The sequence below is a fragment of the Macrosteles quadrilineatus genome, unplaced genomic scaffold (assembly GCF_028750875.1).
Source record: "Macrosteles quadrilineatus isolate MER2022 unplaced genomic scaffold, UCM_ALF_1.0 Scaffold_1__1_contigs__length_201487025, whole genome shotgun sequence".
Lineage (NCBI taxonomy): Eukaryota > Metazoa > Arthropoda > Insecta > Hemiptera > Cicadellidae > Macrosteles > Macrosteles quadrilineatus.
Genome location: NW_026542594.1, coordinates 140,510,525 through 140,654,703, shown reverse-complemented (window position 1 = coordinate 140,654,703; position 144,179 = coordinate 140,510,525). Strand labels below are relative to the sequence as shown.

The following is a 144,179-nucleotide window of genomic DNA, read 5'->3' as shown; positions in this document are numbered from 1 at the left end:
TAAGTAAAAAACTATTTGTGTCCCCATACATGCAGGCAAGACTATTTACGGGATACATACAGGCAGATTATTCAAATTTCTTAACATATTGTGTAGATGTGTCAATCAAATTGAGGTTTTTTTCGTAAAAATTGGTAGCAATGTATTACGAATCTGCTTTATGGCACTAATACGTGGTCCAGATCAATAATTTTTAGAGACTCTATACTGTGAATCTTGGTGAGGTTCTGTTCTCTAATATTTTATTGTTTTCATGTTATCTAAAAAATTAGTCAGCATAATAGTTCTTTATTGGTTTTTGGTAGACATTATGCAAACGTTTAACATCGCTAATAAAGATCTCCTCTATATAGACTTAATAAAAAAGTTAGTTTTAACATTGACTCGTTTTAATTTGTGTTCCTTACCATGATTAAAAATGGCTTATAAATACTACCGACAGTTTTCTACGTTGTTCGTGATATTATTTTAACACAGGCTTACAACTCATGGCAGAGCAGCCATATTTTATTTGCTAGCGGGAAGCGTGAAGAGAGGGACATATCAACGATAGGACGCAGTTTGTATCAAGGATTAGTGAGTCGACGAAAAATTTTTACTAATCGTGAGGTGATTCATTTAGTCACGGTTTAGCTTGGAAACAGATTGTTTTGGTAGTAATGTAGGCTACAAATTGGGAAGTCTTAGGATTTATATAAAACAGTTGAGAACTTAGCGATGCCGGGCCTTATTAGGCTATGTATCGACGGGCGGGGCTGCGCGGATGCTGATGACTAATCAAATATATGTTTATAAACCTTAAGAAACATACTAAAATTTTTGTTTGTAACATTTTACGTATTTTATATGGAAAAAAAATATATAGAGGGTAAAACAAAATTGGGTACTCATAAACATAAACATTATAAAAAAAATTTTAAACGTTATATCTCTTTGGATATAGTTTTATAATAAAATCTTTAGTACAACAGTTGTAGATAAACTAATTATAAATAATACTAAACCAAATTTAACTACATGGCATGCGTAGAATTTGAATTATATCCAGGAAAGTTAACAACTGATATTTCCAGGTTTGGAGGGGGTTGGAGGAGGTGGGGGGGGGGGAGATTCAGGAACTTTTTGCAAAATACACGTCTTAAGTGGTTCTATCACATATAACAATCTCAGCTTTCCACTATTTAGCTACGAAAAAAGGCAGTTGGTGCGTTTATTGGCTGGGCTAGATGCGATGACGCAGCGCAGAGGTGTTCAACTAGCGCGCACGCGCTCACTTTGCCGACGCTCAGCTCTTCAACCGGTCACCTAGATGACTAACCAATAATATATTTGTAAACCTTGAAAAACGTACTAAAACTTTTGTTCAAACCATATTTGTGTATTATTTATATTTAAAAGTATACATAGAGAAAAACAAGATTTTGCACTCTGAAACAAAGCTTTTAACGAAGTTTAAATTTTATATCTCCCTAAGTATTGGTTTTAGAAAAATGTTATAAATACAAAAGTTGTAGGAAAACTAATCAGAAATAAAATAAAACAAATTGCAGCTCGATAGCTTACATAACATTCGAATTATGATCAATTAAGTAAATCACTGCAATTTCTATGTTTGGAGGGGGGTGGGGGGGAAAGCTCAAGGGGTAGAAGTGGGGACTTTTGGGAAAATACACCTCTCATGTGGTTCTATCACATATAAAAAATCCAGCTTTCCACCATTTAGTTGCGATAAAAAACATTTATTGACTGGGCTAATAGCCATATTGTTCTGTAATTCACCCAAACAATAGAGAAAAATAAATGATCAAAAGTTCGCAAATCATCAAAAATTTTATGGAAATTAAAAACATAAACATAACTGTAAACAATCCTACTTTGACAGTTCTCATTGCGTATCACAGTATTATTGGTTTTCATGAATACAAAAAAAATTATAGTGCTGCACCCTGTTGGTAAATCTTATACCTAAGTTTTTAATGCCTTTCATATCATAGAACCAACTTTTTAGTTGAAACAGCTGACTAAATTCTTTAATTCCCTTTAAATATGTATACTCATGAGGTTAACATGGGGAACTACAGAGCCACTGGGGCGGAGCCCGAAAGGATTTTTGGGATAAGAATGTGCCTATATGTTAATCGGGAATGTGAGTTATCATCATGCCAAATTTCAGCCCAATCCGTCCAGTAGTTAATGCGTGATTGAACTTCAAACAAACAAACAAACAAACACACAAACATTCACATTTATAATATTAGTAAGATTGTAAACTGGTATATTTGCCACAATTTGAACTAAAACTGTGCTAATTTTATACTTTTGCGAAAATGTTTGCTACACTACACTGTTTTAATGGACATTTAACTTCAGCCTGCTTAACCAAATGGGATTTCATTACGTACTACCATAGATAAAACATATTCCCTTACACAATTTAGTCAATACTAGCGCCCAGTGTCACCGTACATAAACTAGACATGAAAAACAAGCTTCAAAATTTACGATGGGATAAGAAGTCTACTTTTGTGATGATACTCTAATGCATTTTTACCGGACACCAGCTGATTATAATCTTACTAATATTATAAATGTGAAAGTTTGTGTGTTTGTTTGTTTGTGTGTTTGAAGTTCAATCACGCATAAACCACTGGACGGATTGGGCTGAAATTTGGCATGATGATAGCTTACATTCCCGATTAACATATAGGCATATTCTTATTTCAAAAATCCTTTCGGGCTCCGCCCCAGTGGCTCTGTAATTCCCCATGTTAACCTTATGAGTATTCATATTTAAAGGGAATTAAAGAGTTTAGTCAGCTGTTTCAACTAAAAAGGTTGGTTCTATGATATGGAAAAGCATTAAAAAGTTATAATATTTACCTACAGGGTGCAGCACTATATTTTTTTTGCATTTATGAAAACAGCTAATTTGAACTAAGCAGCAACAAAAAACTGTGATTCGCAATGAGAACTGTCAAAGTAGGATTGTTTACAGTTATGTTTATGTTTTTCATTCCATGAATAATTTGTGATATTTTGCGAATTGTTGATTATTTTCTATTGTTTTGGTGAAGTGGTAGAACATTATGGCTATGGTAGATGTGTAATACTATAGAATACTGTAAATTTAAAAAAGCAAATGTTATCTAACTGTGTCCTCCCTTATTGCAAACGCAAAGCTAGATTATAACTGCAATAAGCATTTTATACTTATACTAGCTGTGTGCCCGTTCTACGCACGGGGATCTTATAGTAGTCAGTTGAAACCTTCTTATATTAAGATTAAGAGCAGCAATTAGTTTGCATATTTGCAGATATGCTGGCAAAACTATTATATATAAACCTTCGCAAATACAGTATCTGACAGTTCAAGCCAAAATAAATGCTTCGCAATTAAATGTCGCCCGGATCGTGTTGGTCCATATGTCCAATGATTAAACTTAAAAATGTTTTATAGATCCATGAAGCGTAGCCCTAAAGTAGGCCTATAAATGAAAGTTACTTTCCACATCGGTTAACTTAAACGTATTTTAAGTACTACCTCAACCTCACCATTTAACACTTTATTCCGGTTGACATTTTCAGTATCAAAGGTGCTCTTGTCCATTCCGTGAAACACTGAGAAATAAGGACATTAATGCGTTACCAACATACAACAAAACAACACAATACAACAATCCAACAAAGGCCACGAACTATTGATACATAAACAATATAAAGGCGTAAACAATTCATGATGGTTTGCCCAACAAATGTTTTACTTAAATAGGTTATCATTTTCTTAGCATACCGGGTAAGCTAAGATTTGGAATCCAGGCAGAAAAAGCAAAACTTATACAGAGTTAAGACATCACTTAAATTGAATACGGACGGCTCTAATAAATAAGGTGCAACACCAACGATATCTAATTTGTGAACTACCGGTTCTAAGGAAAAGAACCAGTACCTACGTAAGAACCTACCTAAGAATTACAGTAAATCGGACCAATTAAATACATTAATATCTAGCTTCGAGGTTATTGATCTCTTGCTTTTGGATTTTCTCGTAAAAAGTTATAGCGTAAACCTATCGGTGTCAGTTTGAAAAAAAAGCAACCTTACCCAAACAACTTTTTGTTATTTAATAGATTACGCATTCTCTAAACAATGATTAGTATATCTATTAACATTAGAAGGAAATGTGACGAAAATCACACAATTTTGGGGTTTTGGTCATTTGTAATTTTATTTTTTAAGTAGGTAGGCCATGTATTCTATGGAAAAGTACCGGTATCAAGGATCGTCGTCAAAAAGGTTGTTATGAATAAATATGTAGGCTTACGTACCCAAGATATGAGCTATGGGCCTATTGGCTGTATGGTCCAGCGATTGCATCACACGGTGAGTAGAAACAGAAAGTGACACATTGGAAAAGCGATTTGGACGATGTCTAGTTATTTAATTTCATTTACGGTTACACTATTAGACTATATTATTGCACTTGCGATTAATTAAGAATCGCAAGTGCAATTTCCGTTATGTAAGAAAAACGTTTTTAATCTCACTTGGTTGGGATTTGCTTTCAAAACGTGATTCGAAATAGTTGCGGTATTTGTAAACAGTATTTGTAAACATGTCATTGACAGCTAGAAAAAATAATCTTGATCCGAACAGCTGTTCGTTATTTCATAGACGATTCTGTGATAAAAATTGAACGAAAATTTGACAAAAATCGCACAAAACTGCATTTTTGAACGTCCGTAATTTTATTTACAAAGTAGTGAGGCTATATTTAAATCACTAAAGACACTCTCGCCAATCCAGTGAATACATTAAAATGGCTTGGATCTTGATATGTACTCTGGTTTTCACGGAGAAGATAGCGTAAAATGCCATCTTGAGTGTTACAGACAAAGGGACAGACAGACAGACAGAAATTGAGATAAGACTCGTTTCTGCTTCTTTAATGTATAAAACGTAAAAATAACCTAAAAGTATATAATTCTGAGCAATGTACAGACAAAACTCTAATTTTATTTATATAGATTCCAACCCCAAACGAAGGACGGGTACTCTGCTAGTTGGCAATAAGTCAAAGAATCGATCAACGAAAACATAGCCTCTCTTAGAAGTTATGAGTAGTGAGTAATTGTTAGGTCTATTAGGTCCATTAGTGGGAATATACAGTGGTAATATACAATGGATTTGTACAGTTGTTTTATTGTCAGGATTGTTAAATATCGTACGTCACTCGTCCATAATGTGTTTATCGTACTCGTATGACCATACTACTTTAAATAAATAACCTAAGAATGAATGCTGTATAAATCCGTTGTATATTCCCACCGACTAAAGAATCACTACTCATAACTTCTAAGAGAGGCTATGTTTTAGTTGATTGATTCGTTGACTTATTGCCAATTATAATCAGCTAGTGTCCAGTAATAATTCAGTACAGTAAAGTAGCACGTAATGAAACCTAGTTTGGTTAAGTAGGAGTCAAACAGCTGTTTTCCTGACCTATTTCTTGCGTGGAACAGTACGTTACTAGCCCGGTAAGTGCTGTTTTACCGTGCGGGATTTTCGTGCGAGTACGGTAAAGCTTAGCGGGCGAGAAAAGTACGATACTTAACATCATACCACAAAGAAAAATTACTTCAAGAGGAATACATTCATAGTAATTCCAAAATTAACAAGACTAACGTATAACGTTGGTAAAGTTTTGAAGAGAGCCTTACTAAATGTAAAATCAGTTGAGTAGATCGTTTTGTAAATCCTAGCTAGTGGAGTAAGTGTAATAAACTAATATTAATTATTATTTGTATATCGTTCAGTTTGGATACCTGTGGAAAATTAAGCTAGCCATGAAAATGATGAAAAGCAGTCATACAGCCGGCAGTCGCAGGGGTAAGTTAAGTATGAAGCAATAGCTCATGTGGAACGCGACAGAAATGTGCAGAGTTAAAGCCAAACAATAGTTGAATTATGTCCAATGCCAGCACACTACATTTTGATGACAACTATAATTTACTGCATTCAGTGTTCTAAGATGTTTGTCTTACATTTATTCCACTTCGCCCTTAAATTCAAATGGAATTTCTATTTAAATGTGTTTTTGGCGAATACCCTTGAATATGCCGTAGGTGGCATGGAAAATTAGACCTAGGACCAATTTACTTTTTCATTTTGATATCCCCAATAAATACTCTTTCAAATTTGTATGTGTGTATATAAAAATCTTTATAATCGTCAACACGATAACTCAAGTAATTTTATTCCGATTTTGACTAAATTTTGCATGAATGTGTAGAGCTAGATAAACTTGAATGAGTTTACGAATCAACAAGAACGAGTAGCGGGAACAAGGTGTTGTGGGGTAAAGTTTTCAAAGATATGGATTATTCAAATTTTGACTTATAAACATGGAATTTCCCTATTTTGATTACAAACATCGTGTTGAGCATATAAAACAAATAATTTTGTATATTGTATTACAGTCGTATAATTAAAGAAAAAAAACCTGTACTTTTTAATTCCCATGTTTTTCTTATAGAGAAAAAAAACTGTAGTAGTTTATGGTTATTGTTTTATCAAACTTCACAAAAAAAATTATTACCTTTCTGTAGCAGCAACCCTAAATACTCATTAAATTTAATTTTATTCGAAAGGGGGGAAATATGACTTCTATAATAAATATTTGCGTTAAAATCCAATCAGAAAAATTGAAATTCTGTTAGTCTGCAGGTTTGCTGGGGGCATTTCATTTATAGTCCGATGGATCCAAAATTATTAAACAGAATAAACATTTAAAGTTGTCATTTAGAAAAGTTCACTGCGAATAAAATTACAAAGGGTTGTTACTGACAAGTGAATAACGAAGTGAGGCAAAGCAAGACAGTGTGACGTAGGAGTAGACAGGTCCAGCGATGTTTTGTATCAGAATATTTCGCTCAGTGGACATTGAAACACCCGCAGGACGTTCCACGACACATGGTTGGATGAGTTTTGGTTTATCAAACAACGAAAAACAGTGACAGCTTGCATATTTATTGCTGTTTAACTACACGGCTTAAACTAAATATCAAGGGATTGAAACGTCTTTTGTCTGAACTTAGTGTTTAGCTACTGGAACAATAGACGATAGGAACGGCATGCAGAGAGTAAATGTTTTATCGAAATATTACCGTACTCTAAATGTAAAGACCTGCATCTGGGACTACTCTACCTTTATTTTAGGGTCCCAAAGTCCAAACGTGTAGTTTAGGTTCAAGGTAAATCTAACAAACTTCCTCAGAATGGGGTTCATTTATAAAAATCCCAATAGTTTTACTCTTATCAAATAACGTTTATGTCTAAAGCTATTTGAGCTATTAAAAAAAAAATTTATACTAAAAATTTATACGTATTTTAAACCGATTCAAAATTAAACATGTGGTATATTACACTTATAGTCAAGCCCGGTTCATTTGGACGGTTAAAGTGCTGAGCTATGTACTTTGCTCTCTCTTCCCAGTTCTTTGGAGAGGTTTAACTATCTCTAACAATGGAATGTTTTCAAAACTTAAATTATTGTTATTTGCAGTGTCTGTCTTGGTAAAAATTTTAAAATTACATAATATACTAAATGTGTAATGTAATTATACATTTTAAAGTACAATAGACTAATATATATATACTATATTAACTATTCATACATAAAATATATTATTAAAAATTAATTATAGCCTATATTGACCAAGTGTACTTAAAACTTAGAACTACACAACTATTTATTAAATTAATTAAACTATAAAAATTAAATAAATAAAACTAATTAAACATATTAATTTGCCAATATCTCCAACATAAATAACTAGATGTACCTAACAACGAGGGCAGTATTATACTTCAATATGATTGACTTAATTTTATACGTGGTGTCTTAAAATGGGTAGAGTGCTATGCAGGACTCAACTCTTTATACGAAAATAAGTAGAAAATGTAAAGTAGCATTTTTTTTATTCGGCTTATTTAGGGTCATGTTTTTAAATGTTTCACATCAATTGTAATCATTTAGTAACTAAGTTTAAAAAACAATTAGCAATACAAATTTCAAATGTCACAGTCACATTTCACGAAACAAGCCACAAAATCGAAGCGGGTCAGTGTTGACGACAGGCGTCGAATAAACATTAACTTAAATGGCTCCCCTCCAATACATAAAGGTAAATTGGTTTTAAATCTGGCAATCTAGTTGCCCGTGCGATTGGGTCACCACGATCCATTGTGGCCACTAAATTGTCGTCAAATCGAAAATAAATAAATACATTGAAATCATAAATAGCCATTAATTATTGCTTGTCATTTTATTTTTAGAAAAGGAGTGTTTGGAAATGTAAACAGTATTTACAATGGAATATAGTCGCTAGCTTGTACCGTATAGAATATCACCTCAGACCTATTAAATAGAGTTGAATTGTAAAATTTTTATGACAAAGATGCTTAAAGTGTTTATATTTATTAACTGTCTTTAACAATCAACGCGTCAAATGCTCAGGGAAGTTTACTTATGCTTAGGGTACTGTATTTAGAATTACGTAGTAATTGATTTGGGTCTAAGGTAAAGAGGGCATATTTACAAACATAATAGGTAATGTAAGTGTATTGCAAATCCACACGTGGATACCAACATTTTACACACCAGGTGTTTTTAAATAATTAGTGCTCAAAATATCCATTGAAGGAATCCCCAACAGAATAAGGCCTTAAGTTTAAGTATTTTGGTCAAAATGTTAAAATAACGTAACAGACAAAAAGTAACGAGCTTAAGATTCTGCTCCTATATCAGATCTCTTCTGTAAACCCAAAGCAAAATCAACTAATTCTCTAACTTGTTAACAAAAAACTCAATCTCCAAACCTCTTCCAACTCTTACTGGATCTTATTGATACTACCTGTCCCTTATACATTTTTCATTTTGTCCCAATTTCATATGCCCTAAGATCCCTAATTATTATTATCAATTTTAATTTGGACTATTAATTTGATCTAAGAACAGTAAGTATGCTGGTCGTTTGGATATACAACAACAACAAAAACATTAAATAACACATTGTGTTAACATAATATAATAATAACCATTTTAGCAATAATAATGTTCGAAAGCTTGGAATGCAACCGTGGGCTCTATTGAGAGTGGAAACGCCAACTTACACTTAGATCTATACACAATGTAAACATAATTGTGTCCATGACTACTTGGATTTCCTGATAAAACGAAAACTATGTTAAAGAAGCTTATTATCAAACAAAGAATATATAGGCCTAAGTTGTATGGAAATATATCCGTAAACGATTAACAGATAGCATTTAATTAATTTCGTGGTCATAACGATATGGAAAATATCGTACTAAGTTTTGAACTTAATGTTTTGGCAGCCAAAGAGCGCAGAATAAAAAACGTAATGTGGCAAGTAAACTATTGTTGTTATGGTGGTTAAATATGTCCTGTAATTTTTGGGGGATCTCCTTTCCGTGGTCAGATCGGGAGAAAACTCATTCAAGTGATTCTTCGGTTTCAGTTTCACTGACACTTAATAAGTATTCAACATTCAACGTACACACATTACGGACACACATTCACACCTGCGCAAAAACTCATGATTTCTCGGCTAAATTCTTCATTATCCTTGGAAACAAAATGATTTGTAAAGATTATGTTTAAGTTCATTTTATTACTGTAATGTAAATGTCATTGTATATTATATTATTTTGACGTAACCAATACATGGAAGTATGTCTGTACTTGGTTCAATAAACGCGCTATTGAATTATTTGAATAATATAATAATAATTATAAAAGTGTTTAATAAACGTTACAATGATTCCACCCACGAGGTTTTATATTTACTTGTCAAATAACAGCAAGAGAGGGAGTCACTCAAAGTTTTGACACATCCATCACTCCCCCGAAACAACAATATTTAGTTGATCGTCACAAAAGATTGCTGATAAAAGTTGTTTTCCACGCTTCTACTCCGAGAGGTTATTTGAATTCCGCTTGGAACGTAGGAGGCTATTAGGGAACCAACCAATCTGTTCAAACGAACCTCCTTATTGGACTCAAAGCCATATAAATGTTTGTATTGATAATATATTTGCACTGGATTCAAACGTTGATTTTTGTACAACAACTGTTATCTAACAATAGCGATGATGCGCGTTCAATTTCGTCGTATATTATTTATATCTTATACTTGGTGGTTATCTAATGTGGTTAAATAATATTTGAATTTTAAACCCACCACATTCAATAGGATGTAAAGTCACTGTATGTATGCTGCTTGGTTGAGCTAACGCAACTATGAAGACAAGAAGAGCTTCTCCGGATCCAGGAGCTAGCTGAAGTAACGGATTAGAGGAGTGCATTATTGTAAGACTCAGTCAAATCCTTATATCCACGTTGAGTATAACATTATTTTACCTTGTACAAAAATAACCAACTGTATTTAGTAATAATTCGATATAATGTATTTCCTAAAAATGTGTAGACTAAATACTCAAATATCAATATTACGTCTTGAATCCTTGATTTGATTCAAACTCATAGGAAATAAGGTTGATTATAAATACGACTTCACTGTGAGAAATTAAGTAGAGAATATTAAAATGTTATGTAATGTAATGAGTATAGGGATGGTAAATATTAATCTCAAATAAAAATTAATAAAGCAGATTCAGTGTGCTCAAGCCGTGTACTGATGGTACTATATGAATCGGATATGATACAACATGATGTAACCTGATCAATCCAAATCAGACTAGGAAATGCCAGATTAAACACCACTTGGTAAACCTATGTACCTGAATAAAAATTACTAAACATATGGTCCAATTATATTCTGTAAAAGGTTGTTTAAACTGTAGTACGAATTTGTAAAAACCATGCTAAAAAATACCAAATCGATTTACGAATACGAAAATGTATGTTGTATTTTGCTTTAAATTTAAAGTTGGGCCTTGATTTAAAGTACAGGGCTATTGAAAATTCTGTTGATTTGTAGCTTGATAAGTGAACTTGTGATTGTGAACTTATTGCTGATATTCCATTGCAATTCATATTTTACTAGAGTTCTTACTTATGATAAATATCTTGTTAGTAGTGTTATAAAAAGAATTATTGTCATGGCACAGCTTTGCAAGCAAATAAATGTACATAAATGTAGGCATCCGTGGTACGTTAGATGTGTATAGTTGGTAATAGTTGGTACAGAACATCTTTCCGTTTACACATCACAAGACTCGCTCTGATTATGTAAAGCCTCACCTCGGTGCTTCACATCTGATTACCAGTGTATGCTTTACTCTTCAGCTGCGAATGATACATTCAACTGTGCGTTTGCCCAAGATATTTCCTGTAGAAATTAGTAAGAGAATCAGACGAATGTTAAGATAATACTAGAAATTTAATTCCAATGCCATAGGCGTACCCAGTTTTTTTAAAATTATTTAACGAAGTTGATTTGAGCTGGTGGAAGCCTGATTAAATTACAAATTTCTGTAAAATATAATAACTTTTAAACAAGCCGTAGATAAGAACTGGTTGTAAGCTATAGCAAGTTTCATGTCTAATTATCCAAATATATGAATTTATGCAATATTAATGTTACATAAGCTAATGAATAAAATAGAAAAAAACGACCGCTTGTTTATGTAGATACTCTAGAATGTCTACATCAACTTTGACCATTAATTGGCTAGACATTCCATCCTCATATTTTGTCAGTAGTATTTTAATGATTACATGTGGTCGTAGTTTAAATGAGCCACCGACAGATTGCGCTGACATAAATGATACTGATTTCTGTCGAATTTGCAGAATTGTTAACCAAGTCAATCTCATAGGACAACTAATTGTAAGTCATAGAATCTTTTATGCCCCCTAACAAAAAAATATGGTAGAAAATATAATTTTAGACACTAGTTCCGTCTGTGACTGCACAACTATGTTCTTTTTTAATAAAAGATTTTGGTTCAACCGTTCCATATTGATGGGAAGACTACTTCAGTATCCCAAAGTCAATGCTAAATTTCAGTGGTAAAATAAATCTATAGAAAGTGTGTTTTAAGTTTTCATCGAGCAATTTGATACATGTCTTGCATAGCAAAAGATGTCGTCATTACCAGTCTTTATTATGAACTATATACATACAGGGTTAGCCAAAAGTCTGGACAACCCCAGTTAACTTTTTAACGCGTTGAAATTAGGAAAACCAAACTTGGCACATATTTACAACACAAACAACTGCAATTTTTTTTTATCAAAGTCACAGCTTTGCCTTGGCTCCCAAAATGGGGTATTTTGGGGGCAACCCCAAAATTGATATTTAAGTTACAAATATTTAGGTTAAATTTTAAATTTATCTACATTTGTATACACTTAATTTTATTATCAAATAGCCGAAATTTGCCGATTTAATAAATTGAACGACAATCAACCCATTTGAAATTTTATAAAAGGCTGCCATTTTGGTTAGGGGTGTGATATCGACATAACTATATATATATATACATACATACATATATACACACATATACATAAATACATATATACACACATATACATATATACATACAATCTTATATATATATATATATATAGTTGTCTTTAATACTTTTATACTTGTAATACTTAATACTTTTCAATGATACGGCGACCATACAAAGTAGATATTTTCAGCCAAGTATTAATGGAGATGAGTGGCGTTATCTTGTAGTCTTGTTAGTGACTAAGTCCGACATATTCCTTAAACACAGCTGTTAATTAATAGCCCATATAAGACATCCGGTTTGCACCATTTAGTTTCTCTTGAGAAACCCTTTTAATTGAGGGGTCACTTGATAGGGGTTTACATTTGAAAATTTGGGGCTGCCCTCAGAATACACCATTTTGGGAGCCAAATTGTGACTTTGATGAAAAAGTACAGTTTTTTATGTTGTAATTATATGCCGAGTTTGGTTTTCCTAATTTCAACGCGTTAAAAAGTTAACAGAAGTTTGCCTAACCCTGAATGAAAAAAAACAATAAACTTCTACTAGTGCAAACTCGTCAAGTTAAACATTTAATAGTTTTGAAGCAAGCAATAAAGCTTATATTTAACGTTTCACGTAAACTTATTGAGAAGCGAGACTAATATGTGACGTTGCCGGGCGACCATCGCTGGTAAACAATTGAGTTGTTGTGTGTTGTTTCGCTGCTCGGCCTCAACGCGTGGCTTATTCAATCTGCTTTTCTACTTGCATAACAACATTCCTTTTGAATATAAACGTCTCGTTAAAACGTTCAAGTCATGTCCTCCCAGTCACTCAGTGTAACTGGTTAATACACTTTATATCAAATATGCACTCAACTTTAAGTTATGTTCCTGATAAATCTGTCGTTAAATACACCTATAGTTTAGTTTTGTGAAAAATACAGAACGCAATAAACGTATTAAACAATAATGGTGCTCATGACAATCGTCAAATATTCATTGTTAGTACTAATAAGGGTTAGTGAAATCAATTGAATAGGAGAAATTTGTTAATCCGACCCTATTTGACTGTGATTTTTCTATAAAGATCGCAAAAGAGTATCCTAAATTTAAATGTTTAAGATTTCATCATATTTAATGATAGCTTGACATTGGATCAAATGCTGGATTTATCAATCAACGATTCTTCTAATCGGGGCTTCTGGGTTCAGTTGTAACTATCCTTAAATTAATGAATATATGCCTGGCTATGAACTAACGGTGCTTCCAACCAACCATCTATGTATATTCATCGATTCTCCCAACCACAGACCATCTCGAAGCTGGGGACGAGCCTAGGGACATCCCCTAGGGACATCCTCCATTTTCGTCCCCAAAAATATCCAAAAGTTCCAAAAATGTAAAATACTGTTGACAACAATCGTATCCCTACAAACATAATTAATTATGTTAATTATTAATTTTGATTCTTTCACTAGTTGTGGACAGACTTAAAGTAGTATTGCCTACTAAATGTTAGTTGTGCATATATAGCCTATGACCGGGAATCATGTTGGATCTAAGAGAGAGGAATTTAATATTCTACATAACTGCAGTGACCAATGAGAAATACACTGTTACAAATTACAACTTTAAGGCCACTGTCACTGTTGTAGGTTACAAAGAAAGACTTCACGCGATGGACAGCAGCGGAAACAGGTCGTGTTGTGATTGACGGATGTTTTGTAAAATAAAGTGAAGGGTTTTGACAAATTTTTATCACGTTTATATTAGGCCTTCTTTATAAACACGTATGTGTAACACATACATTTGATTAAGGCAGAACTTGAGTAACGGTTTAAAAATACGTAAAATATATTCGCAGTGTAGTTGTACAATAAACGAGCTGTCAATGATTGAGCTCGACAAGAGAAATGCATTAGGATCGAAGATAACGAGTGAGTTTAAAAGCCTTTGTTATTTCTCCCATCCCGTGAATAACAGCCGCACCACTGGTCCTGTCAACACTCAACAGAGCGATGGCGTCATTTGGCAGATTTTATAGATATATAAATGAATACTTCCGAGAGTTAGGTATACACACTGAAATGGAGTACAGTATATCTGTTTCCAGCTCTTAGAGACCAAGGGAAAGGTTGCACAAATGTAAATATTACGTGTTGTTTTTAGAGTATGCGAGAGAATTAATTAGGAGAAAATGCTGAACCAAAAATGTTTTCACCTGTGATCGAGCGTTAGAGTAAATAATCCTTAGAGCGCATTTTGTAGCTTACCATGATTGATAAAATAGACAGATTCGATGTGTAAGCATGTTTTATGCGCAAGTGTGTTTGTGTGTGTTTACAGTGAAATACCCAAGCCAAAATTAAAATGTGTTTATTCAAACAATTTCTTGTCCAGTATTATAATAAGTAGGTAGAACTCTACGCTAATGCAATCCTTGGTGGTGCCTCCGCCACAGGCCTGTAACAACACTAGGCCGTAATTTATGTCGACACGTCGCCGGACATCGCCAGCCAACAATAGACTTTGTGCTCACTGAAAATGTAGACCACTTTTGTTTCTGTTTGTTACGTTTTCCCCTTTAAAGTGTGAAAATAAAATATTGGTATTAAAAATATCAGTCGTTCTACTGTAGGGTACCCATTAAAATTCAAGTGGCTTGCATTTTATTTGTTTGGTTCCACACTAAATGTGCGGTCCTGTAAGAGTATGATAATCCGTATTTTCTCATGTGTATTGTCGTTTCTCTCGCACAGCTGGCTCGTATTCCAGTAAGCCTAAGTTGGTCCTCAGGGAATCATTTGACACCTTACTAGTTTATACGTTATCCACGCTTAACTATCAAAACTTATTATTATTACCTTTAACAGTGGTAAAACTGGTGTTCTTTTTTAAAATGTAATGTTTGTTACTGAATTGTATACCCGAAACGATGCTTTCGCTATATTTTACCAATAAATGCCTTTTTTCACAAACTTACACAAAAAGTTTAATAAAAAAATTTAAAAATTTAATTTTTTTTATTTTTAAAATTTAAATTTTTTTATTTTATATTTTTGGGGTCTGGATATTAACTAATACGTATAACGCCATTTGTGTTTGTAGTTGTTTGTGATTATTTGTAACTACTGAAGGCAAAGTTGTATACGAGCTCTAATCGCAGAAAACTCCTTTCGTTCGACCCAAATAGTACAGTTTTTTCCTGATTCATCCTATTAGATGAAAAATCCACTCTGTCGTCACAACAGACAAAACTAAAGTTAGCTTCCGAAACTCTGAAGTAAGTTAATTAATGATTTTATTATTTCCTCAGTTTTCTTTTGCTTTTTCACACAAACAAATAATGTTATATTGTGTTTTAATAAATTTTACGTAACTAAATAATTAATAAACTGTGTCATAAAACAGCTCGTAATTAAAACATACGTCGAGAGAAAATTAAATAAGAAAATCCCAAATATCAATCAGCTATAAAGGAAAACGTAAAATAGGATATTTTAGAAACATAATATCATAAAAACAAAATATTCTCTCGATTGTGTCTCAACTCGTCTGCATGAATACCATCGAGGTTATGATGGAATCTTTTAAATATTGAGCATCTCAGTAAAAGCATTTTGTCATATAATTCCCCTGCGAACAAGACTAAAAGACAGGCGTTATATATTCACGACAGATTATCACTTATTGTTTGAAAAAATAAACAAGTCAATCTTACATCTGTAAATCTTCCAAAGACACCAAAATACCATCGTCATACATCTATAACGATATAACAATCCAGTGAATTGTCGGTAGCTAAATTAATTAAACTAAAATAAATATTTGAGACATTTATCAACTAATTTGTTTCGGCCTTTCAGATCAACACTCAATATTTAGATACATAAAATTATAACAGTATTTAATATTGTTTACGTAATTGAATTCACCTCGTGTTTATGTTAATAAAATGGCACAGAAATTCAAAGGAAGGCGAATGCATGTAGACTGTGGAGCACAGGTGTTCTGAGAGCTATGTTTTAACATTACTCCTACATGTAGCTTTCCTGATATTTTATACAAGTAATGTAGGTTGTGCGGGAACGATGTACAAGAAATCTTTTAAAATAATTATTATGTATTGTGTTACGCACTTATAAATAATCTATAAACATACACTCAGCAATGATAATATACTGAGAAGCAGAATAATGTTATAAATAACGTAGTAATGTCAGGATAAATTAAGTAAATTACTATTTAAACTAAAAATATAAAACACACATTTCCTTTCCGCCTCAAGTTAATGTTGAAATCACATTTCTTTGATGTTTCAAGTGACTGTTACGGCTGAGGCTCAATCAAACATAACGTTTACAAATTTGTGGCACTCATTAACATTACCAGGTGGATATTTAAGGGAAATTTAATTTTAATTGGTCTATTAAAACGTGTAGCGATTATGTACATCACTTGCAAAAACTAGATAATTATCTTGCTAATATTATAAAAGTGAAAGTTTGGATGTTTGTGATGATGTTCCATTTAGATTTACGTAAAAATCACAGGACCCATTAAGAAAAAAATTGCAGTTATATAGCCAATACATCACACATGGTGAAACTCCCTCAAGGTTCTGCCATACTGACTTTTAAAGTGTCATGTTATTCTTTTGAATATATTAAAAGTTACTTTTTACAATTTTTCTTTTACAAAATTGGAATTATTTTTATGTAGCCTAAGACCCGGCTGTTTAAAAATGTGTTCTATTTAAACTGTGAACAGTATGCGTTATTTGTGAGGGTAATGTTTGACTAATTACAGTTAATAAACATTTTGTTAATTGGGGGCAAAAAATTATATTTTATGTGATATAAAGGTAAAGTAATCGACTATATTGCTACACTTTGGTTTTTTTTTAAATTCCTTTTGATCTCTAGGCTTAAAAATAATTAGGAGTTTAAAAGTAAGTACGCTTTTAAGTAATTAAATAATGTAATTGTAGTGTTTGTAAGCACACATCGGCGCCACTGACACACCATACTAGGTCGCCTAGGACATTGGAGTCTTTTACCTATTTCTTTTTTAAATGCCACACTAAGTGGTACAATTAATGGTTATTCTAAAATCAATGATAGTTGTGTATTTCATGTAGTAGAAACGAATCCTAATTGAACCACATTATTCTCTTCGTTGCCACCTTCCCATTGTGAATCTAGGATACACCACATAGTTTATGGTTTATATAAATTTAAAATTATTGTTCCTAGTTAAAATATTATTTATTATACTTATATTATGAGAAATTACTTACAAGGTAATAACTACAGAAATAATATATTAATACAAGGGGAAACGTGTGCAAGTTGGGCAGCTGAATAGGGTGCAAAGAGAGTTGGTTAGCTTAACTGGATCTTGCCCCTAGAAATGAACTAAACGTGAGGGGGTGCAGCTATAAAGAGTTTTTAATAAGAGAAGCCTTATTAAATTTACCTTAAGTATGCCTACCATTCGCAGGTGCACTAGATAATAAGCTTTAACATCTCAACCTTAGGACGGCTTAACCTATCATGTCAAGTATATAATTTTATTTTGGTAAAATACATTTTGGACGATATTGAATTGAACTGTAGTGATTTATGTAAAAGACAATAATAATTGTATAAATAATATTGCTTATCCATAGTATTTATCTACATTATATAACACCAGATTTACTGGAAGCCTTCATTATACCATATGCATTCAGTATTGATTGTTAATGATAGAAGGATAAATGTACATATTGCTTTGCCAAACAATAGAAACCTACTGTTGAACAGTAAAATATTGCGGTTTATTAATACTATATAAGCAGTTACCGGTTAAATAATCGATATTTGTACATTAGTTAATCATACAGTATAATAGGCCTACGTTTATTTTTACGAGGTGGGACCAAACAAAAATGTATTAAGTTTGGATGTTAATCGAGATCAAGCTTTGCGATTGCGGTGATTAAATATTATTACAATCAATAAACTGATACATCTAAACAAAATTATTAACTGTCTAATAGTCGTTAAAAAGAGGACGAATGAAGTTAGAGAGAACCTGTGTAAAGGCACTTTGAAATCACAGAGAAATCCTTTAAGCTCGCTGATCGGCATCACTAATAGCCACTCCAAACCTGCAGATTTTATACAGCTTTACTTCCAACGTTCTTTTCCCAAGTTCAATGAGCGTAGAAAAAGTTCAACAACTTAAGGCAATAACTGGCAAGGCAATCACGTATAAACTTGGAAAATGTATTTTTAAAGCAACATATTTAGCGTGTGTACTGTTTTGAATAGTGTTTAATGGTTTTAATATTAATACCAAACACTATTAGTGTTAACCGGTTTGAACCCCTAGACGGCCAGTCTTTCAGAGTATTATTACTTTTGAAATGTTTTGTCATTTTTAAAAGTGAGTTATCAATGCCAGGTTTCAAGAACTCGAGTCATGACTTGGGGGGTTCAACGACTTAGAAATTATGTTCAAAGTTTGGTTATATCCATGCTTAAATGGTAATTTCAACGATGTATTGTAGAAACATGTACCAGTAAATATCATCACTGACGACTTAACAATGCTACTAAGAATCTTTTACGAGTTTTAGCGAATTTCCCATATAGGGAATAAGCTATTACCGTAGTACTCATGGTAAGACCTGGACGCGGGACTGATTTTTTTTCGTTTTGAGGTCCCTAGAGGCCAAAAACACCATCCGTTCAAATTCATATATATATATTTATATATATATTTATATATATATATATGTGTCCGTTAGCACGATAACTCGAGCAAAAATGATCCGATTTTGATTAAATTTGGTACAAACGTGTAAACCTACGTTTATTCGAACGAGTTCGCGATCCAGCATGATCGGACCATGGGAACGGGGGTTTACGGGGGGTTTTATGGGGTAAAAATAGGTTTTTCCCATTTTTGACCCAAAAAACATAAAATTTAGCAATTTCTTTCAAAACCATTTTGTAGAGCTTAAAAAAACAAATAATTTAGTATATTGAAGCGTTATTATGCGCCTAATGGTTACGGAGAAAATTCCAAAAAATTTTTAATTTAAAATTCCCATGTTGTTCTTATGGAAAATAAGTAAACTGGTGTAGTTTGCTTGTTTATGAACATATTTTGATCAAATTTGGAAAACGTTTTAATTTCTTACTAACTATTAACATTTTACAAAAAAGCAGTTTTACCCTCCCTGATGCAGCAAACCTAAGTACTTGTTAAACTAATTCTATTTAAATTGGGAATAAATGTTATATTTTTAAGTAGACATTTCAGTGTAAATCAAATCAGTCAAATGGAAATTCGCTTAGTCTGCAGGTTTGCTGCGGCGGAGGTATTTTTTCAAACCTACAGTTTAATAATTACAGGGAAGACTGAAACTACCTCGGTCTAAAAGATACATGGATTGATCTCGGCTTTTTGGTCCCATGTGGTGCCTTATTACATTTTGAATTCGAGCAAGCACGGATCGATTTCTATATCAGTTATGGGCCAAGTACTGTTGCTATCAATTGCCTTCCAAGACATTCCAACCTTATCAGTTCAGTTACCTTACACATCGTGCTAGTAGATTATATAGAGCTTATAGTTACAAATATCTTCAAATAACTTACTATGTACCAATTACTAGTGTTTCGAAAACTGTATGGAATAAATCAAAATTGTTGTATAATATAATAAGTAAATAAGACTAAATGATAATATTTGCAAATTTCATTGTGGATTTATCCACGTTAATTAAAAATACCTTGTCTGATAGAAAATGATTAAGAAACATCACGGGTAACCCGTGAAAAAGTATTTTTATTAAATCCATTCATGTATGCAACTAAGTTGACTACTGAAGCTAAACTAAGGGATCATTTCATAGCATAAAATATTAACTTCCCTTTCAACAGGAGATAGAATAGTTACTGTACCAAGCACTACGGGCGTCTCCCTATGGAACAACCTGTATAATGTTTTTTTAAGCTATTCCTGTGGTATCTCCCTTTACTTAGGATTACATTTAACCTAATTTGCCATTAGTGCAGTCAGTTCTACAATAATATTATTCGAAAATATTTGTTTCCGCTGAACATCTCTGGTAGCTTGGCACGAATTATCTTCTTCTAAAATCTACAAAGGCTCCAAAGAGCTGTAGGTCCTCAGTATCTGTGATGTTCTCACTAAGCAGAGTGTGTATATGTAAAATCCTGACTTTTCTTAACTCCAGTAAAACGCATCCGTACAACTTGATGATTTCAATTTTTAGAGCATGCATACATTTGTCCACGAAAAAAATTTAAAAGTTTAAATTAAATATCCAGCCGATATTACTTTGCATAAACTCAGATCTATCAGCAATATACTTACTGTATCTGCAATTGAATGGATTGTACTGTACGTCATAATAGAATATTCATCTTAATATGTAAAACATGTAACACTAATATCTAGAACCTCTGATAACATTTATTTAGTCATAAAATAACTGACAATCATAAAATAACTGACAAAGGTTGGCACAATTTCCGACCCTGAGCATTTGTTTTTGATAAATACAGAAAATGTATGCATCTTTACAGCCATTAATTAGTCTTTCCAATCATTATTCATTATTCGTGGGTTCACTGTGTCAGTATACTTTCAACACAGAATTTATTTTACTATCCAGCCAATACTAAGGCCTTTGATTTTTCAAATTAAGCATAATTTAAGCACGGTCCTAATCACAAATTACATATAAACGTTATTAAAATCAAATAGTGCAATTTTAAAACTGGATCTTTACTTGCCTACAACGTTAAAATATTAGAGTTAAGTATCAGAATTTAGTATTAGAGTTTAGTTTAGGGAGTGTTATTCCGAACTTAATAAGCCAAGGAATTCTAAAATGAAGCGTCAGTCCAGTCATGGGACTTGTTCAACTCTACCACAAGGACCACAACAACACGATAACGTGTTCAATGTCCCGACGTGCAAATTGTACACGAACTTTGTTGAGCATGCACGACTAAACTCGATAGCAAAACAATACAACTGAATATGCTTTCGTCGGAACGAAACTACTTCATGTAGTTGAGACCAAATATTTCCACGTTAAGGATTTTTTTACTAGACTTGTACAAATGTTTCAGTAAATAAGTGGTCAATAATTATTCTTTGTAAAGCTTAGATAATCGTTTTATTATTTATGGTTTAATGATTTAACGTAAACAATATGACTTAATCATATAGTAGCGATATTAGCTGTGAACATCATATTAAACATAGCCAATAGCCCACGTGTATTTTCTTTATGTCCCACCTTTTAGAAATTTTTTAGTTAGATAACACACGATCTGATGAATCTAGTAGTTCTAGTGAAGAGGACGATATTGTTATCATTTGGAGGCCAAGACAAGGAAAGAATTATATCAAGGAATTAAACAAAATAAGACATTACAACACTAAATTAATTTTGCTCAGTTTTTGATGTAATTTGGAATGCATTTTATGAGTGGAATAGGCTAAATGTGATTGAGTTTGCGAACCAGCAAAATTGGGTCATGAAAACTTGGTTATAAAGCTTATTTGTTTAAAAAATTTTGAGATTTTCAAATGTTTACCTATGATACATGGAAATGCTAAATTTTATTGCAACATCATGTAAAGCTTAAAAATACGAACATTTTTTTATACTGCAAACATTGATTTACAATATAAAGTTTATGGAGAAAAGATAAAAACTTTATATTGAAAATTCCAATGTTATTGTTATTGAGAAAAAAAACTGGTGTAGTTGAAAACTGGTACTTGTAGACTACATTTAATATATTGATAAAATTTTCATCTTAAAAAAAACTCACTCACCATCAATTGCAGTTGCATAAAAACTCCTTTTGACAACCATAAATAATATCAAAACTACCTATGTTAAAAAATAACAGCTCTCAGTTAAAATACAGGAACTTATATAAACCCGGTAAACATACAGGTGCTTTTACAAGAGTAAACTTATTTTTTGAAACATAATTTTACAGAATTTTAAATTTAAATTTAAAAGTCCTGTAATCCAGGCATTGTATTTCAGGGGTTTTATGAAAAGGGCCCCTAGGACAAAAAGTACTCAACCTTTGTTCTGATTTTTCTTTTCTGTAGGACCATGTGGCACATATCTTTATTTACCTTTTGCTTTGTTATGACAGAGGATCATGAGTGCCAGTAAGAGTATGAGACTAGGTGAGAGGGGTGAGAGGGGTGAGAGGGGAGTGAGGGGGTGAGAGGGGTTGGGAGACCAGATGAACGATGCACGACACACAGGTGGTTTGATGCATTTCACTTGTTTACCTCTGAAATTCTATTTTTAACCAATACAGTGGCGTCTTCTATTTAAACACATCCGAAATGTGTTTTACATGTATGTTTTAAATGTTTTACATTCCACCAACTTTTACATGTATTTACCGTCTTGTAAGTCAACAGTATAAGTGTAAATATATTATTGCAAGTGTTATTAGACGTATATATTTTCTGTATTTTTCACATCGGAAATGTAGTCTAGGAGTGTCCTCTCACCACTCTACCAATATTACCAATACGTTTCATTTAGGTCTATTATTTCAAATATAATAAATTGTTCTATTCGCAAATCAAACCAATGGATGAAAATGTTTATTCACACAATACCTCTGGGGCGATTTCAGAGATTCACATTATTATCCATAAATATTATTGTTTGGGCGGATATGTGCATGCAAAATAATGTCGCAATTGTAAAATACAATTGTGCAAGTTATTATCAATGAAAACAATTTACATTCAAACTTATATTTGAATGGCATAACAAGTAAGCCTGGTATAAAACTTAACTTCCCCGTAATCAAAGAATAAATATAACAAGAGGTTCATAGCAGCAATTCCTGCCCTTCACCTCCGTTTTAATTTGGCCTTAACCATTTCCCATTCTGTGCACAATTCCTTCGTCGTCGCAGTCTTCCCCTAACCCGATACATTTCAACAATGCATTACCATTATAACCCTTAAACAGAACACTAAAATCAATAAACAAACTAATACACAATGTTTATATCAGCAGGTATATTTAATACAGCTTATACTGTAGAAACACTGAAGCAGTACTTCCAATTCTAATGACTGGATCTTGCCTGTGGGACAGAGCAGGCGTAGTTTTGACACTTGTTCAGAAGATATGGATGATATTTTTCCCACCGCCCTTGGACCTTAAGCTTTAAAACGAATCCTCAAGGGCTATGATACCTTTTTCCTAGCTCAAGATATTTTGTGGGGACCGATTCGTTGATGGAATTCAACATATAGATTTTATAACAGAACAAACTCGCTTGTATACTGGTTGAAACGCGGCCTTGAACGTAACATTTTAATAAATTTCTTACATTGGAGATAAATTCGATAATGTAGAGTCAGAAGAATAATTTCGGAGGAATTGTTACCTTACACAACGCTATATCTTTAAGTTCAGATGACATTCATTGTCTAGGTAGCCGTGTTTTTATGGTGTTTGCTTTAAAATCTGAAGGTCCCTGATTGTATGTCGAGCACTATCAATTCTGGACCTAGATGTTGTTTGTAGTCGGGTTATCAATAAATGATGCTATGAACAAAAAGGTAAACTATAGATAGTAACAAGATCAGTAGTAGAACCTGTCTCCTTGAAAAATCCATAAACGATACCTATAGCGTAAAAAACAAACACAAATAAATAGCAATAATCTTTTAAAAGGTGGTAACTTGTAGTAGCTAGTTGTTGATTTGTGGAAAAACACATAATTGATAAGGTACCTGTTTAACGGTTTCTAGTTAATTAAACCTTATATAATTTATTGATATTCACGAGTTTTCAAAGTTAAGTAGTTTTAATTTTTCCTTTTTAGCGAATTTCCCATACAGGGAATAAGCTATTTTACTTTAGTAGTTGAATAACTGCAAATTTACCTTCAGTTTAAAACTATTGTTATACACTTTAAAGGCATGATAAATAATTTGAATTAGTTTTTTATATACTACAGTGATATAGCTTATAACTGTATTCAGAAGGCACGTTAGTACATTTGTGTTATTTTAAAATGTTTTTTGTTTAATTTAATAGTATATTCAGCACTATACATAATGAATTAAATAAAATTCTACAAAGAACTTAATCACGTAATTGGGTTATTGCATGAAGATTGAATTTACACCTAACTTATTAAAAATATGCAGTTATCTTACAATTTACAAATTAGTGAAATATTAGATATCGACGAGGCTATGATATCATACTTATAAAGTAGACAGATGTAACCATGTAACCCTTAAAAAAATTATAATACATATTTGTTAACGAACAGTAAATAACTTACGATCACATGAAAACATTTAAGCTCAATTTCTGGTTTATTGTTTAAAAAAGAACGACAATAAGGCCCCAGAGAATCTAAAATAACAAACAGAGCAGACAAGGCAGAAATACTCAGGGATAGGTTCATCCATCAGGCCAGCTCTCAGTGCACATTTGTCTGGCGAAATTCACCCCTCTTGTCCATGGAGAAACTCCTGTCTTGTAAGTAGAAGTGGTGAAAGTGTGAACCGAATATCTCTATGGTCAAATATATGAAATATTCCTTTGATACACAATAAGTCCAGCATTTAATACCATAAAGACTGGTGATATTTTGTGGATAAAGTTTTATATGCAAATTAAGCCATGGACTGTTACAAAAAAACTTATTAGATTCAAACTAGATTTGAAATGAAAAAATAATGAAAATCCATCATTATTGAGGCGAACTTAGGACCTCATGGTCCATTGATACAGTTCACCACTGAACATGTAAAATTGTATCATTGATAGACAGTATCATTACCAGGTAGCCAAACTACAAAACGCAGCAAAATTAAATTTAAACGTGGACAAACTCGGAGAATGACGTGTAAAATCATATCAAATTCAATGCCCACCTAAAAGTCGGGACCACGTAAGTTTGCAGTTGGCGGCAGCCAATCACAAGACAAGGCTAGTGCGACGTTGCCACATCGCCCGTTGACAACACTAAATAAAATACACTAAGTAATATTTTCAAATCAGCTGGTATTATTAGATTTGGCAACACCGCACGGTTCTCATTGGTTCATTCAAAACCATATGGTAAATAGGCTCCTCCCTCAACTGCAAACTTACGTGGTCCCGACTGTAGTGATCATGTGGACATGCTTTTTTGTCAGATATCTCAATTGATTACATTTTGAGTGTATAAATGTTCAAACTAAAATGCTAAAAAATTAATTAAATGAATTTTCAGATAAAAGCCATTGCCTATCATAATTTATTCGGAATGCTCAGTTTTTGTGTACTTATTTATGTCGTGTAGAAACCATAATATTTTTACTAGTAAAAATGGAATATCTGATTCTATTTGTAGTTATTGTCATATGCCTAACCGGCTATTAGTTTAAAACTCCATCTATTTCAAACCTTTACTGAGAGGCTGGCATTTATTTATTACTGAAAGACTCTTTAACGTTGTATTTTTATTGAATCACTTTAAGGCGTTTATTGTTTTTCTAAAGAGGGTTAATTTCCTTTAGTATAATTAAGTGGTTTATACCTTTTCTGGACCTCCTACTAGTTTTCATACGGCAGAAGCTGTTCGTTCCATATTTAAAAAATAAACTACACTATGATAACAGTATATTTCACAACCGGGGCGTTAAGTGCCTCTTTTTGACCCGAGCTCAAGTTTTACGAAGGGCGAAGCTAAGTTTAGAAAATGAGTGAGGGTTGAAAAGACATTTTTGACCGTGTGCTGAACCATATTTTTCGTCACATTGAACCATTTTTTAAGCGAACTAAGCTACAAAACGAATATACTTTCCATGTAGAGATAGTGTCTCAAAACGACTCTCAACGAGCTTTCAATTTTGCTGTTTAGTTAGTGATTCAACCATTTCGTCTATTACGATTGCGATTATGTACATTATACTATCGTAAGTCGAACGAAAAAATGGAATAATTGGGCACAACCGATTAAATAAATCGATAAATAATCTCCATTCATGCAAATGTTTTATATCGAAAATTATAACTGAGTTTACAACAGCTGATTTTTACCTCCTAGGTACTAAAAAGGCTTTTATCCTAGGGAGTAAAAGAGCTAGTTTAGACTCAAAATGCATGCATAAAGCTTATGTTTTTGCAGCTTTTTACGGTAGTCTACTAACGTTACACCCACTAGTGTGCATTACAAATCATTATGATGGGGTCATATAGAGTCCACTAGGAATACATAACCTTAATACTCACTTTAAAGTAAAAATACCCCAACCAAAACCGTCGCGGTTGGAACGCACGTATAGAACGCCCCTAATTCAATTACCATGTTACAGGAAGTAATGAGTAATGCTAATTCAGTGTGGTTATCACCCACAGGCGGATGGGCTGCATGAATAAAGATTGCATGTTAGCAGTGCCTATAATAAATTGCCTAATTTATCAATGAAATATTCTTCATCGGACTAAATTCACTTTTTTGCAAAGAAAATGTATTTCCATATTTATTATCGGGATATAAATTTTGTAATTACGAAAACATTTTAACAAGCGTATGAATACATTTGAAATTAATACAACATTTCATGGTTTAATACAAACTTTATATCCTTGTTTTCTCTGGAAGATAGCCTATAATACAAACACGGTCCTCTTAAGATCCAGGCAAAATAATACATTTCTCAACCTTTAAAAATACTCACTTCTAGACATTTCAATATCATAATAAAGATCAAAAACATTGTTATTTGTCTTTGAATTTCAACTCTTTTTTAAATTATTGATACAAACCAAGTTAAGACTAAAATACGTTCTATATTTTTTTATGAGAACATCTTTATTTACCAGGAATGATAGTTGCATTTAAATGCGAACATTAGATGAATAAATTGAAGGCAAAATCATATTGAATGTATTGAAATGCCAATAGCTAACTGGCAGTTTTGAATGTAACCGCTGATAGGAAAGCAAGCATGAAATCGGGTTTAAATATATGATTTGCTCAGGGAATAGAATTTTCTTTCGTTTTGCATTTTTATTTTGACATACTATAACAATTATTTATTATTATTTTCAGAACTGTTAATGCATACGATAAATTATAATAGCAGATATTTAATAGTTGTATGGAAATCTATGAAAAATATCAATAATTTAAAATATGTTGCACTGTACCACTCCTTATAGCCTGTATTTTAAAATGAAGAATTTATCCAAGAGGAAAGCTTCTATCAAAATAAATGGCACTTGAGGGTAATGGACTGGCAAGTATTTACAAACACAAGTATTTCGTCTCTTTTGAAAAGTCAAAAATTGTAGTTTATTTGAAGGTCAACACATCTTTATCCTAAGCCGATGTAAAACGGATAGGCCATCTGCACATACATGATGGACCTGGGTTTGAGTTCTACAACTCGTGTCATATAATGGATTATTCGCTTGAAGGGAATACTCTAGAAACCAGTGTGACGTAACTTCTTGAGATGAATAACGAAGAGCTTCGTAGCTTAATGCAAATCAAGGTAGAGAAGGGAGTGGACATGATAAATGATTTGTTGCCAGCTGATGAATTAGCTTTGGAGTCGACCATCCATGTAACAGAGTCTTGCCAACACTTGCAGTCTAGCCGAGGGGTTTGGTTGGTGGGGGCTTTTATACAATAGGAATAAATACATATAATTATAATGTCTAAGTTATAAACATACAAGATAACTATTGATAGGTTATAAATTCTACGCTTTTAACTTTAAGATCAGCTATTTGATTTTTTATATTGGTATTTTAACGATGAAATTACTCTCAGTCTACTATCAGAAAACAACGTATTTGCTTAAGAATTAATTCGTTAGGAATAGGAATATATAAAGAAAGAATAACGTATTCAAAGCTTCGCTTCTCTCTCTGAATCGAAACATTTAATATGTGTAGGTGATTTATATGAAACACTACTCCTCAGTTAATAAGTTATGGATTTTGAAAAAAAAAATGTATAAAAATGAACTGTTTTTATTTCGTCTCTTCCTTTCGCCAGCGTGCAAAGAAAGTCCTCGAGCCTTGCCCTGAAGGTCTTCATAGTTATAGTGTATTGCTTATGGAGAAAAGGCAGAATTATTTATATTAACTGAATAACAAAATAGATGATTATAGTTAAATGTATATATTGTATAGTATAAGTACATAAAGCTGTTTAGTAAGCAACCCGTTCTCCGTTTCTCGATATATTTTTACTATGGATGAGTAAAAAATCTGTCTAAGTTCAGAGTTTTACAATGGACGTATTAGATTTTATGTCTTTTGAAGAGCACGAGCAGCCTTTAAAGTTCAAATTTTTGGCATAAGATAAATATGGAAAATATTTGTTACTATATTAACCGATCACAGAAAACAGAAAAAAAATATATCTTAAAACATTAATACAAACAAGCTTTTATAAAAATACGCTACTTGGAAAGTGTGTTCCCCATAAGTGTTTTTTATGAGTTACCCCCCACATACCATAAATAATAACACGCTCTAGGTGTAAAATTAGCAAAATGGGTTTATATTTTTGGTTGAAGCCAGAAGACTCGAAAGAAACTCAAAATCAGTTTATATTTAATCTAGCAGTGCTATATTTTACAAGGACATAGTTTAACTGTGTTATACAATCAGTTAATATTTTATTATATTGAATTTTAGCCTCCTGATCGCATTTAAATACTATAAATTGGTGTAAAATACCTGCATTTATGCGATCTTGTGTTGTAGCTGAGTTGCTACCGGTTTCAACTCACATTGGAGTCATCTTCAGGCAGTTATAAGATGTCATATCGCTTCATTCGAAGGTCGTCAGTGGATAATAAATACATAAACAAAACACAAACACGTACACGGACATAAAAAAGAACATTTAAAGCTGTAAAATACTGAGAACGGTAGGCCTACGGGACACGACACGACGTGATCGGGCGAAAGTTATGTCTAGTTATGTGAAGATGACTCCAATGTGAGTTGAAACCGGTAGCAACTCAGCTACAACACAAGATCGCATAAATACAGGTATTTTACACCAATTTATAGTAATATTTTATGTAATTAGTGTAAGGTATAGATGATTAAATGTGATGTACCAATTTAGTAACTGATTTAGTTTTTAGAATTACCCAAATCTGACTAAATATTTGTTTATAACTGCGGACGCGTAGATGAGAATTTGAATAATGGCAACTTAGAATGTGGTAATCGATCTTTAGGTGACAGGCGGGATGAATGAAGATTGCCTGTTTACACCGCCTTGCCTAAATTGGCTAATTTATTGGTCCCTCGACGAAAGTTCCTCGATGCCCTATATCTTGCTTTCTTCAACCAGTGTGCTCGAGACATATCCACTTAATCTAGCTCATTTTAAACACTTAAAATAAATATTAGTCATTGATACAAGTTATTGGTTGTGCCCACGGGTTTTCGATTCAACATTGAGTAGTTACACTTGCGATATCTTTGTATGATAATTTTTTTTAAATCATTTTGATGTATGTAATCGGTAAAACTTAATATATACTCCTGGAACATTAATAGTACTCGGAGCTTTTGGTTTTAGCTACTATATTACTTTAAATTAAAGGTTTTTGTAAAAGGTAAACAATATTACTAGAGCGTTCAATACAAAACTACTAGGGGAAACCCGTCGAAATCGACGGTTACTTTCAAGGCTTACGTTAATTCATCTAACTGCGATGAATTGGGTGAAATATACATATTTTGAGCATTTAACATTGTAAAAACAATAACAATATTGCGTTAGTTGCCAATTTTGGTTGTTCATTCAATGATTAAAATATTTCCTATCCTGTACGTCATCGGAGTTATTATTAGTATGTTATATGGTATCTCTTCCTTTGGTAGAACCTTTAAATAGTATTTAGATAGTATTGGTGGATCTTGTAGTTAAACACTTCCGCGACTTCATCAGTGTTTGAGAAAAAATATATGTTTGTTGAGAAGACACGTTCTAACTTCAAAGGGAGATATATCCGTTACAGTGTAAGTTTGATTTTCCTTCGTCACGTCGCGTCAGTTCATATCGTACTTCTGTGCCAATGAATGAACCCTCTAGCATAGTTTTGAGAAATTGACTGTGGGGTTACTGATAAAGCTGGAATTCCTTGACATGGGGGATGTCAGTTAGTTGTCTCGGCCAGGGCTGCGTTAAGGGTCAGTGGAGCCCTGGGCAAACCCAAGAGAAACCCCCCTTTTTTTCCTAGTGCTGGCAGGCGGTGGTTTGGGGGCACCCAGTGGGCGCCCCCAAACCACCAGGGCCCCTGGGCATATGCTCAGTCTGCCCGTTTATAAAAGTGGGCCTGGTCTCGGCCTTATCAATAACATAAAGTTGTCAATATAATCTCTCTACGGAATGTTACGTGTAGTGGAATACATGAAGTAAAGTTGGCTTTTATTCTTGAACTGTTAGGGGCCTCCTAGTTCATATGATCTTGGCGGCTTCATTGGCAATAAATAATGCAAATGACATAGCAATTGAACATTTCCAAAAAGCAAAAATACTGTAAAATGGCTGTTACGTATATATTGACGTTTACATATTGTTAATCAACGTATATGATAAATACTTTAATCCTTTAATATGTTTTTTATGGCGACCATTCATAGTAGGTAAGCCAAGTATGAATGGAGATGAGTGTAGGATGAGTGGCGCGATCTTGAAGTCTTGTTAGTTACTAAGGCCGACATTCCTTAGATACAGCTGTTAATTAATAGCCCATACAGTGAATGGCAACCAAGGGATCTACAGTTTATAGTTGAATTGGAACCAAATTTTTTTTGCATTGGTATTTATGAATTGGTATAATTATCAGGACAGCACTGCGGGTAGTCGTAGTACTCACTCGTGCGGACGTTAATCCACACCAGGGAGTATCGCATCCACAGTGCATTCCTATAAATATCCACAATTCGTGACCTCCTAGTAGCTGGATTACAGGACGACGCCACCCGTCCCAGTCAAAGGATTATGTGATCTAGTTTAAAAGGAAAATGACCTTTCTGTCATGACAGTAGCTGCTTAAATAGTATTTTCTCTTTGTACCATATTTTACAACCAAAATGTCGTGTTATTTTCAATAATGTTACTAATTCAGTGCGCCAAAGTCCGTAATATAGGCAGGTGCAAATTATTTGTCAAGATAGGTACCATTTTAGTCAATGTTTCTAAGTTTGGATTTTATTAGACACAATAAGAGCAGATATTTCTACATAAATATTTGATATTTTGTAGAATAATATGATAAAATGTAGGCAAAAGTGGCGAAAAAGGCACACACCAACCCGTACAATAGATATAAGATAGTTCAATAAGAAATAATTTAAGAATTGCTGTGATAAAAGGATTTTCCACTGATTTCGTAATGGAACGTTGTATTGCAAAACATGGCATGATAAAGAAGAAAATCAATTTTAAAATCAGAAAATAACATTGCAAATACTTATTTGGTAGAATTCAACTCCCAATAAATATGTGTTGTTTGAAATACAATTCAAAAATGAACAGCTGTTTCATTAAAAAGTATTATTCTCATGGCCAAAATGTAAACAACTCTGTGAAGGGATCTTTAAAGGCTTCTGGGGCAGAGTCCTAAGGGATTTTGCTTAGTTTTTCTTTTGATAACTCATCCACAGACCAAGACCTTTCTTTGGACACCTCTACCAAGTTTCTACGCCCAACCGTTCTCTCAAATTAGTGGGGACAAAGTTTCCAATCAAATATTTAGATTCCCCCATGTTAATCTTATGGGAGAAACTCCAACTTTGATTGCCTGTGGGGCAAAGCCTGAGAATTTTTACTACATGAATTGGTGAAAGGGGGTGTCTACACAAAAAATATTTTATTTTGACACGTCGTTTGTAAAAATCCGTCCATTATTAACGGAGGAGTAGTGTTTTCAAGAAATCGTCTTCACGTATTATATATAAGGATACAACATTTCGGCGAGGATTACTTTTTTTAAATACAAGCTAGTATCACTCATGACTCAACTCATATAAATGTGTAGTTAGCTATTTAGTGCGGTAGTTATGTATACGTTTTAATTACAATACGATAAAATTATGTATTCCATAAAACCAATGAGATTTATGGAATTTTGTACATTATTGGATCGAACGACATAAACCCTTTTAGGTATAACACTGTATTTTGGAAGAGGTAAATCATTTTGCGGTCCCCCGAGGGGATCGCTTCGTTCCCCGCAACATGAATATATTCTAGTGACAATATAGCAGGCTAGACAGGGTGCCAGTTATGTTAGGGGGTGGCATGTAGGGGGCCGCACGGGGTGGCAAGGGTTAGTCTCTCGGCAGCATTAGCCGCGTCTGCCGCTTCGCTTCCCGCTGTCAGTGTATCGTATACGTGCCAAAAAGTCGTCCAACTCTTTAAATATATTCATGTATGTAACAGAAAAACCTGTATAAAGTAGCAAAAGATGAACCTGAAAAGTGTTAGGTGTGTTTATGTATTTATTTATCAATACGATGAATGTAGTTAATAATAAATTAGATAACAAGTGAAGATGTCATAGTCGTATAATGAACGAGTCGGAGACGTGGGGAAACTGGACAGTGAACGTAACAGACTCGGACCCCGGCGACTGGCTTGGCATGGTCCAGGAGCGCGCCCCTCTAGCGGCCATACTGCTAGTGTTCTCCCTGGCCACGGTGTTCGGCAACTCCCTAGTGATGGCGGCGGTGGTGAGAGAGAGATACCTTCACACCGCGACCAACTACTTCGTCACCTCCCTGGCTCTCGCGGACTGTCTAGTAGGGCTGGTGGTGATGCCGTTCAGCGCGCTGTACGAGGTGCTGCAGCACAAGTGGTACTTCGGGATAAACTGGTGTGACGTGTGGCGTTCTCTAGACGTTCTATTTAGCACGGCTTCTATATTAAACTTGTGTGTGATTTCACTAGACAGATACTGGGCGATCACGGACCCTTTCACTTACCCCACACGCATGAGTCGCCGGAGGGCTTGTTTGCTGATAGCCGCTGTCTGGGTGTGTTCTGGGGCGATCTCCTTCCCCGCTATAGTGTGGTGGCGAGCCGTGAGGACCGAGGACGTCCCCCAATACAAGTGTCCCTTCACCGATAGTTTAGGCTATCTCATATTCTCTTCCACTATATCGTTCTATGGGCCGTTATTCGTTATGGTGTTCACGTACTACAAGATATATCGTGCAGCGGTAATACAGACTCGTTCACTCAAGCTAGGAACCAAGCAAGTCATTATGGCTTCCGGTGAAATGGAGCTGACTCTGAGAATACACAGAGGAGGTGAAGCCAAGCACGATCTTTACCCTATCAACTCTAGCGCGTCCGATGACGTAAGCGAGGTTGAGGGACCGTTGAACGGCCTCAGCAGACAGTCTTCCTCCAGGATGCTCCATAGCAAACAAATGGGGAAAAACTTCTCTCTTAGCAGAAAACTGTCGAAGTTCGCCAAAGAGAAAAAGGCAGCGAAGACGTTGGGTATTGTAATGGGGGTGTTCATAGTGTGCTGGCTGCCGTTCTTCGTGGTGAATCTCCTCAGCGGGTTCTGCCTCCATTGTATCTGGCAGGAGGAGCTCGTCACTGCCATAGTCAACTGGCTGGGCTGGATCAACTCCGGCATGAACCCCGTCATCTACGCTTGTTGGAGCAAGGATTTCAGAAGGTATTCAATATGCATTTATTAAGTTCCTGCATTCACTGATATAATTATTTTAATCTCTTACTATTTTTAAATGTAACGAATTAGGTGTTGAGCTTTGGTCGGTGACAGTTTTCATATTATTATTTGACTATACTATACGTACTATATAATAATTCAATTTGATACCTAAACAATTATTAAACTCTATTCTTAAAGTGATTTTCGCTATTTCGTATTTTTAAACCATAATTCTTCAAGTAAATTAAAAAAAAAAATTAAGTTTTAGGTAATCTCAAACTATTTTTTAGCAATGTTTTTAGCTCTTTAAAATATCATTAGTACCTTGTTTGATTGTAAATGTGCACACGTATACTATGAAAATGGATGCAAATCAACCGTAAATATCCACAATCACAACTCTTGCCACGGTAAATTAACATTCCGTAACTGTGGAATTACCATTTATTATTCTTCTTTAATGAGAACAAAGTAAATGAATACTGTGTAACACGTTGGTGATTATTATAACTGGGTGTAGTAGTATTATTATACCTCCAAAAAAATTGATATCCTACAAAACTACAGTAACTTCAACAAGCTATAAGCCTAAATATATTTCCCAATTTAAGTTTAATTTAAATAAGTCGTTTATAAGTTGTCAACCTAAAACGTGGAAAGCTAAGTATTATTATTTTTTACTTTTAGTAAACGGTTGCAACTATGTGCAACATCAATAAATGCAGTACTGCCTACTGGCCTAAAAAAAATTTTAATTCCTAAAGCTGTCAAGTTATAATGTATATCTTTTTGGGAAAATTTAGAACCATTACGAACTATACCAACAGAAATCTCATTGTGAACAAATATGTTGTTACTAGTCAAACTGTAAAATTAAAAATACACACTAAAGAAAACTAAAAAAAAAATATCCTATGTCCCATAGATTTCTTGTGATCCTCAGCTTTGTTATGAAAACACAATATTTACCCAGTGTTGGGGAAAATACATTATCGTACACTTGAAACACCCAGATCGAGTATTGGTTCAATGATAGTGAGATAAAATATAGCTTAAATACCCCCGTCGCAGCAAACCTGCATACTAAGCGAATTTCCATTTACCCGGCTTGATTTCTACTAAAATATTCCCTATAAATTTTCAGATTTATTTCCTATTTAAATAACATTAATTTTAGTTAGTAGTTAGGTTTGCTGCTACGGGGAAGATGTTGAGGTGTGTTTTTTTCAATTGAAATATTGATAGCTTACTATGAAATAAACCAAATTGCCAAATTTGATTAAAATATATCCATAAACAAGCAAACTAGAACAGTTTATTTATTCTCCATAAGAATAACATGGGAATTTTAAATTTACAATTTTTTAAATTTTCTCCGTAGTCAATGAACATTAAAAAACACTTCAATATACTAAATTATTCGTTTTTTTAAGCTCTTCAAAATGGTCTAGAGAGAAATTTAGAAATTTAAAGTTTTTAGGGTCAAAAATTAGAAAAACCCATTTTTACCCCATAAAACCCCCCATAAACCCCTGATGCCATGGTCCGATTATGCTGGTTCGCGAACTCGTTCGAATAAATGTAGGTTTACACGTTTGTACCAAATTTCATCAAAATCGGATCAAATTTGCTCGAGTTATCGCGCTAACGGACACATATATAAATAAATATATATATATATATATATATATGAATTTGAACGGATGGTGTTTTTGGCCTCTGGGGACCTCAAAACGAAAAAGTAAATCGGTCCCGGGTCTAGGTCTTACCATGAGACCTACGGTAATAGCTTATTCCCTATATGGGAAATTCGCTAAAACTTAAACACAAATAGTATAGTAACAATTATGTGTCGTTTTAAATTAATTGAATATTTAAAAAATGGTAGAAAATTGCTTTTAATTATAGTCATTCTTAAAATAAAAATGTAAGGACAGGTGATTAAAATAAAGTTTGATTCTTTGTCGCAGAACACATTGTTGTATAAATTAATTCTTAGTTGAGGGGTTATGTTTACACACTCAAATAGTAAGTAAATGTACTCAATGCGTTTCATTGAATTGAAAAATAAATAACAGCAATTAAATTATACAGTTGATCAAAATGTAAACAATTAGGTTCTTCATAATGATAACATGGAAACTTTCAAAGCCACTGGGGCAGAGCCCAAGGGACTTTTCAAAAATGTAAGACCAGGTAATAAATTATACATAGTGGTAAGCAAGTAGTTATTCGTTCTCTTAGTACACTTATATAAATAAAAGCAAACCGCCATCAAGTAGATCTATAGAGTTTAAATTACTTTATTGCAATAAAATTAACAACTAAAATCATCAATATAAACTAACACCTAAAATGATGATCCGATATCAATAATAAACACCAAGGTGCGATGATTGGATAACAACGATGATTCGTAAGCGCTGAACCTTCAGTTAAAGGATTTATTGGATGATGGATATCTCATTATGACTTCATTTATTACTCGTCAGAGTTTGTTATTACCGTGAAAATCAATCTCCCTGCGAATCCGGCTCGATCAATATTTGATATTGATATTGGTAAAAATATTGTACAACACCATATTGGGAGGATCTGCAAATTCCGCAATGTTAATAGTGTTGAGATGCTATTAGTTCTTTAAATATGAAATGCTCTTGCGTTTATGAGTTTATTTTTTTAATGGATAATGGATGACTAATTAGAAGTTCAGGTATTACCATACAACATGTACGCATGTTGTGCACTAAATAAAGCGTAATACTTATTAAATATTCAAAATTCTTCTGATTTCTTTACTTAGTTGTGATATTTAACAATTTGATAAGCAATTTGAATAACTAAAGTACTTAACAAACACACCTCTATTTTATTAATAGGGAAGCTTTAAAAACAATAAGGTTAAATTTTGATTTGAATATGGTTATTGTCCTAACCATAAATAGGCATATTAAGAAAGGGGGTAGCAGCTTTAATTATGTAAAAGTTAAATTTTGTTAAACTCTCCCTATTAAATTAAAAATAGTATATTTACTCACCAGTGCGCAAAGTGGCCATTTTCGATTCGAGCTCAATTTAAATAAAGAAATGAATCCTAGGGTAAAAAGAACACTTAGGACCAGAGTGATTAGCTAAATTTTACTTCGTAATGCGCAATTATTTATTTTTTTTAATTATGCACCGCTATAAGTTAGCTCTCAAAACGATGTACATTTTGTTTAGATATAATTAGTTAGAGACCAGCTGTGGCCCGAGATAATTCAACTGTGTAATATGTAACGATGATTGTGTTAGTTTACAGTAGACTGACTACAACCATAACATAAAACATATCCCATTCAAATTCAATTGAAAACTATCTGCCAAACCTTTGACTACCTTGAATTTATTATAGATTGAAATAATGAATCCTGTCAACTTGATTTTCTCAAAGTTACATTAACAATGGGAAAATTTTAAATTTATAAAATGGGATCATAAAAAATATAAATTTGAAAGATTTTAATTGCGCGCCGCTGTTCTGTAGCTGCGGTCGTTATCACGACTACACCTCCTGTCTATGTTTCCTTGTCGTCGCGTCTGAGGCATTTAAAAGAAAAATAACAAATAAACTAATTATAGCAACAAAACAACGATATATTCACAAATTTAAGTTACAATCATGCTAACACGATCCGTCATAGCGACACAAAACAAAGATAAATACACAAATTGAAGATACAACCATACTAACACGATCTGTCGTGGGGGTTATGTTTACACACTCAAATAGTAAGTAAATGTACTCAATACGTTTCATTGAATTGAAAAATAAATAACAGCAATTAAATTATACAGTTGATCAAAATGTAAACAATTAGGTTCTTCATAATGATAACATGGAAACTTTCAAAGCCACTGGGGCAGAGCCCAAGGGACTTTTCAAAAATGTAAGACCAGTTTGCAAATCTACGCGACACGGTCTTTCCAATGAGACGTCAATGGATAAAATCGGTTAAAAAAAGACGGAGGAGTTCAACCGACAAAGTTTCATGTAGCGTATTAATTATATAGATAGGTTAAATTAACAACTAATAGATTAACTGTTAGGTTGAGGAGGCGTTATTATTTGATAATAAAACCAAGGACAACTCTCTATTTTTAATTGCCAGACAACCACCCAAGATCCTGTCTGTAAGTGATAATTATTCTTGAAAATATTTAATAAAACAAACCCCAGTAGCCTACGGCATCAACTCTACACATTTACGCTACTGGTCATCGACCGAACAATAATAAAACAGCTGCGCAATAATACAACTACAGTACAACTATTCACTATACATCATAATAGTCAGTTACATCTAAAGCCCCCCATACACGGGCGAGCATGTTCGCGGGCATGCTTGGCGTTTCCAAGAGACGGACGAGCATGCTCGCGAACATGCTCGTCGCTCGGTAGCGGTTCCTAGGCCTATTCTTGCTTCTCTTGTGCTCTGTGACAGTCAAGTGTGTGTAGGCCTATTAAGCCTACTCCTGCTTTTTTGCTGCAATTACAGCATTTAGTTTTTTTTTGCAACATACGCATTATTTCTTAGACATAAATCAGGGGCGATTTATTTTTAGCTGATTTTGTAATCAGCCGATCTAAAAATCGACCGTTTGTGCCAGGCCTTAAGTTATCAGATTAAATTCATCCGTCATGGTTTGAAAATAATGTTGGTTAAAATTCCATAGTTGTGCAATAACATTTCTCGTGGTTTTGCTTATTCTAGCCTTTCTTAGAATTATTTAATTGTGACAAATTACTACAGAATTGATTGTACACATTTGTGTATTAATATACATAAACCCTCTATTTTGGAAACTCATTTAAATTTGTATTTATTGCGTTACAAACACAAATAAATATTTATTTAGCTTCTGTAAACATTGATTCTAAATCTATTACTGTAACTGGAATACATCAGAGTATCAACACCATGATGATTACAAGTGCAATCTGTCTATTGCGGCTTTAGGTTATCTTATATCTGAGGATGAATAAAAGATTTCACCTCCCTGGAAACATTTTAAATCCATTTAACATACTATAATATTTATTATTTCAGGTTTACGAAGTTTAATTTTTTCATCTGTTTCTCCAGTAAAATAATTGCTCACTGATACAATACCCAACAATTGGCCGACAACAATTAACTACAATCGTTAAAATCAACAATGATCAAACAATCTATTAATGACTATAATATTGTGGTATAATTACCTCGTCAAGTAATCCTACCTGGTAATCCAAGTAATCCTATCTACCTGGTAGTATGAGTCTACTACCTGCGCCGGGACCGTCCGCATCGTGTGATAGGCCTATCTAAATGTTTTGTTCGTAATTCGTTTCGTGTTATTTATTTATTGTATGCGTGTGACAGCAATGTCTTACTGTGTTTGTACCCTGACGATGCCGTATTAACGGCGAAACATGTAGGTTTTTAGCCTAACATCACATCATTTGGATTACTTGACGAGGTAATTATACCACAATATTATAGTCATTCATAGTAATCCAGGGGCCATCAACTTGGAATTTAATCTATTAATACTATCAACTCGATCAATTAATTAGGTGCAATCGTACAGAGCTGAGAAAAACTTACAGCTGATGTCATTGACTACAGCTGATTATTTAATCTAGGAGTGAAATTAACTAAGGTAATTTAGCCCGTGGTTCAAAAATTGGAAACAGTTATTTTGCTGTAGTTCCAAAGAACTCATACTATACACCAATGTAATATTGAAGACATTACAATTATTTGAAGAGCATCCGTTTAAATAGAAATGACATTAGGGAAACAACTTTAAATAAGGTCCAAGAAACCGTTTTAATTAAATTAATGGACAGTTTAATCTTTAATGAATTGTTGTGTTGCCACTTGAACTAAACGTTTAATCGTGAAGAGTTGTAACCTCTTTCGTAACCGGCGATGGCGGCGATGCGGTTGCCCAGCAACAATACAATGAAGAAAATGGGACGATTCCTTATTTAAAAACGCTTGCTTGCAATTGTCTATTTTAATTTAAAAACTAATAAAACTTGTTCGACGTTTTTGACAGTGTATTTTAGAAAATTATATGTATTTATACTAATTTATAAAAGCAACTCAAGTCTCTTAATTTTTTTTTTATTATTTTGCTTACGAAACAAACGTAATATAAGATTTGTTGTTAGAAAACTTTGTATATATTACTGTAGCCTACTAAATTTATTAAAGGCAAGAATAAGAACAAATGACACCGTCAAATGAAACCAAACCGAAGGCAAACAAGTAATATTTCCGTTCCACTCCATTGACGTAAAACCTAAAACCATAATTATAAAAAAATATTTACGTTTATAACGTTGATGTTATATGCTAAAACTACACCTAACCTAACCACATACATAAAAAAACTTAAATTTTTTTGACATTTTGAATGTATCAAGTCATAAATTTTAACAAAATCTAGCAAAATGTCTTGAATTTTACTTTAGTGAGAAAACCTATTCATGTGTCTTTTAGCACAAAATTATTAATTAAAGAGTTAAAGAGCAAGTATGACCATTTTCTAATTTGGCTTGAATTAGACATTGTCGTTCAACGTTTAAAATTTGTTTATCCTGTTAAATATATTTATTTAAAAATATGATATATACATACGACATGTTGTTTTTAGCAAAATTATTTAAGTACTACTGTCCAAATACAGAGTAATAAAATAATATAGTAAAATTATAAAAATACTTAATAATTTACCTATTAACAACTTAACTGGGTGTTATAAAGTAAATTCCACGGGAATTGACGTGAATAAAGAATTGAGAGGAAAATGTAATATCCTGTTTTGTTCTAACAAAATTTACCGAAGGGTGCTGAATCGAAGTTTAATCCGGTTCTGAGAAAAAGGAAAGAAAATTCAATAATGTTTCAGCATTTTATCAAATATAAACTGGCATAAAATTATCTTATGAAATATTATAGTTTAGAAGGAAGTTTTTTATTAATTTTAAATGTGAAAAAATTAACGGAAGTTTCAATAATACTACATTATCAATTAATATTTGTACCAAAGACTAATATCAAGTTACGTAATAATTTTCATTCTGCATGAAATATAACGTCTTGGCTGTTCCAAGCAGTCGTTTAAAATTATTGTATAAAATTGATTTAAAGTAGTTAGAAATTTGTTTGATTACTAAATTGCATAAAGAATAAGGATTTCTGATCTGATGTAGATCGTAAAAGATCTTTAATAAAGCTAGAAATTAACATATGCAATCTTTCAATATCTCCTTAAGAAACTTGTTTTTAATTTTAATTGCTATTTTGAACTATACTACGATTTTAACTACTACTATTTTTTTTAACTATTTTACCTGAACTGTTTGGTATAAAATACGAAAATAATTTTAACGCAAAAACAATTTTCCTTCCTTTTATTCTTTTTACTTCCGCTACGTATAGACTATCTATACTCAGTTACTCAGTATGATAGGCCGACATTCGAGGTTAAAGTAAGTGGAGCTTGATTATCTTTCTTTCTTTTCAATTCTATGGTATGTATTGATGGGTGTCACACCTTATAATAATGTTCCTAGAGAAAGAGAATAGTCCAAACAAGGATTTTGATGAAAAACGAATCCGTTCAGAAAGAGTAGTAGTTATAATTATATGAATTATTCGATATTGAATACAGTCAGCTCAGTTGTACTGTTGAAAATATAAGTTAAAACCCCATTGCAAACTGATACATGCAATTTAATAAATTATTTAGACGTTTTATTTCAATAAAGTACTGTTGGAAATCTTGAAAAAAAAAATAGCTTTGTACGCCTTTAGAACAGTTTTTATGCATTTTGTGGAAGAAATTAAAAGTTAAATATTGATTCATAGACATAATAATCATTAACATTACCGTATCCAAATGTATGTAAATATATTATAAACATTACACGTCATATAATAAGCAAACAAAATCCATACTTAGGTGGGATTAGTAGGCATATAGTTTACAAAGTATGAAAACAAGTATTGCCTAACGTAACCTCGCGAGTCAAGCTGTATTTTAGCGTTCATGCATTGTTTCAAAATCATGTTTAGATCTATTAATCATGCAGTAAGGATGTGATCACGTACTGATACATTATCCTTTCTTTGCTAAACGACTTGTAAGACTATTAGGTCCACTTCCACAAAACAGGGGCTGAATGATTGATGGCCTACAAATACAACAGCAGTTCATATGAGGACGGCGGCTGCAGTGACCTGTTTAGACAAGGCCAACACATGCTATAAATTTGCTTTGTCGCCATATAAGAAAAACATGAGAATACATATATTGAATTATGTTGGAAACTTAGACCTTGTTTAGTTCGTGAACTGTTATCCTTTTAGTGACATCTAATATTCGCTAGCAGGGTCAAAATATTTAGGGAAACAATGGTCAACATATAAATTTCATTTTTATAATTTTCTTTCAAATATTGTAGGATTCTGAATAGATATTTTTGAGCGGAGTGAAGCCAAGCTCTTATTCTACACTCCTGCTTTTGTTTTACAAATACTCCTCCTGAACGGCTGAAGCAATCTGCAGGAAATTTAGCACAGTCCTCTAGTAGCACAAATATATATTAAATACATATGAATAAATATATTTAAAATTTATTTTATATATCTCAAGTGTGTATTAATGTCAATTTTATATAATATTTAAAATCTATTAAATATTAAAAAAATATGTTCCAATAATATATTTTAGTGAATAATATTTAAATAAAAAATGTATTTAATATCTCTTCCAAACATCCCATGGAACCTAAACATAAAAACATAAAATAATGGAGATTTAGTATGAAAAGCACAATTATCAGTTGAGTAAATTGATTAAATAGTTCATAAAAACAAATTTTGAAAAAATTACTGGATAAAATTTTTTTAGCCCGGGTGGGTCACGAACCTAGGTCCATCAACTTATGAGCCTCTTACCTTACCTCTGAGCTACTTGAGACTGTAGTTAGCATTAGTTTTCAAATGGTGAAAGAGTGGCCGTCAGTTGCAATGGTTGCAATACTTGAAAAATTTTTGATACTACAGTATAATATGATGCTGTTAATCTGTTTTTCCGTAATTCGTTTCTTAAAAGGTCGCCAGTCACTAGCACCCTTTTCTAGCCAATCATTCGAGATTTCTATGATCACATTCATTGTCACATATTGCAATTTAAAAAATAAAACCCATCAACACTTTTTTTTCGTTTGACCCAAATGTAGGCTGTCGAACATGTATACTGCCTCTTAACTATATGTGTAATTTATTCTTTACCTGCATGATAGAGTGACACCATTCTGAGTATTTATTATTATTAACTTAATTTTAACGCTTTCACAATAGCAATTATCATACAAAAAATGCATGTATAAATTGATAGACACTATAAAAAACAAAAAGATGCAAATTATGTATTTGCTAATTATAAAAGATTATAGGCTATATGTTCTACAAATATATTATTATTTTATTAATAAAAATATCTGACGTGTTTCAAAATATATTTATAAATACTTTAAATATATAATATAGTTTCAAAAATATGTTATATATATATTTAAAATATTCTCAACACATAATTTTTTTAATATTTAATAGGAAAAATATACATATAAAATATGTATATTATAGATTCTATACTTATTTGATCAATATATATTATAAATCTATTTTATATATTCAAAACTTATATTTAATTTATATTTTGCATTGCTTTTTGGTAATATTTTAAATATATATTTGAATATATCAAACTATTATTAAAGATATATTATTTATATATTTTATTCGAGGTTCTATCAAATATAACATTAAATATATAAAATATTTATAAAATATATATTTGTGCTACTAGGGTCATAGTAACCAACCGTGGGAAGGTATGAATCTGAAATGGTACAAATTGGACCAAAGGGCTTTTCCCTACGTGAATTTACACTTTTAGAAATTTAACATGGGCCTTATGGGTTAATTGGTCGGCAAGACATTATTTGCGAGATAACAATAAAAAGGTAAATAAGAGTCACAACATATGTTAGTCAACGAATAATCTAAAATACCCCCGCCGCAGCAAACCTGCAGACTAAGCGAATTTCCATTAGCCTGATAGGATTTACACTAAAATGCCTCCTTAAAAATATCATATTTATTCCCTATTTAAATAGAATTAGTTTAACGTGTACTTAGGTTTGCTGCAACAGGGAGGGTAAAAATGTGGGTTTTTTATGTTAATAGTTTAGTAAGAAATTATTGTATTTTCCAAATTCAATCATAATATGTTCATAAACAAGCAAACTACAACAGTTGACTTATTCTCCATGAGAATAACATAGGGATTTTAAATTTAAAGTTTTTTGGAATTTTCTCCGTAACCATTAGGCGCACAAAAACGCTTCATAAACTAAATTATTTGTTCTTTTATGCTCTACAAAATGGTGTGAAAAGAAATTGTTAAATTTTGTGTTTTTAGGGTCAAAAATGGGAAAAACCGATTTTTACCCCATAAAACCCCCCATAAACCCCCGTTCCCATAGTCCGATCATGCTGGTTCGCGAACTCATTCGAATAAATGTAGGTTTACACGTTTGTACCAAATTTCAACAAAATCGGATCATTTTTGCTCGAGTTATCGTGCTAACGGACACACACACATATATATATATAAATATATATATATATATATATATGAATTTGAACGGATGGTGTTTTTGGCCTCTAGGGACCTCAAAACGAAAAAATAAATCGGTCCCGGGTCCAGATCTTACCATGAGTACTACGGTAATAGCTTATTGGGAAATTCGCTAAAAGCACATTACAAATACCGTACAGAGAATAAGGGAAGAACAATCAGAGTAATAACATTGATCATAATTTACTACAAAATGAGCAACCAATAATTAGGGTCACTGGAATTAGGCTGATGCGCCATTGACTTTAAATACTCCAAATAGTCATTCCATTTATGTGAACCAAATAAAGGCCTACCATAGAGTTTGGATACTGCAAGTAGACTTTCCATTTTACGTAAACTAGACGTACCATTAATGCAGACTTTGAATAGGTGCATCTATAGGAAAGATACCATTGAGTTTGGATATTTCAAATAGGCACTTCATTTGTGAATCAAATGAACCATTGACTTAGGATACTGCAAGTAGACAATTAATTTACGTGAACCAAATATACCATTGAATTTGGATACTGCAAGTAGACAATTCGTTTACGTGAACCCGATGTATCAGTGACTGCGGATACTGCAAATATACATTCCAATTATACAAAATAGGCCTATACCACTGTCATTGGATACTGCAAATATATGTCTAATTTACGAGAAACAGATGTAGAATTGACTTTAGAAAAGTATTGGATACTAGCTCCGCTCAATATTACAAGCAGACAACTGCAAGGTACACCTAGTATAAATGTACGTTTTGTTAGGACATACGGCTATTTCAGAACGGTTACCACACACAATCTAAGCATTGTACGCGTTTTTAATCAATGTAGGACAGCAATATTGCAGTCTACATTAGTGGACCACCATATCAACTATTTTCACTTCTATCAAACCATAGTGTATTGATGAAAACAATACAAAACAATGCGACTGGTTTTGAACTGTTTATGAACATTGATTTTAAAAAGTCTTCTTTTATTAATAACTAGCAGAGTATCCGTCCTTCGTGCGGGGGTGGCGTATAAGTATAAAAAGCTTATTGCAGTCATACTCGTGCTCTGAGTTTGTAATGGGGGAGGACACGGGTAGAGAAAATCTGTTTCTTTAACTTTACAGTATGATAGGATAACACATCTACCATAACCATATGTTCTATCACTGCACCTAAGCCATAGAAAAAAGTAAATTATAAAACATTCACACAAATCATAAATTATTTAATAAATTAAAAACATAAACATAACTGCAAACGTATGTTTTGTATCAACAAGTTACCTCAACAGCTCACAAAAATAGGATATTAAGGGTTTCCAGTTATATTTCTTAGTCAGTGAGATAGTAATTAATTTTCTTGTTTATACTTGTAGACTTTCATGTTTTGATGGAGTGGTACACTACATCTCCCCTGACTGTTTTACACATGTATTATAGATACAGTCTTATCTAAGGTGTAAAGGACCGGTGGTGGGCGGGCGCGGTTTAGTGACCTGCGATGATTCGTTACACAGAACCCCTCTTGTCCTCACTTTGACAGCTAGAACATATCCGTCTAATGTATTACACCACTGTTATATATGTAATATAGATACAGTCTTAGCTAAGGTGTGAAGGGACGGTGGTGGGCGGGCGCGGTTTAGTGACCTGCGATGATTCGTTACACAGAACCCCTCTTGTCCTCACTTTGACTGCTAGAACATATCCGTCTAATGTATTACACCACTGTTATATATGTAATATAGATACAGTCTTAGCTAAGGTGTAAAGGACCGGTGGTGGGCGGGCGCGGTTTAGTGACCTGCGATGATTCGTTACACAGAACCCCTCTTGTCCTCACTTTGACAGCTAGAACATATCCGTCTAATGTATTACACCACTGTTATATATGTAATATAGATACAGTCTTAGCTAAGGTGTGAAGGGACGGTGGTGGGCGGGCGCGGTTTAGTGACCTGCGATGATTCGTTACACAGAACTCCTCTTGTCCTCACTTTGACTGCTAGAACATATCCGTCTAGTATATAACAACACTATTATATATGTACTATAAATACAGTCTTAGCTAAGGTGCGAAGGGACGGTGGTGGGCGGGCGCGGTTTAGTGACCTGCGATGATTCGTTACACAGAACCCCTCTTGTCCTCACTTTGACTGCTAGAACATATCCTTCTAGTATTTAACAACACTATTATATATGTACTATAGATACAGTCTTATCTAAGGTGTGAAGGGACGGTGGTGGGCGGACGCGGTTTAGTGACCTGCGATGATTCGTTACACAGAACCCCTCTTGTCGTCACTTTGACTGCTAGAACATATCCTTCTAGTATATAACAACACTATTATATATGTACTATAGATACAGTCTTATCTAAGGTGTGAAGGGACGGTGGTGGGCGGGCGCGGTTTAGTGACCTGCGATGATTCGTTACACAGAACCCCTCTTGTCCTCACTTTGACTGCTAGAACATATCCTTCTAGTATTTAACAACACTATTATATATGTAATATAGATACAGTCTTATCTAAGGTGTGAAGGGACGGTGGTGGGCGGGCGCGGTTTAGTGACCTGCGATGATTCGTTACACAGAACTCCTCTTGTCGTCACTTTGACTGCTAGAACATATCCTTCTAGTATATAACAACACTATTATATATGTACTATAGATACAGTCTTATCTAAGGTGTGAAGGGACGGTGGTGGGCGGGCGCGGTTTAGTGACCTGCGATGATTCGTTACACAGAACCCCTCTTGTCCTCACTTTGACTGCTAGAACATATCCTTCTAGTATATAACAACACTATTATATATGTACTATAGATACAGTCTTAGCTAAGGTGTGAAGGGACGGTGGTGGGCGGGCGCGGTTTAGTGACCTGCGATGATTCGTTACACAGAACCCCTCTTGTCCTCACTTTGACAGCTAGAACATATCCGTCTAGTATTTAACAACACTATTATATATGTAATATAGATACAGTCTTATCTAAGGTGTAAAGGACCGGTGGTGGGCGGGCGCGGTTTAGTGACCTGCGATGATTCGTTACACAGAACCCCTCTTGTCCTCACTTTGACAGCTAGAACATATCCGTCTAGTATTTAACAACACTATTATATATGTACTATAGATACAGTCTTATCTAAGGTGTGAAGGGACGGTGGTGGGCGGGCGCGGTTTAGTGACCTGCGATGATTCGTTACACAGAACTCCTCTTGTCCTCACTTTGACTGCTAGAACATATCCTTCTAGTATATAACAACACTATTATATATGTACTATAGATACAGTCTTATCTAAGTTGTGAAGGGACGGTGGTGGGCGGGCGCGGTTTAGTGACCTGCGATGATTCGTTACACAGAACCCCTCTTGTCCTCACTTTGACAGCTAGAACATATCCGTCTAGTATTTAACAACACTATTATATATGTAATATAGATACAGTCTTATCTAAGGTGTGAAGGGACGGTGGTGGGCGGGCGCGGTTTAGTGACCTGCGATGATTCGTTACACAGAACCCCTCTTGTCGTCACTTTGACTGCTAGAACATATCCTTCTAGTATATAACAACACTATTATATATGTACTATAGATACAGTCTTATCTAAGGTGTGAAGGGACGGTGGTGGGCGGGCGCGGTTTAGTGACCTGCGATGATTCGTTACACAGAACCCCTCTTGTCGTCACTTTGACTGCTAGAACATATCCTTCCAGTATATAACAACACTATTATATATGTACTATAGATACAGTCTTAGCTAAGGTGTGAAGGGACGGTGGTGGGCGGGCGCGGTTTAGTGACCTGCGATGATTCGTTACACAGAACCCCTCTTGTCCTCACTTTGACAGCCTGATTATATTCGTCTAGTATATTTACACAAATATTATACATCTCTATAAGTATATTTACCTTTTATATTATTGAAGGGACTGTTACCTTTACCATAATTTTGTATTTTTAATTATTTATCCACATTTCACTGAAAGCAACCCCCTGGTTCATGTTTTTGCACGGTGAATACCAACGATTTATTTCTACAGGGTGATTGGTAGTCTGGGCGACAAACGTTTTTTGGTGTAAGTAAAAAGTAAATGAAGAGTGATGATGCATATAAGAGGTTTCAAGTCTAAAAATTGGCGCCCCAAAGAATTATTTTAAGTTTTTCAAAAATAACCATGTTTTTCAACTTAATATAGCAATTTCTCAATTACTTGTAAATGGATTGGAGTAGATGATGCCAATTTCGTGTTCTACATTACATTTTGAATAAGAATGAAAGAAATCCATTGTGAATAGATTCAACGATAAAGATTTAGGTCTTTGGTAACAATGTAAAAAATATTGGTCTATTGCATTCTTCTACAACCTGTATACAAGAAGGTAGAAAAATATGTTGAAAACTGTGCCATTTTATAAGCTTTCCAACCATATGCTACACTATTAAGGTTTAGATATGCTTTTGTTTGTTTATGTGGTTTGAATACTAGGAAACAGGGACCTTTTTTCTGTTTTTACTGTTCAAACCGAAACAAAAATACGAGCTTTGCTTATGTTTAACACACCATGTTTTGGAGCCTTAAAACCACTAAAGCGTTCATAAGGAAAGCTTATACCACGGCACAGTTTTCAACATATTTTGCTACCTTCTTGTATACATGTTGTAGAAAGATGTACTAGACAAATGTGTTTCAAAATTGTATCAAAGACCTTAATTTTTATTTTTGGATCTATTTACAATGGAGTTTTTACTATTGATCTTCAATAATTTTTTATTATTCTTATTCAAAATGTAATGTAGAACACGAACATGACAACATCTACTCAAATCCATTTAAAGGTAATTAAGAAATTGCTGTATTAAGTTTAAAAACATGGTTAATTTTGAAAAACTTAAAATAATTCTTTGGGAACCTATTTTTTTACTTGGAACCTCTTATATGCATCTTCACACTTCATTTACTTTATACCTACACCAAAATAATTTTGTCACATTGACTATCAATCACCCTGTATACAGTCGGCGTATAGTAATTTTTGTTCACAAATTTACTTTTTTATAATAAATTTAAACTTTCCTTGTGTTTATCATAGTTTTTTTTTTTTATATATTAATATTGAAATAAAGTTTGTTGTCCTTACTACAATTCAAATAGGTTCACAATATATAAAAAAAAACTGCCTTATTGTGGAAGCATGTAACATTTAGTGGAGGCATATAAGCCGGCTACAATAAAATAAAAGTGACGGCTGTAAAAAATACATGGTTTATAACACGAATGTGACATGGCGCGACGCGGAGTGTGACACTAGCGAGGGAGGCCGCGGCCTGTGTTGCCGGTATTGACGGTCTGACATTGATATGTTGTTATAAATGTACAGTGCCACTGTGCCCCAACGTGTTATTTGATTTATCTATGTTCCACTCATTGTAGTGCATTTACATCGAAATAAATCGAACATTTCCTGTAACAGTTGGGTCAAATTGGTCTCAAAACAACTGAGGTATAGGGTATTTTTTTTAACTAAACTCAATTAATTACTAATTAAAATTTTAGTTTGCTTAATTGATACTATGACCGGTTAAAAGGCAAACTAAATTTCTTGTTGTCTTAGTCTTAAACTATTTCAGTTACTTGGACAAACCCTTTAGTGGAGAAATTATGTTTTAAAAGAAACACAAACACATCTTTTGATAATACTGTAGTACCAATGACTTTGAAACTGCAAGTAGACGTCTCATTTACGTTAAACAAATGTAGCATTTGCTTTGCCTTCTGAAAGTAGACATCTCATTTACGTGAACCAGATTTAGCATCGACTTTGGATACCGCAAGTAGACATTGTTGGCATTACTGTTAGCTTATGCCTAACACCAAAGTTGACTTGCGTTAGACATCAGCGTTGACTTAGGGTAGACATCAGTGTTAGCTTACGATAGGCATTAGTGTTGACTTAGGGTGGACAACAGTGTTAGCTTACGATAGACATCAGTGTTGACTTAGGTAGGCATCACTGTTTACTTACGGTAGACATAAGTTTTGACTTACGGTGGACAACAGTGTTAGCTTACGGTAGACAACAGTGTTAACTTACGGCAGACAACAGTTTTAGCTTACGGTAGACAACGGTGTTAGCTTACGGTGGACAACGGTGTTAGCTGTGGACATCATAGTTGAATCTTGGTTAAGATTAGTTTTTCTAACACTTGTAAGTGGTAACTATCAAATTATGTACGTGAGATGTTCATGTTGTTTCTATGGCTCTTGATTTGTCGATTTGTTTTAATGCAACAAGCATGACCCTTCATTTTATTTAAAGTATTGACCACTCATTCAATTATTTTATTTGTTTTACACACAAAAGCTTCTGAAACTGAAGCATTAGAAATGCAAATGTAATTTATTCATTAATATCCGATACTCCTTTAAATCATAATTGTAAGAGACCGTATCGTAATTTATTAAACTAACAAATCTACGATATGCGGCAAATTATAATTGAATATATTTATTTACTAATGCGTATAATAATCATAATTTTATACAGCTTACACAGCTATAATGACTGGTAACTAAAGTGTTTTCAACGTGGCCACCTGACGATCAAGGAGGTTTTCAGGTGCAAGACGTTTCAAGTTTACAAACACTTAATCAGCCCAAGCGCATCTGCCACCTGTCTCGACTGACTGTTTATCCCTTTAATCACCAGCTACTGTTCTGAATAAAACGTTGAATTGTTGAATTTTTATTTAAACAAAGCTAATAACATTTTCACTTTTGTATCAAGTTAAATACTATAAGTTGACATTAAGTTCATCTTCTGTGTCAACAATAAAAATAAATCCAACAAAAGCTGAAGCTCTGGATTTGACACCAAGGCATAAATTGTTATTTGTGTAACTAGTGGACAAAGTGGCACTTGTGCTGCACACTAATGAAATGTTTACACACGAGCCGTAGGCGAGTGTGGAAAGTTTCTCGAGTGCAACAAATGTAGTTTGCACTCGTGTTACACATTATATTTTCCCTAAAGTGACTATAAATCGTAATATCTTTAAGTGTTGCCAACTTACTTTCAAGCGTACACGGATTACGTGCATAATAAAAGCACGCTGTTTGCGTTGTTTGATTGGAAAACTGGTGTGTGCCAAAGTAAAAACTGGGCATCAAAGTAAAAACTGTGCTCCAAAGTAAGGCTTTCTGTAATATAATCTGTGCAAGGGAGCCCACTTTGTCGGGTGACTGTATGAGACCCTACTATAAATAAGGGTGGTTAATATAAGTTTAAGAAATACAAACAAACAAATAAAAAAAGGTTCTAGTCATTTTTTATGTTTGTTATAAATAAATGAAACCCGCTTGGTAAACCTTTCAAACTATGAGAAATACAGTATCTCTCGTTGAGATTCTATCAAACAAATTCTATTTTGGACATTTCATACTTTTCTTAAATTATCAGCTACACATTTTAAATGAAATACTCAAATCACACTAAAAGGGTCTTTAAGTACTTATCTGAAACACGAACCATAACCATGAGGCTGGTTAATTAAAAATCTGAAATCGGTTTTTCATAGGTAAGAGTGTTCGAACATAAATATAAAATACACTCATAATGACATACAAGTGCGTGAATACATGGGTACTTTCCTGTTAAAGGGTACATTCATTATTATCGATGATTTCTTTTCGATATATCGATATTTTTTGTTTTCCATCCGATATATTGATAGTAACAAATTGAAACATATCAGCTGACAAGTACGATATAGGATAGAGTAAATAAATATTGTTCAGTCTCAACAAACAATTAAAAAAAATATTATATTGAAATGAAACTGTTAACTAACATAACAAACCAAACTAGCTGTAACATTTCAAAACTCCGTTTGATAGCCTATTCCCCATATGCCTTTTTTGTTATCAAATGCAATTTTGAAACGGTAACTTAGCCTATACAGCAAGTTTGGTTAGTTATGTTAGGTTAGTTTAGAATAGTTTCATATCCCAATCCAATATATAGGCTATTGGAATACCAATCGTGAAGTAAAACAAAAATATCGATATATCGAAAATACATCATCGATAGTAATGAATGTTCCCTTTAACAGGAAAGTACCAATACACGATTATTTTTTATTTGAGTATTGCAATACGTATAACCAAATATTGCTTTATGCAATTCCTCTAAATTTCAAAACGATGTCGTGAGTATACGAGTACATATATATTGTTGGCTATATATAACCTTTTCAATTTATATTCGTGTACTTCCAACAACAAGATTGTACTAATGTTTTACAAACTCCTGCTTTTTGAATGAAAATGTTAGTTCCGCTCGAGGAAGCATGTTTACATTATAATAGCCTTGACGTCATGACCGGAGTGTACTCTTACATAAAATATGACTTTTCCATTGACGAGTAAGCCTTTTAACGTGTCTACAATGGTTTCTATTTTTATGGTCAGTGGTCTGGATTAAGGTGCATTGTACTATTACATGTATAAATAGCTCAACAAAGCTAACTGGCTGAAATAGAGGACACGCATGTGTGCGAATCCTTAATATTAACTATAGGTAAAACAATAAGTGATAGGTATTAGAGTGGTAAATAAATAAGGTAAAACAGTTATTAGCGTAAGAAAATATGTATTGCTACATTCATCACTTTTAAAGAGTGTTCCGTAAGTAAACGGTCGAACTCCAGGAAACAGTTTATGGGTCAAAAATAAGAGAAAATCATAATTGAAAGAAAGCTTAAAATTAGCCCAATTTTTTTTCTCCAGCACAGTTCTCTTTTACGTTAAGTACACACCAATTTTTTAATAAACATAAAGATCGATTAAACCAATCAAAAGATAAACATGTTTATGTAAAAAGACGAAATAGTGGCTATTTGGTTTAGAAAAAGTATTTTTGAACAACACTCTGTTTTCTCTTAATGATGACCAATTGAACCAATTACTGGGGTTTGGCTGTTTGCTTACAAAAAACTGTTTGTTTACAGTATTGTAAATCACTTTAACATAAAGCATTATACTATAAAACGTGTTTTACAACTATTCCTGGTAGTTTAGCTGGTGTTCACAAAACGATGTAGGAAGATATACCCTCAGTGTATCTCCCAGTGCATTGAACTTGGATTTGAAAGGAATTATCCATATTATAAATTTTATTCCTTGAATACATTTAAGGCGTTCAGGTTACCTTTTAGATATTGCAAACCTTTTTTAAAATTCTGAATTTCGTAGAGGTTTTGCTAAGTAAACTAGTATTTGGGTTTTATTTACAAATAACTAATATTATAATGGTATGAATGGAGAAGGAATATCAAGACCATACCCTTTGAGATGTAATCCTCTTTCACATGTTGGTGAGATTACAGACGTATCCTGTTCTGAAAGCTTAAAAATGATTATGTCCCTCTCATGGTGATTTTGTACAATAAGAAACGAGTTGCTTCAAGTAAGTACAAATACTATTAGAACCTACTTACATACATAAATAGTCATTATAAAACGATCTATTTAATTTAATATCTTTAAATATAAGCACAATATGAAAAACGACTAAAAGAATGTTATTAGTGCTATGCATTATCTCTTCCGGCGAGATAGGCAATTTAGGTACAGCCATCAAATTGCGTTCCTGGAATTGAAGGCGCGAAACAGAATGAATCTTGTTAAATTATCCTATTACATTTTTAGGGAGAACACTTTCATTTTGGTAGTCAAACGTCTTTCTACATTAGATATATAACATTTTAGTACCAGTACAGTTGCGATTATGTGGTTTATAAGAAGGTTTTAATGAATCCTTCAACAAATCAAGAACGCGTTTTTATCGAATTTCCCATAAAGGGAATAAGCTATTACCGTAGGTCTCATGGTAAGGCTGGACCCGGGATCGATCTACCTTTTCGTTTTTCTGTCTCTAGTGGACAAGAACACAATAGGGTTCAGATCCATATATATAATATTTATATTTATGTGTCCGTTAGCATGGTAACTTAAGCAAAAGTAATCCGATTTTTATGACATTTGGTATACATGTGTAAACCTACATCGCTAACCAGAATGATCAAACCATGGAAACGGGTGTTTATGGGTAAACATTGGTTTTCCCACTTTTAACCCTAAAAACACAAAATTTTGATTAAAAAAAAAAAATGTTATAAAATAGATATAAGCTGTTTAAGACAAATCAAAAGTGGAAATCCAATGTGGAAAATTGAAATACACCCAGTCTACAGGGTTGCTGTGGCGGGGGTGTTTTTTAATATAACACAGGGAAATCGTCATATTGTGTATAGTCCTTCAATGTACATATAATTTATAATATTAGTGTTTAACGCCAATGGAATATTTTTTTACACATTGACAGTCTTGTTGCCATCCAACGTCGGCATTTTTTAGATAGCATCATTAACAACAGGCACCGATTACAAACATTACAAAGGTAGCCTATACTACGGGGGGTTTTGTAACGCAACCCAAACAGTCAAAAATACCGTCAGATACCTTTAAACGACAAATAAACCAGCTTTTTATGTTAGTATCTCCGTTTTATTTACTTCATTGTATACTAGTTAACATTATGCATTGCTGCTTAGATATCTATGAGGTATAGTGTTATTGAGAATTCATTTTAAATAAGACTCAACAAGGTTTTTCACAAGCCCAAATAAAGTTTGAATTAATTGCAAGTTAAGTTTTTGCGTTTTTCTACAGATCCGGTTTCCTTACAATTTTCCTTGCTTTTTTAAGCACAGGTGGAAACTTAATTTCAAACTTCTCTTGGCATAAAACCAATGATCTATTTTTGTGTAAAATACATTATAATTTAGCTGGCGAAAACGCCGACTCTTATCTATATTATTAATACGCCAACACGACATTTGTTTACAATAAATTTTTTATAACACTAAAACTGCTAGATAACTATGCAACCGTGTATATCAGCTGATTAGCAATAGAGTAAAAAAAAAAACAATGTTAACAATAAGTGAGCTGGTTTTGTCGTTAAAAATGTAATATAGGTTATTAAAAAAAAAAAAACACCACGTACAAGATAATAAACAGAAAAGTTAAACAGTTGGGTTCGAAATGCAACACCGACGCGGCGGCTGGCAAAGAAAAGCGTCCTAAACTAAATTGTTAGTCGTTATTCTGTCATTGGATTTTGTAATAGAACAAAACTAATTTTCCTTTCATAACAACTTGTTTATCCCTCAATCATCACGATATGGACGTACATATTCCGATGTATTTAGAACAAACCCTTGTAATTTATAAAGTAGCCTACAAACAAAGGCTCTTCGAGAAAAAATCACGTTCCTACAAGTTAGATTAAGATATAAACAGAGCTAGGATTACATTCAAGAAATGAGGTGAAATAAACGTCATCGGAATATAATTCACCGCTATCTTTCCTGGGTTATTTGTAAAGAGTTTTATATGAAAAAAGTTAATTAAATGTACAAAACTTTACACGAACAAACTATCATAAGATTGTTTTGAAAGAAACACTGACTTTTTGTCCAGTTTTCAATATTATTAGAATCCAATGCTACGCTGTAGGTGCAGTTAGCTTTTAAAAACAAGCCATACATGTATCAACATATGAAGTGATTATGGTGAATTTATGAGTATATAATGTGTGTAGAAAATGCGTAAGAGGAAAACATTTTAAGGGAATGTTTGATAGTAACATAATGACAAAATACTTCCTTGCTCCCAGCTTTAATATTGCAATATTTTAACCAATAATTATAACTCTCGCATAAACGGAGCCTTTCAATAACAAAACTTTCATAAAAATAATATACATAACTTCCAAATTATACAATAATAGTAGTCTTTTATATTAAGAACGAGATTATAATTTATTAAAAATGCCTCCTCTTTTACCTGAGTGTTCTCAGAGGGTTTAGTGGCAAACTTAAACATTTCTGATAGACAGTTCAATGGAAAGCAATGCAATTCAATCCAAAACTTTTAAAACTCTTAAAACTGAACCAATAATCAATTCTGCCCTAATCCGTTTCCAGAGTTTACAGCAAGATATTCCCTTTAATCGTTCTCGGTTAGTCAAAGCAAAAACTTTATCTTATTTCATTGTGAAGACGTTTCCTAGTACAGAGAAAAACAGTTTATTTTAGTTTTAGTTTACTTTATTTACTTGTACATTCTTTACAGGGTGGGAAAAAAGTCCTGGGATGGTTTAATCATATCATACTAATATTATAAATGTGAAAGTTTGTGTGTTTGTTTGTTTATTTGTTTGTTTGTTTGTTTGTTTGAAGTTCAATCACGCATTAACTACTGGTCGGATTGTGTTGAAATTTGGTATGATGATAGCTCACCTTCCCGATTAACATATAGACATATTCTTACCCCAAAAATCCTTTCGGGCTCCACCCCAGCGGCTTTAGAGTTTCCCATGTTAACCTTATGAGTATTCATATTTAAAAGGAATTAAATAATTTTGCCAGCTGTTTAAACTAGGCTACACAATTTGTTTTTATGATGTTCAATAAATAGCATTTGAAAGGTTACACGGTTTTCCAACAGGGTGCAGCATCATTAGTTCTTTATACATTTATGACAACAGCTAATTTATTTGAACCAAGCAGCAACAAAACCTGATTGTGTGAACTTTACTTCTTTCTTTTGTTTAGGTGAAGTTGTAGAACATTTTGGCTATGGTAGATGTTCTAAATACTATAGTACCTATACCGTAGATTATAGTGAACAAAATTTTCTCAAAACGTGTCCTCTCTCATTGCAAATGCAAAGCACGAGTATTTAACTGCAATAAGCATTGTATACCAACCCCGTACAAATGACGGGTACTCAGCTAGTATTTCATAAATTAATGAAGATGGAGCTTCAAAAACTTAGTAAACTGGTACTAGGGATTAAGATAATCATAACACATTATTCAGTGATGCGCTATCTCCTTTGTGGGAAGGCCCGCTAGAAGTCAGAAGAAAATATGAAACGTAAGCATAGGTTTATATGCACATAAAATTAAAGATCTTTAGGTAGTGCATCAATCTTACTAATATTATAAATGTGAAAGTTTGTGTGTTTGTTTGTTTGTTTGAAGTTCAATCACGCAATAACTACTGGACGGATTGGGCTGAAATTTGGCACGATTATAGCTCACATTCCTGATTAACATATAGGCATATTCTTATCTCAAAAATCCTTTCGGGCTCCACCCCAGTGGCTCTGTAGTTCCTTATGTTAATCTTATGAGAATTCATATTTAAAGAGAATTAAAGAATTTTATCAGCTGTTTCAACTAAAAAAGTTGGTTCTATGATATGCAAAAACATTAAAATGTTATAAGATTTACCAACAGGTCGCATCACTATTTTTTTTCATTTATGAAAACGGCTAATTTGAACTAAGCAGCAACAAAAAGCTGCGATACGCAATGAGAACTGTCAAAGTAGGATTGTTTACAGTGGATTATGTTTTTAATTTAATGAATAATTTGTGATATTTTGCGAATTTTTAATAAGTAATTTATCTCTATTGTTTAGGTGGTTTAGGTGAAGTGGTAGAACATTATGGCTATGGTAGATGTGTAATACTATGTACACCGTAAATTTAAAGAAGCCAATTTCATCAAACTGGGTCCACACCCATTGAAATCGCAAAGCTTAAGTATAACTGCAATAAGCATTTTATTCCTATATATGCCAAGTCCGTACGAAGTACGGGTACTCTGCTAGTTATTAATAATTATGTTTAAATTATTTTAATGCCTAGTAACTGTGTACCAAGTTTTGAAGCCCAACTCTATAATTCTTTTGAAATATTTTACTGTCATGGGACTTTTTCCACACTGTATATTTTACTTGGTATCATGAGGATAAAAGTAAACAAAATACTTACAACTATTACATCTCATAAGAATTATTAAATATTACTTTGAAGGAAAGAATGGTTGACATGTTGAGGTTTTACTTTATTTTAGAGAATTTAAAGAATATCCAACTCCAGATTCCTGTAATGTAAAGATTGACTTGTTATAGACGTTTTCCTTATGCACAGCATAAATAAAATAATGAACATAATCAAAAAGAATCGTTATTATTAACTTGTCCACCCTGCCACTCCAGTGTAATGGTTGCCAGCCTATCATTAGGACAATGAAGCGTGGAAGGTCTATTAGTTGGTTAAGGGCTACCCACAGCTCCGCAGCTCGCATCAAACCTACACCATAGAACTATTTGCGTCCCCATGCACAGTCGTTATTACTAAATATACATCACCCAAAGACAAGTGTACACTATTGTAGTACTAAGTTAGAAAAAGAAATGAGAAACAAGGGTCCTGGAACTAAGACAATTACGATTCTATTGATTCATCTGGATAGCATGAGATGGCTTTTGTATTATAATTCTATCACTTTGTCGAGTTACATTACATAGTATAAACTTTCTTTTGATTACAAGTTTAAAAAAAATAGCAATACACTATAATAATTAATATTTTTAGTAAAAAATACCAGTATAACTTGTTGCTTACGTAAAACCTAATAACTATACTGTGAAGGCTGTAAAATAAAGAATACGAAAATAAATAATTAATAACGTAATCTGCCTTGATTGCAAAAAAGACCAGAATAATTTCACAAGTTAACGGTACGTTATATTTTAATAACTGTAAAAACATCAAATTGAAGTCTCGAAGAAAACTATTTAAACCTGATTCCGCTGATTCAGACTCGTAAAAAGAATTGTGGCAAAGGAAGAGGATATTAGATTTCAGCCTCGGTGCTTCATATTCTCGCTCGTATCAACAACGGTTCCAATAATAAAGATTTTTTTGCGATACAAGAATATTTTTTTTATTAAAAAAAAACGACGAAGGTAACTCTATTTATTGATTTAGTAAAAAAGCGAGTCTTGAATCACATAACAAACTTGAGTATTGTTCTGTACACTCGTTGTAGATAAAAATGGCTGGAACTTGACAATTTATATTGAACTAGCTGGCCCGACAGACGTCGTCCTTTCCTAATGTGGTTTTATGTCAAATGCTCGTTCATTTTCAAGATGAGCTCGTTCGCATGGCTCAATCACGTCCTGGTTGAAGTTCGTTCGCTACGCTCACTCACCTTTAGGTTGGAGCTCGTTCGCTGCGCTCACTTACCTTCAGGTGAGCTCGTTCGCTACGCTAACTCGCATTCAGGTTGAAGTTTGTTCGCTACGCTCACTCACCTTTTGGTTGCAAATTAGCTGTTGTCATAAATTTAAAAATAATAATGGGGAGATTAATATATTATAATTAGATTGAGATAAAACTCTACCACATTATGTATGAGGATATTCAAAATGTTTCAACACTTCTATTCTGAAGGCTTAAGATTCATTAAGGTGAATTATTTTACACAGCAATGAAATAAAACTTACATATATCTATGATTAATGAGGATAGTTATCAGATTTGCGGTTTGACGTTAGAATAGATTGCTGTTAAAATATCACTATTAAGAGGAAAGGTAGTAATTTTTCTGCAAACTAGACAGACAGAATGTCGTTTGCAAAATAATTGATTGAACTCATTTTTGTAGTTTCAAGCTTCAAAAATTTATTTATGATATGATAACCTAGTGAAATTTGTATTTTTAATTGATATATGCAAGATAAACACACCTAGATTAAGAATTCTAAATTACATATTCACAAAGCAGAGGGGATATAGTGGTGATAACGTGCCGAGGGTGACATTATTTAGCCATTTGCTGAAGGAACATGGACAAGGACATCAGTACGTTCTCTGTTTTACGTCCAATATTTACAACGTTGAAATGACCTCGTATACTCGTAATATCTCCTTGAATCAGATTTTATGTTGGGATGTTTACTTGTTGGATTTACTTTTTATTGCCAGTTGTCTTATCCTACAGTAATATGATAAGACACTTGATTATATGAATACAGTAATTTTAACCACTCAAATTGGTTAGGGATACAGCTGATTCCCAACATTTACTTTGCAAACTACTTTGCTTACTTTGAACGACAACCAAACAAAACAATAGTTGTTTGCACTGTTGGTGAGATTTGGCAGTTGGTAGTGTTTCAGAACGAGAAAACAGTTCCAAGAATTGTCCTTTGTATACAAAACGCATGTGGAAAAATAAAGGTATTTTTTTACAACCGCGAGTTGCATTATTGAGGTGACAGGATAAACAATGTTAATACCAAATCAATAATTCGAGAAACAAAAACAATCCCTATTGGCATATTTTTAATCATCCCCATAAAACCCTTATTACTCCTTCATTACACAGAACATTGTTTTAATGGTTACACGTTGATAACACTTTACACGTAAGAATTAATTAATTTAATTGACATTAGTAAATTTCTTATTGTTTACATTCTACACTCATCCTTCACTCATAATTGAGTTAAAATACCCACCTGGGTGGCGTCCCCATCTCGATTAATTGATAATTAATAATAATTATTTAACTAAAATAAACTGAGTCTAAATTTTGGTTTTGCACCGTTATCATCCTGAGTGAGGATAATTAGCGAGCAAATTGAAAGGTTTGGACAACAGGTTTTTTGTATATTATTCGAGTGATTCTAGTGAACATAAGAAGTGAATTATCCTCTTGTTCTTTTATGCAAAAACTGCAGATACAATTTATGCCGTACAGTGGAGGGATGACAATAATAATGACTGAGCAAAGAATTATCTCAGAGTTAACTTATAATTTTCAAAGCTCGGTCCTCAGGTACTATGTCTAAAAACGGTTTAACACTTAGCTGTAAAATGTGCACGCATCTGAGTTGTTTAGGTAATATAAAAAAAAACTAACATAACAACTGAAATATATATTATACATACCCCTGCAGTAAATTAAATATCGTACATTACAGTAACCTGTCATAATATGCAAAATTCCAGTTTCTTTGAAAAGTTTTATTAAACAAGAGTCATACATTAAATTTTACAATCGTTATTAATATGTCAAAATTATATTCCAACTTAGATTCTCGCCCAGTATAAAAATATAAAACGTTTAATGAATAGAATTATAAAAATGGAAGTTTAATTAAATAAATCTAAACCGTCGATTATAATTTTTGTAGCAAATATCACTTAGTTGTACAAAATTATGTATTTAATTTTATCAAATCAGCTATGAGGCATTGTGAAATGAAGAGCATTTCTTCCTAAGCAAGGATCAAAACATTGGGAGATATCTTTTTGTTCCCTAGAAGGGGAATAATCAATTATTAATTTTAAAAGCAATTTCTTAGAACTTTTAAAACTTATCTAGACAAGTAAGTCATGGTCAATATTGAAAGGGAAATAGTCCTGTAGTAATCCTCGGTACAGTAGTTGAGTTGTGTGGAATTAAAACCAAATCAGTTCAGACAATGTTGCATTCATTCTGTACAAATAGACAATCACACACATAGCGCTTCTTTATAATGTTATAAATACAGGTCATAACAACATTTATGCACATAACAAAAGTAAAACAAACTATGAAAACATAGGGAAAAAATTACTTGACCAATTTTTTAGGTAAAACATCCCTAAAACCACCTTCCCATGGTCGGTTGGTCTTCTTCAAAAGCTCTTTCAAATAACCGTTGGTCAAATAGTTTGATTGAACTTATATAAAAAAAATCTTTGCAAGTGACATTGAGCATACGGACGAATATATTTTATAACAATTTTAATTGACAACGTTTTTGGTCGTTGGAACGCTAAACGACACGTTACAGAGATATTAGAGGCTAGAAATACTATTTAAGATAGTAAATAATACGCTATATGAGATATTGCTTACGATAGGTGGTTAGCTAAGCGAAAATCGCAAAGTTATAGGCATGCTCTTATAAAATTGCAATAAAATTACACAAATTAAAATGTAATTTGGGAAACCTTAAAGTCTTTATTCCAATATTAACTGTAGAACTTGTACTTTGTCCATTTGTAAAATGATGATAAATGAAATGATATAGAAACACTTGAATAGATTACCAGACATATATCACTTAGTTCCAGCTATTGCCTTTTCGTAGCGCGGCAATTCGTCTTTGTTGTGAGAAAGCAGTAGACAAATAAAATACTATTATTGTGATTGAATGTTGGTGTTTTCTCTAAGTGTATAAATCTTTGACCACTACAATATACTTCTCTTCAAAGGATTTTATTACTTTTCACTCATCTACAGTTACATCATTTTACTCATCTACAGCCCAACGCATTTCTTTAGACACCCCTATTACTTACTGTCTGGTAACATTTCTTTTGAAATTTCACTTAAGCTTTTAATATATCCAAATATTTAGGACACTTATTGTGAATTATATTTATACTTAGACATATTTATCAACCACTTGACCAATCAAAGTTATCAAATAAGGTTTTCAATCATACTCAGCTTTGTAAAATTTATATTCGCTGTGTACGTAACGACGTATACAAAATTTAGGTCAGATATACAGGGTGTCCATAAAATACGTTTCAAGACATTGGGATATGAATCCTCATGCCAAAAGGAAGAAAAACGTTTATGTGAAGGTATGTCCAAAAATGCATATTTACCCAGATATCCGCCATTTTGTTTTTATATGTTTATCTGCGTTTTTTTTAATTCGATGATTATGAAACTTATCAAGCATGCTAACGTACACAAGACCTATTATAGAAAAAGTAGTAAAGTAAGTCCGATTGGAAGATTCAAAATGGCGACCGTTAAAATTGTTGTTACTTAAATAATTTAAAAATGGTTAATTTAATTTTTAAAATGTTAAATACAGTTTTACAGCATTTTTGATTTCCTTTTGATTGACCAAGTTTTAAAAAATCTGACGAAAAATGACTTAATAACGGTTTTCGTAATAAAATAATTCAAAGTGTGTCGGGGTGCATTTTATTTTGCCTGATCTTACCACTAACAAATTTTATATTTCAGTTATTTGTCTTCCGCTTTTTGATCTTGGTATCGTTTGATAGGGAATTATGAACACTAAAAAAGAGTACAATTGAAACTTTTTAAAAAAATATGCATTTTTTGTTATTTAAGTAAAAAAAAAACAAAGAAAACTGCCGCCATTTAGAAATTTCTAATCGGACTAACTTTTTTATCTTTTCTATAATAGGTCTTGTGTACGTTAACATGCTTACATAAACATCACTTGAAAAACTTCACAGATAAAATTATTTTTTATATAAAACCAAATAGCAGGTATATATATGTGAATCTGCATTTTGGGACATACCTTCACATAAAATGTTTTCTTCCTTTTAGCCTTAAGGTTTTATGGACATTCTGTATAGAGCTAGAAAGTTTGTACGTTTTCTATCCTTTGAAATTCCAATAAGATTCAACAAGTGGGTCTCCATAAAACAAAGTTTCTTAACCGTGTTTGTGTAGCATTTACTGTATGTAAATTGAACCACCAGGTCATATACCTAACAACTTATATGCAACCAAATGATAGTTACACAACAATCTTGATGTTATACTACAGATAAACAATGTCAACGAACACAACATACAATAGGTCCCAGAAACCTCCCATTGCATCAACCTCGTGGTTCGAGGAGGTTAATGAGTAATATACACGTCCCTCAATAATCAATGCTTAAATTGGATCAGCCGCTTTGAAAAACTTATGCTTGTGGGGGTTATAATGTTAAAACTATTTGTTAACTTAAAGTATGTCCAAATGCTTTGCTATAGATGTATATATTTAAAATTATTAATAAAAAAGTATTTTGAGTAACCAACATTAATATCATTTTTTAAGAGCTCTTGAGAGTCTCACTTTGTTTTTTTGTGAATGATTAAAATGTTGTGTAATATGTCTTATGTAAGCCCTACAGTACTAGATCAGAGTAGATTCAGTTCAACAGGCAGGAGTTTACGGTTTGTTTGATATCGTCTCTGTGTCAGCTCAACCTTTCCTCCTTCCTCTTTCTAAAATCTCTTCCCTAACAAATCGTTCTACTACGATTTACACATTAAAACAAAATGTTTATAATGTTGTCCTTCAATGGCATACAACCATGACAGTGGCGTACATACCCAATGCTTATTGATTGAGATCACATTAATGAGAGCTCTTTTTTAATAGAGGCTGTATTTATCAAGTTGGTCTAGCATGAGTATTTATGTTTAAAAGAGTAATTCTAAAAGTACTGGATTTTATGTTTCGAAAAATGTCAACCGAATCAAAACATAACAAAAGTGTGTCAAAGGACCGTATTATTGTCTTCAAACTAATCCTCTAAATTGATTTTCTTGCGTTTATATGTAGGCCTACAGCGTAATTTTGTTATCTAATGTCAATAGATATGACTTCTACCGTAAATATTTACAGATAAATTCAAGCATTAAAAGAAGTTATCCAAACAAATTATTTATTTAATAGATTATTATTTAAATTAAGTTTATATCGTATTTTAAGTAAAATAGTCATGCCACTATTTATTTTGTTATTTTCCGTCCACTGGTTTCATTTAAATTTAAAATGCAGTACGTTATTCCACTATAATGATAATGGACAGGAGACATCCAGGGTAAATAATTGTTTAAAGTTTTGCCAATTTATAGATCTTATTAAACTTGTGGATTTATTTGTTACTACAAAGACTTTTCGACTTCCGAGAAGCTTTATTATACATAGCAAAAATCACTATATAAAGCGTTTACAAATTAAATTAACAATATTGAGCATATTACAGTTTTTATCCATGCAGGAATGCTGTTAATGGGATATTATGATTAATTTTTAACAATGTCTCATACCAACCAACCCCCTTATTATTAACAATTATTTATTGTAACAACTATACTAATATCTTAAAAGCCTTTACGAGACATATTGGCAATGCCCGTTCAAGTAAGGAAGATCGAAAGATAATAACTAATGCAGAAGGTTATCATTCACTTGATATGATCGATACCGACAAAAGCATCTCAGGTACTCTATCTAATTTACACTATTAGAGTTTGTATACCGTAATGCGTTTGATAAATACAGATAGATATATTTCCAGTGAATCGGTATTGTAGGTTTATAGGTTAGTGTGTGGTTGTTGTGTATTCATGGTTGGACACGCTTTGATCTTAATTAAGCCATTGTATTTGGTTTGTTTGACTGTTTGCTCAGATGAGCATTTATTAGAACGAAAACATGCAAGACTAGCTGTTTTTTCCACTATTCGCACGAAAAATAAAAACAATAAAAATAAATTAATTTGTTGCCTGAGAAATGTAGCTGAAAGAGTTGCTGACAATCATAGGATGACGGAAGTAACTAACCAATTAAATAGTATACTCGTCCTTACACTTTGAGAGCAGCCATGAAGCATCTTACAATAATTTGGTTCACTCCAAACCAAGTCATCTGGAAAGCCCTGTTGTATTCCTTGTGTTTAATTTAAAATTATTTATTCTCTGAATGATCGCCGACGATGAGGCTATGATGGCTTTGAAATGTGATTGTGTTTATTACTTAGTGTTCGCGCCTTGGATGATCACTAAAAACTTAGGATAAACCTAACTGCTATTATGTGACATTTGTAAAAGCTTCTTCAAATTGAGTCATAACTGTCATAGAATAAATTGATTCTTTGATGCAATCATTGGTTTATCATAAGTTTGGTTTATGCTTTAAAAAATTAAACCAAAAACTTTACAATGATCTGTTGTTAATTGTTATAACAAAGCGAGGTCATATTCTTGTATGAACCTTTTTGAAATTATTATTTTACAGTGTCTTTCTCTTAAAACCATAGAGAACCCTTACTGTATTTTTATAAAATAATGTTTCATTAATTTTAGCGAATTTCCCTATAGGGAAGTAGCTATTACCGTAGGTCTCATGGTAAGACCTAAGCCCGGGACCGATTTACTTTTTCATTTTGATGTCCCCAGAGGCCAAAAACACCATTCGTTCAAATTTTTATATATCTATATATATATATATATATATATATATGTGTGTGTGTGTGTGTGTGTGTCCATCTGCACGATAACTTGAGTAATTTTTGTCCGATTTTGATAAAATTTGGTTTGAAGGTGTAAGGTGGGATAAACTTGAATGAGTTCGCGAACCAGCATGATCGGACTATGGGAACGGGGGTTTATGGGAGGGTTTTATGGGGTAAAAATAGGTTTTTCCCATTTTTGACACAAAATTTCACAATTTATTTTTAAACCATTTTGTAGAGCTTAAAAAAACAAATAATTTAGTATATTGAAGCGTTATTATGCGCCTAATAGTTACGGAGAAAATTTAAAAAAATTGTAATTTTAAAATTCCCATGTTATTCTTATGGAGAATAAGTCAACTGTTGTAGTTTGCTTGTTTATGAACATATTTTGATCGACTTTGGAAAATACTTTTATTTCTTACTAAACTATTATCATTTTATAAAAAAAAAATCTTTTTTACCCTCCCTGTTGCAGCAAACCTAAGTACTCGTTAAACTAATTCTATTTAAATAGGAAATAAATGTGCTATTTTTATGGAGGCATTTTAGTGTAAATCCAATCAGGTTAATGAAAATTCGCTTAGTCTGCAGGTTTGCTGCGGCGGGGGTATTTTCATTAATGTTATACAGTATTTGATTACTGGGCCCCACGTGTTGATATTATTCCAGCTAAGGTTATTATACTGATTTTGTTGCTTGTATTTGATTTCATCTCAAAGTCAAACCTTTATTGACATGGATTATAATTTTATGATAATAATCGCCACATATTGATCATATAGGTAATTAACGCCACGTAAACCAGTTTAGGCCATACATCAAGTTGAATTCAAAGAAGTTTAAAAAAATTCATCGCAACACAGATTTTATATTAGTTGACGAGAGCATAAAGACCTGAGGGAAAGTTGTTTAAGTCACCACTCCTCCACCCCCTCCCCCCTAGCTTAATCCCTTGTTATGATAATTGTTACTGCTATGCTGATACCATCAACCCATAACACAGGATCGCCGCTGAATGCTACAATGTAGATATTGGTATCAAGTTGTATATTTTGTCATGTAAGCTGTTACTTTTTCTGTACCAGGGCCATTCTAGTTTATATATTTTTGGAGAATGGATATTTAATACATTTTTAAGCCCAAATACACGCAACCTACACGGAAATCTCTAATGGTATAATTCAAAACCTGCTTTTGAAAAAAAATCGGATACCTGTGTTTTGTCTGATAATTTCTCTACTTAATCACCTTAACGTATAGATAGAATTTTTGTATGATGTAAAAGTTTAATATATGAGTTGAAAGAAATAATGTTATGCGTAATTTATGACTGTTGTTGAAATTGATATATCCCTTCTTTATTAATGGATTTTTAGGATGGTGTTAGTAAAAGGGACAATATATAGTAAAATTATTAGTAACAATTAATGTTTTTACCAAGAGTTTTTATTTCAATGTTTACCATATGACAAGGTACAATGATTTTCTTCAATTTACTGTGGAGGATTGAAGGTGATTAATTAAAACATATTCATGTGCAATATTTATTACTTTTGAGAGTGATACAAATATGTATGGATTAGTTGAATGGCAACCTGATTATTCGTGAGGTTATCGACAAAACAAGTAATCGTTGGACCATAACATCTATTGGCGATTCAAACATGTGTGCATTGATACAGCTATCTTCCTTCGTCAAAATGTGTAATGTATTATTTATATGGAAACAAAAACATTCATTTCGTAATTTTTGGAACGTGAATATATTTTTTTTAACCCTTTTCTATTTCAAATTGTAATAAATACAAGGTGTTCTCATAAATAATAAAATGTTTTCACCAAAATTGTTCATAGAAACAATTTGTAGCCAAAAACTATAATCACCGTGCAAACTGCTAAACAACAGTTATCAAAGGAACTTATAACCCTAATGAATATACCACGAATAAATCACTCATTATGAACATAAATAGCTCAAGATTAGTACAGTGTATTGCTTGGCTAGTACAGATAATTTATTTCAACACGTAATCTCTTTTTCTTAAGAATGATTACCATCACAAGAGAGACTTGCTTTTAATGACGTGGAACTGGCAAGGTAGAGTTAGACGAATGGCAGGGAACGGATGTAAAGATCGTATCATTAACGTTACTTTTCCTGTCCAAGACACCCAAAGCTGATTTGTCTCTTTAAGAACATTTACTTTGAGTGTTTTCGGATAACAGTATGACAAAACAGATTTTTCTGACGAAGGGATTGGTAAACTAAAATATTTTTCAATTTCAAATGGACAGTAATTTGGTGATTGATTGACAAGTATTTGGTGATTGAAATTTGTGATATGAAGACCATAAACAGCATTAATGGTATATTTTGGCCGGCGTTGACATAAAGCATTAGTCATTGCTCATAAAACATTATAGTTTAACGATTCTATGTTCTATGTGTTGAATGTGATTATTTTGAATACCAAATATGAATTGTGCCATACAACTTTATTGATCAGATTGAAATAGAAACAGCACTGATGTACAATTGAATCAAACTGCAAATGGTTTTTAGGTTGCTATAAACCTGAAAATTAAAGCAATAATATTGCCTCATTTATTGGGAAATCCTACAAGAAAACGTGCTGGATGGAAAATTGTTAACAGAACCCTAACGTATACCCACGTATCCTACCAAAATAACAACTACAGAAGAAAATAAGGTCAGTCTTAAAGATTGTTACCGTGTATACATCCTCATAGTTCGGTTTATAGATACTGTATACACCATACATTTATGATATTCGGCTTCCGGTTGGATTTTTAACTTAACTTAATCCCTTTTAATGATAATATGACTGCCAATGACAATTTTCTAGCTATGATTTAAAACGTAAACAAAATTCACCAATCATGAAGGTGAATGTTCACTACTGCATTGAAGTAAAAGCTGTTACCCGTAGTTCACGTCATATGATTGATGGGTAATGTGCATTTTGGATAGGAAATGTTGAAACTTGGTTTTAAATTCATGTATTTAGGCTAATACGGATCACAAACGTTTGAAGAAAACATCAGACCACGTACTTGAATAAACGGTCTTTATGTAAACCTCTTTGAAAAATCAGTATTCCGATAAATCCTCTGCTAAGGGTACAAGACTCAATTAAAGGGCTGTTGTCAATCACATTTAAAATGTTGAATATGCATCAGCTGTTGGATTTGTTATTATTATTAAAGATTTTTTTGTTAACTTTTTTCCCGATTTCATCCTTTCATGTGATGATTCTCATTATACATGTTTAAATTTCGATAAAGTTATTAGTTTTGATTTTTCCACACAGTTTAACAATGCAAATACACAACAGATCCTATCCTATAATCTAAGACAAGCGCATGTACGGACAAACTTTTATATTCGTCCGAGGATTTGTATTTTTTTTATTATGGGGTATTTGCACACGAGAAATCGATTGGAGTTGGTTACAAGGCTGGGAAAATCCAGTTTCCACCCTACAGCCCTTTAAAGTGTCCATGTTATCGTCAACAATTTTTTGTAGCTGCAGTTAATAAAACAGCTGATACAGGTAATATTTATAGCAATCTATGTACAGTATCTATAAATGCGTATTAAAATGTTGTCTTTGTATCATCTAAAATTCGTTGACATTGATTATCGTGCATAATAAACATCTTTAATTTAGCTAAATAACTTAACTGATAAGTGTAATGTTTAATTTAATCCGAGCAGAGCTCGGTATTCTGGTATTGTTCATTAAAATAATCAATAAGGGCGATTTAAATTTGCCTTTATAATTTGCATGATAAGTTTTTGTAGCTGTTTTAACAGTATTTAGACACCTACGTTATTTTCTTAACCATTCTCGCCCCGTAGCGAAGCATGGAAAAAACTTGTTAAGCTAATGTTGATAACCTAATGTTGGTAAGCGTATAACAAAAATAAGTGCTGCATGTTTCAGCTTCCAAATAGTAACGATTCGAAAATGTTTATTTAAATCTTGTATCGGTTTAGTTGTATGTAGATGTAAAACTATAGCTTGAATATAGTATTTTTGAAAATACATTTTAAAAATCAATAACTTACACGAATGTATATTTTGGTAACTTACAAAATATATCACGATTACGCGGTACAAAAATTTTGAAAAACGCTGCCGAAATCTTTTATCATTGATATTGAAGAAAATAAACATATGCTGTAATCACTGTTATATCCAGCAGATGTTGGGAAAACACTTAAAAAAATCTATTTAGTCTGTTTGAAACGAATCCTTTAACATTCAGTTTTAGGTTTAAGAAGCATTCAGTCGATTTTAAGTAATGGTCGAATGAGTCTGGCAGTCTAAACAGAACGCTAAAACTGAAACTTCAGTCCCTGTAATTTGCGGTTGGGAAACTCAGCTTACATCATCGCTAACTGACTCAGGGTTCGTCCACAGTTTTACAATGCATTAATTTAGTTATTATTAAAAATTTAGATCTAAGAATCTAAAAAAATATCTAACTTATGAAGACTTTTATCGTTCATTGATTATTGATATTTACTTGTATCCTTAGCATTGAGAAATTGATAGAGAAATTTGTCATTGTCAGAAAAGATTCTTTATAAAAAGGTTACTATAATATTTCATCACATCACTAATTGTTTAAGGTTCGGTAACTCTAATGAGTGAAATGCGTTTCGTCGGCTAATGTTGGTATACCTTCTAGTGATCATGATGGGAGATGACGCATCAGTTCATCTGGGGACATTGTAACAATCTAGTGTGTTACCAAACATTTCCGATAAAGTTTTGTTAAATTTTTAAACTAATAACAACTATGTCATTTGTTGAAACCTTTACATGTTGAAACCACCTTTCTTTGTTTAAAGTACTGATCAATTAAAAATTATTGAAGTGTTCCACAAATAATCTAAAGCTGTATGATTGTCCTTATTATTCTGATGTTTCAAGGAAAGCTAACCTTTACCTTCAGTAAATTAAAAGAGCCATTTAAATACCGTTTGGGCTTTTGAGAATATTAACCTTCGTTAAAACTAACTTTCGTCATAGCATAGGAACAATGTCCCATTATCATCGCAACGGTATTGTGGTCTGGACGGAAGCCAAAGCTGATATAACTCACTAAGTAAACCTATTACGCCAAGAAAACCTCTGTAATTTGGGTGGTGGGAGGAATTAGTGTAAAAAAAAGAAATAATATAAATTCTTATGAGAGTTGGATATTACATATCCTTCCACACGTTGAACCTATTAAGATACAATTTTCTTCAACGTATGTACTGTATTTAGGTCTATAAAATACTTCTGGTGTTGATTTTTTTTGTTCAGAATATCAATATAAAATAGGTTACGTACCTTTACGTCGTCAATCCTAGGTTAGTCTTTTTAGCAGCGACTAGTTTCGAAACTGACGTTTCATTTTCAAGCCTTGTCAAACATAAAATTACTTGAACATAATGTCGTCAGTTGAAACGTCAGTTTCGAAACTAGTCGCTGCTAAAAAGACTAACCTAGGATTGACGACGTAAAGGTACGTAACCTATTTTATATTGTCTTAAATCAATCCTGGAGGCAATGCTGAATAATTCAGAATATCTTCTACCATGTTAAGATTATTAAGTATTAGAATGTAAGTTGAGTTGAAACAATTTGATACATATTTGTGATTAAATGTATACAACACTAATTGAGGATTAATATTTAAAACTCCAGCTGCGAATGTTACCTATAAAGCTGTTAAATTATAGTTAGTCATAATTAAATTTGTTATTTTCTCTCATAGAAAACTTAGTTAAATCCAATGAACATTGAAATTATTTAAAACATTTTGTATAGTGTAAAACATTTATACTGTACTTGACATTGCTCATGAAACCTAAGCGTAGATAGCTGACAGACTCAAGTTGACTCATAAGATTCGTTCAAATTACGGAGTGTATTCAACTAACGAGCTCCCCAGATTATCTGTTAAAAGCTTTGGAGAAAATTGCTTGTCTGTATAGTTTACTCAGATAATAAAATGTACGGTAATTGTCTTTCTCCCATTAGAATCCGCTGTTGTTTTCATTTTTTTATTTGAAAAGTTAATAAAACAGTTATTTTTTTGAACAGAGGTGAATGATCAGTTTTCTATATCTAAAAATATACACAAAACTAGATATACCTTATCCAACTTAGTAAAACAAACCTTTGTCCTCTTGCTTAGGAATAAAAAAATCACCAAGATAATACGTACTAATTACACATTACCTGAAAATTTACACAAAAATCATTATTTCCCCACAGGTCTTTGTGGTGCTGAAGGTTCTCTCTTTTCCGTGACATTTTGACCCAGAAAACGGTTATCTTCTGAGTAAAAACTGTGTTTAGCTGTTAGATTACATAAATCAAGTGAAAGTTTGTAATACTATGGTGCAAATAAAACATTCGGTTATTGAAAAAGTTTCCCCCGTAATCCATATTATGTTTCTTAGATTCTTCGGCAAACTTCATTTAAACTTACGGGAACCATTACTTCTCTGTACGCTACTTTAGAAACGTTTACCTGACTCAAAATGTTCATGAAATTATAAAACAAAATAAACATTTAAGGAATCTGACTCTATAACTAGTTAAATAAAACAATACACGTGTATAATAATAAAATATACAATAAGAAACGTAATGTACTTTGCTAGGATTTGATTAGATAGTATTGTTGTTACACAATTGAATCAGGTTTAGTAGTAGAACGTGAATTTTCCGTCCCTAGAGTCCCGGGTTCAAATCCTACCAATCACAAGGCTTTTAACTATGCGATATTGCTGCGATTCTCTAGGCCTTGGCTGAAGTAATCAGTTAATCGGTTCCAGGCTAAAACTCAACGTCCTAGAATGTAAACAGAACGTAAAATAATATCGTGCCCATTTACACGTTTCCAGCACTTGAACGTGAATTTTAAGGTTATTTTAAGGTTTAAGGTTGTTTTCACGAATCATGTTCTGCCTCACTTTCCAATGGTTCAATACGTCAGTGAGACGTATTCATCATATTTTCCAGGATTCAATACAACTCTATATACTTTGTTCCTGAGGGGTAAACAGCCCAAAGTTATAATAATTCAAGTCAAATGTGTTTTCAGTAAATTGGCAAGTGTACTAATAACACTAATTAATTTTATAAACTAATATAGAACGATTAATCAATCGAAAGGTTTATTATTATTATGAAATCATCAAGCTCCGGATTAATATCAGGCTCTAATCTGGTTGAGGTAAACCCATGTGAATATTCAATCCTTCAACAATATGAGAGGATTATTCAAACTAGGAAGCTTCCTGTTACAACTAATAATTTATTTCAATAAATTCTAGTAACTCAATGGTACCAAATATACTAAACGTTTAAAAACTTACAATTAGCTCACTCCTCCTACTTATCAACATCTTTTACATATTATTTGTTGATTCTTATCAACAAGTTTAATATGTTTGAATTGTATGAACATTTATTAAATTATTAAAACTAAAAATATAGGATTATGAATACAATAACCATTTTATAAATTAAAGGAAACCTTCCTTAAACAACCATATTTCTCAGAAGCACAATATTTACAAGTCGCCCCATAAAGTATTCGATACGAGATGGATTAAATATACTAATAGGGAATAAATGTGATATTTTTAAGGAGACATTTTAGTGTAAATCCAATCAGGCAAATGTAAATTCGCTTAGTCTGCTGGTTTGCTGCGGCGGTAGTATTGTAACATAGTTTTCTCAAATAATGGTTCAATATGTCAAAATATATAGTTAATCACACGGGCAAAAAGATTTTTTTCAATCTTCGTTCATTTTTCGATAGACTCACTTTACGCCCTAGTAATGTGATTTTTTTAAATACTAATTTGTTTTAACACTATTAAAGTAAATAGTAGTAGCTCATAATGATTCTTCTATATCCAGCTGCTATCTTGACCAAAATACATAAAATCAAGCTAAAATTGGAGTATAAAGGGGAGATAATAAAATCATAAACACATTAGGTCCTATTATTCCAAGCTTTACGTTTATGGCATTGCATAGTAAGAGTTAATGAACAAGATATTTTTGCTCGTGATAGATAGAGTCTGTGATGAGTGCGAGCATGGTGGAAGTTAATAGTGCGAGTCAGCGGTTTCTGAAACTATGTTGTTCTTTGAAACTGGGGTTTGAAACTGACTATTTCTATGAGATAAACATATATCGCTATCAACATATTTTGGATAAAATTTTAAACATCTATGTTTCTCAAAGACATTAAGCGATTTCAGTAGGCTCGTTTATTATGTCTATTCAAACGATATAATTGACTATTATTAAGGTTGTCAGTTTAACTTGATTACAAATCAATAGTTTTCATTGCGCCTAAACTGTAATTCACCCTAAAACCAAAACCATAGCTACTGTCTGTTTTCACGTTTGATGTGAAAGTTCGTCATCAGGTCAATAACCGTTTCCAACGACTTTGACTGCTAATCCATGCAGTTAAAACACGACAGATCTTTTGTAACATCTAACTAGACACCGATGAAGTAATTTTAATAATTATTTTGTCTGACTATTATTAAGTTGTACAGTATTAATCAATAAACAATTTATTGCTGATTAATTGTTGAAAGACAACCCTAATTAAGATATGTAACATCTAATACATACAGGGTGAGTTTTAAATGTCCCCCCCCACAACTTTTTTCTACATTTTTTCAAATATCAATCCCAGACCACTTCCAAACATTGTTGGGTAGTAAGTACTTTATTTTGACAAGGTGGTCATTTCTGGCCGCCATCTTGGATCTGCCATATTGGATGCAAAATATTTTTTTCAAATGTTAAGGTGGGGTTGTGATTCATTAATTTGAACTAGATTTTTACCCTGATTACAATGCCACAAACCGTTTCAAAAAATCTTGATTCATTCCAAAGTTACGAGGGCTTTTTAAAACTTCATTTTTAGCCCATTTTAACATTTTGCATTTACAAACTAAGGACCATAATCTCAAAATAGTGCTAGATAAAGATAAGTATACACTACCAGTCATTGTCAACATATTTTCTCTTTGTTATGACTGATGTATTTTTTTCGGCCGCCATCTTGGATCCGCCATTTTGAAATAGGCCTATGATAAATTATTTTAAATATGAAGGGGGTGTTGTGACCCATCATTTCGGATTACTTTTTGAAGCTGAACTCAACTCCATGATCCGTTTTTCATTTTCATATTTTGATTTTGAAATATTCACATTTTTAACAAAAAAATGCAATATCTCATAAGTAAAACTTGATAACAAAAAAGGGATTGCGGCATTGAGTTAAGCTTAAAAAAGTAGTTCGAAATGATGGGTCACAACACACCCTTCATATTTAAAATAATACATCACATTTCAAAATGGCGGATCCAAGATGGCGGCCGAAAAAAATACATCAGTCATAACAAAGAGAAAATATGTTGACAATGACTGGTAGTGTATACTTATCTTTATCTAGCACTATTTTGAGATTATGGTCTTAGTTTGTAAATACACAATGTTAAAATGGGCTGAAAATAAAGTTTTAAAAAGCCCTCATAACTTTTGAATGAATCAAGATTTTTAAAAACGATTAGTGGCATTGTAATCAGGGAAAACATCTAATTTGAAATAATGGGTCACAACCCCACCTTTACATTTGAAAAAAATATTTTGCATCCAATATGGCGGATCCAATATGGCGGCCAGAAATGACCACCCTGTCAAAATGAAGTACTTACTACCAAACAATGTTTGGAAGTGGTCTGGGATTGATATTTAAAATAATGTAGAAAAAAGTTGGGGGGGGGACAAACTCACCCTGTATATTCTCCTACATGCCCTTACTAATGCTCAGTAGTACAACAGCTCATCGTAATTGTCAGTCAGGCGCCATTTAATCAAGGATTAAATCATACTGAACAGATTGTCTTGGGCGATTTGACTATTGCAATTGAATAATATTCGTTTGTTTTTCTACCAATTATGAATAACATAGTTCAACTTTGAACACAAAACATCATTATGGCATTTAAAAAAATGGCTTGCAACAGTGATCATTGATTATAGATATGATATAAATAACCACTTCCCTCCTCTCGCTCCCGCCGTGTGATCGATGGCGTGATATTGTTGGATTCCTTTGAACCACTTCTATCCCGCTCAGCCACCTTAGATTTATCGTAAATACAGGTATAGCCAATGGTATGTTTTTATACGATGGGTGCTGTTGTAATATTGATAGAAACTAAGTTAAGGCACGATTACATGAGCCAGTGGACACCATACTTATATACCGGTAATCTTTATGTTTAATATATTTGAAGAAAAATGCATTTAATGTGTTTGTTAAGATTTAACTTGAAGTCCAAAGTAGGCAAACTCGTTGAATGTAAACGGTTTTCTCCTACTGCTCCTAGGTCATTTTTAGAATTCATATCGACCTAAATTATAAAATTCACCCTGAGCTCTCGTTTTAAATAATTTTCACGTATTTAGTTATCATGTTCAAAGAAAAATTCTTCTACGTTGATCTGATAATGAGAATGATAGCTTTCACTATACTCTTGCAGTTGTGAGTTTCTTAATTTTTATTTTTATTTAAGAAAGTCTCATCAGATTAGCCCAGTCTTCTGCTATGACTCGTCTTATTAATATGGAGCTTTATAATATACTTTTACATAGTATCATAGATAAAAGGAGTGATGTCAATTGTAATGACGTCCCTGTTTGTAATCCTGGCTATATTTAAAAGTTTTTGGGCAATTCTTTAGTAGGCCTATTAATAAGAGAAAGGCTTTGGGTCGAGAAACCTTTACAGATAACCACTTTATTACGAAATTTTCTCTACACTTTACACTAACCAATTAATTTTCAAAGCAATTTAGGTACAGATATCCTAGAAACGATTTACAGCCATATTCAATTAGAATGAAATTCCATAACCTGATAAGACCAAGATTATTACTGATTGTAAGTTTAAACACATAAAAGAGGTGTGACCTTTCCTGACCTAGGCCTCGTAGTGTTACTCTATGAATATCAAAATGGCAAAATATAGTGTCAGTGGCACGCTTTAACTCATAACTGACCGATTGTTTGTTCAATTGCACCTATTTGTAAGAATAACGGGCATCTACATGCTGCATAAGTTACAAAAAGATCCACCCACATTTATCATTTATACCTGTTTAATTGGCGGCTTTACATTGGCATTTTTTATTAAAAATTAGATCAACTAAATATTGTAACAATAAAATATTTCTATGTGTCAATGTATAGAATTTTGCGTAGATTATGATTTTGTGAGACAAGGCAAGGAGTTTAGTATGCTAAACACAAACAAGTATCCTATGTCTAATGTCCTAGATCGGAGTAGATACAGTTCAACAGGCAGCAGTTCACGGTCTGTTTGATATCGTCTCTGTGTCAGCTCAACCTTTCCTCCTGGCTAGGTTTCTCATCCTACGATGTCTCACCATTGAAAGTAATACAAGTGGATCATAAGTCCAAAATATTTGTTTATATTGTATATACATAATTGCAATATAACTTGTTGTGTTTTAATATATAACAGAAAAAGACCACTCATACACAAACAAGGCTCATAATACTTTTACGTCGTCGAGCCTCAGAACAAATACTGAAAAAATAAGTGGTATACAGGTATTAGTAGTTGACTTTGTAGTTCAACCATACCTGTGACGGTATAAAGTGTCTTCGGTAATTAGCTAGAGTGCATATATGTCAAAGGTCTGCCTGTCTGGCTGCAAACGTCTGATCATCGTCATATTACCTCATTCCCATCCCTTATGTATGTACTAACGTTACTGAGTTGGATTACTAATTGACATGAGTTGTCATCGTCACGTGTGTCTTACATCTGTATATCGTATATGAACGATACTGTTTTGTATTGTATGTCGTATTAATTGACATGAGTCACCGACGTCGTGTATCTCTAACGCATATCTTTATGTCAACGTTGCTGTGTTGGATTGCAGTGTCGTCACTGATGGACATGAGTCATCATCGTGCCCTGTATATAACACCTAGGTATCTGTATGTCAACTTTGCTGTGTTGGATTGCAGTGTAGTCACTGATTGACATGAGTCATCATCGTGCCCTGTATAAAACCTAGGTATCTGTATGTCAACGTTGCTATTTTGTATTGCAGTGTCGTAATTAATTGGCATGTGTCATCTACGCTACGTGTCTATAACACATATCGGTATGTTAACGTTTATGTGTACGATTGTCACTAATTGACATGAGACATCATCGTTACTTGTATCTAACACATATACTTATGTCAACGTTTATGTGTACGGTTGTCACTAATTGACATGCGACATCATCGTCACTTGTATCTAACACATATCCGTATGTCAACGTTTATGTGTACGGTTGTCACTAATTGACATGAGATATCATCGTCACTTGTATCTAACACATATCCGTATGTCAACGTTTATGTGTACGGTTGTCACTAATTGACATGCGACATCATCGTCACTTGTATCTAACACATATCCGTATGTCAACGTTTATGTGTACGGTTGTCACTAATTGACATGCGACATCATCGTCACTTGTATCTAACACATATCCGTATGTCAACGTTTATGTGTACGGTTGTCACTAATTGACTTAAGACATCATCGTCACTTGAATCTAACACATATCCGTATTTTAACGTTTATGTGTACGGTTGTCACTAATTGACATGCGACATCATCGTCACTTGTATCTAACACATATCCGTATGTCAACGTTTATGTGTACGGTTGTCACTAATTGACATGAGACATCATCGTCACTTGTATCTAACACATATCCGTATGTCAACGTTTATGTGTACGGTTGTCACTAATTGACATGAGACATCATCGTCACTTGTATCTAACACATATCCGTATGTCAACGTTTATGTGTACGGTTGTCACTAATTGACATGAGACATCATCGTCACTTGTATCCAACACATATCCGTATGTCAACGTTGCTGTGTTGGATGTTTGGTTGTCACTAATTGACATGACACGATGACGCCACATCTGGCTATGAGACTAGGAGCGCTGATCTCTGTTACATTACATCCGTTACCATTGATCATCATGTACAGATGAACGATAACTGAACAATGATTAATGGCAACATATAAAATTACCTCCTTCATACGCATAAGAACTGCATTTTTTACAAATAATTGGTTATTTATTTTTCCTATGAAGTTACTTTGTATTGTATTTAAGTTTATAGTTTATTCCTTCATTAATTATATCAATTATATTAGGTTTGTTTCTAGTAAATTAAGGGTTTTACGTTATTTGAGGGGGGAAAAACTTGTATCCATCTTTGCCAATTTTAACGTAATCAGCTTTCAACGTGTAAGGTTGCTCTTTTGACTATGTTGATTCAAACAGTTTTATTAATCATTACAGTACTTTCAGGCTTGGTCCAATGTATACAATTACAAAAGTAAGCAAAGTATGATAAACCTGTTGGATATTTCTGTATTATTTTGTTATCTAGTTCTTACTACTTCCAAAACTGGTGGCAGCCCTTTAAAATAATAGGTCGTTATCGGCTTGTGCATTCTACCATAGCAACTTAAATCCCCAAACCTCAGATTCAAAAGAACAGGAATTTATGGTTTAGGTTCAATGTGAATCAATGTGCATGACAAAATAAATCAGTCCAATGCATTTGAAAGATAATTCGCTACAACTTAGTGGAGATGCGGTCGGTATGTTCCTTTAGTTGATATTGGCAAGCTTTTAGTTTTATTTCCAATCTGCCTCCGACAATGTCTGTTACTAACACAATAACTGTGTGAGGTCACTCCGTGTGACGCTCTTCGGCTTACTGGTTGTGACATGTATCAATGTTATCTCCAATTTCCAGCTAGCTTACCTATCCTGTAAAATGTTGATGGAGATTATGTGACTAAGTGTCTCAATACAGCTGAGTGGATCCTACGTTGTCTCATTCCTCATTGATTCATTACAAAATGAAATAGAGGAGAACTCTGTATATAAAATATAATCCACTTCGGTAACGTCCGATTGTATATAGGTATTAAAAGTATTATATTGAACAATATCTGTGCAAGTGTAACTTTTGTAAACATTGTTAAGTTCTGAACTGTGATAATTTCTAATATCCTTGATATTATGTTTTGATCAGGTTTCATGGATACCATGCAAATTTAACTATTTGCAAAGGGTTTACATTCATTATTTTTCAACATGAACTAAATGTAACACTCTTTTAAACAATTTTCCATTAGGGAAAGAAAATCTTACATCGACACATGATAACATAATTGAAAAGTTAAAGGTGTTTCTAATAATAATATCAATAATTCAATAAAAATTGGAAACTGTTAAAACTTAATTTTAGATATAGCCCAGGCAAATTAGACATATGCTCCCCAAAAAATCGTCTAAAGCTGGAAAGTGTTTTAATACCTTTTGGGGGTCCCAAATAAGACTCCTGTGAGTTTGCGACGGATTCTGACGTCTGCTTAAGTTTTGGGAGTCGAAAAACTATGAAAATTTTGCACTTTTTTCAGTTTTTCGCTTATAACTCCTAAATAACGAATTCTAAGGAAAATGTTGTTCACAGGTGTCTTTTAGTGCATCAAATTCCGCGTCGATTGATGTTAAATACGTTAAAATCGGCTGAGCCGTTTAGCCGCTGTAGCTTTTCAAAGTTGGAATATTTTCAATAACATGGCTAAAAGGTTGATTATTTGACCAGTTTTCGGCTTACATCTCCTAAACGACGCATGCTATACAAAAATGCACCTGTAGTTAGTTTGGAAAACACAAAATTCTGCGTATGATGTTTTTTTTTTATTAATCAATAACGGCAATTGATTGTTACCTACTTTATATGGTCGCCATTTCATTGAAAAAGGTATTAAAGTTAAAGTTGGGAAATTTTACTAAAATTGGTAACAACATAGATCCTATCCTTAAATGGATTATGAATTATTAGATAGAGGTTTATTCCATGATGGTCATCCAGAGGTTTATCTAATAAGGTGTGATGAGAGTAAGACACCCTATGTAATTTTAAGTCTAATATTTTTGTCTGAGGTTCCGAAAATTCTAGATCCCAACCACCCATTATACAGGGTGAGTTTTAATTGTCCCCCCAACTTTTTTCTACATTTTTTGAATATCAATCCCAGACCACTTCCAAACATTGTTGGGTAGTAAGTACTTCATTTTGACAAGGTGGTCATTTCCGGCCGCCATCTTGGATCCGCCATATTGGACGTAAAATATTTTTTTTCAAATGTAAAGGTGGGGTTGTGACCCAATATTTCGAACTAGATTTTTACCCTGATTACAATGCCACAAACCGTTTTAAAAAATTTTGATTCATTCCAAAGTTATGGGGGCTTTTTAAAACTTTATTTTTACCCCATTTTAACATTGTGCATGCACAAACTAAGACCATAATCTCAAAATAGTGCTAGATAAAGATAAGTATACACTACCAGTCATTGTTTAAAAGATGGCGATTGTCATTGTAAAGACAGTCAAGTAAACAGTCAAGACAGACAATAGACAGTCAAAGACAGGATTGTCAGAGTAAAAGATGGCGGGTGATGAAGATGACGTACAGCTATGTCCTGTGTGTGATATTATTGTAAATAATGAAGATAAAGCGATTGAATGTGAAGGTGTATGTAAAAAGTGGCATCATTGCGCTTGTGTAAAGATCACTGATAAAGAATATAACCAAATTAGCTCGCTGGGGGCTAAAGTCAAATGGTTCTGTGATCCATGTAATGGTAAGATTGAAAAAGCTCTAAGTAGTGGATGTAATTTTGAAGATTATAAGTCAATGAACGCCATGGTTAAAACGTTGATCGATTTAACTAAAGGTATAACCAGTGATAATGTGGAGATTAATAGAAGGATGAATGATCTGGAATCGAAGAATTTGAGGTTAGACAGGGAAGTGTCTGACATTAAACAGTCGACAAGCCTAGGCCTAGACAGAGGCAATGATTCTTATAGGCCTAACAGCTCAGTTGAAAATGTAGCACAAAATGTTCCTACAGCTAGTATATGGGATCATGAACTTGAAGTCGACAACGGCATAAAGGTAAGCCATAGTCAACCTCAGAGTGAGTGTAACAATAGCAATCAATGTGGAAGACGAGTTTTCACTAACTCAAATTATGACTGGAGGGAGGTTAGCTACAAAAACAGACGGGGCAATATTAATAATAGGGCGAACAATAGTGTGAATAGGTCTGGATCTAAGACTCAGAATATTAAGGCTAATGGTGTGCATAGGCCTAAGCCAGTGTCATTGGCGAAGGATGCATCTAAAGAACCTAAACAAGAATCGGTGTCATACAGCAGTGTGTTGAAGATGAATAAAAATAAAAACAAGGTTGTTTATGGAACAAAACAGGTAAATGAGAGCATGTTTTTGAAACCGGCCCAAAAAATGTTTTGGTTATTTATATCAGGACTCGATCCTACAGCAGTGTCGGGTGATATCTTGTCTCATCTTAAAAGTCTTAAGGAATCTGATTCATTTTTATGTGAGAAGCTAGAAACTAGATATAGCACTTACAGTTCGTTTAAAGTTGGGGTACCATTTGAACTGGGGGAGGAGCTGATGCATCCCAATTTATGGCCTGAAGGCTGTATAGTTGGAAAGTATCATGCACCTAGATATAGGATTGCTAGGCAGTCGGTCAACATTAATGATAAGAGTCATTTTTTAAGCCCAAGTCAGCAGCCTGTTCAGGGGACTTAACGGACATTGAAAATGACTGTATGACAGATTTTACGGTAGCCCACTGGAATATACAGGGTATTGTAGACAAAATCGATGAATTAATTTTTCTTCTTGATAAAGTTAGTGCTGATGTCATAGGTATATGTGAACACTGGGCTAGCCGGGAAAACTTGTCGGACATTGTTCTTCCAGGTTTTAAACTAGTAAGCGCCTATCAGAGGTCTACAGGTAAAAGGGGAGGCACAGGCATTTTTCTGCGCTCTGAACTGGATTGTGCGGAGTTAAAATATATAGTTGACATGTCTACTCCTTCAATCTGTGAGGTAGCTGCAATATACATTGAAGAAATAAATTTAATTTTTTTGGAAGTTTATAGGGTTCCTGATTATGATAACTTCAATTTGTTTATTGAATGCTTAAATGATGTTTTAAATATGGTCCATTGCAAAAACAAAACAAATGCAGCTCTTGTTGTGGGTGGTGATTTCAATGTTGATATCTTGGTTGATAATGTTAGAAAGCATGTTTTAGAAAACCTATTTGCAGGATTTAATTTAAGCAATACTATATTTGAAGTTACTAGGCCTAACCTAACCAGTGAAGGTCATGGTACATGCATTGATAATATAGCAGTTTCTTTGCATGCCTCAAGGATTATTTCTGTTTCTGTTGTACCCATGCTGGTCTCTGACCATCACAGTATTAGTTGTAAAGTTAAGCTTGAATCTACCACTTGTTTTAATAAACCTAATGATAACTCTAACTCAACTCTAAGAATTTCAAGATCTGTTGATGATTTTAGTAGTATTTATTTTGGCCTTCTGCTTAGTAAAGTTAATTGGTTAGTGTTATATTCAATGTTTTCATTGGAGGAGAAGTTTGAGTGTTTTTTTGCCATTTTCTTGGAAATTGTAGATATAGCGTTTCCCATGAAGTACTGTAACATGTCAAAAAGTAGGCCTAGAAAACCAAAATGGTATTCTGAGAAGCTTAGGCTAATCAAAGAGCGTTGCTTGTTTATATACTGTTTATTTAAGGAAACTGGGTTTGAATATTTGAAAGAATCTTACAGAAAACTTAAAGTATGTTATAGGAAAGAGGTTCAGCAAGCTAAGTTAGACTACAACAATGGAAGGGTATTAAAGGCTAAAAATAAACCTCAAGAAATCTGGTCAGTGGTAAAAGAGAGTTTAAATAAGAATGATGGTCTTTTGAAAAGCAGTGGAGATTCTTCTTTGTCTTGTAAAGGTTTTAATGAATTTTTTGTAAGTAGTGTTCAATTAATTGCTCAAGAGGTACCTGATAGTAAACACAATGTTTCATATTATTTAAATAAAATGTCTAATGTAAAAAGGTCAGAATTTTCTTTTAAAAATGTTACAGTTGAAGATGTTCATAGCGCAATTATTTCATTAAGTAATAGCAAGAGCCTAGATGTATACAACCTCAATTCAGAGATTTTAAAATTAGCTTCCCCTTTTATTGCTGAAGTTTTGTCATATTTGTTTAATTTGTGTATTGATTGTTCTGTTGTTCCTCAGTGTCTGAAGTTAGCTAAAGTGATTCCATTGTTTAAGAAAGGAGGAAAATACCCCCGCCGCAGCAAACCTGCCGTCTAAGCGAATTCCCATTTGGCCGAATTGATTTTCAATTGATCTATTTAAATAACATTTAGGTTTAACGAGTACCAAGGTTTGCTGCTACAAGGAAACTAATAAAGTAGTGTGTTAATAGTAAAATATTGATAGCTTACTATAAAATAAATAAATTTGCCAAGTTTGATCAAAATATATCCATAAACAAGCAAACTACAACATTTTACAATTTTCTCCATAAAAATAACATGGGAATTTTAAATTTACCATTTTTTTAGTTTTCTCCGTAACCAATAACCGTACAAAAACACTTTGATATACTAAATTGTTTGTCTTTTTAAGCTCTTTAAGAAGGTTTAGAGAAAAATTGGGAAATTTTGTGTTTTGAGGGTAAGAAGTGAGAAAAACCAATTTTTACCCCATAAAACCCTGTTCCCATGGTCCGATCATGCTGGATCGCGAACTCATTCAAGTTTATCCCGCCTTACACCTTCAAACCAAATTTCATCAAAATCGGATAAAAATTACTCAAGTTATCGTGTTCACGGACACATATATATATATATATAAATCTATATATATATCTATATATATATCTATATATATATATATATACATATATAAAAATTTGAACGAATGGTGTTTTTGGCCTCTGGGGACATTAAAATGAAAAAGTAAATCGGTCCCGGGCCTAAGTCTTACCATGAGACCTACGGTAATAGCTACTTCCCTATAGGGAAATTCGCTAAAATGAATATGCTAGTTATCGTCCAGTGTCGATTGTTCCTGTAGTATCTAAAGTTCTTGAGATGTTAATGAATAGACAGATTATTAAATATTTTGAAGAAAATTTATTGTTTTCTTGTAGTCAGTATGGGTTTAGACCTAACCGAGGAACTGGTATGGCCATGTTAAACTTTATGAAAGAATGTATATTTAGCTTAGATAGTAAAAAACATGTTTTTGGTAGTTTTTATGATATGTCAAAAGCATTTGATACAATAGATCACAAGGTACTAGTGGATAAACTTATATATTATGGTTTTAATGTTAAATCAACAAGTCTTATTCAATCTTACTTGTCAGATAGGTTTCAAAGTGTGTGCTTTAAAGGCTGTTTTTCAGAATATTTAAATGTCAAGATAGGAGTACCACAGGGTTCAATTCTTGGCCCAACTATGTTTATTATTTATGTTAATGATTTATCAGCATCACTTAGCAATGCTTGTGTGTCTCCTTATATGTATGCAGATGACGTAGCTATTCAGATTAATTGTTCTAGTCATAGTTTAGCCAATCAATTGTTGTGTCACTTTAACTTAATAATAGAAGACTGGGCAGCAGCTAATTGCTTATGTCTTAACAAAGAAAAAACACAAGTAATCAAATTTGATCACAATAATTATGATTTTAGTGAAGACGTTAAGTTTTTAGGTTTGTCTTTACAACCAAATATTAAATGGAACACCCACATCTCAAATGTATGTAAAAAGGTTTCTAGAAGCACTTTTGTGATCAGAAGACTTAGTAATATAGTAAGCTTAGATATTTTGTTAGCAGTTTATTTCTCTCTAATTCAAAGTCACTTGATGTATGGTATTGTGATTTGGGGCTGTGATAATAATATTAAGAAATTGTTAGTGTTACAAAAAAGAGCTTTGAGAGTAATGTGTAAAGTAAGGAGAAGAACCCACTGTAAGCCACTTTTTTGAAAACTAAGAGTGTTAACTGTACCTGCATTGTATGTGTTAAATTTATTGCAATATATTAAGTCTAACATAAATGAGTTTCCTACCAATAGTTTAGTTCATAGTCATTGTACTAGACAAAATAGTTTTTTGAGAGTCAATCAGTGCAATTATCAAGCTACTATTAATTCACCTTTTGAAACAGGTAAAAGAATCTTTAACTCTCTTCCTCAAAATATTAAGTTGTTAGATGATAAGAAATTTAAAAGATGTTTAAAAAGTTTATTGTTAGATATTTGTATATATGATGTGAATGAGTTTGTAGAATATTTGTCTCAACCCAATCTATATTTCAACTTATAGGTCTAGTCAATAGAATGTTAAATAGAAGTCTTGGATGTATACTAGGCCTAATGTTAATTATTATTTTACTGTATTCTTCCCGGACGATGCCATGCATGTAACATGTTTTAAAGGCAATAAAGTTTGTCATTTGTCATTTGTCATTTGTCATTTGTCATTTGTTGACGTATTTTCACTTGGTTATGACTGATGTATTTTTATCGGCCGCCATTTTGAAATGTGATGAATTATTTTAAATGTGAAGGGGGTGTTGTGACCCATCATTTCAAACTATTTTTTAAGTTAAAATCAATTCCATGATCCGTTTTTCATTTTGATATTTTGATGTTGAAATATAGACATTTTTAACAAAAAAATTGCAATATTTGATAAATAAAACTTGGTAACAAAAAATTGATTGCGGCATTGAGTTTAGCTTAAAAAAATAGTTCGAAATGATGGGTCACAACACCCCCTTCACATGTGGAAAACATATTTTGCATCCAATATGGCGGATCCAAGATGGCGGCCGGAAATGACCACCTTGTCAAAATGAAGTACTTACTACCCAACAATGTTTGAAAGTGGTCTGGGATTGATATTTGAAAAAATTTAGAAAAAAGTTGGGGGGGGACAATTAAAACTCACCCTGTATAATGGGTGGTTGGGATCTAGAATTTTCGGAACCTCAGACAAAAATATTAGACTTAAAATTACATAGGGTGTCTTACTCTCATCACACCTTATAAAATAATCCTCTGGTTGACCATCATGGAATAAACCACTATCTAATAATTCATAATCCATTTAAGGACAGGATCTATGTTGTTACCAATTTTAGTAAATTTCGCAACTTTAACTTTAAAACTTTTTTCAATGAAATGGCGACCATACAAAGTAGGTAAAAATCAATTGCCGTTATTGATTAATAAAGAAAACATCATACGCAGAATTTTGTGTTTTCCAAACTAACTACAGGTGCATTTTTGTATAGCATGCGTCGTTTAGGAGTTGTAAGCCGAAAACTGGTCAAATAATCAACCTTTTGGCCATGTTATTGAAAATATTCCAACTTTGAAAAGCTACAGCGGCTAAACGGCTCGGCCGATTTTGACGTATTTAACATCAATCGACGCGGAATTTGATGCACTAAAAGACACCTGTGAACAATATTTTCCTTAGAATTCGTTATTTAGGAGTTATAAGCGAAAAACTGAAAAAAGTGCAAAATTTTCATAGTTTTTCGACTCCCAAAACTTAAGCAGACGTCAGAATCCGTCGCAAACTCACACGAGTCTTATTTGGGACCCCCAAAAGGTATTAAAACACTTTCCAGCTTTAGACGATTTTTTGGGGAGCACACCCTATATTTGGTCTAATTTGCCTGGACTAATATTAAATGTTATCAATTACACAACCCTAATTAAGGTATGTAACATCTAATACATATACTCTCTTACATACCCATACTAATGCTCAGTAGTACAACAGCTCATCGTCATTGTCAGTCAGGCGCCATTTAATCAAGGATTGAATAATACTGAACAGATTGTCTTGGGCGATTTGACTATTGCAATTGAATAATATTTGTTTGTTTTTTACCAATTATGAATAACATAGTTCAACATTCAACACAAAACATCATTTATGGCATTTAAAAATGGCTTGCATTAGTGATCATTGATTATAGATATGATTGCAAATACAGAGCAATTAAATATTATTTGCAGTGATAATATCCACAGAGAAATATGTATCTTATTTCTCCGTGTAATTTATACTTAGGATTTCAATGCAAAATTAATCAATATTTAGATTTTAGTACTTCATGTTATCTTCCAAGTTATTACTTGTCATATTATTTACTGTCATGTTATTTAATTGACATGCATGGTCAAGTAAAACACCTAAATGAAGCACAGCGTATTAAATACGATCAAAGTTTTACTAAGGTTAAGTGAACCCTGCAGTAAAGCACGATTAAGGAGCTCTATACATACATACTATTTAATTACACCCCATTGCAACTGGTGTCTTGTGATATGTGATGAACTAGCTTGTACCCGCGGCTTCGTATGCGATGATATAACATAAGAAATAAACAGAGAATTACAATTTAAATCAAAACAGAGACACAACTGGATGCTTGAAGTTTTAACATTTTTGTTTACCTCACCTTTTTGTTGAGGTATATGTCTTTAGTTCTGTTACGGTGTTCCAAATAATTATCAGTAGTGGTTTCGCCAACAATCACAAAAATAAGTTATTGGAACTAAATTAAAAACATTTAAAACATAACAATAAGTTTTAAAATGTTAAAACTAATATTTCCTCAATCCAGCAAGCTCATCTTTCCATTTTAACTCTATGCCCATTCAAAACCCATACCAAGTATTTCTGTTGAATGCTTTTAGCCATATTAATAAATTAAAACATAACTGTAAACAATCCTACTGTGACAGTTCTCATTTTGTATGACAGCTTTTTGTTGCTGCTTAGTTAAAACAATGAATACACAAGGTTTTGTATTCATTGGTTCAAATTAGCAGTAGTCATAAAATAAAGCAAATAATTAATTAATAGTGCTGCCACATAAAACCTTAAGGTTGGTAAACCTTATGGCTTTTTAATGCTATTGGAAATCATATAACCACCTCTTTAGTTGAAGCAGCTGACACAATTCTTTATTCTTTTAAGTATAAATACTCATAATGTTAACATGGGAAATTCCAGGGTCGCTGGAGTGGAGACCAAAATGGTTTTTGAGATAAATAGGTTTATAAGTTAACGGGAATCTAAGCTATCATAATGCCAAATTTCAGCCCTATCCAACGAGTAGTTAACGCGTGATTGAACTTCAAACAAACAAACCAACAATCACATAAACATTCACATTTATAATATTGAAATGATAAATCATACTTACAATACTAACTAATGATGTTTTTCTTGCAGAGCTTTCGCACGAATCCTTTGTATTTGCTGTCCCAGAAGGATGAGACGACGACATCGAGCGGTTCTTCGAGCAAAACGAAGCCAGGTGAGCAAACAAGGTTAACATGTGGGTTATGAAGTTGGAAATCGGTGAAACTGCTTAGGTTAGGCTCACTAAGAAAAGGTTAAACTGGAGTAAAATTTGGTAAGTGGGCATTACGTAATAAACTTCCTAGCAGAACCTGAGTACAAACTAAGCTTTAGTGTGACTACGATTGAGCTGTGTTACCTTATAATGAATATAGGCCCTAGTAACAATATGTGTATAAGATATATAGAGACTAAGTACAATTTTTTCTCTTAAGCATGCTATTTGTTTTTGTAAAAGTAAATTTGGTCAATGGAAAGAAAAACCAATTATAGCCTACACATTGTAGCTGGCTTACTACACATTTAATTGTGTCTCTGTTATACGGCAACATTTCAAGAACTGTAACTTCTCTGAAGAGAGACTTAAGTTGACAACAAAGTTATAAGTATGAATCATTTAGTTTTCAGTAGGCGTCTCGATTTATGCACAGAGTCATACATATGTGTGCATAAGGGGAAACAAAATTTGTACACTTTTAGCGAATTTCCCATATAGGGAATAAGCTATTACCGTAGTACTCATGGTAAGACCTGGACGCGGGACCGATTTTTTTTTTCGTTTTGAGGTCCCTAGAGGCCAAAAACACAATCCGTTCAAATTCATATATATATATATATATATATATATATATATATATTTATATATTTATATATTTATATATATATATATATGTCCGTCAGCACGATAACTCGAGCAAAAATGATCCGATTTTGATGAAATTTGGTACAAACGTGTAAACCTACGTCTATTCGAACGAGTTCGCGATCCAGCATGATCGGACCATGGAAACGGGTGTTTACGGGGGGTTTTATGGGGTAAAAATAGGTTTTTCCCAATTTTGACCCAAAAAACATAAAATTTAGCAATTAATTTCCAAACCATTTTGTAGAGCTTCAAAAAACAAATAATTTAGTATATTGAAGCGTTATTATGCGCCTAATGGTTACGGAGAAAATTCCAAAAAATTGTAAATTTAAAATTCCCATGTTATTCTTATGGAGAATGAGTAAACTGTTGTAGTTTGCTTGTTTATGAACATATTTTGATCAAATTTGGAAAATGTTTTTATTTCTTACTAACTATTAACATTTTACAAAAAAAAAACAGTTTTACCCTCCCTGATGCAGCAAACCTAAGTACTTGTTAAACTAATTCTATTTAAATCGGGAATAAATGTTATATTTTTAAGTAGACATTTCAGTGTAAATCCAATCAGTCAAATGGAAATTCGCTTAGTCTGCAGGTTTGCTGCGGCGGGGGTATTTTATTTATTTTATTCGTAGGCCTATTTGTTGACAAATACTTTAGTAACGCTACATACGTGTGTCGCATAGGATTATTAACTTATTAGGATTATTAGGACTTATTAAGTTTTTAAAATGCATTCCCATGCAAATAGTATAAACATCCAAACAAAATATGTGGCGGCCAAGACTAAGTCGAGTTTTGTTGTTAAGTTAGAGAGAGTTAAGACTCTTAGCTTACATACAAAATTGGATTTATTTTTCAAGTATAATAGAGCCATTGACTATGGCGAATGAACCAAATATTTCTTCCACATGTCCAGAATAAAAGTTTGCATGTTTAGCCGTAGATCTGGCGGCCATTTAACCAACAAGTCGCAGGTATATTTTGGTCTCGTGGTTCCGACTGTAGCGTTTCAATCTCTGTACAACACGATTTTAGGTTAGGTTAATCCAAACATTGGACGAAATGGGAAAAGCTGACCAGCTGATCGTGGTCGTAATATCTTTAAGTGTTGCCAACTTATTTACAAGCGTACAAGGATTACGTGCATAATAAAATCACGCTGTTTTGTGTTGTTTGGTTGGAATACTGGTGTGCGCCAAAGTAAAAACTGTGCGCCAAAGTAAGGCTTTCTGTAGTCTACTATAATCTGTGCAAGGAAGCCCACTTTGTCGGGTGACTGTACGAAAAGTATATTTTTGAACTCTCTACTTTTACAAACTATTTTTCTCATTACATAATACTCGCCCTATAATGTTTAATATATGAAAATGCATCCTCATAACCTCATCTTTCTAATGGTAGCCTATTAGATTCATTGAGGCTTACAACTGTTTTTATTTTTTAATAATAGAAAACCCCGAACCCTGTTGTTTTGGTCCCTAGTAGACCACTGCCACCGGGACATATATATGACTTAAAACATATTTCAAAACAAATGTGGGCAAAATGAAGCACTGCCAGAATGAAATAATGTCAAATGTCGTTGTTCCTTCCAGTCTATACTAGTAATTTGACAGATTTATTACAAAAAAAGGTCACGGTTAAGAACCAAATATCCTCAAAAGAGATAGTTCTAGCGTTGGAGAGTAAAGTAAAAGAAGTAGAAAAACTGGAAATTATTTCGATACACTCTGGTGTTGTTATGGCTAAATATCGTTTTACTTTAATCCTCGGCCTAAAGAGTGGCTAAATCCTTTGCTAATGCGAGGGATAACTCTTTAACTACAATGCCTGTATGTCAGTATGTTGATAATACAGAGATGCAGCTATACAGCTCTATTTACGTCTAAGTTCACACTAAAGCGTGAGTGAATATACCCTGAGGATTTGAAGCCCTTATACGACAATATTAAACTTTATTTCAGTATGATAAAAATTAATTTTTATTTCAACACCTTTAATATGTTGCAAAGTTATTTAGAGTCAACAAATAAATAAACTTTGGTTTGTTTGTTATAGTATTTTGGTGCGACTCAAATGGTTCTGGCGCCGGCATCGGTGACGTATGCAACTGTCAGTAGGCACGAGAGATTCGGCTTGTGACGACAGCATCACCTCTAGAACGCCTCTAGAGGCTATCGAGTTATGCTCGGTAAAGGCAGAGACCACAAACTCTACGTGACGTTCCTGGAACATAGGAACAACTGATGAGTGACCGTCGGTCTTACTTCACCACTCTATACCCATCAGAGGGTACTGCTGAGGAAGATACAACATCCACGCGACGTTAGTGAATTATTCAACAACTGATGAGTGACCGTCGGTCTTACTTCAACACTCCATATCCATCATAGAGTACTGCTGAGGAAGATACAACATCCACGTGACGTTAGTGGATTATACAACAACTGATGAGTGACCGCCGTTCTTACTTCAACACTCTATATCCATCAGAGGGTACTGCTGAGGAAGATACAACATCCCTGCGACGTTAGTGGATTATAAAACAACTGATGAGTGACCGCCGGTCTTACTTCAACACTCTATATCCATCAGAGGGTACTGCTGAGGAAGATACAACATCCACGCGACGTTAGTGGATTGTACAACAACTGATGAGTGACCGCCGGTCTTACTTCACCACTCTTTATCCATCAGAGAGTACTGCTGAGGAAGGTACAACATCCACGCGACGTTAGTGGATTATAAAACAACTGATGAGTGACCACCGGTCTTACTTCACCACTCTATATCCATCAGAGGGTACTGCTGAGGAAGATACAACATCCAAGCGACGTTAGTGGATTATACAACAACTGATGAGTGACCGCCGGTCTTACTTCACCACTCTTTATCCATCAGAGGGTACTGCTGAGGAAGATACAACATCCACGCGACGATAGTGGATTATAAAACAACTGATGAGTGACCACCGGTCTTACTTCACCACTCTATATCCATCAGAGGGTACTGCTGAGGAAGGTACAACATCCACGCGACGTTAGTGGATTATAAAACAACTGATGAGTGACCGCCGGTCTTACTTCACCACTCTATATCCATCAGAGGGTACTGCTGAGGAAGATACAACATCCACGCGACGTTAGTGGATTATACAATAACTGATGAGTGTCCGCCGGTCTTACTTCACCACTCTATACCCATCAGAGGGTACTGCTGAGGAAGATACAACATCCACGCGACGTTAGTGGATTATACAACAACTGATGAGTGACCGTCGGTCTTACTTCACCACTCTTTATCCATCAGAAAGTACTGCTGAGGAAGGTACAACATCCACGCAACGTTAGTGGATTATACAACAACTGATGAGTGACCGCCGGTCTTACTTCACCACTCTTTATCCATCAGAGGGTACTGCTGAGGAAGATACAACATCCACGCGACGACAGTGGATTATACAACAACTGATGAGTGACCGTCGGTCTTACTTCACCAATCTTTATCCATCAGAGAGTACTGCTGAGGAAGGTACAACATCCACGCGATGTTAGTGGATTATACAACAACCACGATTACTACAACAACTGATGAGTGACCGTCGGTCTTATTTCACCACTCCATATCCATCAGAGGCTACTGCTGGGGGAGATACAAAATCCACGTTAATTTAGTGGATGACAACAAATACATGAGTGACTGTTCTCGAATCCAGAATTTTATATAAATCAGAGGCTACGGCTGATCAAAATACACTATCCATGTGATGTTAAGGAATATGGAAACAATCAATGTAAAATGAGGTTATTTCCAAAAGCATATCGTAGAGGCTTTAAGAGTTAAGATTTTTAAATGACATTGATAGTCTAACAAAAATCACATAGTCGATATCTTCAGTTTCTCGTAATACTTATGTTAAGGAGATGTTTGCCCTGTTTTTTTTTTATGGTTTTGTTTATTTGTAAGGTAATTTTTTTTAAGAGTTGAAATCAGGTTGAAAGGATAAAGAGTTTTTAGAATATAGTTCATCATACATCATTCATACATGCCACTGAGCAAATCAAGCGTGTTTTCCTTGTCAAGTTTCCAAAATATTTTTACGACATCCACAATAGATTATAGCCACAGTGTCTTTCTTAAAATAAAATTAAAATACGGTACTTCAGTATTAAACGGAGGCCACATTTTGTCAGCGCGCTGCGGCGGTTATGTTAGGTTGGGTTATCATAATAGAAAGTATCGTTCGATTCATAACGAAGCGAGGAAAGTCCTACACACATAATATTTACGATAACCCAACCTAACATAACCGCCGCAGCGCGCTGACAAAATGTGGCCTCCGTTTAATACTGAAGTACCTAAAATACTATTAGTATATTTAATATAACTATTATTGTTTGGTCCTAGTTGGCATATAATGTAACTGGGATTGAGACTAAATCCTCAACTTTAGGCAGCAAACCTAATAACTGCTCGACAAATTTTTTACCACCTATAAATTTGTTAATTTAAATATTAAAAAAGGATAAATAATGCATTCAAACGAATATGTATTGGTAACAATTGTATATTTCGTACCTAGGGCCGAAAATGTGGTTTTTTCGGTCCGTGGTAGGAACGCTATTTTTCACCACACTATACTCTATTACGACTATTCACCACAATAATAATGCAAACTGATGTCAACACAGCTACAACTTTAAGGTTTTGTGAAGAAATGATTTGAGGAATCAGCAAAAATAATAATAAATAGTGGTTAGGCAGCGGTGACAATAAAACAATTATACTGCAATGCCATGGATACTTATTGTGTATTTAATATGCATTCGTGTTTCAAGAAAATAAGCGGGCAGCTGATTTTACGGCCCTAGGAATGTAAAAACCTGCTTGGTCCCCAAAAGACGATGACAGCTGGCATGGCCAGCATAACGTAATTTTCAGCCACCAATTACGTAAGTAAAACAGCTAAAAACATCATAGTGTGGTGAAAACAAGTTTTAATCTATATTTATTTGTAATATTAAACGTTATTGAGGCATCCAAAAACCACTCTAGAGTGTCAATCATAAACTAGTAAGGTTACATTAACTGTGTGGATAGCGGAGACCAAATATATTTTTAAATGGTGCTTGACTAAGTTTAATATGAGGATTTTGACAGGAATCAAATGTAGTGTAGGACACTGATATCATTATAGGATGCTAATACTGCATCAATGTGAGCCTTAAAAAGGTTTGTATTAAGACGACAGTTAGATCATGATTGAAAAGAGATAGTAAATACATTATTTTACGAAAAGACAGGTCTTATTTACACGGGGATTTTCTAAAGAACGGTTTTTTTTTATTTGCGGCAAAAATGTCATTGTGAACATCACATGCTCCGATGTTTTGTCGAAACAGATAATTAGCTAAATGTGATACACTTAGCTCAACAAATTCAGCCAATTTAAATTATTACAGATTGCATCGCAGGTGATATATATTTAAAAAGCACTTATTTTTTTAACCAATGGAAAATATCCATTGGGTTTTTTCACTATACTGTTAGGCCTACCAAATCTCCTACCGAAGAACTTATACTATTCCCATTCCAAAAAAAGGGACCCCAAGCTAATTAAGTCTAGTATTCCTAAGGTTACTATGCATGAGTTCAGAGAGTAAAATAGACATTAAACATGTTTAACTCCCTTGAAATATTGTTAAAAGTATCCAACAGCAATATATACGGAGGCATTGATTATACGTGTTTACAGAAAAAGCAATTGCCGTGTGATTGCTGAAACACGCTTACGCTTCAAGTTTTACAGGGTCGATTCAATTTACATAACAACCCTCATTCGAGTGTGTTACCGTATGAATTGTTTGTAGCAATTGTTTTTAAAACGTTCTTCTTAAATAACAAGAATGAGATGTGATTCGGAATTCAAAGAAACGTAAGATTTCCTTTCGGATCACCAACACCAGTCTGTGCCAACATAATATCAATGTAGCTGAGCGTTCGAGCTGCACGTGACATGTATTAAAAATTAAAATACACACTTGTATTCCTCTTTTGTTTTAGATATAAAATGTCAATATTGGACTTTACAAAAATAAATAACCAAATAAGGAAATTAAAACTAGGTATTAATCAAAGTGGTGTTTAGTTTAACTTATTCAACTCGAATCTTTATGTGAACCAACTAAGCCGTGCCAATAAAACATATCCTTCTTAAATACTATTTTTCCGTAATAATGATTAAAGGCATGTTTGTGACGACTGAGTATAGAAGCAATAATTGTATGCTGCTCCGTGGTGGATGGTTGAAGATAAATAAATGACTTATTTGTATAAATATTGCTCGATATGACTTACAATTAATTATTATGTCAATGAAATTTAAGTTAACGAGGTTGTTTTATAAATTCAAAAGACCAGTCAAGTAAATAGTTACTCTGTGCAGTGTGCAATAATACATAAGTAATGGCAGATTCCTCTTCCTTGTTTACTATTTGTTAACCATTCCAGTATAGCATACCGACTTGAATAAAAAATTAATCTAGGGACTTCTGGGTCCCTAGATATGTCACAATATTTATAGTACCTATGTTATGCAATATGAACCATCATATCTGAAATGGAATGTACTACTGTGATAGCATGATAAATAAAAATGAAATGAAATCAATGGCTAATAATGAAAAAAATATGAACACAGTAATATGTTGTACAGTATGAAAAAATTCCATTGATAAAACTCTCTACTCTTTTATTTAAAAGCTATATTGTGCCAAGGTCAAACAAATTCACTGGAGTTATTGTTATTATATACATATTGTGCGTATTATATGTCATTCTGTTTAGATAAATCTGCCAAAATCACTCGAAACATAAAAAAAAAACTTTGTAACGTGTTAACACCGTTATATTTTTTAAAAATGAAAGAAAAATATAAACTGCAGATCTTTTGTATAATGTAATTTTATAGTAAAATAAATGTGTAAAACATTATTTAAAGACGGAAGTATCGTAATAATGGGATAGCAATGAATAGTGTTCTGTAATATGCACAAGGAATCAACAAATGTTTACACTGATAGATGTAATATGTAACTAACTGTACAAACTGTAATGTAAATGTACAATAAACGTATATTTTGTAATTATATCAAATGTAGGAGGGAATAAACGTATTTTTACATATTATTTGTCTACATCTCATAACCCCATCACATTTAGTTTAATAATGTTAAAAAACTTTTGTCCATTTCTGTTTTCTTTTCATAGTTAAACCTATGATACGCTACTAAAATATACTGCATTATTTTTCAATGACAGTTTATAATAGGTTTAAAAAGAAATAATTACAACATAATTGCAGGTAAGTATATGGATCTAACAGTCAAGACGATACTTAACAATGTACTCAATGTTGTAATGCTCAGCGTATTAGTTAGTCAAAACTGTTTTTTGGACAGGAAAAGGATCACTTTCAGTGTAAAACAAAATCCTTATTAAGATTTCACTCCTTCAGATGTATCTCGACTACTACCACAACCTACTCATAATCTCTGTGTTGCCAGAGGTATTTGAAGCTACTTGAGCTGTTCCAGTTATTACTTCGTCCAGTTCCCACTAAGCATGTTTACTCGTCACCAGATCGTCCTCTCCGCTCTCAATAAGCCAACATCCCAGCCAATCTCCGGGGACTTCCGGCGCTCAGCAACAGGTTTATTTCTTTCTTTGCAATTTGTATTACATTTTATAATAAAACAATTCTTCCGATTCTAAACATGATCAAATGCAACGTCTTCACAGTTTTCATCGTGATCTCGCTAATCTGTAAGATGACGACGTTTGACGACGTGTAATATGAAGATTCATAGATTAAAGGCTACGCTTTATTTAGCCTTCGTGGTTCAGACAATAAATAAAAACAAATAAACTAAATTTGTAAGGAATGTATAGAAAACATAGTCAAACGTCAAGTTTCAAAATTATTATGCCTTAGAAGGCCAGATACTCTTTTAACTGCATGTAATTTCATATATTTAATAACCATTCATACTTAATGCAGTTTAACAATTTGTTCTATTAACATATATTTTTTTATAAGGCCTATGTGAGGAGTAGGATAATCGATATATATTTATTTCTTCCGAATGGACATAATTTGTTTACTATTGCACTTGGTTACTATTGTAAACATTAACTCAAATCAGTTTGCACATTCAACTATCTTTAATATGTACACAGTATTACAAATATTCCGGAAGGTCTTCTACATGTAATTTGAATGTAAATAATCATTACCTATACCATAGTTCAATGTTCTATTTAAATGTATTCTGTATTTCGATATACGAGTGCCAAAAATAAAAAATGTAATATGACGTTAAGACTTGAGACAGGCTTATGAAGCCATTGCCAGTACAGCCACAGAACCACATTCCTTTGTCTGTAGACCTAACCCTTGTAGATTAGCGTGAATCCTCTGCTCAATTATGAATGAGTGGAAACAGTTTCTAGTTATAACTGTCTAGGTTTCAGGACATATGAAACCCCTTTAACAATATATGTAGGGCGATTTGCTTGTTATTAAAAGAATGATGACTCAACTCAACATCATATTTGTAGGTCGATAAAAAAGTATCATAACAAGTTAGTGAGTTTTAAATACCAACTGTGGGTGTAGTCAATTACTAGGATATTTTCTAACACTGGCAAATGCTTAGAGTTACGGATTAAGCTTTGGAAAGTTCCCCGTCATCACATAAACTTAAGTTCCATAGTTTAAGCTCACATACGCAAGCATGTCAGCATATCAGCTCCAGAATGAGTTTATTGACTTTGATATTGACTAATAGCAATGTAAACACTAGGGTTGAGTTCATGTGCTATACGTAAATGTATTTTAAAGAAAATATAAAAACAGATACACTTGAAACATTTAACATTACGTTAATATTATAAGCCCCTAGTTAATTTCAAATATTAAATACCTTGTTGATGTATAAGAACATAATATCTGAACTTTCAAGAGATTTATTATAATTATCAGGTACAAAACACACATATTTATGTTTTTTCTCTCAAAGATTTACAACAACACAAATGCAATTTTTAGAAAATAAAGGTTTTTAGAATTCGTTGTGCTACTTCTGGATATTGCTCTAAAGTAATATGAATATTATATTGTTTTATATTTAAAGTATTTTGTTACCTTGCAATGTCTTTGTTTGTTCTGGGTTGAACTACATGTTTCGTGGCAACTGCCACATCAACAGGTTCGTCCTCTTCTTAGTTCGTCATAAACGTAAAATCGAAAACACAGAACACATGTACATTTAACAAAATACATTACATTTATTCGATCTACCATCACGGTGCGTGTGCGCATTTAGTCTGGCCAGCGGCGAGCACGAAACATGTAGTTCAATCAACGACATATGTGAGGTAAGAAAACACTTTTATTATTACGATTTTAAGCTAACATTTTATATTTTTTTATGCCAGTGGCATTTCACGAGAGAGTCACTAGAGAATAAATGTTTAGTGGATGTGCCGGGGATTGAACCCGTCCCTCCCACACCGACGTCCGAGACGCTAACCAAAGGTAACGTGAAGGATAAAATACTGATTTTAGTACTTAGAATACGGTGGAAACCAATTTGCATGGAATGAACTAAACTGTTGGCCTTTATATGGCGAAGTCAGTATAGATGATTGTAGAAAGTGTAAAAAATATCAAACACCATATAGTCACTCTGAGAGGTCAATGAGATGTTGGTTTGCACTGATTTGCGAACATCCAAATACGACCCAGGGGTTTGGATGTTAATTCTGACTTTATTAAGATATTATACAGTTTTCTAACAATCATTATGTCTAGGAAACACATATTAGTCTATATTTCAAGATTTGAATTCACATTTCACAATAGAGTCTACATACCTTTCTGCAAAATGCGAAATGCACTAAAATATTGCGATAGTAGGCCTAGTATTTGCAAGTATTCTATAGAATATTAAGTACAATTGAGATAGGATAAACCCCATTAAATGCATACGAAGAACGAGAGAAGCAATAATCAATCTTATAGAGCAATATCACTCTGCCATAAACTCGGTCTCTTCATCACACAGTCGTCTGCTGCCATATTTCATCCTTATTGCAGCTGTAATCCCACAGAATGTACTTTCTTGTTTATTGCGAGCTGAGGAAGGTCTTCAACTTGTCACTAGTATGTCAATATGTCAATCAAATTAAATGTTTTCACATGAATTTAAAGAATTCATTTTACAACCCAGTTTCCATAAATTATTAAACTTTCTTCAATGTGGTGTCAATCAGACTGCAATTAAAAATATTCGTTGATTGAGATGACTTGAATTAATTGTTCATGATTTGTGGTTTTGGAAAAAATAGCAAAAACCTTTTGATTAATTTGATCGTCCGGTTAATATATGTATTTTCTTCTAAATTGGATTTGTTCGTGTTTTTTCTAGGAAAACTGTCTGAACCCTCGTCATGTTATTATCTAAAGTTGTAGGAGAGTACTATTAATCGACTAGCAATAGAGCCCGTTGTGTTTAAACACAGAGGTATCTAGGAAAATAACAGTTATGAAATCTATGCACCTCTTTACTCACTAATAATTATAATACAGATTAGGCACACAACTTAAGAAACACACACACATAACATAAAGAAATAAAAATCTTAAAAACACAATTTTCAATGTATTTTTATGGAAAACATGTTTTATTTTTAATTTTCACTAGAAATCATACAAAAACGTTCGTAATTATTTGCAAATCTAAATGAATTAATCTTTCCAACGACCCATTAATTAATAAAACCGGTCCAGTAGAACTGTAGATTTAGTTGTACAAAAATGTTTAATACTAAATTATTATATTCAATACTGTTAAATAGATGTTTCATGAACTCAGATGATTCATACTGGCAAACCAATTACAGTACTGCCATAAATCTAAAAAAAATCTAACTTCCATAATTATTTGCCAACCTACTTGGATGCAACTTTCCATTGACATAATAATATATTAAATCGGTCCAGTATAACTGTAGATTTAGTTGTACAAAGTTTAACAAAAATAACTCTAATTCATTATTTTCTCACCCCTATTACTTTTGGAAATAATTTTTAAATGGTGATGAAATAAACCCAAGTGGATGGTGAAATTCTTAAAGACAATAAAATTTCCTGCAAATTACTATTATTTATCCTAATTTATTATTTCTTGAAAATACTCAATAAAGCAGTCTAAAGCCAAACGAATAGAAACCTTGGAAACATGAAAACAAACTTTTTAACGTATTCTTGGTTTTTTTGTATTTTTTCACCTCAAATATTTAATAAAATATAACTTCCATAACTATTTGCAAATCTAAACGAATTAGGCTTTCCAACGACCCATTGATCAATAAAACCGGTACAGTAGAAGTCTAGATTTAGTTGTACAACGTTTAACAAAACTATCTCTAATTTAGTATTTTCTCACCACTATAAATTTTGAATCGTTTAGCTTTACATTGTTGGAAAATTTACCAAGGTGGATTTGATATTTTGAAAGAGAATCAAATTTCCTAAAAATTACTACTTCGCATTTCTTGAAAATACTTAATAAAGGCAACAAAAAGTTGGCTACAAATTGAAACTAGAAAACAGAAACTTTAAAAAGCAGTTTGTAGCATTAAGAAGTTTTTAACAAAAGAAGAAATAACATAAATACATGTTTATGTTATTTTTATTTTCCACAACACATATTTAATAAAAATCACTTTTTTATAATTGTTTGCAAATGTAATGGTAGGACGTTTTGGGGAAAATTTAATTCAATAATAAATGTAAAAATTCATATTGTAAATGATTTTTAATATGAATTTTTAAATTTTTTATTGAATTACATTTTTCCCCAAAACGTCATACCATTACACAAATGTACATGAGTTAGGCTTTCCAATGACCTATTATTTAACAGAATCGGTCCAGTAGAAGTCTAGATTTAGTTGTACAAAGTAACAAACATATCACCAACTCAGTATTTTATTACTACTATAAATTCGGAGGTTGCTTAGGTTTTCCGCAAATAATTTTTTTTATGGTGAGGAAATCGACCAAAGTGGAAGGTAAAATTCTGAAAGAGAATAAAATTTCCTACAAATTGATACCATGCATTTCTTGAAAATACTCAAAAAGGGAGCCAAAAATTGCACCCGAATAAAAATGTGAAAAGCCCCGTTTTCAATGTATTTCTTATGGAAAATTTTATTTTTTTTTTATTTTCACCATAAATCTAACAAAAACTAACTTTCATAATTATTTGCAAATCTACACGAATCAAGTTTTTCAATAGTTAAAACCCCAGTCCAATAGAACTCTGGATTTAGGTGTACAAAGTTGTTCAAAACTGAATTATATTTAAGTTGATAGCCCAATGAAATGGGATGTGGGTGCAGAGCCAATTCCACTGGAGTTCGTACGTAATCATTTGTTCTATAGTGTTTCAAAAATCATAAATATAAAATAACCATTTTAAATCTATTGATATGTTATTGTTATAGTTTCATGTACTAAAATTTAAATTTAATTTAAATCTGACTAAATTGTAATAAAGATTTTCCTTTGCAAAATGTGAATCATACATCAATAATAAACAATAACAATTTGCACGTAAATTATATTTGAGGGTTTACGTTGAGAATGTATATAATATTGGGAAAAAGAACAATCCTTCATCCCAAATCCCGAGTCTCAGCCCTTGTAAGAAGATTTCTTAGCGGGAACAATTCCGTCTTGTTTTGTTTTCTGTTGTAAAATAATAATGACATCAAATTTATGTTTTTCGGTAAAGTAATATGGTAAGATAAATGAATCAAAGTAGTAGGTAGATCTGTGCGTGCATACCAAAACTATGAAAATTAGTGTAGTATAAGAGAAAAATAACTTGGAAAAGAAAACCCTTATTTATCTCCCATAAGAAATGCACAGGGAGGAAGTTGTTTTTGTGCATAACTCGAAGTATACGTCAGATACATGAATACCAAGGCTTGATGGCAATTCTGTGCGTGCATACCTTTAATTTAAGAATAAAATTATGCAAATCAGTCGGGTAGAAGAACCATAAACTGATTCGGAAAAGATAAACCTATATTTTTTAGATTAGTTAGTAGTTAAAGTAACATATTATACATATTAATGAATGAAATTTAGAATAATATAACCTGAACAATAAAATCTGATACAAACTGGCATTATTGGTAGGTCAGCGAGCTAGGTAAACAGTACAACGAGGCCGGCAGTGTTTGCTGTCTAGGACAGGGCCTACATCTAAACAACCAATACCACAGCATGATTGTCCAACGTGTACATAATTATACTAATACAATAAACAGCTAGGTACGGCTGATGAATCTTTGACAATTGTATTAGTTAATATAAAGGGTGTTAAAATGTGTGACTAAATAAAGCAGCAATTAATGAATGGGTTTGTTTTATCCGTGCACTGATGAAACAACCAAGAAAATTATTGGTGAAATGTTTTTCGGTACGGTGGATAAGTTTGCATTGTGTATGTACATCTATAGCCTAACAAAATTCACAAGTCATGGTTTCTAATTAGAACATAAGTGGGTTTTTAACGGCATGAACCTATCGAATTGGGCAAAAACTATTCGCCAAAAGAAAAGCTACAGCAGAACATATAAACATAATCAGATACTGACTTGTTCCAGCTGGCTGTGATAGGCAACTTCATGTAAATTTCATGGTGGGTGAAAATTAAACATTCCAACACCTAGCAACAGCTGTAGTTTAATCCCAAAACAAATTTATATTGTTATACAAAACCCGTGTATTTATTTTAAATGTGTTTTAGCGAAATATTTTTTAAAGGAAGAAGGAAGAAGCTATCGCAGACGGCACGGAAAGATTTAGACCTAGGGCCAATTTACTTTCTCCTTTTGATGACCCCAGACGCAAAAAACACTTTGCGTTCAAAATCTGTATATGTATTTGTGTGTTTGTTTACACGATGTCTCAAGTAATTTCGGTCCAATTTTGATAAAGTTTTGTATGACTGTATAAATAGACTTATGTCATTCATGTATGACTGCATTATATTTTATCATCTGCAGTTGGATGAACGTTATATAGAAAAATTTAATGAGTTTGCGAATCAGCAAGATCGGTTTTTGAGCACGAAGTGTTATATGGAAATTATATAATTGGAAATTGTTATATGGTGGGTTTTGGAAATTTTGAAAATTTATTTTCAAATTTTAATGTTTACCCTAATTGTCCAATTTTCATTACAGCCATCGCTTTGAGCCTTAAAACAAACAATTTTGTATATTTTCGTAGCTTTGTTGTACGGGTAAAGATTATGGGGAAAATTCAAAAAACTTAACATTTTAATTCTCATGTTATTTTAACGGAGGGAAATAAACCCGATGTAGTTTGCTCGTTAACAATTTATATTCTATATTATACTGTATTTTGATTGATTTTAACAAATTAATTTTTCTATCCTATACAATTACCATTTTGTAAAAATTATTTATTTTCCCGATTCAGCAATCCTAAGCAGTCGTTAATTTGAATCGTATTTAAATAAGGATAAATATGAATTGTCTATGGACATATTATTTAGTTAAAATCCGATCAGACAAATTAGAATTCACTTAGTCTGCAGTTTTGCTGAGGCTGGGGTTTTGTTTGATTACATGCTTATGTGCATCTAGCGTAGGATAAACGTACAGTTTCGGTAAATACTGTGGTTATATTGTAGATAATGTCTAACCATCAGGTTGAATTGGAAAATACCTCTCTAAACAATTATTTAAGATAACACATATATCAACAAACAAGACATCTTAAGACGTGATCTTTAATGAGTCACTACAAGTATGATCTCTATCAAGTACATTAAACCATAGCTTCTATTGTGGTTGATATTCTATGGCTGTACGAACGCAATGCAAAATATGTTGCGTTTATGTGTTGTCCTTCATGCTTTCCTTTGACTATATTAATTGTGAGTGTTTTTAGATACACTAGAATAAGGAATCGAATAAATATATCACTCGTGCATTCACAACACTCAATAAACTATGAATTGAATCCCATTCCATATCCTGTACAAACAAATAGCGACGAAAAATATCTATCCAACATAGATAATGTACAGCATAGACACAATCAACAACCTCCTCCAAAATTTACATCACAGACACAACTAACACACTCTCCTTTAAAACTTAGTGCAAAGGCGCAACTAAAAAACTCTAATTCACAACATACAACTTAGAAACAATCAACACACACACTCCTTTATAATTCAAAACATAGCTACAATTAACATAATTCCATTCGCAATTTCCAACACAGACTAATCTCCTTAGTAATTTCCTAGGCTAAGTGCGAGTACACCTCATGTTTTATATTCAATAAATGTTATTATTTTGACAAAGGAGGTGTTTAACCTGCGACAGAGAGGCTTATCTGTGCGCTGACAGCTCGACATCCTCCCTCGCTTCTCAACCCAATATCGCATTATCCTTTATAGTAATAATACGGAGCCCTTATTTTGGCGTAATCTCCACATACATGGGTTTATCATTTAGCAATTTCTATTTAAATAAATATACTAACAGTAAAAGTTTCAATTTTGAGTGCATAATCTGTATAATATTTTTAATTAGACTGGAGAATTTTGTGGTTTCCCCATAAAACCCTTATAGAAACGAACGATTTTATAGGCCTATTACAAGTTTGTTCTCAATAGCCCTCTTAGCTGAAAGTTGTAAAATCCCCATACCTGTCAAAATGATGGCTCAAAAGTTGTTGCAACTTATGTGATTTCACCTATAAAACCCCATACAATATTTCATTAGAGTCATATTTCATTTCCCAAGGTAAGTAACTACAGATTAATTTAACAGCGTAAAAACTGTCTAACATAAAGTTGTTCTAACTCAAAACAGCTAACTGGATTTGTAAAAACCTTCATTAATCAAAGTGGTTTGGTTTTTCGTGGAAACTTTTTGTGTGCGTTCCTTACTTTTGCTAGTTTCTCTTTTCTCGCTTAATAGTGTTGCATCGTTAAATGTTAAACAAAGCGAAATTTTCCTCGGCAACTGTGGTTTTTGATTTATTGCGAGTTATTTTTATTTCTACCAAATTTAGGTTATTACATGATATACGAAACTGTGGGAGTTTAATTACTAAATCATCCCCCACAAAAGGATTTCAACTGTGAGGTTTAACGGAGTGGAATCACCGAGCAGAACATCGTTAATGTATTACCTTACCTAGTTTTACCTATCTGAATATTCTATTTGTACATAAAGAAAGGTAAAGTTCGCGTTTATTCGTTTTCAATCAATTTATAAAAAACTTAAAACCATCATCTTCTTAATAATCTTGATTTTAAAATCAACTGTATATCTTAAAGGTTGTTTTTATAATTAGATTTTCCTATTTTATTTATTTAAAACAAAGTAGTTTCTGTATTATGCTTTAAGTAAAAAAAGTACCTTACTAGCAATTTCCTAAGTACAATAAGACATTGGCCGTATACAAAATAATCCATAGATATGGTATAATGTTTAAAATGAATGCATACAAAACGTGATCATTATTGGCTTAACAATAACGTACACCAGCGTCACGACTCATGTGTATACTACCCTTGTGTTCAATGTTGATCTTGCAAACAACTAGTGATAAGTGTTAGGTCAATAATATACAGGGTGGCTGAAAAGTAACTTGCTACCACTAACTTTTCAACCATTTGAAATACTCGAAATCGGTTTGCGGCAACCTTCTTAGATATGAGGGGCTACAATAAGTATGATAAATTTTGAAAACTTTGCCCATATGGGTAGCGGGGGTTGGGGGTAGCTTAAAATTTTCAAACAGGTAGTATGGTCGAGTTTGTTATCATTTTATAGGTCTTGACATTACTAAACAATTAACATGAAGAAAATTGAAATCGGATCACTAAAAACAAAATGGCAATTAAAAACTACTTTTAATAACCATTGTCTTAATTATTTTTAGCCGCCATTTTGGTATTAATTTTCCGATTTCTATCTTCATTATGTTCATTGTTTAGTTATATCAAGACCTGTAAAATGATACCAAACTCGACCATACTTCCTGTTTGAAGATTTTAAGCTACCCCCAACCCCAATCATTATTTTAGCCCTTCATACCTAAACTGGTTGCCACAAACTGATTTCAAATATCTCAAATAGTTAAAAAGGGAAAAGGGGGTGCAAGTTACTTTTCAGCCATCCTCATGGTTATTTGGATTTGATACGTTTTAGGGCGCCAATTTGTTATTAGTGGGCCGATTTTTGTTTTCTTTATGTCAATCGTTTTTTTGTTTTTTGTCAAGACCTGTAAAATGATACCAAACTCGACTATACTTGCTATTTGAAAACTTTGAGCCCTACCCCCACTACCCCTAAGGAAAAAAAATTCAAAATTTACCATAGTCATTGTAGCCCCTCATATCTAAGAAGGTTGTCGCAAACCGATTTCAAATATATCAAATGGTTGAAAAGTTAAGGCGGGTGCAAGAGACTTTTCAGCCACCCTGTATAATATATAACAAAATAATAGGATGTTTTATGTAAATGATGCAGAGACCTGTATGAAAATATATGAGATATGAGGCGGTTGAGCCTTGCTGAACATGTGATACTAGTGATCAGACTGATAGAGTAAAGAATTTAAAAAAGTATAAAATAATCTTTTTTTACAGCTCTGAGGTAAAACTAACCAACAACATTTATTTAAATAATCGGTGTAAATACTCGTACCTGCATCTATGCAATCATGCGTTGCTAAATTGCGATTGGATTCGACTCACAAATGTCTAGTTACCGTTTTAGTATTACCCTTCGTTTTTAACCCTAAATGTGCGTTTTTATGCTCGTGTACGTGTGCGTGTTAAACGTATTTCTTTATTATGAATTGGCGACCTTCGAATAAAGCAAGATGACATCTGTAGTGTCCTGATGATGACTCCTTTGTGAGTCGAAACCGGTTGCAATTTACCAACACATTGATCGTATAAATGCAGGTATTTTCACCAATTATTTAGTATTTTATATTTGTGATCAGGTGGCTAAAATTCAATATAATGAAAATGTATTTCTTCGATAATACAGTAGAGTGTAAATTTGTGTTCAGAACCACTGCTAAATATTGGAAAGGGCCATTTACTAAAATATATTAGCGTATTCAACATGTTCATTAGTTTCTTCACCTTCACATTTGCAAGAAAGTATAAGATATTGTTATGAAAAATAAATAGCTTGATCAATAATTGATTAGTTTAAAAACAAGTTTATTTTTTTGCATCATTGTTGAGTTCATTGACATCTTTTGACATAGTAGATTTTACCATTGTTCTTTTAGTTAGTCAAACTGACTATCTCTGTGGTGGATAACGATTATGTAGATTGCAAGGATCTACCGTATTTCAAATACACATCAAGAACCTCCGTTATTTAAAAAGATATATGAATTTCATTACCAACTTTTGAATTATTTTACTACACAATTTTAATTATTATATTATAAAGTAAAATATTTCAAAAGTGTTTTGAAGTTTGCTTTGTAAAACGAGTCCTTTAATCTTGTCAGTATTAATGTTGAATAATTCACAATCTTTGTTTGCCCAATTAATATGAAACCCCCGAGCGATATGAATATTGAAAGGTATGCAACTGTCAATGAAATATTGGTCATTAAGTCCACCTGGTGGGGTATTATTTACGCTGCCTAACCCATATCTCCAGGATTACCAACATTACCACGCCGTCATTGCTATGAGTCGTTAAAGTGATGTATTTTGTGCGTTAACATTGGGCTATACAGCGCCAGGTGAAACAATTCCGGTCCAATAAATAAGAAATAATGACCAATAACGTGGTTTCTATTCATTGTAAAACTAGTTCACTTGCCATCAACAGGCTTTATTTTTTATTTCCTGTATCATATCTGTGAATGGGAACTTTATTTACTTCTCGTTGACTAAATTTAAGAGGTGAATAGGTTTTATCAATATTTCTTATTATTAAACCAAAGCTCGACTCCCAAAAATCTTGCACAGCTTTTAGCAGAATATTTGTCTGAGTATAGTCAATCAAATAATATTATCTTTCCACTTATTCAAATTGTTTTAAGCATACGTGTAAATAAATGATTGGCTATACTGTAGTTAGACAAATATTCTGCTGATGTGCAAAGTAGGCTATGGTGGTTTATGAGGCCAGTAATTATTTTTTTTATTAATTACTCTTATGGATTCCTAATACTGCCAACAAAAGTCCATTCATGGGGGCAACGTTTAATCGTAGGGGTTATTTCTCCTTTGCAGTTAATATTTTATCTATGAATTACTTCTTAACTGGGTCAAATGCCAATGCTTTTTCTCAAAGTATTTTATAGCTCTATACATTATGGTATGCTTAAGCTAAAAGCACTGCAGAACAGTTGTGTTATTCAACTATTCTGGCACCCTACCAGCGTCTGTTTGTACTGGTCAATATGAGCACGGGCTTCATCTGAAGGTTTCTATTAAGTTATGTTGTGTATTGATATCTGCTCTTTAGAATTTTAACAGTAGATGCGGATATAACAGAGATTTTGTTTATTAATCATAAAGAGAAAATAATCTCTAATATTCTTCTGTGATCGTTCCATTAGCAAAATTAGTAAGAGCATTGCGAAAATCATTTCGTTCTTCGTCTGATTTACCCATAATAGTTTTGAGTTAAAATCTTGTTTGAATCTTGAATGTTTTTGTGTACAAACAGTCAATGTAGTTTTAATATTCTACTGGTTTTAAAGATACGACTTTTTCTTAGTATAAAAAATAAACTACTGAAACCAAGAATTTATCACGCATTAAAATAATACATAACATATATGAATAATCGTATAATATATTTTCTGATGTAGGGCTACTGCATGTAACTGATTTTATGCCTTAGTGTATTTGTCAAATACTGCTTCCAAAAGAACTACATTACAACTTTCAGACTACCTAGGACGAATTCTATAGATAATATTTAACTGCATATAAAGGCTGGAACCCACAGATATGGTCTTTATCACCAGGCAAAATGTTTAAACTATATAAATTAATATCTCATAGATAGCATGTCCCAACAACGCCTTCCTGTTATTTTAAATATTAATTTTGTTAATCTTATATATTAACAAAATTTAAGTAAGACACTTATCATCTCTATTATATTCATGTTAATTTCGAGTCGAAAAAATGTTTGATTTCAACACGAGATTAACATGAATAATGCAACGATTCCTCTATATTATGGACGTCAATGAAACATAATTTGCCTCCTGTATACTTAATTTAAAATGTCGACTCTAGATTATCCATCGATGATCCACGAGGACGAGACTAAGTCGCCGAGAAACACACGGCTGATACAATTTCCGATGGTCTTAAGTAGACGGAGTGCTTTAGCCCTACGACTTCAGCTTCATACAGGTTATATTTCCTGTCGTGATTGGAAATATCAGATTTTATATAACGGCTTTCTTAGTTACTGTTAATTAAAAATGATTACTATGTGTTTACTTGGGTCTTATATAAATGTGCAATACGATTTCATAATGTAAATAACGAAAGCTAATTTTAATGATAAGTATAAATTACTGACTTAAGAATTTCTCTGAGATATATCTTCTTATATATAAATAAAATTAAAGTTTGTCTGTACATTGCTCAGAATGATATATTTTTAGGTTGTTTTTACGTTTTATACTTTAAAGAAGCAGAAACGAGTCTTATCTCTATTTTTGTCTGTATGTCTGTCTGTCTGACTTTCTGTCTGTCTGTAACACTCAAGATGGCATTTTACGCTATCTTATCCAGGAAAACGAGAGTACCTATCAAGATCCAAGTCATTTTATTGTATTCACGGGATTATTGAGAGTGTGTTTAGCCATTGAAATATGGCCTCACTACTTTGCAAATAAAATTACGGACGTTCAAAAATGCAGTTTTGTGTGATTTTTGTCAAGTTTTCGTCCAATTAATATCACATAATCATCTATGAAATAACGAACAGCTGTTCGAATCAAGATTATTTTTTCTAGCTGTCACTGATATGTTTAGTGTTGCAAATACCGCAACCATTTTCGATCACGTTTTGAAAGCAAATCCCAACCAAGTGAGATTAAAAACGTTTTTCTTACATAACGGATTTAATTAATCGCAAGTGCAATAATATAGTGTAATCGTAAATGTTATTAAATAACTAGGCATCATCCAGGTCAGGAACCAGAGATTCTTTGTGTATAAAATTGTTCTTGAGTTTTGATAACCAGAAAGAAGCTGGCGGCAAACAGCTGTTTTCTGGACTAAATCATTGCATGGGAAGTTCGTCAAAATAGTGTATTGTGGCGTAATAGTATATTTCGTACCTAGGGCCAAAAATGAGTCTTTGCCGGCTCGAGATAGTTTTTAAGTTCGAGATGAAGTCGAGAACTTAAAACGATCGAGAGCTGGAAAACCATATCGGTCCGTGGTACGAACGCTATTTTTCACCACACTATACACTATTAACACTATTCACCACAATAATAATGCAAACTGATAGTCAACACAACTAAAACTTTAAGGTTATGTGAAGAAATAATTTGAGGAATCAACAAAACAAAAATAATAATAAATAGCTGCTAGGCAGCGGTGATTTTGTATTGTGTATAAATACAAAATAAAACATGTTAAAAACATGCATTTATCTTTTAAGAAATGAAGCGGGCAACTGATTTTGCGGCCCTAGGGATGTAAAGACCTACTCTTTCCCCAAATGACGATGACAGCTGGCATGGCCAGCAAAACCTAACTTTCAGCCACAAATTAACGTATGTAAAACAGCTAAAAACATCATAGCGTGGTGAAAAAGTATTTTTGAGATATGACACTTTCCGTCAAATATAATCATTATCTGAGAAAAAAGTAAATCTACAACATGTTTTCTTACCAAAAAGAGGAATATGTTGGTTCAGGTGGGAAATGGCATTAAAGGGAATGGAAGTCTGTGAGTGTAGACGCGATATTTATTGCCTGTCCTAGCTATAAATTGATGGTGTTGGGGAGATAACCAAACCAATGACACTAGCGTCGTCTGTGTCATCCCTGCATCAGTCAGGCAATTGTAATTACATAGCCGCGTGACAAAAGAAGCTAAATGCTATAAACAACGGAATAGTGGAAGTATATAAATAATATTTATTGCTTGTCTTATTTTTAGATAATTGGGTTTGGGGATAGTGATAGCGATTCCAACATCAGTGTTTTCTTTGATATCTTCCGACCCCACAAAAAGGAAAATTTAATTACTCAGGCACGAAACACAAGAAGCTAAATAATACCTATGAAATGTTGACACGCTATTAATTACCTGTCCTGTCGATGGATTGATGATGGTAGTGATTCCGACGTTCTTCTTTACTCCCAATTAACACGAAGGACACATAACATATCCTACTTAGATGTACAGCACAAGGGTATAAAATAAAATAATAAATGATAGTAAATAAAAATGAATAATAAAATACAAGTCTAGAACTATTAGTAAGACATTCTGTTGTCTGTATTAGCAATGAATTGGTTGCACTAGGAACTAAATGATTGGTCTCCAATCTCTTTGCACTCCGTTATTATCAGTCATGGTAAAATATAATATCTTGGACATTTAATATAAGGTAAAAAAAACTAATGAATTGGAAGACTGGGATTTTTGTTGTACTAAACGCCTGCTCCTGCTGTAGACTAATAGACTCAGAGAGGAAGTTTTAAAACTAGTGTTTTATTTGCCTCCTCCTCTTCACTTTGCATATACAATTCAAATCACTCAATCGTACATGAATACGTAACATTTACCGATTAAATTAAAGGTTGTGAGTGTTAATGCAAATCTGCCGTCCTAGTAATAGATTGATGGTAGCGTAGAGGGAACCACTCGCAGTCGCACTAGCGTCGTCATTGTCATTCCTGCATCACCACGTTCAGGTAATTGGAATTGCTCCGCCACTCAACTCTAGGACCCGAATACCACACTAAGTTTCAACATGAAGCTGGATGGATTAAATATATATTTTCTTAGTTTTTAGTAATCTCCGAAAAGTTATCATGTTGTATATTTTTGCATAACATTTTTTATAACTCACACTTAATTTTGCTCAACCAGTCTCAAAATTAAAACATTCAACAGTAATATTCAACTAAGATATTGTATGACGGTAAATTTTCAAAAAGGGTAAACACTAACAATTTATACATAGTTTTTATATGCATGTGTGACGTGTGTATTATTTCACAATCATAGAAGCATGATGGTTTCCCAGAGATAAGCGGTGTAGACTATCGCCGATAGAGATCGCTTTTCACGGTGAGGCGAGGAAGGAGTTATCCGGGTTGAATGGGTTTGCAGTGTCACGTTTCAAGCTATCACCTCGCATCTGACCACTTCTCCACTCCGTCTCTGCTTTTTAAGTAGAAAATATAACATTGTAAAATCAAGCAAGTCACGGTAACTTAATTTAGCACCTATGTTCCTATGTATATTTATTTTATATAGATTAGGTACTAAAATATCCTATAATATATAGACTGGTGAACCATGTTTTATAAAAAGGATCATTGAGAATTCTTTTAAATTTGTTTCGAATGTATAATGTAACGATTTTTCCTGTCAATTAAACCAGTATTGTTCACAAATTACGTACCTTTGTTCTCAAATAGGATATTGTAGGAATTACCCCAAAAGTTTATTTTTATAAACTAGCAAAATCATTCAAATGTAATTTTATTGATACCATGAAACAAGTTTAATCTAGAAATATTAAAGACAAAATAAGGGCATTTTTTTTTAAATATATCCAGTCAAAATCCAAATCAAAGCTAGTACACAGGGTATATATTTACCTCTGAGGTACATATGGATGGTATTGTAGGTATGTAACTAGGTATATGCAGCGGGTATACAAGGTTATATAAACAGCATCAAACTAAAACAACAGCGATAAATAGTCACCCATATTAAATAATAATTAACCTATAACCAAACAGATTTTTTTTTATAACAAGGGAACTTTTCAATCGACGCATTTGGAATTAATAATTTTATACGAGCGAAATAAACTGCTTTTGAGTTAGAAGTAAATAATCATGAAATATTTTGGACCAATTACCCAAGAAAATGTGATAATTCTAGTTAACTACCAATACTAATTCATTACTGGTTACATACAAACATGAAATATAACTTACCTAAATGACCTAAATCTTGACGTGAAAACTACAGTATGCTAATTTATACCATCCTATAGGGGAATTAGCAGAAATTAATCTGAACAGGAATGTAGAAACTGCTTTGAGATCAAGGATTAGATTTGCAATTTGTGTGCAGCGGAAGTTGGTCGCGGAGGTTGGTTGGTAGCTTAATCCCATTTTAAAATCAATAAAATAGTATAACTAATGTTACGTAAATCTCGACTGATGAATAATCAAGCACCACAAGAAGGTGTTAATTACAACACGAAGGTACTTCTTACGTTCCCTTGTTAATCTTAATAATATTATAAATGTGAATATAAAATATATTCAACTATGTAAAACCACTAATCAGGCCAATATACTTTATCACTTGGAGATAAAAACAGGGGTTAATTCGAAGCTCAGAGTTGCTTCAAGTTTAATCTCATTCCGCAGGAAGCGCCCCACAACTTTATTATCCATGCTCAACTCGCCTCGATTTTAACTTGGAAAATTCAGTTTAGACACAACTTGAACCAACAACAAGAAACCAGCATAAGTTCCATCCAGCCCTGCCTGCCTACGAATAAACGCCCCTCGTTTGTATACCTTTAATTGTGATTTTTTTCTTTTATCATCGACTGGTATGTGCCTAATACTGAAAATATATTTTCACCACACTACGATGTTTTTTAACCGTTTATCAAACTTTCATTGGATGCCGAAAGCTACGTATTTGCTGCCTATGCCAGCTGCTGCCATAGTCATTTTTGGTGACCGAGCAGGTTTTCACATCTCTAGGGCCGAAAATCAGCTGTTCGCTTACTTCCTTATAACATTCATCCGCATATTTAATACACAATCAGTATGCATTGCAATAGACTTGTTTTACTGTCACAGCTGACCAGCAACTATTTATTTTTGCTGATTCCTCAAATTATTTCTAATAACCTTTAAGTAGTTTTGTGTTAACTGTTATTTTGCATGATTATTGTTTCCTAAATAGTGGTACTGTAATACGATGTAGTGAGGTGAAAAATAGCTTTCGTACCACGGTTTTGCAGCTCTCGTTCGTTTTAAGTTCCTGACTTCGTCTCGAACTTAAAAACTATCTTGAGCCGGCAAACCCTAATTTTCGGCCCTAGGTACGAAATATACAATTTTTCACGGTAATGAACTTTTCATGAACTAAACATTTTTCATGAAAGTTAAGTTAAGATAAGTTTCTTTGAAGAAAATAGTGATTTAGCTGTAAGCTTATTTCGTATTATTGTCATAATAACTTCTAATACATATTCTGATTATCATTATGAAATTGAAAAGCGTTTGGTTTCAAAACACGAGCTCCTGAATACTACCAATAGCAATGCATTAACTACTTACTAATACTTATACTAATATTAATACTTCAAGATTTGATTACTGTCTCCAATGGTTAAGAATTCCAAAAACCTAAGTATTTATGCCATGGGCATTAAGTTTTGAAACACAAATAAATCTTTCTTCATTCACTTAAAATTAAATCTTAAACCTTGACATAATTCTAACAGAATATGTAATACGTTTCATACTGACACAATGTTTTAATGTTTTTTGTACTTTTTTATTGTCACATGTTTTTGTTATTAATTCCAATTATTGCGATTTTGTTTACTTTTGTATTGTCTTTATAAATTGCAAATACAGTCCTTTTTTATTTGTAATAGTCTGACATTATTTCTACAGAATATCATATTTTATTGATTTCATTGAGTATTGAGACGTCAAGAAAATATGTTTTAATGCTAAATTTATGTTATATTTATGTTTATAAAAGGAAACATTGTTACCTTGATAAGAATCTAAACACACCACATGTGAAGGACTGATGTATCGAGCTCAATGTTGTGATTGAAGGTTTTTGCAGGAAAAAAAACAATAATGGATATCGTTTTACTTAACTTTTCACGAAACCTCAATCATGAGGATAAATGCAAAGAAAGAATGTGGCCAGGACAATATATATATATATATATATATATATAAGGAAAATTCATTAATTATTATAAATTTTTTTAAAAATTTAGTATATTATGGTGTTATTATGGGTGCAATTCGCTTACCTTTGAATAAACTCCGACAGTATAGCATTGAACGAGTAGGCTTGTGTATAAAATGGCATGTTGTTTGAAACTGCAATATCAGAGCTTGTGTGGACAGAAATACAAACAGTCCGGAGAAGCAGTTCACCTCAAAGCTCGTCACACAAGCTAATATTCTGCTACCTGAGATCCCCATTAGGTAATGATTGCCTTATAGAGCTGTTTACATCACAAAGACTGTCAAACTAACATTAATTGACTAGAGCTATATAGTTGTATTTAATTTAGCTTGTGTTATTGCACTTTTAATGATGTGGATTTAGTTTAGTGTGTTTTACAAAAAGAAAATATTTTGAATGAAAATCTATTGAAAACTGTGCCAACAAGTAGTATTATACAGGGTGTCCAGCCTAGTGTTCCAAAAGCTTACTTTTTCATTACGTCTGACAGTGAACTTCTTAAGGGGGACCCAATTATTTATTATGTTGCTTTTAAGTATGTATTTCAATTTTAAAAATGTCCTGCCATTTTCCAATATGGCCACCAATTTAGATTTTTCTTATGACCTTTTTAGATTTTTGTTTTTCTTTGATTTTTCTTTTTTACTACCCTGTATCATTACTTAATGTATTTTTATTGGTCACTTAATCACATCGTGAGACATAGAAAGGAACTATTTTAGCCCATCATGCCCAACCAAAATAAATGTTTAGTCATTCAAAAGTATATAATGCGTCTCATACCATTGTATAGTGGGAACTGCAGTTGTAATTTCTTCCCCGTTTAGACCAGCAACGCATGTATTAAAAATGACAGTTTTTGCTGCAATATGAAAAAACGTATTTAAGAATCGTTTTCTGTCGATTAATTAGTAAATTAGTTATCAATGAATTGAGTTGATTAATATTTTTTTAGGGTAAAATCGATAACTTCATTAATTTATTTACAGAAACAATATGTGTCTCTGAAATATAACACAAAGGCTTGAATTATATATTCCTCGGGGCATAGTGATAACAAACCACGAAGATAACGATTTTACGGTTAACGATTTTTCATTAGAATAAACTTATTTCATAAATTTATTTGTTAAATTATAAAGTACATTTGCTGTTTTGCCCAATATTAAGTATATGTAGAGTTGATTAACATAACGTGTACACAATACGTGGAAAGGTTTTGTAAAATCTCTCACTTCGGCATCAAGGGTCATAAAGTGCACTTTTATGACGGTCTTGAGCCGAAGTCACGCCGTGCACGTCATACCAATCGTTTACCTTACCATAGGTTAATTCGTTAGCCTATAATGCCTTTGATAGCTACTAGGTGTTTAGCAGAAAGTGTTCAAATAGCTTACTTTTATATTTTATGTATGACAATAAACTTCTTATGAGGGACCTCATTTATTTGTTATGTTTCTCTAATGTATGTATTTCAATTTTCAAAATGTCCTGCCATTTTCCAATATGGCCACTAACTTTCATTTTTCTTATGGAAGACCCTAACTAGACCATCTTCATAACCATAAATGGTATGACAAGTAGTATGATAGTCAAAGGTGAATAGCATTATTAAAAAATATTTAATTTTAATTTATTAAATTTTTAGTTTCCATTGATGCTATCCAATTCAAAGAAAGAGGTATAATAAGAAAAACTGAGAGGTAAGTATTGTTGCGATTTTAACAGTGATACTTGATCTCAGGAGGCCCTTCATATCTCAAAAGTTACAGAAGTTGTGAAACGGTCTTCTTCTGCCAGTTTCCCACCAAAACATCCTATACTACATCCTATACATCCTATGTTTAATGTTAAACACCAAACTTTTTATTAAAACGTTTTTATTAGCTCGCTCTTGTCCGGAACAAATTTTGCAATCAATTTTATACTAACTTCCCGATGAGCTAGAGAATTGAAACTTGTAACATAGCTCACAAATGGAAGACAATGCAATATTATATCATTTAATATTCATATTTCCCTCGGGCTACGCCCCATGGGCTTGTTTTTATTAACTCACTTTCTTGCAAATTTTGATACTTCCCGATGAGCTAGAGACTTGAAACTTAAAAATAGCTCACAAATGTATGACAATGCAATTTTATATAATTTAATTTTCATATTTCCCTTGGGCTACGCCCCATGGGCTTGTTTTTTATTAGCTCGCTTTCCTACCAATTTTGATATCAGTTCTAAACGAATTTCCCGATGAGCTTGAGACTTGAAATTTGAAACATAGCTCACAAATGGATGACAATGCAATATTATATCATTTAATTTTCATATTTCCCTTGGGCTACGCCCCTTGGGCTTCCAAATTTTCCATGTTTACATTTTGAAAGAATGTAAATATATCAATTAATTTAAGTCAGCTGTATATACTTATATTTGACAGTTCGAAGAGCAGAGGTTAAGAGGTACAGGTTATGCTCCCAAGAGATTCTTTATACAAACAAATACTTCAAAATAAAAATAAACAATCTTTAGATTGCAGATACATATTTTTATGTCAATGTATGTGTGTGTTGTTTGTTTATGTCAATTGTTATTTATTTAGTATTCTCTAAAGTAAACAATAAATTAGATAGATGGATATATTTATAGTTAGTAGGTAGGCCATACATTCAATCTAATACATAATTATATGAAAGTAACTCAACTGAACCTTAGATATTTCACATGCCTCCGTCTTAATCTGATATAGATGCTTGAAATAGATTTAACATCCACACACATTAAAATTAAAAACTAGAAAATAATTTATAAATAAAAAACTTTTTAAAACAAAACGTTTTTTAACGCACTAAAAAGTAGATAAATTTAAGTAAATAAATTATAAATATGTGGAGAGTATAAATACTTGTAAGATTTAAAACGAAAAACGTGGTATGCATGCAATAGATAATTTACAATTACCTTCACCTATTGAACTAATGTATTGTTATCAATTGCATGCACCCCACGTTTTTCGTTTTAAATCTTACAAGTATTTATACTCTCCACATATTTATAAATTATTTTCTACTTTTTAGTGCGTTTAAAAACGTTTTGTTTCAAAAAAAGTTTTTAATTTATAAATTATTATTGTGTATTTCATACAAAAAAAATCCCGGAAAAAATAGATCATAATAAAAAAATATTTTATAATAGTTCAATATTAACATAAATAGATGTTATAATAAAATATGAAGACCTTTATTCCTAACTGGTAAGGGCAAAGTTTTTAACACTCTCCCTAACCATATACGAATTTCTGTTAGTCTCTGAGGATTTGCCAAACGCATTGAGGAGTCTCCTTAAAACTGGTATTTAAGACATATGCATAGTTTATGCATAGTTTACGCTTTAAAACGATACATAGTTATTAACAGTTTGTTTGCATATAGTGGTTATAGATAGTGCAGTATATTGATTGTACAGGACGTGAAAAATATGCACAACAAATTATACCATGAATTGCTTTTAGTGCAGTAAAAATAAGAGAAAAATTCCATAAACCTAAAAAAAAATAGCACAACCGGGGAATTTCGTACAGATGTTGGGTGTACCTTCCTTTTGAACATACTAAAAGTCCCCTAAAATTGAAGCTGTGCTACGGCCGCCATATTGGAAAATGGCGGCTTATTTCTGTATTTTTCGCTATAGTGACTTTATTATTAGAGATACAGGAAAAAGCTAAATGTACAAAATGTAGGTCATCTAAAAATACACATTTTTTGTATTTACCATCTTTCTCTAAACCTAACGGTTTTTTAGTTATTTGTTATTAAGTATATTTAGTTTTTTCTATTTATCAAAAATAGGTGAAACACATGGAAATTGACCGTTACTTTCAAGGATTATGATAATTTATCCCATTTAGTGTGATACTATAAAATCTAAAAATTTTAGCTTATTTTATGAGTAAAACAACTCTGCCACAGCAAACCTGCAGACTCAGCAAATTTCCATTTGATTGGATGTTTTATTAATTGTATTTAAATAAAATTAGATTCAACAGGTACCTAGGTTTGCTGCTACAGGTAGGTTATTATAGTGTGTTTATTTTTTAGTAAAATATCAATAACTTAGTATAAAATAATTAATTTTCCAAGTTTGATCATAATAAATCTATAAACAAACAAACTGCAACAGTTAACTAATTCATAATAATAGCATGGTAGCTTAAGATTTACAATTTACAAATTTAAATATACAAATTTTGGTTGTGTTTACTAAAAATATGGCGATTATTTGTGACGATTCGAATACTAACCGAAGGGGTTTTCAAAAGGAGATGAAGCAAGTAATTTAAGTACTGTAATATTAACTCGTACCAAGTATCAGAAATATTGTATGCAGTGAGGAAATCAACCGTATTTTGTAAACTACGCAATAGTCATATTAATATTTTATACTCATTTTTACCCATTTAATAAATTAACATTTTAATATTTTGATGGCACTACCACTATCACTCTGATATCAACTAAGTGGGATGAATAATTGTCGTAAACCTTGAAGGTAACCGTCGATTGCGAAGGGTTTCACCGATTTTTGATAAATAAAACTAACTATACTATGCCATACTTAATTAGTCACCAACATGAACTAGACACGAAAAACACCCTTCCAAATTTACAATGGGATGTCAAGTATAGTTAGTTGGTGTGGAGGTGCCATCAAAATACTAAAATGTTACTATTAAATGGGTAAAAAATTAAGATAAAATATTAATATGACTATTGCGTACTTTACAAAATATGGTAGATTACCTTACTGCATACAATATTTTCGGTGCTTGGTACGAATTAATATTACCTAAATAACAGGCCCCATCTCCTTTTGAAAACCCATTTAATTAATATTCTAATCGTGACAAATAATCGCCATCTTTTTAGTAAACACAACCAAAATTTGTATATTCAAATTAGTTTATTGTAAATTTAAAGCTCCCATGCTTATTCTTATGAATTAGTTAACTGTTGCAGTTTGCTTGTTTATAGATATATTTTGATCAAACTTGGAAAATTAGTTATTTTATAGTAAGGTATTGATATTTTACTTAAAGAAACACACTATAATAACCTACCTGTAGCAGCAAACCTAGGTACCTGTTGAACCTAATTTTATTTATATACATTTTTTAATAAAACATCCAATCAAATGGAAATTTGCTGAGTCTGCAGTTTTGCTGTGGTGGAGTTGTTTTACTCATAAAATAAGCTTAAATTTTTAGATTTTATAGTATCACACTATTTAACTAAATAGGATAAATTATCATAATCCTTGAAAGTAACGGTCAATTACCATGTGTTTCGCCTATTTTTGATAAATAGAAAAAACTAAATATACTTAATAACAAATAACTCAAAAGCCGTTGGGTTTAGAGAAAGATGGTAAATACAAAAATGTGTATTTTTAGATGACCTACATTTTGTACATTTAGCTTTTTCCTGTATCTCTAATAATAAAGTCACTATAGCGAAAAATACAGAAATAAGCCGCCATTTTCCAATATGGCGGCCGTAGCACAGCTTCAATTTTAGGGGACTTTTAGTATGTTCAAAAGGAAGGTACACCCAACATCTGTACCAAATTCCCCGGTTGTGCTAATTTTTTTTGGGTCAAAACATATTTTTACTGTACTATTTAGCCTTACCTTAATTTTTATTCACTGTTTACTTTCTTTAGTCATATATCATAAAACTAACATGGATAGGATTAATCGGTATTAAATAGGATACTTTGGTTGTTTCATATGTAAACTTAATATTGCTGAGAATTAGTGTAAAACAACCCACACACAGGGATTTATTACCTTAGTCAAAATAGTTGGGCGTTGTGTTTAGGATTAGGAAGTCTGTTGTGTATTAAATTTTTGTATTTCCATGTGTTTCCCTATATGCAAAATTCAATTCACTAAACTAAAGGTTTGAGGTACATTCTTGCTAGTATTTTATAAAGTCAATCACACCTCATTCATTTTAAAATATTAGAGTTTATGTACGTCATGAACAACTTTATCAGTGCAGTGTTAGTTTAGTGTTTTGTTTTGATTGTGTGTGGTTGTAAGTAAAGTGTTGTGTAGTAAAGTTTTTATATATTTTAATATAGTTTTAACTATTGTTTCACTTTGTACTTGATTTTTTTATCGTTGTATATATGTTTTATTCGTAAATAGTTGTTTTCAGTAAGAAGTTTTTTGACTGGCCACCTTTTGAGGGCCAATAAGATTACCGTAATGTGGAATTACTAATTTGCACTCGATAACGGGAGAAGTCGGTCCATTTCCAGAAACATCGTGTAGTTTTAAACACAAGACACGTTGGAAAAGTCCAATTAACAGTAACATTTCAGAACCAACGTTATAATGAATTTTTAAAACTCGCGCTAAGAAACTTATCCGTGGACCTCCATATTAGAAAAAGCTATAATAAAATAAGAATAGTAGCTTTAAAATTCACAAATTCAAAGGTTATTGGTTTCATGTCACGTAAAATTATTTGTATACAACAATTTCAACTGTTATAATTATAAAATTAACAAGCATTTTGATGTTACCCTACGTGCATTTTATATTTGATAGAATCAGTTACATTTTATTAGGTAATCAGTAGTTTTGTGATGTATAATCGTGAATTAAATATTATAATGTAAAAAAATTACTGAAATAGATTTTCTCAGGTAGGGGAAAGGAGGTCGGTCAGATTGTCATACTTCATCATCTGATAACCATAAAGCTTATCGGTTGTAATGGCTCACAATGATTACAATTATTACACTGCTTGTTGTTCTGATACAACTTTCTTCCTCCCAACTCAATGGTATGTATTTTACGTTACTAATTGGTATTTATGACTTTATAAACTCTGGATGGCTGTTTTAAAAGTGGTATAGCAACAAGAAATAAAAACTATTGATTTACTTACTTATTTTTATTAACTTACAGTTTTTAATTTTAATTCTTATTGTATAAGTTTTTGGTAAGACTATAAATAGATGAACGGAGAATAATGTATCATCTTAATGTTCTAAATCTTATCTAAAAAAGTGTTTATTGCATGATGTAATTTAAAAAAATTTGAATAACTAAGTTTTTATTGCTGAAAAATTTAAGATAAATGCCATACACGTGAAATTCTTTTAGGGAAAAAAGAAGATGGAATTCCTGAGGGCTTTGCTGTATACACAAGCCTGGATAAACTTCTCGATTTCTTCCGGAATCAAACGGTGAGTTCCCAACAAGATATGATTAGTGGATTTATTTCGAAATTTTGAAAGATTTCTTTGACTTCTTAAAATAAAACTCATGGTTAGGATGAACTTAATTGTCCTTGAAGGATGACTATCCCAAATACATTTTAAAAGAACTTTTTTACTCTGTTTTTATAGAATATATGTACACATAATTACAGATATTAGAACTTATATTCTGAAAATACTACTTGCAACAAAACAATTTCATATGGTATTATATGTTTTTCATCTTGGAATTAAGCACATTGTTCTCTTTTATTTGTTTGTAAAAAGTATTTGTACAGTAGGGGCAACCAGTGTTTTCAAAATATTTTTTCCTTGTTGTTTAGTAATTTCTTCTACGTTCATTTTACATATCCTACGTCAAAAATTAATTGTATCAGTGTTTAACATCACATGTAAAAATATTCAATTAAAAGATTTTAGCGACACAAATATTAAACAATAATCTTTTAGGTTTTCTTTTTTACTATTTTAGTTAAATACTCGTGAAAATCCCAAGCAATTAATACGTAATATTCCCTAGGATCCCATCGCCAAAGACATTGTGGAGACTTTTCTCAGGGACTGTGTTTACCCTGGCATCCACGACGGGACCAGGAATGCTCTCATGAAACCCGTCATAGTTATGGAGGGAAACCATCGCTCTAGTGAGTAGACCTACAGTGCTACTTAACTATACACCTAGATATAATATGGGTAATGTTTGCCTTTTAACTTACAATGCATATAGTTATTTGTGGAGGATTAGAAATGCCGACGCACCCTTGCAACAGCAGATTGGGACTCACACCACCCACAACCTCTAATCTCAGAGGGCTGTGGCCAATTATCTTGATCTCATTAATGACTAGTACGGATTTAATATAGCCAATCGAAATCAAACTACTCACTTAGGGGAGACCACGACAAGTATGTCGCAAAAGTGTTTTCCATTCTTTGTACCCACGGAGTATGTATTAGTTTATACTGTAGTGTCGGGTAAGACGACGATTTTAAATGCGAGAATAGCTTATCTGATGATATGCAAATAAATTGATCTGAATTTCCAGTACAAACATTAGAGACAATCAGGAATCTGTATTTTTCTTAAACTGTGGAGTTAGTCGACGAATCAATGGGGAGCTGGCAAAATTTGGTCTTAAAGTAGTTAAGATTTTCATATCAGTAAGCTGACCTTCTGTAGTTTCTCACTCTGCATCGGAATCGGTCCCGTCCAACAATATCTCGTCTCCGTCGTCCAACTTTTCGACAAGGTCTCACTAGCTTCTCAGCAACAACCGTGTTGTATACCTCTTCCCTCTCCAGATAAACATACGGGATGGTATAAAAACACAATCAGCAGCTAGTAAACTGAGTAATTCCCAAATGTGACTCACGTAATGTCCGTCTCAATATGCATTAGCTAGTTCCTAAGGCATAAACCCTAACCTTAAGCTCCGCGTAGGCAAACCGAGCTTACTAGGTAACTTTTCGATACATAATAGACATCCTATCCATATGGACCAGATGTAGCCTATTTGATATTAAAAAGAACATTGTTGAATGGGCCGTTTACAGAATGGGCTGCAGTATAGAATTCTATTAACTCCCTATATTTTTGTGAGTGAGATACTTTCTGTGGCATGACAGATTCTGTAGCGTACAATAAGTTATCCTATCAGTTAGACTTATTTAAAGAGGTGGCGAATTCAACAAAAATCTGTATCTTACAACATAACTTTCTGTCGATATCTCATTCCCTCAAACTTCTGTTTTATTTTAGAACTAGTAAAAACCTGATCATTGGCATATACCATGTACTTCTATCAGTAGTACTTACTTACTTATCGGCTCCCCAGTGGTGTTCTTTTTATATAAACGCCCTTTGAATACGAAAAATTGGATATCAAACAGACCATCAAGGGATTTTATGTGTTTACGTAGTAAACATAATAGTATAGAGAGACTATAATAGTAACAGAGAGGCTCTATTAATTACATGGGAATTTTTTTAGATTTTAAGATAGTCATTAAAGTAGTAAACAACATCTAGCATTTTTTCTTATTCCAGTAAAACACATTTTCCCCAAATGCTTAACTCTTCGTGGCAAAATGCCTGAGCTCATGGGCTATTACTTGATAAAATACTCTAATTTGCTCACCATCAAATGACAAATACGAAAGGGCTTTTGCCAAGAACAGTGGCCAAAACCTATCATACAGTGAAATAAGTCTTAAATATATATATATCAGGAATATTACGATTTATACTTTTGTAATGAAAACAATAAACTAATTTTAGATTGTTTTGGGCTAAAATATAATTAACTACAATAACCTTATTGAGACACACTATGAAAGCCCTTTAATATGAATAACCTTTCGGGCCCCTAGTAATTTGATGATAACTGGGGCTTAATAAGTGGAAGAGGTTTTGAGTCACTTGTTGAGTCATACTGTCTGTCACGTATTAAAATTGTGACTATACAAACTTATCATTAAGTTGCTTATGCAAAAGTCGCCTGAATTTGACCTTGTATTCATAATGAGCATTATTATACAAACAGAGGTTTCAGAAGAAGAAAGAGTAAGAAAGAGTTCTTGGTTAGTTTGGTTTTGATTCTTTTAAATCACATCATAGACCAAAGTAACCTGTATACAGGGCTGGCAAAAATATGGACACCTCCAATTAGTTGTTTGTATTGGTTACACCATGAAACCAAACTCTGCACAGCTATATAGGGTATAAAAGTACACTTTTTTGTTAGTATCCTAACTTAGTCCGGAACACCAAATTAGGTATTTTGGGTGCAGTTTTTAAAATGTTAAACAACAAGCCTCATGATGTTATTACTAGTTTTAAACTAGCTAGATTTAAACTAGCTTTAGTATCAGTTTGATGTTTTTCTGTTCGCAGGCAGAGACATAATATCCATGGGGCTCGCAGAGATCATGAACGCCAGATACCTGATACACCCGGCCCCGTGTATATACAAGTTCCACACACTCATACCCAAGGGTACATTGCTGCGTCGGGCTTTCTACCTTCTCTCGGACTACGCGGTCTCATACTACGCCAAGGCTAACTTCAACCGACCGATCGTCATCAATGGGTAAAAGTACTAGAAATATATGTATATTTAAATAGGTATATATATATCAACATCAACAAAAGTTAAAAATTTAAATTAAAAAATTAAATAAAAGTAAAATGTTTATACAAATAATATAAATGAATAAAATACTTAAATATATACAGTTACGATTTACGTTTTTTTTTTTGCTGAAGACTAGAAAAGAGTTTTACATTTTATGTGGTTAATGGTTTCGTAAGCATTTTGTTTGTTTAGGTATTGGACGGAGAAGATGGCGTTCGCAATGTCACACACCTACACAAATGAGACCATTCCTCCATTATCATCTGACGTGTTCAAATGGCCAGAAGGTCTTCTCAAACCTGACTTCATATTTTATCTTACATTCCCGGAGGCACTTATGTCAAAGTTTGCGACCACGAGGAGTCCTCAAATATGGAAGAGAAGGTACAAGTTAAATCTTACACTCGTTGAAATATTTCAGTTGTACGTGAAACATACTGCTATCTTGCGTTCATTTTGCAATAAAAAATCACAAATCTTTTGCAATAATTAAACAAATATATTTTCCTACAGTCACTTGACAAAGTGGGCTTCCTTGCATTGATTATAGTACAGTAAGTTGCTAATTGCTGCATTTACTTACTTTTGCCACACTCTTTTTTTTATTTGCCACACTTTTTTGCCACACGCCAGCATTCCAACCAAACAACACAATATAGCGTGTTTTTATTATGCACGTAATCCGTGTGCGCTTAGATATAGGTTGGCAGCACTTAAAGATACAAAGACTACGCTGTTGCAGTGTTTCCCATTTCGTTCAACGCTTGGATTTAGCCTACCCTTAAACGTGTTGTAAGTGTTTGAAAGACTGATTATTTCTATGCTTTATAATAACTGTAGGAAAAATATAATGTGTGACACGAGTGCAAATTGCCTTTGCCTACTAGTTACACAAACAACTATAGAGCTAATAAAATTGAAAAAGTCAACAAAATAACTGAATAACATAACACCATAGGCTATTAACGAGTGTGAGAGTAAAGCAATGTGAACGTTGAGCTTTTGTGTACGTCCCCTCTGGCTACAGGAGACATACGGTCAGCTCGGCGTGAGAGAATAGAGCTTATCCACCTGTAAATATTCATTTTTACGTTATCTTGCACACGACAACTGCATTATACGAGTGTGAGAATGTGAATGTTGAGCATTTGTGTACGTCCCCTCAGGCTACAGAAGACATACGGTCAGCTTGGCGTGAGAGAGTACAGCTTATCCACCTGTAAATATTTAACTTTACGTTATCTTGCACACGACAACTACATTATACGAGTGTGAGAATGTGAATGTTGAGCATTTGTTTACGTCCCCTCAGGCTACAGGAGACATACGGTCAGCTTGGCGTGAGAGAGTACAGCTTATCCACCTGTAAATATTTAACTTTACGTTATCTTGCACACGACAACTACATTATACGAGTGTGAGAATGTGAATGTTGAGCATTTGTTTACGTCCCCTCAGGCTACAGGAGACATACGGTCAGCTTGGCGTGAGAGAGTACAGCTTATCCACCTGTAAATATTCAACTTTACGTTATCTTGCACACGACAACTACATTATACGAGTGTGAGAATGTGAATGTTGAGCATTTGTTTACGTCTCCTCAGGCTACAGGAGACATACGGTCAGCTTGGCGTGAGAGAGTACAGCTTATCCACCTGTAAATATTCAACTTTACGTTATCTTGCACACGACAACTGCATTATACGAGTGTGAGAATGTGAATGTTGAGCATTTGATAACGTCCCCTCAGGCTACAGGAGACATACGGTCAGCTTGTCGTGAGAGAGTACAGCTTATCCACCTGTAAATATTCAACTTTACGTTATCTTGCACACGACAACTACATTATACGAGTGTGAGAATGTGAATGTTGAGCATTTGTTTACGTCTCCTCAGGCTACAGGAGACATACGGTCAGCTTGGCGTGAGAGAGTACAGCTTATCCACCTGTAAATATTCAACTTTACGTTATCTTGCACACGACAACTGCATTATACGAGTGTGAGAATGTGAATGTTGAGCATTTGATAACGTCCCCTCAGGCTACAGGAGACATACGGTCAGCTTGGCGTGAGAGAGTACAGCTTATCCACCTGTAAATATTCAACTTTACGTTATCTTGCACACGACAACTGCATTATACGAGTGTGAGAATGTGAATGTTGAGCATTTGATAACGTCCCCTCAGGCTACAGGAGACATACGGTCAGCTTGGCGTGAGAGAAAACAGCTTATCCACCTGTAAATTTTCAACTTTACGTTATCTTGCACACGACAACTGCATTATACAAGTGTGAGAATGTGAATGTTGAGCATTTGTTTACGTCCCCTCAGGCTACAGGAGACATACGGTCAGCTTGGCGTGAGAGAGTACATCTTTTCCACCTGTAAATATTCAACTTTACGTTATATTGCACTCGACAACTGTATTATACAAGTTTTAAAGTATTATAAACGTTGAGTATTCATGTACTTTGGGTACTTACATTGTTTTACTACTACTATTTCTTTTTACACTAAAATACAAGAATATCCACCAATAGTATATGTCATAGCAAATTTAGATGGTGAGTCAATACATATGAGACCGTATTTTTTAAATTGCTAGATTTATCGAGAGGCAATAATATATATTTGCTACGGCTTATATGGTTCTATTACTGTGAAATCTGTTTTCGTTATACACGCTTATCACCTGTAAAAATTCATCATTACATAGTTTACTACGCAAAAAGAATGTTTACCATGCGAAAGTAATGTTTACTATCTTTTTTGGGATTTTGCCGAAATTTGTACTTTAAATGAAATTCTAACCTAAAAAATGGTATTAACTTTTTAATGTCCACAACTGTTACAAAGAAATATTACAATGGCAATTTGTAAATTATAAAAAAGTGATATGGTGTCAAATATGTAATGCCTCACTTTCTACTCTTTGTATGCAATATACTATTTAAGCTCTTTACACTATTACTCTATAGTAACATATCAAAAGAGAAAACAAAATTAGATACATTTAAAATTCTGTTGCTTTTTGGTATTCGTTTTTTGTATGACCTGAATTTACTTTTAAGTTAATTGCGTACCCTATTTTTTTCTTAGTGCTTTGTGTTAAGTAATATATTATATTATATTCTTTTTTTTATATAGAATGATGTTTCTAATACCATAGCCTGGTTCCATAGGCAGTATTTTAACCACAGTTTCATGAACACTGTTTTGTTGTATCTAGCTCATTCATGTTAGCTTTGCACGTGCTAATGTCTATCGTTTGTGGCAGGATGCTGCAAGTGTACGAGTACATGAGTCAACGACACCCGATAGTCATCACGGAGATCAAATCATTGTTCAAGCTGACAACCGAAGATATCCATAGACACATCAGACAAAACTTCTACGATAAGTTCCAGAATATGACGTTTCACTGACCAAACCGTAAAATTTAACTTTCAATTCTAAAATATTATGTCTGTTAGCACAAGAAATGTTCCATTTGCTTAATCGTAATTGTAATAATACAAAACAAATTTTTACTCAACAATTGTCATTATGTGAATATACAATTAATTTACAAATGACTTCATTATTTTTACTATTGTCATTTTGTCTTTAAGGCTTACTTAACATATTTACTTAAGTAGTCAAAATTAAATGAAACACCATTAGTCATCAAAGAGCTTTGGACAAAAGAAGTATTCATTTTTATCACAAAACAGCTTTAACAAGCTCAAACGAATTCGCTTATAATATTTTCTGCATCACAAACGTCCGTAATGGAAATTTCTTCTCAGAGCTCAACCTTAGTAATCAACTAAACATATCAAAGACAGTTTTGCAGAGTCGAACTGGTCTCTGTTGAGCTTAAGCTAATTTGACTTGAATGAGAAAATGTCTGCAATTCCAAAGTACTTTCATTTTGTACCAACAATAAGATAAAATCATCTTTACATTTTATTTTAATGAAATTGCTCTTGAAGTGCTGCACAAATTCTATCAATCTGTATACTATATACAATAAAGGTATGGATCTATTTGCTATACAATAAAGGTTTTCTCTGTTCAGTCACTCCTCCCGTTTTCAGCCCTACTTCAGTCCCCATAGCTTTGATGTATATATCGAGTTCACATATTCAGTGATTGGGAACAACATTCATAACAAATGTAAATTTAAATTTGTACCGATTATCCTGACATTTAATCACAGTCAGATAGTTAGCAATATACCATTAAATATGCGTGTATGTGGTATGTGGTTATTTGTGTCTCTAGACCCTAACTAATAGCATAAAATGGTTTATATATACATGAAATTAAAGATTAAGTTTTACCATAGACTGTATCTATAAGTAAATAAGCCTAATGTTTTTAATACATAAATGGCTCTGCCGTTGGAATGTATAAATAAATAAGTAAATTAGCCTATACAAACTACTTTTATTTCCGCAGACAACAGCATTTAGAAATTTTGGAATGTAACATAGCAATTATTTCAGATACGCTATTAGTTACTTTGATGGACTTGGCCTACAATTCATTTTTGAACCTTTTTTACCTTGAAATTTAGCTATCAATTATCTATACATAATTATTACGCGTATAATTAATACGCTACATGAAACTTTTTCGGTTGAACTACTCAGCCGTTTCTTAACCGATTTTATCCATTGACGTCTCATTGGAAAGAGCGTGTCGCGTAGATTTGCAAACTGACCTTACATTTTTGAAAATGTCCCTTGGGCTCTGCCCCAGTGGCTGTTAAAATTCTCATGTTATCCTTATGAAGAACGTAATTGTTTACATTTTGATCAGCTGTATAATATAATTGCTGTTATTTATTTTTCATTTCAATGAAACGCATTGGTTACATTTACTGATTTTGTTGAAATTAAATATTTACTTTTTTAATTTATATTCGTACATATGACAATGTAAAAAAATAGAAAGCCTGGACAATTTGATATATTTTACCAATTAAGAAAAATTAATTGACATAGTACTGTATTTCTTGAGAAATCATTGAAAGAACTGATTTGTTAACCATGGAAACATAGCAAAGTCATAGAACGCCACCAAGTAGAAGAAATTGAGATTAAAAAAAAATTGACTATCGTTATCAACCTATATAATGAAGAACACCTACAGCTTCAATATGAAGATTCCCAAAAACAATGAACAAGGATGTTAGCCGAAGTGCTACTATTTTGTAGGAAACGCGGACTTAACTTTATGGTGATTGGCAAAGGAAACCCCAAGCCCCTCTAAGTCTGAATTAAACAGGTACGGCAAGGACATTAATCATTAAATATGTGTTTTCATAAAACTCAAGTGATTTTAAAAGAATGTGACTACATCCAAGAAACCTTAATAAAACTCTCATTGAAGGATTCGCATTATTCACATTTAAGGGAAACAAAAAAACCATCTGTACAACATTAGGCCTTTCAATTCTACATTTCTTCGGGTAAATATAATTTACGATATAACAGTAACCAGCCAAATGAATGCCAATTGATGCAAATAAAATTGTGACAGAGAGGTTATGCAGAAAATCAGGTAGTTCTTAGTCATGTAAACAAAATGTTATCGCTATAAAAAATTGACTGAAATTTGTAAACGTACTGGCGACAATGGGTGGTACCATGCAGACTACATTATCATTAACGAAGATCAACACGGACAACATATTACGGCTATAAGTGGGAAACATTTAAAAAACCGGATCAGCTTTTGAAAAAGATAAAATATTTACAAGAAATGTTTTTATATGGAACTGTTAGGTACGTAATCTATGAGTTGAGTCTTTTAAACTCATCGGAAATTATGATGACTTTTATTTGTTTTTAAATAACTACGTTACTTCTTTGCAATTGCTCGATTTCAAGCAACGTGTACACTAGTCATTAATTATTAAATTCTACTGAATAAGTAAAGACCTAAATTGTAATATTCTTACAAAGGCTAAATATTACATTTTAAACAGACGGGGAAATTAATTTATTCTGCTCATTTGCTATTATGCTCATCTATTAGGCCTATATTATTTCAATCCAATTGGTTTATACGCGTGTTCAACTTAACAGTAAACAACGGATGCTGATATAAAAATTACATGAGAGTGGTTATTTTTTTTAGAAGGTTGTTTTGGGTCCTTGCTTGTTATTCTCTAAAAGAAAATATTTGTTTTATTTTCTTACAAACACCAAAATGTGTACTAGCTTTTATATTCAAATTTTGTTATTATTAATTTTTGTTATTTAACATTATTTTATTATTTAACTCTTTTACAGAAAATATAGACTATTTTGCAAACTAAACTGTTTCTGACTTATTTTGAGTTAATTAATAAAATGTTACGTAATAATAATATTTTGATGTTAAGTTGCTACGCCACCTGGTTCAATTAAGTTATTGTCTATTATCGTCTCTAAAAATGGTGTTTCCAAAATATTTCGTTTGAATTTTTATAACTGATGGAATTGTTTTTCCCGTGATCTGCCAGAAAATAAATAAATTCTTTAAACTGAACTCGTTAAACTCCTACACAATAATTATTATTGTTTCTTCTTAATACTTGAACACTATTCATCAACCGATTAGCAATAATTATGATCAAAGATAGAAATTATCAATGGATGCGTTCTATATTTACACAATCTGAAGTAATAAACAAAAGGGTAGAACCTTTAAAGCTATTACTCAAAAGTGCTTAAGAGTTAGAGCAACACTGTGGTAGCAATAATGGAGAATCAAGGAAGGTAAATTAAAACCTGATTGATTTTGTAATGTTCAGAAATACAAGAAAACTAGACAAAACATTGAACTTAAACTTCAACTTCTATGACGTCAGCTAAAATCAGTATGGCACATCCTGTAATGTGGATGTAACTAGTAGAATACCGTCTATTCAAATTACAGTGTTCCATTTCTAGTTGGACATGACGAGCTCCTTAATAAAACCTATATGTGGACAACATAACGGTACCAAGACGAAATTTACGATTACTTTACCACCCAATAATCTAACAATATGAGAAGTTTCATTGTTTTCTTACAAAAACATAAGAAACGCAAACAGCTCAGCGTTGATAAACAAGAGAGTTTGTATTCGAATTTTCTTACTAAACAAACGTAGGCTATATTTCGCACCAAAATTGTTTGTAAATTAAATTGCAATAGTCTTTAGGAGTTTTGAGTATTGGATAAAAAGTCATTTATTACTTTTTTCCATCTACCATTGCTAACTATGCTAACTGTGCATGAGAAACATTAATGATTTTTTTCATCGAAAAGGAAAAATTCATAACACTACGGGGAAACAATACGTGATTTAATAATTTATCTTTGAAGTAGTCAGGGTAAATTACGCTACGAATACTTTCATTGAAACCTGTCGTGACAACCTTCATTGAATTCTCTCTGGTTGTCAAAACAGTTACTTGTGTCAAGGGAATTGGTTGTTGACTTCACAGGAGGAATTTTAACTGGTGATGATTTTATGAAAAACTCAAATTTTTATTTGTTATGTACCTGCCGAGAATTTCTTGTTTGTTACTTAAAATTAAACTATTATAATACATGATTCAAAACCAGACAGTAAAATAGACAACAGCTTCAAAGAACATAATTGAGTAAATGAAGGAAAATCCAAGCTATCCATGCATAATTATTGCAATTACCTTTGTGCCGAACATTTCACAATAACAACTCCCAATGTACTATCATCAAAGTTTGAAAAAATATAATTTTCCCTAAATAAATATTGTAAAAAAAAATAAATAAATAAACGCCCTTAATTTTAACTATTATTTTAAGGCTTATGTAATTTAAAAGTAGAATATGGCGTGCTAAGAGGTATAACAACTTATGCATAATTATATGATAATTACCTCCTCCTTGACTGAGACCGACAGTGTCGGAAAGATTGCGCCAAATTAAACCCTTTCCTATGGTCCGATCATGACTGTTCATGAACTCATTCTAATAAACGTAAGTTTACACGTTTGTACCAAATTTTGTCCACATCTGATCATTTATACTCGAGTTGTCGTGATAAGGTACACACAAATATATGTGCACCAGCTGTTAACCGCGGGCTTCGCCCCATTTGGCTACATAGGTATTAATAAAACTTTTGATCCCCGTACCTGGTTTAGGGGGCATTTCGAGTGGCTTTTAATGGTTACTTCGAAGAACAACATTGGACTTAATAAGCTGTCGGGGCAGAGCCCTAGGAGGATATTAAAATAAAAGATGACTATCTCCATTAAGCCTGTGGTTATATTGGCTCAATTCTTTAAAAAAAGTCAGCTCAATTGGTCAAATTGTTTTCACGTTATTGGCATACTGTACTCCAAACATTCATATCTATAATATTAGTTCCTTCCATTGACTTGATCAGTTAAGGAACACGCTACTCCGTTTCCCAGATAGTATTTTTGGGGAAAACAAACACGGCACTTGTTTTTAAACATTTGGGGAAAAAATAAGTTGATGAATCTTTTACTCAAATTAAAATTACACTATTCGCACAATACCACAACAATTTATTATTTGACAGATCTCATAGTGTATCACAGTTTTTGTTGATGCTTTCTTTCAAATTAGCTGTTATCATAAATTAAAACAAAAAGTTAATAGAGTTTCCTTAATAGAGGGGGCTCCTTAATAGAGCACCCTGTTGGTAAACCTTGGAACTTTATAAAGCTATTAAGCACCATAGAACCAACTTGTTTAGTTAAAACTGCTGTTAAGATTCATTCATTTATTTTAAATATGAAAAATCATAAGGTTCACATGGGAACTCCAGAGCCGTTGGGGCGGAGCCTGAAAGTCAAATCAGAACAAAAACTACTTAGTTTTCCTATTTAATATCTAAAGGATCAGTGTACCAAATTTCAGTCTTCTAGGTAAATGGGAAGTAGTAGAATTAGTGATGAGTGGGTCTTTTGAAATTTATTTACAGTGTGGGCTTTGCATTTTATAGGAATAGAAGATGATTTGAACGTATGGACTTTTTGGCCTCTTGGGTTTTGTATGACACTAATCAAACCTATCTACCAGAAAATTTTGAAAATAATTTCAAAAGTTGAATTATGATAGTTAAGGGTAGTAACACTGAATTGAGAACTTAAACATTTTCTAAACCACGGCCGTAATGAATATTCAGGAGCAGCGCACAGTGACGCAGAGGTCCTGAAATCGGCGGGAAAAAATAAAGTAATGGAGGGAGAATTTCAATTGACTATGTTGTCTTAAACAGTGACGTTTCCAGTTTCAAATCTGAACGGAATTGATATAAGGAGGTAGAAAGAAAGGAGGTTAAAGGTTTGCTCTAGATCTTCTTTATTTTATTTATTGTATCCAATAGGAATTTAAGGTACTCTCTGTCTTTGCCAATGTAAATGACTTTATGTTATATAAAAGGTTTCCACGCATAATTCATATTTGCAGAGCCCAAACTAGGATGAGGTCAATTATTCCTAACTATATTTAGCATATATATGCCTATTTACGTTAAAACGTTAAAAGACGTACAGTAATTCTCTTTTACAAATTTTACACTCTTAAAAAATTCAAGTAAAATTAATAACGTAGTTATACGAATGAATGTGTTTTCTTTTCTTTTATTTTTTATTCAAAAGCAACAATATAAGAAGCAATATAAAGTCAAAGGAGGTATAAAGGGAGAAAATTCGGTAGAAAGAAGCCATATTGAATGTGCTCAGGAAGTCATAACAGAATCGCCCGTGTGTGTGGATTTGACTGGCTTAAAGGCTTTTACTTTATGTGTATTTGATTAAATATTATGTGGTTTTACTGAAGTCTGCGAAACTCAATACCCTTAAGAAAGGCTTTACCTCAACCTTTCCAATTGTTGTGAATCAATTGATTACGGTTCGCCCATTTCCTTACATCATGCATTACACATATTTTGTTAATTATTTAATTCACAATAAAAACATATCATTCTGACGGCAGATGTGTAGGTACATTATTCGGTTTTAAAAGTGAACAGTGTTTACTAAAACAGAACATTGGTGTGTGAAAATGAACCTAAGGCATTTCTGCTATATTACCTTTCTCCCCCTATACGTAGTATAAGGATAAAGTATTGTTCCCTAAAAGTAAGTATTATCCTACTTAAAATGTTTGAGTTTGAGTGGATATATTTGTTTTGGGCTCCTTGAACCTAAGACAATGGTTTTGAAGTAATATCTGTGTGGATGTTTACAGAGCTAGATACTACACGTATGGCCCGATATTGATGAAATTGGTACCTGAGTACTAACCCATGGTATCTACAGGTATTTTTATGGGTTTTGTTTTAAAACATTTAATGGCGATTTCCCCATAAAACCCCATAAAACCCCATAAAAAACAGATGAATCAGATTTTTGTTACTGTCAGAAAGTTTTTAATTTAGTTAGTACCCGGTATGTTATAGTATTCTAAACCAAATGGCACAACCCTCAAAGCTGTAAAAATTATGGTGCAAAGTTTATTGTAATTATTTTTAACCCATAAATATAATAGCTACTCGGGTGGTTGAGACTATAGCTAACGGGAGAAGGTATAAGTAACTTTTAAATGCCCTACTTTTTTCATTAAAAATAACTTATTACAACTGTTGGCTCGTATTTCGGTATGTGACACAAATGCAGTAGTACGGTAACATATACTGTAGAAGGTATTCTGTATTTACAACATTGCGGGGAATGCGGGTCCCAAGCCCTTATCGGTCTTGTAACACCCGAGCTGTAAATACCACCGAGAGATTGAAGGTACTACTGGTACTTCATCTTTTATCCGATAATTCTTTCTTTACATCCGTAACCATAAACGATGATGAGATTATACTTGAGCAATATCAAACTTGGGTGCTGTATGGTTATAGTTGTTGGAATAATATATTGTATACATAGACACGTAATTTGTCCATTATCTTCAACGTTTCAGTGGCATTATGTTTAGTTTATTATAAAATTCTTTATGAGATTCTAGGCACAATATAACCACTCTATATTTATAACAATGACACTTTTTTGACAGTATAAGTGAATGTAATAAAATACCAATGTTTTTTTATAGTTGCTTATACAGTACTGTAGTAATTTACCATTGCATTGCAATCCTCAAGATTAGTTGGGTATTTTATGAAGTAAAGTTCCAAGTTTCTACCTTAGTGCAGAATTTTAGTACTTATTTATTTGGTTGATTAGTTAGTGGGCTGTATGATGTATTTATTTCAGCTGTGTACATATAAAACTGCAATTGGGCGAGTACAAAATGTAGTGGAATAGCATATTTCGTGTCCAGCATAGCGGCTTCAATTTGCTGTTCAAAGTAATAGTCTGTATGGTAAGTGAACTTTTCCAATTGGAACACCTAAGTTTACAGGTTGATCGGCACGTTTGAAAAACATTTACTAGTTGGAATTTAGAGACTAGTTAAAAAAATAAATCCTCTACAAACGGTTAAAACTAAACCTTAAATTTAAAGAAATTTCTACGATCTTATTCTATGTTACCTCAAAACACAGAAGCTTTCGTCTAATTATAAGCTCAACTTGGAGATACAATTTTGTTTTTTTATTTACATACTTTTTAAACTGATAAAAAGGTACCTTTAACATATACCAAGCATACTACAGGTTATATAATTAAGTTGTGCTTCATTTTAATTGTATCCTACTCATCAGTGCAAGTGTACTGACAAAGTTTAACTCATTGAAGACGAACAACCATAAACAAGGAAACTTGGACCCCGTGATGAGCTGCCGAGCAATTTCACGGATCCTCGTCAAAAGTTTCCTCTGGATGTTCTCCCTGTAAATTGAAAACTGTAAGATGAATGCACGTGCTACCTGCTTGAAAAAGCTTCATTTGCATTTTTAATCTGGGGTGATTAATTATAAGAACTAATTATGATTTTTACGTAATTTAAGTTAGAATCCCCAGTTTTTAAGTTAATTTTTTAGTTTTTGAGTCCTTCAATCCCAAATATTTTTACCAAGTATATTATATACCAGTACCAAGTATACACAAATGTTAAAATTAACTTATTACCAAGTACCGTGAGCAAAGTGGACCTATTCGTTTGTAGTTTCTTGTGGTCTTTTAAATGAACTTGATAGGATAGGATAGTATCCATTTGAGACAAAAATTGTATTTTAGGAGTGTTATTGGATATAGAAAGTTTATTTCAGTACATGCAAGATGTATATTTAATAATTCACTGAAATGTTATCCTTGGTATATCTGATCTAAGTACAACTGTTAGTACTGTAGAACATAGTATTCTATAGTCTATTTGTGTCTATAAGATACATTTACAGTCGTGTACGGTGAGGTAGGTGTGGGTGTTAAGCTCTTATCTGGGTTTGTAACACCCAAGCAACAAATAGCCCTCAGGGATTGAGGCTGGGTGCTTTATCGTTTATCTCTTTAATTCTTTTCCCACCACCATGACAACCCCGCTGTGTCTTGTGTTGTAAAGATCATTAAGTTTTAACTCGCTAGAATTTATAAATGGGATTTTTACTGTCACAAAAAACGAAGATCATTAATAAGGGTGGTAAAGTGATTATGTAACAAAAGCACAAAAATATTGATATATACTACTATAAATAGATTTATGGAGTTGCCTTCCTATTATTTTGCCGTAAGAATAAATAACATAAGATAACATTACTTCAGTTGATTTCTAAAAATTAAATATTGCTAATAAGAAATGGGGACTTCACCTAACTATGTCTTACTTGAAACTAATAGACAGCTTGGTTTTAATGTAATTAAAAAACGCTGAGTGAGTTTTTAGAGGTATTGAGTTTTTGTCTCAAAAAAGTTATTGACGAAGATTTTCTTCTGTTCATCTGAATATTTTGATTAAAATTTACACACTAGATGGTTATAAGAGTACAAACCGTCAAAAGACATTAATCTTAAAGTATTTTTAAGGAATCTGAGTACAGTGTAGGACCTACAATCATGTTTAGTTTGAATCTTGTACTTTTCTTGTTGAACGACCAAGTCTTTTACACTATATTCTCATTGGAAATAATATTAGCTCAATACATATTTAAAGGTTCGTCGTTGGCTGCATCGATTAAACTTTTAATTAAATTTTACTCCTCACTACGTGATATTTATTTAATATCAATAGCAGATAAAATTGACTACTTTTACTCGGCATACATATTTTCTAAACTACGTCCTCGTTGGAGACAAGAAGCTGTGCTGATATGAAAATAATTATGACTGTTTGAATATTATAAGACTCTGCATTGATTTTGCTATTTTGCAAAATTAGAATAAACGTCAGGATAATTAATTTCTAGCATTTGTAAATACAAATGCTCAACATGCCCATAACAGCTGAATGTAATAAATAAAAACGAGACAGTATTTTATGTTGGTATATTAAAGGAGGTATTATGGGTGTTATGAAGTTACCAATGGAATAGTGGTAATTGAATCTACAATCGCCTCGTTCAACACTAGTAATTGTGTGTATGACTGTAAATAGAAGTTGAAGTTGGGGTACATATGCTTTTTAAAAACTCAAATTCGTGTATAAGTTGAGAAACTTTATTTATATAATTAAATTAAAACATTATTTTTTGTTTGGTAAAATGTTTAATATAACATGTTCAATAGTGCCTGTTACAAATAACCCCTTTTTCCAATTATCATACATTCATTATATAGTGAATGAATACAACGGTGGAAAACACAGACACAATTAGAAATTAAATATTCACTAGTCTGCAAAGCTATTTTCTTGTTTTCTAAAAAATTCCATTCTTTGGTTCGTTCAACTCTACATGGACTTGTTAATTGAAGGCCCAATTTGTTTTCCTGGCACGAACGAGAGTTTAGACACAGGTCCTGCATATCTAGTTAATTATGAAAACTTTCTTCTGATTATGAAGTCAAAAGAAAAAATACGTTAGCGGATTTGTTACGGAACATGATTATCATTTTCATTACATTATGACAAATTATGTAAAGAAATGTGTGTTCTGATTTCAAATCAAAATAGGATTATTATTTTTTACATTATTTTTTACAGTTATGGTTAATTTAGTAGAAAGAAATAACAAAAATGTAATAACTTCCATCGGAGTTTACCCAATACAATTAAGTATGTAAGATCAAATTACAAACAAAATAGTAGAAAATTATGTATAAAATAAAGATTGTGAAAATACATTACTGATTATTGAAATCCTAAATCATAGTATTATATTTAATGTATTGTATTGTATTTTATGTACTCTGGGTCACGGCCGATCTGGTAGATAGAACATAAGATGTGTACAGTGACCATATTTGGCTATACGATCATGCTACGGTCTAGTAATTTCAAACCCGCCTTAAATCATGGGTCTGCTTATCAATGAAAAAGACTGAATTTATTGTTTTAAAATATAAACATTTAAGTATATGTTTATATCCATTGATAGTTAATCCAACAACCCCTAAGTAATCATGAAAGATACTTTCCTGGCTCTTTTAGCCTGGTGCTTAAAACAGCATAATAGATTAGCCTAAAGTATTCCCGGATGCCTGAATAATACTGAAATATAATGTAGGTGATAAAAATTATTGGTGGTCGGAAAATTGTATGGACAGTATATTAATTATTACTCTAATTGAGTCACATAAAACCTTGTTGACTACACCTTCTCCTTAATTCTTAAACAATGGTATTTCATGGTGGAAAATGTTTTTGTATACCTTCTATACACAAATATACTTGCTTAGTAATTGCAATCTTTGTATAGTATGTCAGGCTGTGTTCATAGGGTTGCCACAAGTATATGGAGTCAATCTATGTAAGTGACTAGTAGCATGTGCAGTGGACTAGCCAACTACCTCTTGACTGGAGTGTGTACAGTGTACACTGTACAGGAACTACATGTACAACACTGTCATACCAGCGACCTCTTTTATAACTACTTAGTTTAATGGACTTGATAAATTAAATACGAACTGGTGCAATAACAATGTAAAGTCATTCGTTGATTAAATACTAGCTCAAACAACCGTGGAGTTAATAATTGTGTGTGTGGTTAATTATTGTAATTATCTTATGCATTAAAACGTGGGAGAGTTGTTTTATTTATTCGAAGGTTCTTATTCAACCATTTAACGGATTTTCTTCATTCTCTTTTAAAAGAATGATAATTTTGATAGGAAGGGAATGTCGAAGACATAATTTGTGTTTTGGATTTCTGTTTTTCAGAAATTTTATTTTAGTTTTGAAAAAGTCTAGCAACCGACGTTGACATTTTAAGTTTGTTTCAGTGCAATATAATTTAGGTTAATGAACAGTTGGTTTACATTTTAAAAACTGTCGCTGAAGTGTTTAAGTTTTTAATTTATTAACAAAATATTGATCGTTGGTATATTTTTATGGTCATGATAATTTATTTTATTCCTACCATTATGGATTCGCGTTCTCATGAAATGTATAGTTTGAACCATTATCTCAAAATGTTTTATATAATCAAGCGTTGTCGTAAATATAATCTGTATGAATATAAGTTATGCTTTGAAGATTTGTACCAATGAATGGTAGGGAAATATTGTTCAGAAACCTATCGCTTAATGGTTTAAGTTATAAGTGGTTTATGTGTTGATAGTTATTTTTTATGTTCAAACATTTGTCTATGGTCATACTAAATTTTGGTTGATTATAAAAATGTCAACCAGTATAGAATGTTTAATATTGGTCTCTAAACACCGGTTATGTCCAAATGGCTGTTAAGTAGAATACAAAATCAATTTATATCATACCATAACTATCTAAGTATGACTGTAATGTTTAGAAACTTAAGCACTGACCCAGGAATCTGAAAAACCCCTCACTATTGTGTTTGAGAATAGAGTGCAGAGAAAAATACATAGACCATTTCAAGATGTGTTGAAGGATACAAAAGAAGAGAGGGCTCATATAAATGTATACACGTTTACATATAAGAGTGATTTTTAAAAGTAAAAGGATAAAGAGTAAGATAGTAAGGAGTAAGATTGGATGTAAATTAGGAGGAGAGAAGATAATTCAACTTTTAAAAGTGTATTCTAAGGAGTACCACAATGTGGACGACCAATTGGAGGACCAAAGTTAAGTTAGTGGAAAGACCAAATAATAAAAAAATCTGGAGACTGAGGTCTACATTAGATGAGATGGGTGGTATGAGAAATTGAGGTGTGTTAGTGAGACCAAAGATCTCGTA

The 144,179-nt window shown here is 32.8% G+C and overlaps 2 protein-coding genes across 2 annotated transcripts; both read left to right on the top strand.

Moving 5' to 3' along the window:
• Nucleotides 1-33,047: 33,047 nt before the first annotated feature.
• LOC128982922 (dopamine receptor 2) lies at nt 33,048-93,302 on the top strand. The gene is made up of 3 exons (XM_054401995.1): nt 33,048-34,259; nt 90,380-90,464; nt 93,219-93,302. The coding sequence occupies exons 1-3, from the start codon at nt 33,139-33,141 to the stop codon at nt 93,300-93,302; spliced, it is 1,290 nt and encodes a 429-aa protein (XP_054257970.1). The 5' UTR covers nt 33,048-33,138.
• Nucleotides 93,303-124,305: 31,003 nt separating this feature from the next.
• Nucleotides 124,306-131,891, top strand: LOC129001031 (uncharacterized). The gene is made up of 6 exons (XM_054428176.1): nt 124,306-124,366; nt 124,690-124,772; nt 125,326-125,449; nt 127,699-127,894; nt 128,132-128,323; nt 131,220-131,891. The coding sequence occupies exons 1-6, from the start codon at nt 124,306-124,308 to the stop codon at nt 131,365-131,367; spliced, it is 804 nt and encodes a 267-aa protein (XP_054284151.1). The 3' UTR covers nt 131,368-131,891.
• Nucleotides 131,892-144,179: the final 12,288 nt, after the last annotated feature.

Excerpts from the sequence above, each read along its gene's own strand:
- LOC129001031 (XM_054428176.1), top strand. The coding sequence starts at position 124,306 with ATGATTACAATTATTACACTGCTTGTTGTTCTGATACAACTTTCTTCC. Across the intron at positions 124,773-125,325 it reads ATTTCTTCCGGAATCAAACG|GATCCCATCGCCAAAGACAT; the intron begins GTGAGTTCCCAA and ends AATATTCCCTAG. Across the intron at positions 128,324-131,219 it reads CCTCAAATATGGAAGAGAAG|GATGCTGCAAGTGTACGAGT; the intron begins GTACAAGTTAAA and ends CGTTTGTGGCAG.
- LOC128982922 (XM_054401995.1), top strand. The coding sequence starts at position 33,139 with ATGAACGAGTCGGAGACGTGGGGAAACTGGACAGTGAACGTAACAGAC. Across the intron at positions 34,260-90,379 it reads TGGAGCAAGGATTTCAGAAG|AGCTTTCGCACGAATCCTTT; the intron begins GTATTCAATATG and ends TTTTTCTTGCAG. Across the intron at positions 90,465-93,218 it reads TTCGAGCAAAACGAAGCCAG|TATTTTGGTGCGACTCAAAT; the intron begins GTGAGCAAACAA and ends TGTTTGTTATAG.